The sequence below is a fragment of the Pinus tabuliformis genome, chromosome Q (assembly GCF_031772625.1).
Source record: "Pinus tabuliformis cultivar Carrire ecotype Pingquan chromosome Q, CPIR1, whole genome shotgun sequence".
Taxonomy (NCBI): Eukaryota; Viridiplantae; Streptophyta; class Pinopsida; order Pinales; family Pinaceae; genus Pinus; species Pinus tabuliformis.
This window is the reverse complement of record NC_142296.1, coordinates 1317022969-1317167147: the sequence shown is the minus strand read 5'-3', so window position 1 is coordinate 1317167147 and position 144179 is coordinate 1317022969. Positions and strand designations below refer to the sequence as shown.

The 144179-nt window shown below is 37.4% G+C and overlaps 1 protein-coding gene and 1 pseudogene across 1 annotated transcript; one reads left to right on the top strand and one right to left on the bottom strand.

The window, feature by feature from the left end:
- Positions 1 to 65675: 65675 nt before the first annotated feature.
- LOC149224683 (uncharacterized) lies at positions 65676 to 67352 on the bottom strand. The gene has a single exon (XM_089388250.1). It carries the CDS (start codon positions 67350 to 67352, stop codon positions 65676 to 65678), a length of 1677 nt encoding a protein of 558 aa, XP_089244376.1.
- Positions 67353 to 67478: 126 nt separating this feature from the next.
- LOC149224682 (putative protein S-acyltransferase 7 pseudogene) lies at positions 67479 to 107176 on the top strand (annotated as a pseudogene).
- The last annotated feature ends 37003 nt before the right edge of the window (positions 107177 to 144179 follow it).

The window sequence follows — 144179 nt, the reverse complement described above, 5'->3', positions numbered from 1 at the left end:
CTATCAGTACTATCATCGTCCATACATTGACCATGGATTACAAGGCCATAATAGGGCTTGATTTCATGATTTTTGAGCTATTGCCAATACTTTTTTCACATCACAGTCTTACGTATATATTTATTTTTGATATGTAATTATGCACATACTACTAGTATACCCTACCAGGTTTTTTGTACATGAACATCTGAATGGTGTTTCGCCACAACTTACATCATATGCTTCTTTAAGCATCTACAATATGTAATTTTCAAATATTAATGGAAATTACAATTTTCCTTTGGGAAAAAAAAACACAGTGATAATGTTTTGAAATGATGAAACAATATTTCATGAGTAAATTGTAGTCCAACCAATATTAAGTTGGAAACTCATATTGTAATACTTGACATTTTATATAATAAAATGTGGTTGAAATTATTTGTATTTTCACCTGATATTATTTAGTCTTGTAATTAATATATGTGGCCTTGCGTTATCATATTAGATGAACATGCACATTTTATGACATTTATTTATTTTTTAATTAATTTAATCGCAAAATCATACTAATTAATTTATGTCGATGAATAATGAACACATAAAAAACAATCTAAAAATACTAAATTAGTAGTTTATATTGATTAATGACGAATGCAAATAAAATGAATATATGACTAAATTAGTCGTTTATAATGATTATAAATGAAATTAAATGAAATGAATAGAAGTTACTAAATCAGTCATTTATACAATGCATATGAAACTACCAAAAAAACATAAATGACTACTATAAATGATAAATTTGTGATTACAAATAATGACTAAATTTTGCATATATATGACTATTAATAGCTAATTTACAGTATCTTATAACATGGCTAAAATTTAGTCATATTTTTTTGGTCATTAATGTGTTTCAAATGATGACTAAATTTTGCATATATATGACTATTGGTAGCTAATTTACAGTATCTTATAACATGTCCAACATTTTGGTCATATTTCTTTGGTCATTAATTGGTTTTCTTGGGTAATCATATAGCCATATATTTTGTTGTATATTTGGTCATTACATGCGGCAACTAATGACTAAATTAATGACCAAATATATGACTAAATATACTACTAGATGATAAAATTGACACAATCAATTAATTAATAAACTAAAAAAGACTAAAATTTGGTCACATTATAAGACACTGTAAATTAGCTACTATTGGTCATCGACTAAAAAATGGTCATTTATATGAAAATTTTAGTTTTTTTTTAGTAACTAATTAGTCATTTTGTACTAGTGGGTGATAATTTATTATCCTTCTTAGCTTTCTTGAGAGACATTTGTTTGTATGGTTGTATCTGTAAAAATATCTAATCGCCCACATCAAAACTTCTTTCACTGCGATGTTGATATGCTTATTGCTTCATTTGGTTCTATGCCAAAGTGAGGTTTTCCTTTAAGAGTTGGAGGACTTGTCTTTTATGGTCAATGTGATCTTCCACTCTTGACCCTTATAATTCTCTCGTAAATATAATGGTGGACAATATCCATAAAGCAACTTAAATAGGGTCATTTTTGCTGTGGTATGGAAGGAAGTTTCATACTACCATTCTGTTAGAGGTAACCACTTGATCCATTGTGTTTGTTTATCAGATACAAAGAAACAAATTTATCCTTCCAAAACTTGCATGTCTACTTTAATTTTTTCTTCTAAATCATCCACCTTAACATTTATCACTCCAAATTCATTTTTGGTTTCTCTTTCTGATAGAAACATTGTTGCACCTGGTCCTAAAATTTTGATATATCATGTTGCATTTCTTCTGCTTCATGTATCATAATAAATCTTTCCGAGGGCTTTATGGGTGTTGAATCTTTTTATTTGGGAGCCATTTTGGGACCAATTAATGATATCTATGATTCACTATGCCCTTTGAATCACTTCAAACTGATTTTTCAAACAAAAGTTATGAAAATTTAAAAATACGCATCTTTTAAGAGATTGATTTTGAGCTTGTTGATAAGGATGACCTTGAAACTATTATATCTCTATGATTTTGACCTCTAAAGTTCTGAAATTGTGTCTTTTGGTATCCTTTTGTGTCTTCTTTCCAAACCCATTATTTACACAGAAATTGGATTCTTCAAGATGAAGTTATGCCAAATCTCCCAAAATTTGTGAACTTGTATGATATGCCATGTGTCATTATTTTAACATTGGCCCTCAAACTGATACAATAAAAACAAAAGTCCAATGTGTAGTTTAAGTCACATTTTACAAAATTCAAATCTGATGCATGAGGAGAAGGTTATGATGATTTTCCCCGGAACACATGTTTGATACTGAATTCTAGAGCATGCAGAAACCCTAAACTCCTTTAACCATATATTTGAAAATATAGTGAACCAAGGTATGAAATTGCAACCATATGTTCATCAATATTTCACCTTCACATGGTATCAGTTTCATGGTCTGAGGCTTCGCAAAAAATACATTATAGGGAAAAGGCCACGATGACCCATTTGAAGCAGCAAAACTCTAGGATCCAAAGCTCTGATACCAAATGTTATGTATCTAGATTAAAAAAATAGCACAGAAAAATAAGAAAATATAGATTAATGACTAGATAAGAAGCCACTTCAAGGGGGCAACATCCCTTTACATCACACAAATGAAAAATTATTGGTATTCAAATGACAAAACCTCTTAGGTATATAAAGGAGTCTAAAGGGTCAAAATATAATTAGGTCCTACATAACAATAATAATCTAAGGGAACAACAATAACAATAGGGGGCCTCTATGGGGCACAAAAAAAACAATATGGGGGCTAAACTAGTATTATAGGGACCTAACAACAGTTTTTATGACCCCATTTTAATGATAGACATTGAGAATCAGATTTAAGATGTTAGTACACCATACACATCCCAAATTAATATAAGGGCGTGGTAGGGAGTGTTACATCCACAACCATTGATTTAGGTGGAGTCTCTAGTTGAATAATAATCAAGTGATCCAGATATTTCAATCAATGTTTTTATAATGGCACCGCCATTGACATGTCTAGCAGTTTATGGTTTCATTACTTTTCTAGTTCTTTTTTCATTTTAAAAGAAAAACAAACAACATATACCATTATAAATCATAAATTTTTGAGCGTATGCTATTGTTCTAGTTTCCCAAGTGACATACTAGTAGCTAGTGATAACTATTTATTTGTATATTTTTTATAGTAATATAAATAGTTTTATCTTTCAAAAAAAATTGTTAAAGTTTAGAGTATTCTTTTAGAGATCAAATAAAGGGAAAACTAATATTGTAATCCAACTTAGTCAATGAAACAAGGATTGAGCAAGTAGTATATCAATACTTAAATTCCTTTGAATCAAGTGGAAGAACAGTTGATAAAAGATGTAGGATAAATGGGATGGGTGTGTTAAGCCCCTAAGAATTACCCCTAATAAACTATCATTACATTAATTACAGCCATGTAGGTTGATTATCTCTATGTGTGTGTGTGTGTGTGTGTGTGTGTGTGTGTGTGTGTGTGTGTGTGTGTGTGTGTGTGTGTGTCCCCAAGGGTTAGATTAGTTGGTCGAGCCACTATCATTAAACCATATCTAGTATTGAGGGGTCAAGGATGTTGAAGAAAGTGTAACTAGGTTTGGTCTTCATAATGACATGATCTTTGTAAATGATGTAATAAAAGAGAATAAATTTATTTTTTATGCCTTGCTGCATGGGTTTCATCAGCAAGAAGTGTCATTAGGTCAAAGACTTATTCTTGATGTCTTTAGGATTTATTAATATGTAAAAGATTCAAGTCATGTATGAAAGAGCTCTTCATGAGCCTATGTAAAATGTATTCAAGCTAAAGCAGCCCTCCAAGACCAAGAACAATCCTCCAAAAGCAAGCACAAGAAGACTGCAAACAAAACGTGAAGAAGGACATCACGTCAGCTTCAAAAAATTGAATTAAATATATATTTAAATGTCATTACGGCTCAATTAATAGACATGTTAGTTCATGTATTCAATTCAGGTTATTTTGGATCACAACCCACTATAAATACCCATCTAGGGTATCCGCAAATCTAAGACACAAAACTCGCATTTTCTCTCTGAATTTCGAATGGATAAAGGAGCATATCTACATTACAGGAGGGAAATTATTTAAGGGTTTGATTGCACCTTGGATGGGTATTAGGTGCATGCAGAATAAGTCTCAAATGAAGAGCAAAGAGAGTAAAACAATTCCCTCCAACTCACACTACAGGACAACATAACTTCGAACCTGTCTCCTAAGAAGTCTAGACATATGTATATGTATCTTGGTGATCCTTCAACAACATACCATCTCAAAGTTCATTCTAGAATGTAGTCACTTATGGATGGAACAGTGTTGGCATATATTTATACTATCTCAGTTACTAACACTGTCTTGGCATACATGTATTCTCAGCATAATCATGTTGGAAGGAATTTCAGTGATAATTGTGACTACTGCAGTCTAGGCATAACAAGGAGTAGTAACGATGGTTACAAGCAGTCATGACAATGATTATTATTACAGTCTTGGCATAATGGAATGGGAAGTGGTGACAATGACAAGGATGGTTAGTCTCGGCGGAATAAGGAGTGACAAGGATCATGATCTCATAATGACTCACGTTATCTCATCCTACAGTGAGGTATAGTCATGATCCTATCATAAGTCATGATCTTGTTATTGAAGATCATGATCTCGATGAAGGTGCAATGATCATCTCTATGGTAATCTCAAGGAGCATTCATGGTGTAGCAATGATGTTCTTAATGATGGCAGCAGTAATAAAGATCTCAGCAGTGGTAGAGAAAAGGATTGATATCTTGGTCTTAGAGTGGCAGAATATGTCAAGGGTCATGGTCTTGGTATGTATCAACTGGAATCTCTATAAGAAGAATATTGTGCGGGTTCTCCTCTCCAAGAGGTAGAGGTTTTGGCCTTGGAAGAAAGCCAAATATGTTGTTTTCTTGTCTCTTTTGTTTTTGGTAGTAGTTTGATGAAGTAAAATAATGCAAAGAAGATCAAACTAAGATAAATTGTAAAAACACTTCACAAATTGTTATCATGTTAAGAAGAATCACATTATTTTTTTTGTTTTACCTAGATTCTTCAACATGGTATCAGAGGGAGTAGGTTCAAAAGTCAAAGGAAGGGAAGAAAAAGAGACATGCAAGGATCAATTTTCAAGCAAAGCATCCAAGCTAGCTGAAGGAATTAAGATCTAGATTCAAAGATAAATACCTAGATCAAAGAAGAAACCTACAACAACAGTTTACAACAACAAGGGTTTTGAAAGACAATAGTCAAAAGATGAAGCATTCAGATCTCAATATACATGGCAACAACTTTGGTGACTCCCACGATTTTGGTCTATGTCATACCACAGTGATCTCAATCATCTCACAATGGCATGATCTCAACATACCATTGATTGAATCTTTTCTATAAAGAGAACAATCCTAACAACTCAGACTTCCAAAAGACTTGATGATACATACTCAAAGGCATACAAAAGCAGATCATCTACAACATAGTTGATCTAGGTGGATATTGGTGGCCACCCGCCAAGTCCACTTGAACCCCCACCATTGTTTCTTTCAGTTGGTCTAGGAGGTCATCAATATGTGGGATCGGGTACCTATTATGGACAGTGATCTTGTTCAGTGCTCAATAGCCAATACAAAGTCTCCAAGTCCCATCCCTCTTCTGTACCAACACGATCAGGCTTCCACAGGGTGATGAACTCGGATGGATGTGACATTTCTTCAACAACTCGTGAATCTGCCTCTTGATTTCATCGTTCTATAGAATAGAGCATCGATAGATTGGTCCATTGGGCAGCGACACACCTGGGGTCAGATCGATGGAGTGCTTGACCTGACAGTGCAGAGGAACCCCTGCGGGGGAGGTGAATATGTCCTCGTACTCCTCCACGACCTTGTACATCTTTAGTTGTCATGTCGTGGCCACCATATTCTTCTTTCCTTGAGGGCATATCATCAGGAAAAAAAAATTCCCAGTTTTGGAAATGAGCGTAGTGCATTGTTTTGTAGTAACCAAAGAGATGGCGGTATGCGGTGCTACCTCTGGTATCCTGTACAACTTATTTCCCAAAGTAACAATCACAGCACGGGGCCTTGATTCATACACAACATGTCGCTTCCACAAGTATGGTTGTCCTAATAATACATCACAAACTTCAAGGGGAGAAACATCACACACTACCTCATCCATGAAGGGTTTGATGTTGTATGGAAGGAAGAAATGTTGGATTACTCAAAGATCCCATCCTTGGTGAAGCCACCCAATGGTGTACGGTTGTGGATGTGTTGTGGTCGGTAAGCCTAGCTGCTTCACGAACTCTGCCGAAATGAGGTTATTTTAGCTCCCATTGTCAACAATGAACTATAGGGGGGAGCCCTTTACCCACATCTGGGAGTGGAAGAGGCACTCCTCCTCCTCTGGATCTTCGGGTTCCTCCTTCTGGACCTTAATGGTGGCAACAATGGCATTGGGCTCCGCATCGATAATATACTTCCCTTTGTCATTCCCCTTGTCAGGTTCTGACTTAGAATTGGAACATGCATCTGATTCTGAAACTGTTATCTCGGCCACCAGTGACTTCTTGGCCCGACACTCACTTATGTTGTGAGTGGAGTTCTTATGGAACTCACACCACTTTCCCGTGTCCTTTTCTAGCTTCGCAGCACTCTTCTTTGCTTGCAACCTTGGCGGGTTGTCTTGGGTCGCCCTGCCTTGGCTTTGTCCTTTGTTCTGCGGTTTGGGGGCACCTTTCCCTTGCTTCGAATTTGCAAATCCAAAGTCTCGCTTCTTCTGTTTAAACATTTTCTCGATCTTGATGGCATATCGGTATGTCATGTTGAGCAAGGAGATGTTTAGGAATTCTATTTCTTCCTGGATGTACTTGTGCAGGCAGCCATGGTATTTGAGTACCAAATGCTGCTCCAAATCCTTGATACCCAACTTTGTGCAAAGGGTATGAAAAATATTGGTAAACTATGGCACGTCTTGGTCCCTTCCCTACTACAGCGTGGTCCACTTTATGTATTGATACTCATAGCTTCCCACAGGGTATTACTGCTCCTTGATGGCATTCCGGAATGAATTCCAAGTGGTTGCGGCTGAAAAAATTGAGGTCGTACTTTCATCCTTCTACTCGTAGTAGGTTTCCCACCAGTCCTTGAAGTGGGGGGCAGCTTTGAGAAAAGAGAAATTAATCTTTTCTCGGTCGAAAAAAATCATGAACAGAAAAATACCCTTGTAGTATATTTAACCATTTATCTACGGCGTCTACATCTATCTAACCCTCAAATATGGGAATGTCAAAGTTAACTTGTACCTTAAAGGGTGTCGCACTTCCAGAGAAGCTGCTGGAAGTAGATGTGTAACCCCTGGGGTAGCTGCTGAAGGATCTGGGCAAAGTTGTCCATCATCGCGTTCCATTGTCACTTGAGGGCCTCTTCGAGCAAGATTTTGATTGGATCTCCTACACCGTCATCTTTCTTTTCACCCACCATGGGAAGCCATCAAGATTTGCGAGGCTGGTCTTGCAAAGGTTCGACCAGTTCAAGCCCTAACTCCTTATATCTCGACCTCATTAGGGACATGCAAAGAAAGACAAATAAAGAGCAGACCGCTCTGATACGACTGATCCAAATTTAAACAGGAACACAACAAATTACAGATATAACCATACATATAGAGATGCAACAGAAATAATACTTCATTTCATTACTGTAAAATAATGAAATATGCTTACAAACAGAAATAGAAATAAACTGGCCAGGGTGATGGTAGCTTATCTATGAGAAGAGATGTGGCGCCTCTAAACTTTGTTACAATGAGGCTTGAAGGCCTATTTATTGTTGAGAAAAAATTGAAAACCCTAAACATCCAAAAACCTAACCCTAGAAGATTAAACGCAAAACTGTGGACCCTGTTTGGGTAAATTGGTAAATCAATTTCCCGGGGCTGTAACTTTGGCATACGGTCTCCATTTGACGTGCACAATATCTCGTTAGAAATATCTATCTGAGAACTACAACTTTGGGAAGAGAAACATTGGTCCACGGACACATGTTTCTCCTAGTTTTCCCAAAAAACGTCGTTTAGGGCCTCAAAATGGCTCCAGAAGTTCAGGTCTTGAAAAACTGCTAAAAATAGTGAACTATGATACAATTAAGGAAACTGAAAAGCTAAAAGAAATGACTGTGGGGATCCAAGTGGACATGGTGGGTGGCCACCAATATCCACCTCGATCATTACCCAAAATTCAGCCACACATACCAAACACTTTTGGAGGGTCGGCATGTTCCAGATTTTCACCCCGAGGATGCCCTGTTATGCCACCTAGGCCACCTTTGTGTTCCTTCAAGCGAGCGTGCCAAGATGATATGGAAAGCACACTATAGTTGGGCTACTAGGAATTTTGGGTTCAAGAAAACAATGGCAGTACTATATAAGTATTTCTATTGGCGAATCTTCGACAGGATGTCGAGAATTACATCAGATCATGCACTGCCTGCGCCATTGCCAAATTGACCATCAAGAAGCAAGGACTCTATACCCTGCTACCTACCCTAGTCAGCCTTGGGAATCCATCTCCATGGATTACATTTTGGGCCTTCCTTCTATTAAGCATGGAAATGACTGTGTTTTTGCGGTTGTCAAAAGGTTCTCGAAGATGGCCCTTATGGCAGCCTGCAAGAAGAATATCATAGTAGAAGCCACTACTAAACTCTTCTTTGAATGAGTGTGGGTACACTTTGGGATTCCACAGGCTATCATCTCAGATCGGGACAGCAGGTTGGTCAGTACATTTTGGTCCAGTCTCTAGTTGATGCTGGACACCAAACTCACTAAGTCCACAGCCTTCCATCCTCAAACTGATGGCCAGACAGAGGTTGTGAACAGGATGATCGTACACATTCTGCACATGTACAACTCAAAGCATCCACTCACATGGGATGAGAGCCTCTCCTATGTTCATCACAGCTACAACCAGGCTCTCCATAGCTCAACTAGCCACAACCCTTTTCAGGTGGGCTTGGGATTCCAACCACTATGTCCCATTGATGTGGCCATGCCATTTGCAGCTACTCATGTAGATTTGGCTCATGTTCAGTTTGAAACAGATAAGGAAAATAGCTTCATTGAGCACATCCAACATATTCTCCAATAGGTCCACGACATTCTGGATAAATCAAATGCCAAGTATAAGCAGCAACATGATCAACATCGAGTGCCACACAAGTTTTAGGTGGACGATAAAGTCTAGTTGCATTTGCAAAAGGAACACCCTACCGAAGCCTATCGGATACTCGGACCACTCTGATATGGTCCTTACACCATTACCAAGGCTATGCGAGACAATGCATTTTAGCTCAGCATACCCCCATTCCTTGGCCTGCACCCAGTGTTCAATGTGGACCACCTTCGGCTATACTTTCCACCGTTACTAGACACATCCGACATTGCAGAACATCTCACACCCACAGAGTTAAATCCAAATTGCATGGAACAAGAAGAAACTGATCGGATCATGGACACCTAGATCAAGCACACTCACCAGCAAAATATCCAACTGTATCGAATTGTCAAAGCAGGCCAACTCCTTCACCAGGGCAAGTGGCTCACCAGGGACCAAGTTCAACAGAAGTTTCCTCATCTCATAGAGGAACTCAAAGTAATGAGGACCATTGCTTCCTAAGGGGGGAGGAATGATCCAAGTGGATATTGGTGGCCACCCGCCAAGTCCACTTGGACCCCCACCATTTTTTCTTTCAGCTTTTCAATTTCCTTAATTGTAGCACAGCTCACTATTTTTCGCAGTTTTTCGGGTCCTGAACTTCCAACGCTGTTTTGAGTCCCTAAACGACTTTTTTGGGAAAATTGGGATCAAAATGGATTGATGGACCGATGTTGCTCTTCCCAAATTTATAGTTCTCGGATATATCTTTCTAACGAGAAATTGTGCGCGTCAAACAGAGATCATATGCCAAAGTTACGACCTCGAGAAGTTGATGTACCAATTTACCCAAACAGGGCCCACATTTTAGCGTTTCATCTTCTAGGGTTAGGTTTTGGATTTTTAGGGTTTTCCATTGTTTCTCAACAATAAATAGGCCTTTGAGCCTCATTGTAACACAATTCAGACGCATGTTTCCACCACATCTCTTCTCAGAGATAAGCTACCATCGCCCTTGCTAGCTTATTTCCATTTCTATTTGTAAGCATATTTCAGTATTTTACAGTAATGAAATGAAGTATTATTTCTACTACATCTCTATATGTATGGTTATATCTGTAATTTGTTGCGTTCTTGTTTAAATCCAAATCAATATTGTTCAAAAATGGATCTCACTAGACCTTAGTCAGAGTTTGCATGGGGAGTACTCGATGTAGCATGAAGGTGTCTGTTAAGACAACCATAATAACACTAACTGATGGGTCTTCATACATCAAGGCAAGCAACCTCAAGCCAATGCTGCATACTACAAGGTTCCTTATGTAGCCCAATTATATCAGCAGTTTGTTGATATATAAAGCAAGATAGCTCGAAGGTAAAGAAGGTAATCTGCATATCAAAGATCATAGTCGAAGGAAGCATCAATACATCTACTCCAACTTCTGCCAACATGATCAAGGTGAATATTTCATATTCACATCTCAAGTAAGTATTTTTATTAATCATTTTTCTTTGAAATGACTTCATGAATGCAAGGAAATCTATAGATAGATGGGTCATCAAAGGTTCTTTCATAGAGTAAGAAGGATTGACAGAATCCTTATGGAGAAGAGAAGTCAGTGAATAGGTCCCCTTTAAATTCATGAGAAGGAACTCTTAAATCCTCTCATCTCTATGTCGTAAGAAAGGAGACAGATAAGAAATATATGAAATGCCAGAAGAGGTACTCTCTGAAATGTAGCAAAGAAGGAATATCTTCATGAGATCTCAATTGCAACATTTGAGAAAAATGGTGAGAATATAGTCATCATTAATATTGATATTGATAAGCAAGGCAACAAATTTCCATGAACAATAAGGTTACCTCAGTCAACAGTTTGTGGTCTCTATGCCAATTATAGAAAGACAAGTTGAAAGGACTCAAATATGTGCAGAAAGGAAAGGGAAGATTGACAAGATAGAATAGTAATATGGAAATATTATGGAGAGGATCTCATATCACCGGAAGGGTGAAGCAAGTTGAAGAAAAGGGCCAAGGGAAGAGGGAGTAGCAAACCTCTACTATGAATGAAATGGTCTCTTTTTCACAAAAGGGTCCAATCATAAGTCCTTGTAGATATGAACATGATAATAAGATGTATTGTGGCATCATGGAAGCATTCGAAACAAGAGCTCGTGACATCACCATGAGAAACATGAAGGACATAGCTCTTGGGGATCTCATTAGACATTAAAGGAAAGGAATAAGTCATCCAAGTCAAAGGAAACATTTTTCAGATGGGGATATGCAAGATCGTGAAGATTCTTTGATATAAACTGTTATCACCTAGAATGAACCTCAGGTTGAAGGAAGGGAATGCCAAGGTAACCACAAACCACGCTTAGCCAAGTAGCTAGCCCTACTAGGCTGGGAGAGGGCTCTCTCCGTAAGGATCTTACCCAATATGACTGGATCAGGAAAAGGATTCTAGGCTAGGTATAGTAGCATAAAGTTTTGATTGGATTTTGAAGGGGTTTTCTGGATCAGGGGGAGCTGGACAGTTTAGGGCTAAGGAATTAGGTCAAAATTGTAGGGTGTTCAATGGGGCAAGGTAGGCATAAGTTTTAGCCCCCTAGGGCTTGATGGGTGAGATGTTTTAAGACTGGTGAGAGGCTAGGAAGAGCATGTGATTACCATGGGTCCTTCCCAAACTTTAGAAATCATGAAATGGTAAATGTTTTCCCAAAGCAGAGCAGCGATGTAATGAATTCTGCCTATCAACTTGAAAGCATTCACTTAGAAGCAATGAAATGATTAAATAAATACAAAAAACATAATAACATATGATCACAAGAGAAGAAACTGTATTAAAACTCCATACCACATGGATCCCATAAAAATAGTTGCAATTCTTATTAATCTCCTACTAAACTGCTACAAAATGATGTACAATCAAGGTTTGAGCATCCAGCTGAGTCCAACCCTTTACAATGAGAAACGCGAAGAAGATATAGGCTTTGTTTCAACCTCCTCTCATCCTCAAGGGTTGAATCCCTAAGATGAGGATCTAATCTAACCAACACTGAACAAGAAACAGGAATATAGGCATCTTAACCACTTGCCTCCAAAAGTGAAAAAACTTATTCATTTGAGCTCAAATTGACTTTTAATGCAATGAATCTACCCTCTACTACATTATCCATCATATTTACATTCCAATTCATCATTTACAATGGTAAAACATCCTCCATGAGAGAAAATCCATGAACATAGTCAAAAAAATGGAAGAAATAGTCATCTTGTGCAAATTTTCCCTACATGCAGCACCACTGGCCCAACGCGCAGTGCCACTTTCAGGTCCCTTTTGGAGGCCTTACTAGCATCCAAATTGAGCTCATGATAGTTCATTGGAAATTTCATCAAGTATAATTTCCAAAACACCTGGAATTTCTTCATTTGAAGCTCATTTGACCCCTAAAAACTTGATTCTCCCAAGGCTGCTTCTGTGTGTCCAAAAAGTGGCAAAAAGGTCATTTTTAGCGTGTTTTTTGACCTTTTGGTGGACCATTTATGCCCCAAAAACTTAGCAAATCCAAAGGGTGAATGTACTCATCGCTCTGAATCCAAAAATGCAAACCATTTGTGCATTGGGTGCCCCTAGGACTAGCGCTACGCGTTGAGCCTGATTTTTTGTGTTTAAAATTTCAGAATTTGCAAATGACAAAAACTCTTCTAAACTTGACTAAAATTGGTGAGAAGCACCATCATCAAGTATCTTGATGAGCCATGGAAGCTTCATCAAGCAACCTAAGCCTATCCTCCTCCTTTCTTCCTTTTAGAGCCCTCCTTAGCCTAGCGTTCATCTTTTTGACCCTCATGTTGCAAATTTTGTTTTGGGTTCTGTAATGGTAGGCCATGTGTTTGATCATCTAATTGTCTCTATTGGCCTTCTACAACAGCTTCTCTAGGTGAAAATTGACTCTCTCAAGCCAAGTCTCTCTATCATCTTCAATTTCCTTCTCAATAGGAGTCAAAGTGACTTGTGCCTCTTTATCACTTTTTCGTTTCACCTTGAGAAGTTCCAGCTCCATGAGGACTTGTTTGTCACTCAACTGATTGTTCTCTTGTTCCAAATATGTGATGACAGACTTGGCCCTCTCCAAATTGTCCATCAAAGCTTAGACTTGAGCCTCATTTTTATGTATGATGATGTCCTTTATTGTTTCTTCATCCTGAGCCTCTAAGTCAATTATTTCCACTCCATGATGAGTATAACACTGCTCCGTCTCATCATGCTCTGTCAAATCAAAGTCCCTCTCTTCCTCATCATCAAAACTTTTCTCTAGCATCTTTTCCTTCCCTTTATGTAGCTACTGCCCCTGTACCTACTATGTTGATGAAAAAGGAAAAGCCCATTCCACACCCTGTGGAGCAAGCATTTGCCTATGGGTTGATGAAGAAGGAAAGGTCCCTTCCACATCCTATGGAGCAAACACTTGCCTATCGGCTGCAAAAAATCTCCTTGTGCCCCTCTGATATGTCATGTAAGTCCCAGGCACCTCATTAGCTCTAGTTTCTTTGGCCTCCTCATCTGTTTTCACCTGAGCACTACTAGAAGGTCCCCCTGCTTCTTGAGACACTGGTGGAGGAATTTGAGGACCCCTGAAGATGTCATGAGCAATAAATGTCTCCCAAGAGATGTTGAGGAGGCTAAGATGATGAAGCACAATCATATTGATCAGGGAATAATGATAGAGACTGCTCATTTGCTGAGGGTATGGCTTCTTCCACACAAAATGGGCCATCTTCTCAATATTCTTGAACAAGAAATAAGGGAGGTTTAACATTCTCACCCTGGTAAAATGCATGAGAAGCCTGATGTGATAGGTGTATAGCCTAGAAAATCTGCCCTCACAAGTGAAATATTTCATGATAATTTTCATCATGGGTGCATACTTGTCCTCAAGGAATCTGAAAGGAAAAAGTCTTTTTGCCTCGTTTCTATACCTGGGTTTGATATAAGGCTCATAATAGTGTTCATCAATGTCCTAAGCCTTGTATTACTTCTCCCCTATATTCGGAATCCTCATGGAATCCACAATAATGGAAGGTGAGACAATGAATGTCACCCCAGCAAGAGTCACCTTGTTTTCCTGAAGATGAGCTACAAAAAGTCTAGTGAGCTTAAGGTGGTTTTTAACTCTCCCTACCTGCTCACAGAACTCATAGCACCCAAGATGTCTGAAGCAAGTGATAGCCAACTGAGAGGCCTGCAATTCTCTGAGGTTTGATGGCTCTTCCCTAATAGTTCTACCTCCCTTATGTGGTTTTCTCTTATGCCTAGGTATATCTGCTGAACTGTCACTGTCGGTGTTTTCCTCCTCCTCATAGTCTCTGTCTTCTCTATCCATGTTTGTAAGGTTTAGGGTTGTACACTCCAAGAAAAGGGATAAAGGGAATGAGCAAGAGTGATTTAGGAGTGAGGGGATGGGAGATGACCTTATGAGGTGTCTTGGCAAACTAGAAAAGGAAGGGAAGGATATGAATTATGAAAGTGAGAGCGAGGGCTTGGTTTGTTTGAAATATTACTATTTGGGAAGAGGGATAAAGGGATGTGGATGAAGAGTTTAGAGTTTTAGTTATAGGTGATAGGAGGAATAATTGGGGTTTAGGGTTTTAGGCATAACTAGGGAAAAACTTAGGGTTTCACATTTACCATGGGGAATTATGCTTAAAACTTTGATTGCAAACCAACAATGTAGTATGGGAGGAAAACTTACTTGTATGAAGGGAAGGAGGGAAATATTGAAGTTTTTTGTGAAGTTTGAGGCCTTTTTGGCCTTTTTTCTCAACGCGCAGCGCCAACCCACAAACGTGCAGCGCCACCTCCAAAAGCGCAGCGCAGTGCATAATTAAATTGTGGAAATCTCCAGACACACAACACTAAACTCTCAATGCGCAGCACCAACCCTCCTGCCTAAAACGTGCAGCACTGCTTGACCACTACTCCAAATGCGCAGCGCCACCCTCCATAAGTGCAGCGCCACTTCTCCTTTGCCCAAAACTCACTCAACTTTTCCTCTTCTCCTCATTTTTTGACTCCTTGCTTGCCAAATGAAAATGATGAACTTGAAAATGAAATGTGAGACCTTATATAGGAGTAAATTTTGATTTTTCACCTGAAAAAACCCACTTTCTAATGTTTCTTGACCTTCTTCAAAACTATGTTTTTAATGTCTTTTCTTCTTTGTTTCTTTTTAGGTGGATAATGCTCAACTTGAACTGATTTTTGTAGTGTTTCTTTGTCTTGCAATAAGGAGAGATGCTTTAGTGCAGTTGGGATCATTTATTCTAAAAAGTGACTTAAAATTACATAATACATACAAATTAACTCAAAATACTTTGTTTTCACCTCAAAAACATGTTTTTGAGGTGAAAATTACACTAGTTTAAAAGATAATTATATAGTGAATATGACCTACAAGCCATCATGCTTGACTTATTTATCATCCTCATACCCTTGCTGCCCTTTATTTACACTTTTAAATCATGCTCTTGACCTTAGAAATGAAACCCTAAGACCTAATGAAACATGCCTTATGACCTAATGAAAGCATGATTGCAAATTAACCATGAAACCATAACTGAAGAGAACTTGAAGAAGGGTCAGCAAGTATACTCTATGAGGGAGAAATTAAATTTTCTGAAAAGAAGACAACCATCAGTGGATTAGTTTGACATGACCTAATGAAATGATGTAAATATTTCATTATGGGGCCCCTAAAATGAAAGCAAAGAGAAAATTTTTATCCCTGATGGAAGTATCCAGACACTGACACTAACAGAAACCTCAGCGGAGGATCCCCTAGTTTTGGAAGGAAGCAAGTGTTTCATCAGGAAATCCAACTTATGGAATTCATGAGATGAAGGACTGATGACATGAGAAATGAAATAGATCAAGATATTGAAGATCTTTTCAATCAAGGAAGTTGCTGGAAGAAGCAAAGGTAAAATGTGGTATTTATGCTTGTATTTGTATTTAATATTGGAATGTCATGTCATATGGTTGCAGATAACATGGATCAAGCATGATCAAAATAAAAAGGATATCCTCCTTTGAAAGGATGCAGAAAGGCATAAGTTTCACTAGATGAAATAAACATAATATGTCCTCATATGAAGTATGAGGTGGTTGACTATAATTAAAGAAACTCTGATTGAAAGCTCCTGGGAATGGAAGGTGCGAGGATGGAAAATATCGTAAAATATGAAACCGTGATGAAGGAAATCAACATCCAAAGGATCAGGAATACTTGACCATGAAATCTCTTGGAAATATGTGAAGACTCTGATGGAAGTCTGAAACAATAGATATCATTGGGATATGTGTCAACATGTATGTAGGTTTTTGATACCTACAAGACGATGTCATTGGAAAAGGCCATCACCAAAATGGTAATATTTGATTTGATTTTGGTTTCTAACCTCTTGGAGAAAGTTTTTGTATGTGTGTAGGGCCAAGGTAAGGAGAGTTGTGAAGGAGGTCACAACTACTTACCTTGTGATCCAAAGCAATCATTGTTGAAGGAAAGTGAAGATACATGGCCCTATGAAAGAAGCCCTAGATGTAAATCCAAGGAGGATACTTTCCGAGAAAGAAGGAATGACATGATGGAGGAAAGTGATGGATGGCTAAACCCTACATATGAAGAAATTGATGACATCGAGGTCTTGGATCATTAGTCAACTAGAAGACCCTATAAAGTATTGATGATAGAGTCCCTTTTTAAGAGGTAGCTCTAGGAGGTTCCTATGAGTAAAGGAACTCGAGTAAGTTTCTATGTGAAGAGAAACTTGGAACTCATCCCTGGTTAAGAGGGAGAGTTAGACACAACATTCTTGTCTTTAGTTTGGAATAAAGAATGGAGGATTGTGTTATCATCTGGCATCCAACACTCTTTGAGGATGTGGTAGGACATCCAAGACAAGAGTGGGCAAGAGGACTGATATTCTTGAGGGATGGGAACACAGGATGGGAATAGTCCTAGTAGGGCATACTCAAAAAACACCCAGGTGGGTATGACCCTAAGAGAGACAATGATGATGCATGTTTATCAGTCATTGGTCCTGCCAACATTGTGTTTTCTTATCTAAGTGTTGGGTTGTGTTATATTCTTTCCATGACTGCACAACAAGGGGGTCACAGGGGGGGTGGGAGCCCCCATTGTCCATGGGGTTTGAGGGGGACGGGTAGCCCCCATCTACGAGGTCCAGGGTAGCACCCCAAAGAAATTTGTTTTCAACCCTATATTAGGTGGGCGGACCTACCTATGGTTTTGTGCATGGTTTTCACACATGGTTTTGGCCGCGATGGTTTTCGGTCCATGGTATTGAATGCTTCGGCATGTATAAAAATGTATTGTAACATTGAAAGGAACATCATAAAAGAAATCAATCTAGTAGTCCTGATTTTAGGATCCAGGGGAAAATCTCTGTGTATATGTGTTTTATGTGTTATGTTCTCGCATTGTTTATTTTCTGTTTTTAGAATTCGTATGCAGGTAATTTATGTATCGGGTTAAAACCTACGTTTGGTATCAGAGTTGTTTTGGCTTCAAGGGGATGCCTTTGTTGCTGAGGGGTTTCGCTCGGGCCTGTGGTAGACCCTGTTCAGTGGAAGATCTATGAGATTGATTCTGGTGGTGAAAGAAGATGGTGAGTAGTGGAAAGATAGAGATCGAGAAATTTAATGGTCAGAGTTTTGAGTTGTGGAAACTCAAGATGGAGGATCTATTGGTGGATAATGATCAGTGGATTGTGGTAGATCTGGTTGCTAAATCAATGGGAGTGTCCAATGAAGAATGGAAGAAGATGGATCAGAAGGCAAAGAGAACAATCTGATTGTGTGTCTCAGATTCAGTATTGTTGAATGTATGAGGGGAAGCTACGGCAAAGGTTTTGTGGGACAAGTTAGGGACTTTGTACCAATCTAAGTCTCTGGTGAATAAACTATTCCTACAAAAAAAGTTGTATAACCTGAGGATGAAATATGGAGACTCGGTGACAGAGCATCTGAATGCATTTAATATTGTGGTAATTCAATTATTATCTGTTGATATTAAAATTTTAGATGAAGATAAGTGCATCAGTTTGTTTTTATCTCTACCATATTCGTGGGATAGTCTAGTTATTACAATAGGTAGCAATGCAACTGCCTTGCAGTTTGATGAAATAGACTCATCCTTGCTAATGGAGGAGATGTGATGAAAAAATATGGAGAGACAGAATGGTGATGCCTTGTTTGTATGAGGACAGTCCTAGAACAAAAATAAAATAAGTCATCAAGTGGGAGATCTAAATCTCTAGGAAAACCTATAAAGGTGTGTTGGAAATGCAGAAAGGAAGGACACTACAAAAGGGACTGTATTTCTAAAGCTCTTGATAAAGGAAATGGATCATATGATGCTCCTTCTGCAAAGGTGAAAACCACCTCAGGTGAAGGTGGGGATGTGTACTTGGATTCTTCAAGTACACATGTAGATCATGAGGCATGGTTGATTGACTCAGCTGCATCCTTTCACTTCACTCGCCATAGAGAGTGGTTCCGTAAGTATGAGAAATATGATGGTGGTGATGTCTTCTTGGGGGATGACAGGAAGGCTAGAACCATTGGTTGTGGAAAAGTAAGTTGAAGTTGCAAGGTGGAATGATTAGAACACTTTCGAGTGTTCTGCATATTCCTACATTAGCCAAAAATTTGATTTTTGTAAGCAAATTGGATGATACAGGTGTAAAAACAGTGTTTGAAAAAGATACGTGCAAGATGGTTCAGGGAGCAGTGGTATTGACGTGGGGAGTTTGGATTGGAACTATGTACAAGCTACAAGGTAGCGCTGTTATTAATGGTTGAAATAGTTTTGTGGTTCCTAAAAGTAGAGCAGAAAATCCAGTGGTCTTTGAAGAAAAGACCATGCTATGGCATCAAAGGCTTGGACATATTGAAGAGAAGGGCCTTTGAATACTTCATGGTAAAGGTATGGTAGGAGGTATGACAAATAGCTCTCTGGATTTTATTTATATGAAAATTGTGTATATGGGAAGCAGAATCAGGTGAGCTTCCCCTCTGGTGGTAAGAGGGTGAAACAAATATTAGATCTTGTGCACAATGATGTGTTTGGACCTGTGAAGGTTCCATCACTGGGTAAGTCTGTGTACTATGTATCATTTATAGATGACTTCTCAATGAATACATGGATATATTTCCTCAAGAATAAATCTAAAGTCTTTGATAGGTTTAAAGAATTTAAGGCTCTGGTGGAAAACTAGATAGAGAAGAAGATAAAGGTGTTGAGGACAGATAACGGTGGAGAGTTATGCAAGAAGAAATTTGAAGAATTTTGTAAGAAGTGTGGTATAGCATGGCAAAAGACTACTCCATACACACCTAAGAAAAATGGAGTTGCAGAAAGAATGAACAAGACATTGATGGAAAGGAAAAGAAGCATGCTCAATGGTGTCGGGTTAGGACAGGAATTCTAGGCAGAGGTGCTGGAGACGGCATGTTACCTGGTCAACAGATCACCTTCATCAGCATTGGAGGATAAGACTCCATAAGAGGTATGGACTGATAAGAAACCCTCTCTTTCACATCTGAGGGTATTTGGATGTGATGCATATGTACATGTTCCAAAGGATAAAAGAACAAAGTTAGATAGTAAATCTGAAAAGTGCATCTTTATTGGGAATAAGGATGGTTTAAAGGGTTATAAGCTTTGGAACCCAATAATAAGGAAGGTTATGTACAGTTGAGATGTGGTTTTCAGATAGGTGAAAGATGTTATTAAACATGAAGTCCAACCGAAGGAACTTTAGAAGATAGAGTTTGAGCTACATGAGGAAGAATCAGACTCTACAACAGAAGAGGAATCAGAATATGAAGACCACAAACTCCAGTTTTGAGAAGATGAGTTCGAGAAAGAAGGAAGCCAGAAAGGTATAGTCCATCTTATTTTTGTTCAAATTTGCCTTTATCTATTACTAATGATGATCCCAAAACTGTGAAGGAAGCAATAGATTCAAAGAATGGAAAACTCTAGAAAGAGGCCATGGTTGATGAAATGGCATCTTTGCACAAAAATGAGGCTTGGGATCTAGTGTAGTTGTGTTGTGGCCAGCAACAACCCCCCCCTCGTTCAAACTAGTATCGGCCACGATGCTAGAATGAATGGGGACCCTTAGTTAATTTTCAGAAAAAACAAAGGTTTCTTTTGAAATTACAAGCATAAACTTAGGAAAGGTTTCTTGGACAACATAAGCCTAAACCTGTGTTCATAAAAGCAAATCTTCAAGGTCGCATCACGAAAAGGTAAGAAACGCCTTCATTTCCCTTCTAAAGGCCAATATGCACATCGCCTCGGTATTAATAGACCACATCGCATCGCAATACGTTAGCATTCATGAACAAAAGCTTACGAGTCCGCCGATCTGCGATGTTGCGATCGCGCGATCGCATATCGCAGAAATGAGGCGGGGTACGTTGGCAAACATTTGAATCATGGCAATCTGCGATATGGCAATCTGCGAGGTTGCGATCGCTACCGTTTTCGATCGCGCGGCATGCAGAATGCGTTAGCAAGTCATAAAAGCACCTTGATACGACCCCTTCGGGCACACCACCCAAAGAAAATCCACTTACTATAACCTGACTTGGAAATTATTGTGCTTTTAATGTTAGTAATGAATTAGTTGTCAGTTATTAAGTGGCATAAAGACGCATGCCTTAATGCGGATTTACTTCACGTAAGGTGGCGTATATGATTTATCTCTTGCATTCAAAACTCTCCCATCACCTTTCTGATCAATCTTTCCATTTCTCTCATAACCTACAGGAGCAAAGTGCGAAGGCAAAATCAAACAGAAACGATAAGCAAGATGGGGAAGAAGAAAAAAGCTCAGAGCTCAGAGACAAGAGAAAAGACCAAGGAGATGACGCCCCTTTACACAGATACCGCATGCAATAAAGATGCAGGCATTTACACATGGGAAGGCATGTATAGGTTGTTAGAAGAAGAGAACCCTAGAATAATCAAGGCAACAGCTGTTGTCGCAGATGCACCACGTCCTTCAGAAGCATCCCTGGAAGACCTAGCGTGCTCTTTCCTCCACAGAATAGCGGCAAGGCCGAAGATCCTACCATATACAGTCATGATCAAGTGGATTTTAGATGATGCGGAGTTGCATCATAGGCAGTTCAAAGTCAAAGGACATGGGCTCGTGGGATCGTTCGCGGCTCAAGACCTGAAGCTCATGTATCACCTTCCTGAACCACAAATGACCTACAATGCAAATTTTGTTAGGAAGTTCACATCAGAGAATCCGGACCTATCAAAAACTACCAAGGAATGGTCAAAAAGGGATGAACCACTGAAAAAAGATAAGAACGGTATGTATAGCACTGGTTCTCTTACCTCTCCGTATTGTTTTGCTGCAGCCATGCTCTGTAGGCTATTTGGTAAACCCGATATCAATAAATTTCCATCTGAATGGCTACCGTTAATTGATGCCGCGACTAACTCCGAGATAGTAGATTGGGCCAAAATCCTTTCTGACACTCTATACACGGCAGTTCTCCACTATCGTTCTAAGAGATCCTTCTCCCAAAGGTTCTATCCTCCTTTTTATTTGTCTGCCTATATAATGGACTCTGTCTGTCTTGTATCGAAATTCCCTACTATGGGTTGGCAATGGACTACCCAGGACCCATTGCCCATTCATGTCTATCATAAAGTCTTGTGGGATTCCCAGTTTGCCCCCCATTTTTACCAGATTTTCCATGGGCTCATACTGCCCATGCATAGAATGATATATGATAAGGACCCCCCAAGGTGCTCTCCCGAGGCACAAAATGATATCACCTCCATAGCAAGATGGTTTGGAGAAGAATGGTTTACCTACATTCAAGTTTTTGGAAGCACAGCACCTCCTCATGTCCCAGCATTGTACATCCCAGATAAACTGTTGGCCTGAGAAATCGCTTATCAGACTTGTTCTGAAGGTGGTTTAACTAAGGACCTAAAAAAAAAAAAAAGGCCATTTGGCCTCCATTCCCCGTCACATGTGGGGCCTTCTCTTTGTTCGATGTGGGACACGCTTTTGGCGAGGTGGAGAATGTGACGTGTCTCCAACTATTTAAGTTCTCACCAAGACCATTCGACCCAAATAAGGTGGCCCAGGAATTTACAACTAACGTCAGGATAAGTGTGTTCTCTGGGCAGAAAGATCTATTCGACGATCTCTTTCAGAGCAAGAACTCGCTCAAAGAATTTTTGCAAGAAGCTCAGTCGAGGTTGTCCCCAGACGACCTCCGGAAATTCAAGTTGTATAGAGAAAGAAGGCTGGCTAACATCCCACTGGAAAGACTGCGAGTAGCTACCAGAGAACCGACTCCGAGCATCAGCCTCAGTGAACACTCCAACGCCTCCAAATCTAATTCCAGCGCTGTAAAAGTAATATCTCCAGATCCTGAAGAGTCTGTCCACAAAGAAGACAAGAACGAAGAAACAATCAAGGACATGGCTCAGTCAAGTTCGATGGCTCAGCAGCAAGTTGCCGCCTCGCCACCAAAAGAAGTTCTCCCTCCCGTCACCGAAGCACCTCTGGTTGCAGCAGAACTAGATAAAGAATGGGAGACCTTCAATGAACTAATTAATCTGGAAGGCCAAGCCCTGAAAACACCTGTGAGCAATACATAGGTGGTGCAAGAGGTCTTCTCAACCATAGTCAGTAGTACCGTAGAGACGGAGCATCTTCCTATCGCTCCATCCTCAGAACTTCTACTCGGCGTAGAAGAAATTCCTCCACTGGACGTATTCTACAGTCCACAGCACAAGGCAGTTGTAAGGAGACAAAGAAAGAAAAGGAAGCTTGAAGATGCACTGTCTCAAAATGCTGAACACCTAGATGTCTTGTGGAAAGACCCGAATAACAATCCAACAGAGAATCTCACGAAATTGTCTCAAATTGCAGGAGCATATGCTTCTGCAACTATCGACAAGGCCTCTGAAGTTCAGCAACTTCTAAAAGAACGTGAAAGTCAAATACAACTGCTACAACAACAGTTGCGACAAGCCAATGAGAACGCTGAAGCTTCCAAGCAGCTCGAAAAGCTACAAGAAGACTTTTGCCAGATGCAGGTGAACCATCAAAGAAGTATTAAAGAAAAGGAAAAGCAGCTGCAGACGGTGCAAGAGATGCATAAAGACGAACCTAAGCTGACAGAGTTTATTTCAGAGTCCATCGGCTTGAATGACCAACTGTCACAGCAACAGGAAGATATGGTGCGCAGAATATCACAGTGGAGGGATTTTTGTGAAATAAGCGACAAGATCACCAACCAGGTGGTGGAATTGCGGAACGACTATGACCAGACCAACAAAAGAGTAACAGAATATCTGGCTTGGCAAAATGACGAGGAAGGGAAAAGAGCAGGGGCACCCAAGATTAATGAAAATCATAAAGAACTGCTCTTTAACAAGTGGGACGAACAAATCACACAGGCGGAGCAAGCAGCAGAGTCAGCGGCAACACAGGCGAGCATACTTATCGACTGTGTAAATGAAAATTTACACAGGGCCAACTTAATTTCAGAGTCCACTCCGGGGTACCTACCAATCGCGTCGCAACTGGAGGCAGAATGGAAGCAGAAAGCACAGGCAAACGGGGAGACAATCCGGGCATTGGCTAGGCTAAACTGGGAAAGTTACTGGACTTACTTAGTTAAGCCTCACAGCCAATGCATGACAGTAAGATGCATCATGAACGCAGCCGAGAAAGTAGTGCCAGCTCTTATGGATGCTATTTTCACAGCCCAGCTAAGCACAGAAATCAGCCAGCCTACTCTTCTCAAGCCTATGCTTGACAGCTGCAACTTCAGAGACCAAATTAAGAAGTAATTTCATTTAGAAAGTTGTTTTTTCTTGTTTTTTTTTTGTTTTACTGAATTAGAAAAAGGGTGGTCATTTGAGAACCGTGTCCTAAATTATGTAATGATACTATTATTAGGATTAGATAGTAGTATTTCAACCCTTCTCACTGCATTAGAGAAGGGTCCAGAAATTTGTCAAAAACTTGTCCTCGGAACATGCACTTCTGCACCCTCAGAGGAGGTTTTGATGAATGGAAGGATCGAGATTTATTTATGTTTGTATCTTAATGTCTGCTACTGATGTTGCACTTCTGTACTCTTGGTAGATATTAGAACAAGTAGAGGTAGATCGCTATTGCTTGAAGTCTGTGAGTAGAACTTAGTCATAAATGGTACTTTTATCTCTTGACGAATTTCTGCTTATACTCTTAGAGTGATATACAGCTGATATTGTTTGTATGTTAATGTATGAGCATATGGGATATCATTTGGCACTTCTGTATGGTGGACTCATGTATTTATGCTTGACATATGAATGATTTGATTATGCGATATGTTGTTCACAATTGTTTTGTGTAACTTCTTATGCAAAACAGTTCATCTTAAATGGTTTATATTCTTATGATAGCTGAATAATCTTTATTACCAGTTATTGTATGAAATCTTTCTAGATTGCATAATGGAAAAGATACATCCCGGGTTAGTGTAGATTCTATATGTTGTTTCCACTAGATTTTAGTAGCTTAGAGTTAGTTTGCAAGTTAGATTCACAGTAGTTTTAGAATTCTTCCAGAACCAACATAGTCAAACTCTACACACACACGCACACATCCCATGCATCGGGAAGCTGGTCCCGTTATCCCCAGTCGGACCCGCTACTCCAAACGGGCAAGGAGCCGCCAACCAGGTTCCCGACCGGGTGGGTATCCCCTTTTTTATCGACCCGAATTCGGGGCCCTCAACATTTCTGGCACTAGAAGGAGGGCCTGAGCATATTGTCTGTTGGAATGTTTTTAAACTAGAAATCCTGGAAAAGGATGTCTTCTTACAGAATTCCCATCTGGAGTTGCATCCACGTTCCTGCCTCTTCCAACACTCCACCAGATGTGGTAAGGCTATTCTCTCAGGTAAAATTCAATGGTGAGAATAATTCTTCTGCATTTCATCACGCCCTACAGTTCATTCAAAAAGTTTCAAATGCTGATATTCAAAAAATTGACGAAGGCGTTTTGTGCAGGATTTTTACTCTTACATTCACAGCAGAAGCTAGAAGATGGTGCAGAAACCTCCCAGTTGCATCAGTCCACAGCTGGGACCAATTCGTTAAAGCTTTCATCTTGGAATTTGATTGCTATGAATACGACCAGGTATACGATGAAATCGACTATCTGCGGAAACAAAACGAACCCGTAAGGGATTTCAATATACGATTTCATCTTAAGTCCCTACAATATGATCTTGAGGATGAGCTCACAGATGAAGAATCTTCCGATTATGATGAGGATTCCCTACCTCCTGTACCTGACCAAACAGAATTTAGCCTAGGAGTTTTGCATGCTCTACCATCAGAAAACGAAGGCGAAAGTACTGAAAGGGAAAATACCCTGGCACCAGAAGACGACTTTAACATGAAGTCAGGCAATATCATCTCAGATCAACAAATGTTGATGCCAAGGTTAGATCCACCTACTGTTTCTCTTTCGAAAAGTATCGACGCAAAAAGGTATGATCTAAAGCCCGATACTTATAGTAGATCTGATGAACGAAATTTGTTTGATGCTCTTAAATGCATTGTTCCAGATTCACATTTTTCTCTTTACCCCGATGTTTTTAGTAATGACAATTCTTCCCCTCATGATATCAAGCATATTTCAACAGAGGGTTATTCACACGAAACATCACTGGGTTTCCAAAGTAAAGAGACCACTTTAACACAGCCTACGATTCATATCAAACGAGAGCAGCCTCATCTCCCTTGTCTGAAAACACATAATGAAAAAGAGGAACCTAGGGAAAACGGTAAAGTCTTTCGTGATAGTTGCTTTGACAATTATGATAATGTTGAGTTGTCACAAGTAACTCAACTAGGGTCAGATAATAAGGAACGTCTTAGATCAAAAACTACTCCATCTGACCCTCATCTCAAAGCGAAATCTCATTGGAATAATTTTACTATCCAAAACGATGCTCCTATCTATGATTCATATCAAGAAGAAAGCTCCATCCCTGTTCGCAATCATGATTTAGTTCCTGATTCACAAAACCCGGCCAGTTCTTGTGAAAAGAAAAAAGTTACAAGTAACTCCCAGACGTGCGACACTACTCTGTGTATACATACCCAATCATTTCTTTCTCACTCACGTTCATCTTGTACAGAATCGAATTCCTGTTTAAATTTTCAAATTTTTGATAGATTAGGTTTCAGCGATTTATATATAAACACTTCCATTTCAAACGAAATCGCTGAAGACTTAACGACAACAAACTACGGGTTACAAGCCATCGAGGTTAAGAAACCCATTTCACAATTTGGCTTGTTATCCCTCCTATTGAAAGATCACCGATCTACAAAAGAAATCTATCTCAATCTCTATGATCCAATAGGTACCCAGTTGGAAAGAACCTATCATGAGAAAATAAAACCAGGCAGAATTCCAATTGAGTTCATAGGTTCTTGTTCCCTATCCAACAATTTTGATCCAAGGGAAATTCAATTCTTTTTAACGCTTAGAAGATTCATACGGCCAAGAATAATAATGAATCGTTGGTTCCATTGGAAATATCATTTTACTTAGTTATTCCCTGTACATAATTAGAATAGGAGTAGGAGTAATTTAGCTAGGTTATTAGTTTTGCTTCCAATAATTGATAGGAAAAGTTAGTTATATTCTCTACATGACCCTAGAGAATAGTTGCCTCTCCCAAATAAAAGTTCGTTCTGGCTAAACAATATTTGACGTTTGCGAAAGAAACTGTGTCTCTGTTAAAGATTTTGAACTTCGACCCTCTTGAACGGCAAATCTTTTGGGAATTTAATCTTTATTATCGATAGATCTTTAACCCAGAAATGATGGTGAGTTCAACCCCAGAAAATCTTAAAGGAAGCTATCTCAGGAAGGAATTCGTCTTAGATCAGCACAATAAAAGGTATCAATATTAGAATAAAGATTCTCTGTGAAAACAACCTTTATCAAAAGCAGACCTATCATTGTCGTCCAGAACTTTCTTAAGGAAAGAGAATTTGACTTCCTCCCTGCTAAAGGAAAATGCAACGATTCATGGAGAGTAATCTAAAAAGATGCTATATCTCAAAGAATAAGAGGTCTCATCACGAGCTGACTTATCATGATCACAGATATTATAACTTGCTGACTTTGCCAAAACTGTCTACCAAAACAGGGCAACGACTCAAGATTGTTGCGATCAAAAGACAAGGGGTCTCATCACGAGCCAGCTTGTTCAGCAAAAGTATAAATCAAGTGAATGATTGTGTCATAATTTGGCCACCAAACCAAGACATTGTTCTTTAGAGAAAAAAAAAAAAAAAAAAAAAAGCATCAAGAAAGGGATAATTCTTCTGAAAAAGTTGCAAGAAACTGAGGCAGGATAAAGGATCATTCCTGGATAATAGGTAACCCTGTCGAGGCTATGGACGCCTGCTGGCAGCAGTGGCTCTACCTGCGACAAAGGGACATTCTTTAAAAAGGGTTGATACATAGAGAACACTTTATTTTTATGTTTTACAAGACCAAGTAATAACTGATCTAAACTCGAAAACAACCTGGGAATGCAAGTAATTGGAATAGAATGGGGCGAAGACAAAACATCATTGACGCTTTAAAGTATTGTTTGTCTTATCTTTTTATAATAAAGTTCGAATTCCCTGAGAAAATTTTCGAAAAGGTCTGAAAACGTCAATAGAAAAAGAGCAGAGATAACTGGTTCTCCCAAGTGAATCGCCAATTGTTGTGGCCAGCAACAACCCCCCCCCCCCCCTCGTTCAAACTAGTATCGGCCACGATGCTAGAATGAATGGGGACCCTTAGTTAATTTTCAGAAAAAACAAAGATTTCTTTTGAAATTACAAGCATAAGCTTAGGAAAGGTTTCTTGGACAACTTAAGCCTAAACCTGTGTTCATAAAAGCAAATCTTCAAGGTCGCATCACGAAAAGGTAAGAAACGCCTTCATTTCCCTTCTAAAGGCCAATATGCACATCGCCTCGGTATTAATAGACCACATCGCATCGCAATACGTTAGCATCCATGAACAAAAGCTTACGAGTCCGCCGATCTGCGATGTTGCGATCGCGCGATCGCATATCGCAGAAATGAGGCGGGGTACGTTGGCAAACATTGAATCGTGGCGATCTGCGATATTGCGATGTGCGATATGGCAATCTGCGAGGTTGCGATCGCTACCGTTTGCGATCGCGCGGCATGCAGGATGCGTTGGCAAGTCATAAAAGCACCTTGATACGACTCCTTCGGGCACACCACCCAAAGAAAATCCACTTACTATAACCTGACTTGGAAATTATTGCGCTTTTAATGTTAGTAATGAATTAGTTGTCAGTTATTAAGTGGCATAAAGACGCGTGCCTTAATGCGGATTTACTTCACGTAAGGTGGCGTATCTGATTTATCTCTTGCATTCAAAACTCTCCCATCACCTTTCTGATCAATCTTTCCATTTCTCTCATAACCTGCAGGAGCAAAGTGCGAAGGCAAAATCAAACAGAAACGATAAGCAAGATGGGGAAGAAGAACAAAGCTCAGAGCTCAGAGACAAGAGAAAAGACCAAGGAGATGGCGCCCCTTTACACAGATACCGCATGTAATAAAGATGCAGGAATTTCCACATGGGAAGGCATGTATAGGCTGTTAGAAGAAGAGAACCCTAGAATAATCAAGGCAACTGCTGCTGTCGCAGATGCACCACGTCCTTCAGAAGCATCCCTAGAAGACCTAGCGTGCTCTTTCCTCCACAGAATAGCGGCAACGCCGAAGATCCTACCATATACAGACATGATCAAGTGGATTTTAGATGATGCGGAGTTGCATCATAGGCAGTTCAAAGTCAAAGGACATGGGCTCGTGGGATCATTCGCGGCTCAAGACCTGAAGCTCATGTATCACCTTCCTGAACCACAAACGACCTACAATGCAGATTTTGTTAGGAAGTTCGCAGCAGAGAATCCGGACCTATCAGACACTCCCAAGGAATGGTCAAAAAGGGATGAACCACTGAAAAAAGATAAGAACGGTATGTATAGCACTGGTTCTCTTACCTCTCCATATTGTTTTGCTGCAGCCATGCTCTGTAGGCTATTTGGTAAACCCGATATCAATAAATTTCCATCTGAATGGCTACCGTTAATTGATGCCGCGACTAACTCTGAGATAGTAGATTGGGCCAAAATCCTTTCTGACACTCTATACACGGCAGTTCTCCACTATCGTTCTAAGAGATCCTTCTCCCAAAGGTTCTATCCTCCTTTTTATTTGTCTGCCTATATAATGGACTCTGTCTGTCTTGTATCGAAATTCCCTACTATGGGTTGGCAATGGACTACCCAGGACCCATTTCCCATTCATGTCTATCATAAAGTCTTGTGGGATTCCCAGTTTGCCCCCCATTTTTACCAGATTTGCCATGGGCTCATACTGCCCATGCATAGAATGATATATGATAAGGACCCCCCAAGGTGCTCTCCCGAGGCACAAAACGATATCACCTCCATAGCAAGATGGTTTGGAGAAGAATGGTTTACCTACATTCGAGTTTTTGGAAGCACAGCACCTCCTCATGTCCTACCATTGTACATCCCAGATAAACTGTTGGCCCGAGAAATCGCTTATCAGACTTGTTCTGAAGGTGGTTTAACTAAGGACCTAAAAAACAAGAAGAAGGCCATTTGGCCTCCATTCCCCGTCACATGTGGGGCCTTCTCTTTGTTCGATGTGGGACACGCTTTTGGCGAGGTGGAGAATGTGACGTGTCTCCAACTATTTAAGTTCTCACCAAGACCATTCGACCCAAATAAGGTGGCCCAGGAATTTACAACTAACGTCAGGATAAGTGTGTTCTCTGGGCAGAAAGATCTATTCGACGATCTCTTTCAGAGCAAGAACTCGCTCAAAGAATTTTTGCAAGAAGCTCAGTCGAGGTTGTCGCCAGACGACCTCCAAAAATTCATGTTGTATAGAGAAAGAAGGCTAGCTAACATCCCACTGGAAAGACTGCGAGTAGCTACCAAAGAACCGACTCCGAGCATCAGCCTCAGTGAACACTCCAACGCCTCCAAATCTGATTCCAGCGCTGTAAAAGTAATATCTCCAGATCCTGAAGAGTCTGTCCACAAAGAAGACAAGAACGAAGAAACAATCAAGGACACGGCTCAGTCAAGTTCGATGGCTCAGCAGCAAGTTTCCACCTCGCCACCAAAAGAAGTTCTCCCTCCCGTCACCGAATCACCTCTGGTTACAGCAGAACTAGATAAAGAATGGGAGACCTTCAATGAACTAATTAATCTGGAAGGCCAAGCCCCGAAAACACCTATGAGCAATACACAGGTGGTGCAAGAGGTCTTCTCAACCATAGTCAGTAGTACCGTAGAGACGGAGCATCTTCCTATCGCTCCATCCTCAGAACTTCTACTCGGCGTAGAAGAAATTCCTCCACTGGACGTATTCTACAGTCCACAGCACAAGGCAGTTGTAAGGAGACAAAGAAAGAAAAGGAAGCTTGAAGATGCACTGTCTCAAAATGCTGAACACCTAGATGTCTTGTGGAAAGACCCGAATAACAATCCAACAGAGAATCTCACAAAATTGTCTCAAATTGCAGGAGCATATGCTTCTGCAACTATCGACAAGGCCTCTGAAGTTCAGCAACTTCTAAAAGAACGTGAAAGTCAAATACAACTGCTACAACAACAGTTGCGACAAGCCAATGAGAACGCTGAAGCTTCCAAGCAGCTCGAAAAGCTACAAGAAGACTTTCGCCAGATGCAGGTGAACCATCAAAGAAGTATTGAAGAAAAGGAAAAGCAGCTGCAGACGGTGCAAGAAATGCATAAAGACGAACCTAAGCTGACAGAGTTTATTTCAGAGTCCATCGGCTTGAACGACCAACTGTCACAGCAACAGGAAGATATGGTGCGCAGAATATCACAGTGGAGGGATTTTTGTGAAATAAGCGACAAGATCACCAACCAGGTGGTGGAATTGCGGAACGACTATGACCAGACCAACAAAAGAGTAACAGAATATCTGGCTTGGAAAAATGACGAGGAAGGGAAAAGAGCAGGGGCACTCAAGATTAATGAAAATCATAAAGAACTGCTCTTTAACAAGTGGGACGAACAAATCACACAGGCGGAGCAAGCAGCAGAGTCAGCGGCAACACAGGCGAGCATACTTATCGACTGTGTAAATGAAAATTTACACAGGGCCAACTTAATTTCAGAGTCCACTTCGGGATACCTACCAATCGCGTCGCAACTGGAGGCAGAATGGAAGCAGAAAGCACAGGCAAACGGGGAGACAATCCGGGCATTGGCTAGGCTAAACTGGGAAAGTTACTGGACTTACTTAGTTAAGCCTCACAGCCAATGCATGACAGTAAGATGCATCATGAACGCAGCTGAGAAAGTAGCACCAGCTCTTATGGATGTTGTTTTCACAGCCCAGCTAAGCACAGAAATCAGCCACCCTACTCTTCTCAAGCCTATGCTTGACAGCTACAACTTCAGAGACCAAATTAAGAAGTAATTTCATTTAGAAAGTTGTTTTTTCTTGTTTTTTTTTTGTTTTACTGAATTAGAAAAAGGGCGGTCATTTGAGAACCGTGTCCTAAATTGTGTAATGATACTATTATTAGGATTAGATAGTAGTATTTCAACCCTTCTCACTGCATTAGAGAAGGGTCCAGAAATTTGTCAAAAACTTGTCCTCAGAACATGCACTTCTGCACCCTCAGAGGAGGTTTTGATGAATTGAAGGATCGAGATTTATTTATGTTTGTATCTTAATGTCTGCTACTGATGTTGCACTTTTTTACTCTTGGTAGATATTAGAACAAGTAGAGGTAGATCGCTATTGCTTGAAGTCTGTGAGTAGAACTTAGTCATAAATGGTACTTTTATCTCTTGGCGAATTTCTGCTTATACTCTTAGAGTGATATACAGCTGATATTGTTTGTATGTTAATGTATGAGCATATGGGATATCATTTGGCACTTCTGTACGGTGGACTCATGTATTTATGCTTGACATATGAATGATTTGATTATGCGATATGCTGTTCACAATTGTTTTGTGTAACTTCTTATGCAAAACAGTTCATCTTAAATGGTTTTTATTCTTATGATAACTGAATAATCTTTATTACCAGTTATTGTATGAAATCTTTCTAGATTGCATAATGGAAAAGATACATCCCGGGTTAGTGTAGATTCTATATGTTGTTTCCACTAGATTTTAGTAGCTTAGAGTTAGTTTGCAAGTTAGATTCACAGTAGTTTTAGAATGCTTCCAGAACCAACATAATCAAACTCTACACACACACACACATCCCATGCATCGGGAAGCTGGTCCCGTTATCCCCAGTCGGACCCGCTACTCCAAACGGGCAAGGAGCCGCCAACCAGGTTCCTGACCGGGTGGGTATCCCCTTTGTTGTCGACCCGACTTCGGGGCCCTCAACAAGTTGCCAGATGGAAGGAAACCCATTGGCAACAAATGGATGTTCAAGAAGAAGACAAATGCAGAAGGAAAGGTGGAGAAATACAAAGCTTGGTTGGTAGCAAAAGGTTATTCCCAAGTGCCAGGAATTGATTTTGGTGATATTTGTTCTCCTATTACCAAGTTGATTCTATTATATTACTTTTATCTATTGTTGTTTCTTTTGATTTTGAGGTAGAATAGATGGATGTGAAGACAACACTTCTTCACAGGGATCTGGAAGAAGAGATCTCCATGAAGCAACTTGAAGGCTTTGTAGTGAAGGGTAAGAAAGAACTGGATGCAATTTATAGCAGTCTTTGTATGGGTTAAAATAGTCACCAAGGATGTGGTATCATAAATTTGATACATTTATACGGGGACTTAGCTTCACCAGAAGCAAAGCAAATCACTATGTGTATTTTAAATTAATTGGTGATCGTGTTATTTATTTGGTCTTGTATGTGAATGATATGTTTCTGGTTGGAAATGACAAAGAAATTATCCAGGATTTGAAGACCTAATTTTCCTCCAAATTCGACATGAAAGATCATTGCAAACTATATTGTGGGCATGGAAATTAAAAGAGATTGGGAAAAGAGGAAGCTTTGGTTAAACTAGAGGAAGTATGTCGAGACAATACTACATAGGTTTAATATGCAGGATAGTAAACCGGTGAAGGTTCCTATTCATATAGCTGTAAAGCTATTTGCTGAACAGTGTATCAAGACACAAGAAGAGGAAGAGGACATGTCATGTGTTCCATATGCAAGTGCAGTCGGTAGCCTGATGTATGCGATGGTCTGTACTAGACCAGACATTGCACATGCAGTGGGAGTATTGAGCAGGTTTATGTCAAAATGGAGGAAGGAGCATTTGACAGTAGTGAAGCAGGTTTTTAGGTATTTGTGTGGCACTAGTGATTATGTTTGTGCTACCAAGGAAGACCAGGATTGGACAGAGTTTTGGATATCCATGGATTTGTTGATGCAAACTGGGCTAGAGAACTGGATCAGAAAAGATCTACAAGTGGGTATGTGTTTAACCTATTTGGAGGTGCAATCAGTTGGATTAGTAAGAAACAATTTGTAGTGGCACTATCAACTATAGAGGCAGAATACATGGCAGCCACTCATGTAAGCAAGGAAGTAGTTTGGTTGCAGAGATTGTGTTCAAGTATGGGGTTAGTACAAGGAGCTATAAGGATAGACTATGACAGCCAAAGTACAATTTTCTTGGAAAAGAACCCTGCTTATCATTCAAAGACAAAGCACATTGATGTTCAGTATCACTTTTTGAGGGATATGATAGAAGACAAAAAGGTGTTTCTGGTAAAGGTAGACAATTTGAAGAATACTACAGATGCATTAACAAAATTTGTGAGCTCTGAGAAGTTCTCTTGGTGTAGAGAAAGAATGGGCAATGCAAGGTTGGATAAATGACTAAGCTCTCCTGTGGCCCCCTGTGGAAAGAAAACAACAAGTGGGAGAATGTTGGGTTGTGTTATATTCTTTCCATGACTAGCCCCCCTCTACAGGGTCTGGGGCAATGCCCCAGGGAAAAAAAATTGGACCCTATATTAGGTAGGCAGACCTAACTATGGTTTTGTGCATGGTTTTCGCACATGGTTTTGGGTGCGATGGTTTTCAGTCCATGGTATTGGATGCTTCAGCATGTATAAATATGTATTGTAACATTGAAAGGAACGTAATAGAAAAAATCAATCTGGTAGCCTAGTTTTGGGATCCAGGAGAAAATCTCTGTGTATATGTGTTTTATGTGTTATGCTCTCACATTGTTTATTTTTTGTTCTTAGAATTTGTATGCAGGTAATTTTTGTACGAGGTTAAAACCTACACTAAGTGAGATATATAGTTGTTAGTCAAGGTCTTGCTATACAAAAACAATGTTGGTTGAAATGATGCTATAAGAGATGGATTGCAAATCTGATTCTTCTTATGAGAAATTCTTCATATTGAGAATGAGCAAGTACCATTATGAATACCTCCATACTTAAGAGGGAGTGCTAAAGAAATTGTAACTAGGTTATTTCTTCATAATGACATGATCTTTGTAAATGATGTAATAAAAGAGAATAAATTTGTTTTTGTGTGCCTTGATGCATGGGCTTCATGAGCAAGAAGTTTCATTAGGTCAAATACTTCTTCTTGATGTCTTTAGGATTTATTAATATGTAAAAGACTCAAGTCATGTATGAAAGAGCTCGTCATGAGCCTATGTAAATGTATTCAAGCTAAAGCAGCCCTCCAAGACCAAGAACAATCCTCCAAAAGAAAGCACAAGAAGATTGCAAGCAAAACGTTAAGAAGGATGTCAGCTTCAAAAAATTAAATTAAATATATATTTAAATGTCATTTCGGCTCAATTAATAGACATGTTGGTTCATGTATTCAAGTTAGCTTATTTTGGAGCACAAACCACTATAAATACCTGTCTATGGTATCCGAAAATCTCAGACACAGAGCTCGCATTTTCTCTCTGAATTTCGCATGGATGAAGGTCCAGCAGATCTGCATTATAGGAGGGAAATTATTTACGGGTTTGACTGCACCTCGGATGGGTATTAGGTGTAGGCAGACTAGGTCTCGAATGAAGAGAAAAAGGGTGAAACAAGTCCCCACAACTCGCACTACAGAAGGACATAACTTCAGACTTGTCTTCTAAGTAGTCTAGACATATGTATATGTATCTCAGTGATCCTTCAATAGCATACCATCTCATAATCCATTCTGGAACGCAGTCACTTATGGACAGAACAGTCTCAGCATATATATATACTATCTCAGTTACTAACATTGTCTTGGCATACATGTATTGTCGACGTAATCATGTTGGAAGGAGTTTCAGTGATAATTGTGACTACTGCAGTCTAGGCATAACGAGGAGTAGTAACAATGGTTACAAGCAGTAATGACAACGATTATTATTATAGTCTTGGCATAATGGAAGAGGAAGTGATGAAAATGACAAGGATGGTCAATCTTGGCAGAATAATGAGTGACAAGGATCATGATATCAGAGTGACTCATGTTATCTCATCCTACAGCGAGGTACAGTCATGATCCTATCATAAGTCATGATCTTGTTCTTGAATATCATGATCTCGATGGAGGTGCAGAGATCATTTATGTGGTAATATCAAGGAGAAGTCATGGTTCAGCAATGATGTTCTCAATGACGGGACTAGTAATAAAGGTCTTAGCAATGACAGAGAAAAGAATTGATGTCTTGGTCTTGGAATGGCAGAATGTGTCTAGGTTCATGGTCTTGGTATTCATCAATTGGAATCTCTATAAGAAGAATATTGTGCGGGTTTTCCTCTCTAAGAGGGAGAGGTTTTGGCCCTGGTAGAAAGCCAAATATTTTGTGTTCTTGTCTCTTTTTTTTTTTGGTAGCAGTTTGATGAAGTAAAATAATGCAAAGAAGATCAAGCTAAGATAAATTGTAAAAACACTTCAAAATTTGTTATCATGTTAAGAAGAATCACTTTATTTCTTTTGTTTTCCCTTGATTCCTCAACAAAGGATTCAAATCTATTGACACTCTCGAGGTCAGGCTCTATGGTTGAGCTAGTAGGAAGTGATCCTTTTAGGTAGATATGCTTAGTACAAATATTCCATGGGCGTAGTGGTTAACAAGCTCTGGAGACCATGAACCACATAGAAATATATATATATACGTGTGTGTGTGTGTGTGTGTGTGTGTGTGTGTGTGTGTGTGTGTGTGTGTGTGTGTGTGTGTGACTCATTTGAATTATCCTATTACCTTTTCACTTATATCTTGTAATAGGAATTTTCTTCCTCAGAGAGGATTTTCTTTTATTCACTCTTTATTTTGGCATGGTACCATTGAATTGGGTTGTTTTCAAATTTGTTTTATGTGGTTTTCAATACTAATAATTAGTACAAATGCATTGGGACCTGAAATACCATGTTTAATGAATTTTTAAATATTGATATACATTATGTGGATGAATTAATGACATGCTAGCTTAGAGAGTGAATGTGTCATATGATGAGTGATCAACTTTGACTAGGGCCTTACATTCCCTTCTTGGCTTGATTTTATAAATCAAGATGACGATGAAATTTAGTGGAGACAAATCTTGTTGTGAAGATATGGTTCTCTCAATCATTTCATCATTCTTATTTTGATGTAAATATGTAACAATAGAAATTGAAAATCAATAAGAAAATACAATCAACCAACTAGAAGTTATATAAAATATTATCACAATTGGTGAGTCATAGTACATAACTTTATCTTGTTTTAAATTATTATCTTCTACTTCTAGATCATGATGTTGAACTCACACAATGATCATATTACATGTTTAGCATCATAGCAATTTGATCTTACCAATTTTATAGTTATTATTGTATTGTCAAAAATATGTACCTTTTAGCTCCCCAAGTGGGTTCCCTTGTGCGGATCCCCACATGTCGCTATGATTCAACGAAAAATCATCGCCCTATGGATAAAAACATGTCTTCCACCTACCAGGACTATATGTAATTTTTCTTCCTTGAGACGCTCATCCATACGACTCCCCAACACCATCATGATAATACATACCAGACTGGTACAACTTCAAGCAAAACCATCCTATAGTGAATGATGAACACTTTGTATTATCATGAAAAAATGATTGTCTATCATCATTTCCAAACCACCCACCTTCAATCCTCCAAGAACGTAGCTATTAGGATCACCTCCAATCATAATCACCTTAGTACCATGAACGATCATGAATGTAGATCTGAGAAGGTGGTGATCTCTTTAAAGCAAGTCTGGTGTGCTTTAATGAAGGACAAAACATGCTCTCTCGATCTTAAAAATATTCTTCAAATTAAGACACTCTCTCCCCCTTATTGAGAACATGCAAAGCTACTTATGCATTCTATCCTCTTCGGATGGTGAATTCAACCTAGGGAAACTTTCAATTCAGGCTGTAACAATTAGGGTCATCCACTTCTTCAACGCAAGCTCCTCCAACACCATGGTAAGATCATTTTAATCCAATTTAATTCCTTTCAAATCAAATTATTGTTATTAGGGCCACTCTTTATCCATATTGGATTGTGGATTAGAGCATCCTTAGATAACAACTCAATTTGATCTGGCATGCTCATCATTCTTCATCTCTCTTATCCCCTCTTATTCGACTCAAAATATACTCCCCTCGTTATCTCCTCCTTACTTTTATTTCATCCTCAATCAACCCCTGCCCCTTTATCTTTATGTCAATTACAATTTGTCTCATCTCTCTTTCACCGCAAATCATCACTCTTTTATCCCTCAACCACTCGTATTTCCTTAAAGACAACCCCCTCTCAACAACAGGACTAAAAGAAACTCAAAAAAGATCTCGTAATCAAGGCAGATAATTCCAAGCTCGCTATGATCAAGTCATTCTAGACTTGGTTTTCCAACTCAATATAAAACCCTTATTCTACAAGAGTACATATATACTCTTAATCATATGCAAGCTGAAACTCAAAATTGGATTCCCAACATGGGCACATCCACATGTTCCATATATTCCAAGTCATAAGCAGGAAGTCAATGTCTACTGGCATACCAAAACTCTTCGTGGGTGTACTCCTGTTGACTACGACACTAACCAACAATAGAACATTCACAAGCTTGTTGAATTTGAAATATATTGGAAGATATGGACCACAAGCTAGAAATTATTCTCAATATATGTAGTTGCAACTTCTTCCTGAGGAGTGCTCTTGGTGCTAGCAGGAAGGATCTCACTAATTATTAGCATATTTTCCCACCACTCTTCTCACATCTCTTCCAAAGACCATTTTATGTATATGTTTTGTCACTCTTTGTTCCATCAGTGTCTTTATAGCCACATGTTGTAGCAGCTACAACCACCCTCCAAAATTTTTCCTTAGCTTTGTTCTGGAACCTCCCTACCAACCATCCTTAGCATCATGTCTTGCACTATCAAGTAAATAAGCTTCATTGGTTTTTCAGATCTTTCCACCCTGTGAAAGATTGTTTTTTTCACTCCCCTCACAGGTTGCCTCTCCAGACTTGGACCAGCTGCTGGTTGAGTATCTCCCTCAGAAAATTGCATAATTCTAGACGGGAGCCAGCCTTCCCTCCAGAAATTGTGCAAATATGACTGGATGCCTGCTGGGCCAGAGGAAGGATGTTTGATAGGATTGTGTAGTTTCTGGGCCCAACAGGCTTCCAATCATATTTGCACAATTCTGGAGGGGAGCCAGCCTTCCCTCTAGAAATTGCACAAATATGACTAGAAACCTATTGAGCCCAGAAACTACGCAATCCTGTCAAACATCCTTCCTCTGGAAAATTGCACAATCTAGCCCAGCAATGCAAATTAGCCTAGAAATTGTGCAATTATGGGCAGCAGTCAGCTGCTCCTCCCAGAAATTGCGCAAAAATCCCTCTCAGTCAAGCAAGATTTTGTGTGTGCCTTTAGGTTAACCATTTCCCTCCAGGATCGAAAAAACTTGACTTGCATGCATGGGCTGATTTTTCTCGAAATAGCAAAAAGAAACATGCAAAAAGAATCCCTAGATCTTAGGTATCTATTTTCAACAACTCGATGTTACATGCAAAGATTGTTTTATAAACTTTCCTCCAAGTGTCGCTTTTTCCAAGATTTGTGGCATGCACATCATGAACCTTAAAATTATTTATTCAACACATTAGAGCTCATTCTTCACATCGATCTTGGAGCTCTGACATCCCATAGTACATCTAGGAGTCTTTGGCACATCTAGCTCAACTATTTCCAAGTAAGTCTGCTTTACTTGTCTTTTGCAGCATTTTTGTCACTTTTTGTGTTTTGGCTTTTGTGAGAGCTGTCTGCTTGATTTCTGTGAATGCTTGTTGTCGTTTTCATGCATGTTAGCATGTACAATCACCATTTCAATTTACGTTTGCATCTCACTACTTGTTGCATGCATGACCCTGTTTTGCATGAACAGTCATCGATTTGGCGACTCGTTTCACACACATGCATGTTGTTTCATTTTTTGAAGATTGCATTCAATGTTTGCATGTATGGTCATTCACTCCTTCTTACACTCAGTATCACCATGCATTCACATCTTCATTTTCTTTCAGTTGCCCTTCGGCAGGTCTGGGCAACCTCAGCCTGGATTCTACCTTACCCAGACAACATTGCGCAATTTTGAGAGGGAAGGCTCTACCTTCCTCCCAGAAAATGCACAAATATAGCCAGTCAGTAACCTCTAGTATTTCCTTGTGCAATTCTGAGAGAAGCGACTGCTAGCCCAGAAAATTACACAATGCAATCCCTGGGCATGCATCACTTGTCAACTAAAATTGCACATTATGCAATCTCAGCACCCAATAGGCTAGTATCGATTGCGCATTGCACAATTCCAGCAGTCAACCAAGCTCCCGATAGTCTAGACTTCCTTTTGCACAGTTTCGGTAGTCATTCTACCACCCTCCTAGTGAAAATTGCGCAAACCTTGCCAGTAGTTCCCCGGGTATGTTACATGTCATTCCTCAAGTTTTCTTTGGTTTTAACTGACAGATTTCTTGCCATGCATCTCACCATGTCTCTAGATATAGCAAGCTTTCATCCATCTCTCATCATTTCAGGATCAATGGCCTCCAAGAGAGTAGGATCAAAGGACATGAACGGAAACGCAACTAGAGCAACAGTTGAGCGAGTGTCTATCAGTTTACTGATATATGAAGATGCCAAGCTAATCGTAGACAAAGACATCAAGCTGAAATGGAAAGAGTTCAATGATGCTTTCTTAGGCACATTTGGGGAAGATCTCAAAGACCTCCAAGTCTATGTGAACATTCACAAGTCCGGCTTGTATCAGATTTCATGTAGATACCCCATGTTCCCATGTGTGGACATGATACATTAGATCGTCTCACACATTGATCCTGAGATGATGAAATTGAGTAGTGTCAGAGGGATAGAGATTGCTACCTTCAGGGCATTGTACTACCAATAAATGTACCACTTTTTGAAGCCAGTGATCACAATGGAGACACACTTCAGCACACCCAACAACAATACCAACTCCAGGGATATCTTGAAGAACTAGGTGAAGGAGGCAGCCAAATTCAAGATGACACCCAACCAGATTTACAAGATGAAGATACTATGAAAGGCATATCTGTACTTGGTCATCTTTGCATGTCACTTGTATGGCCAAGAGAGCATGGATACCTTCCCCCAGAGTTGGGTGATCATGTTGGACCAGCTGGCTAGTGAAGGCAAAGCATGCAACTGGTTTGACATGTTGGCTCACAGGCTGAAGGAACAGGTAGCAAGAGCTCGACATCCACCCAAAGGTTAGCAAGAAGAAATCTACATGTCTGTTTACATCTTGGATGCAATCTATTCCCGTCAGCAGTTCCCAGGCTTGAAGTGGGCATGGAGACCAGCAGAATCCTTTGTGAACACTTATTGTAAACTGTTTTCTGAATGCAACTTTTGAGGAGTCATCACACAACTGTCAGATCATTTTGTCCCACCCATGTACAAGATGATATTTGAGAAGGATCCATCTTGCATGTTGAAGTCAACAATGGAGGCACTGATTGGCATAGAAGATTGGTATGCCCCACCGTTTGGCACCTTCATATGGATGTACAGTGCGGAGAAGCCTCTGCATGTTTTGCCAAAGTTTTCCATGGACAAGATCATCATGCAAGAAATACCATACCACATCTCAGAAGGACTATCAACTAGGCTGCACCGGAAGAAGAAGGCACCTTGGCCCACTCTTTCGTTGCAGATCAGGTTGTACGAGATACGAAATCTGAAGCATGCAGACACAGAAATATAATAGTTTAAGAAATATCCTTTCAACATCTGAAGCTTCAATCTGTATGACCCACATTGTTTTGGGAAGGATCACTGCATGAGAGTACAGCTTCCGTGAATCCATGGGGCATGTCATTGGGCTGAGGAATACCCATGTTGATATTGTGAAAGCTTCTCCAGGCCCAATGAACTAGTGGGCATCACTATAGAATGGTTAGCAAAGCAGCATGAAGTAGCATCTAGGAGAGCACCAGCAATAGTAGCAGCAGAAGTAAACATACTGGTGCGCGACAAAGGCAAGAGAAATATTGTCGATAGCACAAAGGTAGAACAAAGTTGCAAGTTCAGAGCATACCCAAATGTGGAAAAATAAGCTTTGGAAATAGAGGCACAGAGGAAACAACGCGACAGGAGGACCACGCAAAGGTAGAGAGAAAAACAAAGGATGGAGGAAATAGTGAAGGAGTTGCATGAGTTGAAGAAGAAACTTTGGAAGGAACAGGAGTTGCACAGACAGGAGAAGGAAGCGCGTCAAGGATAGATACAAAAAGGGATGCAACATGTACAGATAGATGAAACTACGCTCGCACAAGTAGTAAACTCATATGAGTAACTAGCACAAAGCATGCAAGGTGAGCAGTCATAGGAATAGGACTTCGCTCAAGAGATTTAACGAGTACTTGAACAGATGGATACAGAGATGGAGCAGCCAGAGTTAGTGCAAGACATCGACCTCATGCCTTACAACCGAGAGGTTGATCCATCGGCTTCACCGGATTTGGAAGAAGAGCAAGTCCCAAGCGACCAAGGAGACATTGAGATCCTTGGAGACAATCTAGAAGAAGAGATGCACAACATATCATTTGACGAGTCACAACATAGAGTTGTGCAATCACGCAAAATGTCTACTCCAGATGACCACACATCTCCTGCGTAGTTTGAGGAATGAGTGATCATATCTGACATGCGTAAGCATCCAGCAGCATTGGTCGATGCTACCAAAGCTTATGTCGAAGCCACTAGCTCAAATGTTCACTCCTTGATAGCAAAGAATGAGTGAATAACTAAGGAGTCTCAGACAGCCAAGAAGGGAGGAGAATTGGTCATAGCATCCACCCAAGCAGAGTTGAAAAAGGTGATACCGGATGAGGTATCGTCCCTTGAGATAGTCATGCAGGCGTTGTATTCCAGATTTGGTACCGTGCATTAGGCAATTGTTCATCTCAATGGTTGGCAATAGCGATGTGCTAGGAGAGCACGCATCTTTTCAAACGTGCATTTTGTTGTTAACCATAGGCAAACATGGACAATGAGATACAAGGGAGCCCCATTACACTTGCCCAAGATGATGAAGCCCAGAGTGGTTGAAATGAAGGCATGTATCCAGAGTCAGATCTGGAACTATGAATAACTCACGCAGCTCATCGCTAGTTTGCAGGCTTCCCATGCACAAGTATTCAGGAGCATGGATGTTGTTATACGCGCACATGCAATCCCATCTATTAGGATACTCACCAAGGCAAAGACAAAGGCACAAGTGTGACTATATCTTGACTCGTACTTTGACGAGTTGATATGCATAGCCACCAGTGTAGACTTGGCGATCAATGCAAACACCATGCATCAGTATGTCGTTGGTCTGCCCGCACTCAAGGAAATGATGTGCATTTTATTAGACGAGTTGGACAGAGGAACCATATAAATCTACCTAGATACAACGGAGGCAAGATTTCGTTTCGATAAAGATGTCAACACAGAGTACACAGACACCATCACAGACTACTGGGCTTCGCATCAGTTCACCACCATCGACCATCGTGAGGATTATGTTGAAGAGCTGGTCTTCCCACAATTGTTTGATTCATAGTGATGTCTTCCTCAAGCCTATTTTGTATCACATGGGTACATGTGAAAATTGTATGTAATTTCCTATCAAGCAAAAGTTCAAGTGTTGACAGTTGAAGGTAACAGTCATAGAGTAGTTGAAGAATCATAAGCATAGATGAACAATCAAAAAGGGGAATGTCAAGGTTCACCCCATGCTTCGCTATATATAGTCCCTCATAACTCATTGTATGGGATTTTGGTCAACCAAGCCCCCAATAGGAGTATCTTAAAGAAATCTTGGAGAGCATTGTAACAAGCCTTGGCTTCTCCACTGTGCAGAGCAAGTATATCTCTTTGGAGGAGCAGGCGGTAGTGCCTGTAACATTCCACTACCAGGGCTAGTGGTCAGTCATGGTTGTACTATATGATTGGAACTTTGACTTCTTAATATAATAGAGCCAACATGTTTCATTCATATGTTTTTATGGTATTTCAGCTATCTTGTTTACTCTAATGATATATGTATATGTTTGCTTACGCATACATGTATGGAATATTTCTGTATATGTATGACTCTTATTGAGATGTGTTGTTGGTTTAACTATCACTTTGGATTGTTAGCTTACTTGCTTTCCAATTGTGATACATATTTCCTCTCATGTGTTCCCTTCTTAGCCATGTGCTTTCACAGGTTTCCAAGGGGCACGCTCACCTCACTCTCGGTGTGTTATAACCATTCATACACCTTCCTTGGCTTGTTGCGCATGTCACACCCTTGCTACCAACAAAGACATCTTACTTGCCTCTGTGTGCAACCACGATCAAGGCGATACCGTATGACCCACTGCTGGGACTCCTACACCAAACGATCTAAGGTCTAGTTGGGACTTATTACCGAGGAGATCCCCTGACATGTTAGCAGGTCCAGTACTGTCAACATTTCTAGTGCTAGAAGGAGGGCCAGATGACAATGTGTGTCCTCTCATCCTGTTTTGAACCTTTTCATATCTATCATGGATTCTATTACACTCATACCTCCACGATGTATTTCGCATTTCGAGCCTCTCAACATCACGAGGGAGCTTTTTGATCTCTTGTCTAAATTCACGTATGATGGTGAAGGAAAAGTAGCCTAGCCTGAGTACTTAGAATACTTCTATGCATTCCTTGAGGATGCAGATGAGTTCTATGCAGAAGAGGTTAGTCTGTTTCTTTCATACACACTTCACAAATCTCCACAACAATGGTGCTGGAGTCTGCCTCCTAGAAGTGTGCACTCACTTGACTAGTTCTATGATCTCATTGAATCTACTTTCCATCATTTTGATCCAGAACCTCTTGACAAAAAAATGTTACAACAACAAAAGTCCCACATGAATCACATATGGAATTTTGGGACTGCTTCAGTGTGTTGCAGTTTCAAGCTCCAAAAAGTCAGATGAAATTCCAGTATCTCATGGATAGATTTGAGTACTGTCTTACCAAATCTGTTAATCTTAAAAGAAATTTCAAGCCCAAGTCCCGCTCAACGTATTTCGGTGATGGAGCTACACAACCACAAACGAACACGGTCGTTGTCACAAGTGATTGTCTGTCGTCCCCTCATCAAACGGCTCCACCACTGCAGAGTGATGTGGGAGAATATGCACGCACATCTGTTAAACTGTCACATCCTCCCAACATCACTTCTCTCAATTTTCACGTAGATTTGGTTGTGAAGCCCATGGGTTGTCACATGTTTGTCTTACCTCAACCTCCGTCTTCATGTTCTGCTGATCCTCTAGATTTCATTGTCTTGTGTTCTTCCATTCCGAACTCTACACTTGTTGTGAACGAGGATCAAGCTATTGACAGAGTTGGTGTTGCACAACCAACGTGCACTGTCATTCATGAAGAGTATGACTGGGAGTTTGAGTATCAACCCTCGACAAAGGATGACACCCTTCTATCCGAGCCTCCTCCATTTTTTCCTGACATCTTTGGTGAGCCTTCCATCCATGATTTCTCATTTGTATCTCCATTTATGGATGCACCCATTGTTGATCATTCACAGAACACACCAAATATCAGTACATCATCCGACAATGAAGAGGACCAGTTATTCATTGAAAATCCACATGAATTTTCATCTGCTTTTTCCCGAAACACAGAGAGTGAATTTTTCCACTTCTCATCTACCCCTCTATTTGATTCATTTGATCATGAGGAGGTTGATGAAATCATTGATTTTTCTGATCGTGGCTGTCGTGATCCATTTACTCCCATATTCGATCACAATCATGATTATGTCGCAGTTGGTTTTTCGAAGCCACTGGTTTATGATGATCTATTTGACGATGAAGTCGAAACACCCAAGATTGTCGAGGCACTTTAGCCCGATTTGATTGTTATGTCAGGTCCTCGTTGTCCTGAGGTTGGTTTCACTTCTGATCAAGAAATTTTTGAAACACCCAAGACTATCGAGGCACTTCAGCCCGATTTGATGGTTATGTCTAGTCCTCATTGTCCTGAGGTTGGTTTCACTTCTGATCAAGGAATTGTTGAAACACTTAAGATTCCTCATCACTCATCTATATGCATTGAAGATCAATCTCACACACAAATTATGCTTCCTCCACTCAAACTGCACGATCCCATCGCTCATGAATTGGAAAAACCTTACATAGCAAGCACACATGCATGACGCAAGTTGTCTTTGTTTCTTTCGTTTTCTTGCATGTCAATGTTAAGAGTATGTGTATGCTTAATAGTTGTACACAGTGTCACACAGCACCATGATAAGTCCATGGATTGCATGTCACGCACTTGCATTTACGTATGTTATGTGGACACATTTAAACTTAGAGTGTGTTTTTCTCAATTGCTATATCCTTTATTTTTGTTGGTTCACACAGCTGTGTTGTTCGCGAACCATGCCTTCACCAACATGAGTCGACCAATGTGTCGGTGGCTACATTGGAAGTATCACTTCACATGAGTAGACCCATGCACAGTTAGCTTAGGAGTAGGAGTAGTGTTTTCTTTTGGTTTGTTTGCTTACATGCTTGTTTTCTTATTACTTTGCATACTTGCTTTGCTTACGTGTCTATTTCTGCTTTTGCTTTGTTTTTTGTTTGTTTGCTTGTTTACATTCGTAGGTTAGTTTCGCATGAAATCGTGTGCAACTCTTGTAGCAAGCTCAGTAAGGTATAAGAGGACTTGTGCAGTTATAAATACTTTGTTATCTATCATATTTCCTCTGTATGAACTTGTTTTCTTCAATCCATGATACGTCGATGGAAAATACGTACTGTTCGAAGTGAACATTGGTGAAAACAAAATGCTTGCACGCTAACTAGTATCACCTACTCTAATCAATGGTTTTTGGGTTAATCCTTGTCAGCTCAGTCAAGTAGAGTAAGGTGAGGGGGAAAACCTTAACAAGCACATCAGAGGTATATATAAAATACTTCTCTGAGGGAACAACCTCTTCTGCTCTCAATAATTCGGGATCCCTCTTCCGCCTCTGAAATGAATAAGTGCTATGCACAATTACGAAAAATGAAAAATGAAAAGTGAAAATTTTCAAAAAATTGAAAAATGAAAAAGGCAAAAGAAGAGAAATGATTCTTGTGTATGGAGGTGATGCAAGTAACTCCGTCGGGGTACTGACCAGGCTTGCTGGTAGCGGAGCGATGCTTGTGTTCCTGCATGACTCCACTGGGGTACCGTCCAGGCCTACTAGCAGCGGAGCAACACCAAAGATGAAACTAAAACTCTGACAACCATACTGCTTGTGCACCAATATACCCCTCATCCCCAATCAAAACAACTGTGTTGACTTGGCTTGGAATATGTGTCAACCGACCAAGGGATTAGCAGATGCTACATCTTACAATCAAGAAAGTGTGGAAACCAAGACGAACAGAGAACTGAACAATACTTCCGGAGGTGTTAGACTTTTTTTTCATGAACAAGGTCCATTCATAGAGCTAGAGTTCTACCAATATGTCACCGAGTGTTGTAGCGCCTACAACCACCCTCCAAAAATTTTCCTTAGCTTCGTTTTGGAACCTCCCTACCAACCATCCTTAGCAGCGTGTCTTGCACTATCAAGTACATAAGCTTCATTGGTTTTTCAGCAGCTTTCCAAACTATGCAAGATGGTTTGTTTCACTCCCCTCACAGGTTGCCTCTCCGGACTTGGGCTAGCTGCTGGCTAAAAAGCTCCCTCAGAAAATTACGCAATTTTGGAGGGGAACCAGCCTTCCCTCCATAAATTACACAAATCTGACAGGTAGCCTGCTAGGCCAAGAAACTGCACAATCTTGTCAAACAACCTTCCTCTCAAAAATTGTGCAATCTGGCCCAGCAGTGCAGCTCAACCTAGAAATTGTGCAATTTTGGGCAGAAATCAGCAGCTTCTCCCAGAAATTGTAGACTCCCTCTAGACAGCCAGCCCAACTTTCTCTTATAAACCGCGCAAAAATCCCTCTCATCAAGCACGTTGTTGCATGTGCCTTTAGGTTGACCAGTCCCCTTCGGGACCGAGAAAACTTGACTTGCATGCATGGGTTGTTTTTTCCCAAAATAGAAAAAATAACATGCAAAAAGCATCCCTAGATTTTGGGGATCTATTCTTAGCAGCTGGACGTTACATGCAAAGATCATTTTAGAAACTTTCCTCCAAGTGTCACTTTTTCCTAGATTTGTGGCATGCGCGTCATGAGCCTAAAAATTATTTATTTGACGCTTCAAATCTCATTCTTCACATCAATCTTGGAGCTCTAACATCCCACAGTACATCCAGGAGTCTTCGTCACGTCCAGCTCAGCTATTTTTGGGGAAGTCCGCTTTAGTTGTTTTTTGCAGCATTTATGTTTCTTTTTGTGTTTTCGCTTGTGTGGTGTCGTCTGCTTGATTTCTGTGAATGTTTTTTGTTCTTTGCATGCATGTTAGCCTGTACAAGCATTGTTTCAATTTTCATTTGTATCTCACTGTTGTCGCATGCATGACACTATTTTGAACAAACGGTCGTTGATTCGGCGACTCGTTTCACACACATGCATGTTGTTCCATTTTCTGAATCTTGCATTCACTATTTTCATGCATGATCATTCACTCCTACTTACACTCAGTATCTCCATGCATTCCCATCTTCATTTTCTTTCAGTTTCCTATCAGTAGGTCTGGGGAACCTCGGCCCGGACTTTGCCTTACCCAGAAAACATTGCACAATTCTAAGAGGGAAGGCTTGGCCTTCCTCCCAAAAAATGAAAAAAATTGGCCAATCAGTGCGCTCCAGACTTGCCTTGCTCAATTCTGAGAGGGAGTGACTGTTGGCCTAGAAAATTGCGCAATGTAGTCCCTGGGCCTGTATCACTTGCTAGCTGAAATTGTGTATTGTGCAATCTCAGCACCCAGTAGGCCAATCTGGATTATGCATTGCACAATTCTAGTAGTCGTCCAGCCTCCCGATAGTCCAGAATTCCTTTTGCGCAATTCTGGTAGTCAGTCTTCCAACCTCCAAGTGAAAATTGTGCAATCCTTGCCAGCAGTTCCCCAGGTATGTTGCATGTCATTCCTCAAGTTTGCTTTAGTTTTAACTGACAAATTTCTTGCCATCCATGTCACCATGTCTCCAGATATAGCAGGTTTTCATCTATCTCTCAGTAGTTTAGGATTAATGGCCTCCAAGAGAGTAGCAGTTCAGGATCAATGGCCTCCAAGAGAGCAGTAGTTTGGGATCAATGGCCAATATACAAATGCACCAAGTTGATCGTAGACAAAGACATCAAGCTAAAATGGCAAGAGGTCAATGATGCATTCTCAAAGACTACCAAGTCTATGTGAACATTCACAAGTCCGGCTTGTACTGGATTGCATGCAGATACCCAGCGTTCCCATGTGCGGACATGATACATTGGATCGCCTCGCACACTGATCTCGAGACGATCACATTGAGCAGTGTTAGTGGGATAGAGATTGCTACCTTGAGGGCACAGGACTATTAGCAGATGTACCACTTTCTGAAGCCAGTGATCACCATGGAGACACCCCTCATCATACCGAGCAACAATACCAACTCCAGGGATATCTTTAAGAACAGGGTGAAGGAGCTAGCCAAATTCAGGATGAAACCCAACCAGATTTACAAGAAAAAGATATTGCGAAAGGCGTATCTGTACTTGGTCATCTTTGCATGTCTCTTGTAGGGCCAAGAGAGCACAAAGACCTTCCCACGGAGTTGGGTGATCGCATTAGACAAACTGGCCAATGAGGAAAAAGCATGCAACTGCTCCGACATGTGGGCTCATAGCCTGAAGGAACAGGTAACAGGAGCTCGGCAGTCGCCCAAAGGTCAGCAAGAAAAAATCTACATGTTCACTTATATCTTGGATGAAATTTGTGCCCGTCAGCAGTTCCCAGGCTTGAAGTGGGCATGGACACCAGCCGAAACCTTTGTGAACACTTATTGTAAATTATTTTTAGAATGCAACTTCCAAGGAGTCATCACATAGGTGCCAGATCATTTTTTCACTCCGGTGTACAACATGATATTTGAGCAAGATCCTCCTTGCATGTCGAAGACAACAATGCAAGCACTGATCAACATAGCAGATTGGTATGCCTCACCATCTGGAACCTTTGTATAGATGTACAGTGCAGAGAAGCCTCCGCATTTTTTGCCAAAGTTTTCCATGGACAAGCTCATCATGCAAGAAGTATCATACCACATATCGATAGGACTATCATCTATGCTACACTAGAAGAAGAAGGCACCTTGGCCAACACTTCCGTTACAGATTGGGTTGTACGAGATACAAAATCTCAAGCATGTGGATGCTGAAACAGAAGAGTTTAAGAAATATCCTTTCGACATCAAAAGCTTCAATCTGTATGACCTGAATTGTTTTGTAAAGGATCTGAGAGTACAGTTTCCGTGGATCCAAGGGGCATTTCATTGGGTTGAGCAAGACCCATGGAGATATTGTCACAGCTTCTCTAGGCCCAATGAACTGGCCGGCATTGTTGCGGAATGGTTAGCAAAGCAACATCCAGGAGAGCACCAATAGCAGTAGTGACAGAGGTAAACATACCGACACGCAACAAAGGCAAGAGAAAGATTGTCGATGACGCAGAGGTAGAACAAAGATGCAAGTTCAAAGTAGACCCACTTGTGCAGAAAGTAGCTTTATCAATAGAGGCGAAGAGGCAACAGCGCGATAGGAGGACAGTGCAAAGGCAGAGAGAAAAACAGAGGATGGAGGAAACGGTGAAGGAGTTGCATGAGTTGAAGGAGAAATTCTGGAAGGAACAGGAGCTACGCAGACAGGAGAAGGAAGCACAGCAAGGCAAAATACAACAGGGGGTGCAACATGCACAGACGGATGAAACTGAGCCCGTACAGGTAGTAAACTCATTCGATCAGCTGGCACAAAGTAGAAAGGGTGAGCAGTTGCAGGAACGGGACTTCGCTTAAGAGATTGAACGAGTACTTGAACAGATGGATACAGAGATGGAGCAGTCAGAGTTAGATCATGAAATCAACCTCATGCCTTACCACCAAGAGGTCAATCCACCTGCTTCACCGGATACAGAAGCAGAGTAAGTCCCAAGCAACCAAGGAGACATTGAGATCCTTGGAGACAATCCGGAAGAAGAGATGCACAACATATGATTCGACCAGTCGCAACATAGAGTTGTGTAATCACGCAGAGTGTCTACTCCAGATGACCACACATCTCCTACACATTTTGAGGAATGAGAGATCGTATCTAACATGCGCAAGCATCCAACATCATTGGCTTATGCTACTATATCTTATGTCAAAGCCACTAGCTTGAGTGTATGATCCTTGATAGCAGAGAACGAGCGAATGGCTAACGAGTTACATATGGCCAAGCAGGGAGGAGAGCTGGTCACAACATTCTCCCAAGCGGAGTTGAAGAAGGCCATACTGGATAAGGTATCATCCCTTAAGACAGTCATGCGGGCATTTTATTCCAAATTTGGTATCATGCATAAGGCAATTGTCCATCTCAATGGTTGGCAGCTGTGATGTGCTAGGAGATCATGTATCTTTTCAAACATGCATATGTTTTTTGACCACATGAAAACATGGACAATGAGATACAAGGGAGGCTCGTTACACTTGTCCAAGATGATGAAGCCTAGAGCAATCGAACTGAAGGCATGAATCCAGAGTCAGATCCAAAACTATGAAGAACTCCCGCAGATCATCACTAGTTTGTGTGCTTCCCATGCACGGTATTCAGAAGCATGGATGTTGTTGTGCATGCACATGCAACCCCATCTATTGGGACACTCACCGAGGCAAAGACAAAGGCACAAGTCTGACTGGAGCTTGACTCATACTTTGACGAGCTGATGCGCATAGCCACTAGTGCAGAATTGGCGATCAATGCAAACACCATGCATTAGTATGTCGTTGGTTCGGCCACACTCAAGACAATGATGCGCATGTTATTAAACGAATTGGATAGAGGAGCCAAAGCAATGTACCCGTATGCAACAGAGGCAAGAGTTCATTTCCAAAAAGATGTCACCACAGAGTACACAGACACCATTACGGACTACTGGGCTTGGCATTAGTTCGCCACCATTGACCATCGTGAGGATGTTGAAGAGCTGGTCTTCCCACAGTTTTTTGAGTCATAGTGATGCCTTGCATGGCTTTCTAAAGCCTATTTTGTCTCACATGGGTACATGTGTAGATTGTATGTAATGGCTTGTCAAGTGGAAGTTCAAGTGTCAACACTTGAATGTAATAGTAATAGAGTAGTTGAAGATTCATGAGGGTAGATGAATAGTCACAAAGGGGAATGTCAAGGGTCACACCACCCTTCACTATATATAGTCCCTCATAACTCATTGTATGGGATTTTGGTCAGACAAGCTTCCGGTAGGAGTATCTTAGAGAAATATTGGAGAGTATTGTAATGAGCCTTAGCCTCTCCACTGTGCAGAGATAGTATATCTCTTTGGAGGAGCAGTCAGTTGTTAGGTCCCTATACTACTAGCGTAACCCCTTATTGTTATTAGTAAAAACCCCTTATTATATTTTTGTGCCCATGTAGTCGCCATATTGTTATTATTGTGCCCCATAGAAGCCCACTATTGTTATTATTGTGCCCTTACATTATTATTGTTATGTCGGCTTTGATTAGATTATGACCCCTTAGACTCCTATATACAGAAAGGAGGTCTTGTCATTTGTATCATCCAAGAATTGTTCATTTGTGTAATGTAAAGGAGGGTGCCCCCTCGAAGAGGCTGAATTCTAAGGCATTGGTCTATCTTTTCTATCTTTTTGTGAGTTGGTTTCTTAACATTTGGTATCAGAGCTTTGGATTCTAGGGTTTCGATGCTCCAAACGGGCCATCGTGGAATTTTCGCTATAACTTTTTTTCTGCTACGTTTCAGAAGCTAAAAAAAAAACCATTTGAGACGAAATCGCGCTGAACCTCGAGCCTAAATTTCAGATCTTGTCTCGCTATATTTTTAGAGATATAATCTGAGGAAGTTATGGTTTTTACAAGCTCCAAAATTTCATCTAAAATAGGTCATCGTGGAAGCTGCGCTATAACTTTTTCTCTACAAATTTTCAGAAGCTAAAAAAAAAAATTGAGAAGAAAGCGGTATGAACCTCAGGTACGAATTTCAGATCGTGTCTCACTATATTTTCGGATATATGATCTGGGAAGTTAGGGTTTATGAAGACTCCCGAATTACATCTTAAACAAGTGACCTTGGGAAACGCATCATAACTTTCTCTTTGAGCAACAAATGGAAACTTCGTAAGAAGTTATAGAAAGAGCATAGCCTGTAGTTTTTAGTATATAATTTTCTGAACCTAAGGTTGAAACAGTGACACGTGGCACATCGTACAAGTGCACTCTACTGAACTAGTCTATAATTAGGTCATCATGGGAGATTGAGAATAAATATTTCTTCAGGAATCCAATTGCGATCAGACTTACGGAGTTAGAAAGAGGACTCAGAGGGCTATTACAGACCGAAAGTTCAGAAGTTAAAGATCCGAAAGTACAGAGTTATTGTCGTTTCAAGATTGAGCTCCTAAAATCACGAAAAAGCGAGATGAGGAAGTTTGATGGCAAGGATCCGGTAAATTGGATACTATAGATGGAGAAATATTTTGATCTACATGGTGTAACACTGTTACAAAGGTATGTATTGCATCTAATTATTTAGAACCGAATCAATTTTTATGGTATAAAGGGATTTGTTCTCGTAAACCACTTGTCATGTGGTTGATTTTCATGGAGGAAATGATAGCACATTATGAGGATACAAATAGAAACACCTTCTTTAGCCAATTGATAAATCTCAAACAAAAGGGTTCAATGGTAGAGCACATTGAGGACTTCCAAAAATTGAATATAAGAGTAGATGATATTCCAAAGAAGAAAATGGTTGATGTCTTCATAGGGACTTTAAAGGATAACATTCAACACAAGGTTCGTCTTTGGGAACCTGATTCATTGGAGAAGGCATTCAGGTTGGCAAGAAAAATTGAAAGTGAAATTATGGAAACAAGGAATCCTACCACTCACTACTATAATTATGGAAGCATTTTTTCTCCTAGCCTTCCACAACCTACAAGGTTTACACCACAACAATTGGAAGAAAAAAGAGAAAAAGGGCTTTTTTACAATTGTGATAGCAAATACACTAAAGGTCATAAGTGTGCTGAGAAGAAATTAATTTACATTGATTATGAAGAGGAGGAAGAAAAGGATCAAGAAACATTAAAAGAAGAGGATATACACTAGGAACCCACCCCAGAGAAAGAATAAATGAATCTAACCATATCTTGTAAAGCATTGGAAAGAATTACCACTCCTCAAACTCTCGAGATAGAAGGACATATCAAGAAGAAAAAGGTTCAAGAAGTGAAAGATCACATCGAGAAAGAAGAAATGAATCCGACCATATCTTGTAATGCATTGGCCAGAATTACCACTCCTCAAACTATCAATATAGAAGGGTATATCAAGAAGAAAAATGTTCAATAAGTGAAAGATCACATCGAGCATCAAGAAATGAATCTGACCATATCTTGTAATGCATTGGAAGAAATTACCACTCCTAACACTATCAAGATAGAAGGACATATCAAAAAGAAAAAGGTAATAGTGTTGATTTATTTGGGAAGTACCCATAATTTTATTCATTCTATGATAGCCAAGGAATTGAATTGCTTCCTATATCCAGCACCAGAGTGTCAAGTGATAGTTGCAAGTGGAGGAACCATAAATTGCTCTAGAAAGTGCCATAATATAAAGCTATCCATAGGAGAATATGTATTGAATATCCAAATGCTTTCCATTCCAATGGGTGGTGCTAATGTTTTACTAGGAGTCCAATGGCTACAATCTTTGGGTACGATAGCTTTTAATTTTCAAGAATTTTTCTTGGATTTTTTTTTTGGAAGGAAAGGAAGTTGAATTGAGGGGTATCGAAGGGAAACTGAGAAAGATAATCAACTCTAACATCATGACAAAGCTTCTAAATAAAGAACAATGGGGCGTAATTGCATAATTATGTTCACTAGAGGATCCTACATCGAAATCATGTATTTCTCCAAATCTCCAAAACGTTTTGGACAACCATTCCAAGGTATTTGAGACTCCCAAAGACCTCCCACTTATTCGTGATCATGATCATGCTATTCATTTGATTCCAGGAAGTGTTCCTTCAAGCATCAGGCCTTACAGATATCCATATGCCCAAATGAGTGGGAACTCATTCAAAAGTTGCATAAGATCTCAGTTCAAACAGTATTGCGAGAACTTGACAAGGAAGGAAAAATCATATTGGAACCTGAAGTAGTCACAGAAACGAGAAATCGACAGCTACGAAATAGATCAATTTCAGAGTATCTCATTAAGTGGAAGAACTTACCCGCTGAAGATTCCACATTGGAGGACAAGAATTTATATAGAAGCATAAAGAAATACTCAAGCGTCGAGGACAACACTTTTTTAAGGAGAGGGTCATGTTAGGTCCCAGTACTACTAGTGTAACCCCTTATTGTTATTATTACAACCCCCTTATTATATTGTTGTGCCCATGTAGTCCCCATATTGTTATTATTGTGTCCTTACATTATTATTGATATGTCGGCTCTGATTATGTTATGACCCCTTAGACTCCTATATATAGAAAAGAGGTCTTGTCATTTGTATCATCCAAGAATTGTTCATTTGTGTAATGTAAAGGAGGTTTCCCCTCGAAGAGGTTGAATTCTAAGGTGTTGATCTATCTTTTCTATCTTTTTGTGAGCTGGTTTCCTAAAAGCAGCAGTGACTATAACGTTCTGCTACCAGGACTAGTGGTTGGTCATGGTCGTACAGTATGATTGGAACTTTCACTTCTTAATATAATAGAACCAGCTCGTTTCGTGCATATTTTGTTATTGTATTTCAGCTATCTTGTTTACTCTAATGATATATGTATTTGTTTTCTTACGCATGCATGTATGGACTCTTTCTATATAAGTATGTATGAATCTTATTGAGATGTGTTGTTGGTTTAACCATCACTTTGGATTGTTAGCTTACTTTCTTTCTAGTTTGTGATGCATCTTTGCTCGTGTGTTCCCTTCTTAGCCATGTGCTTTCACAGGTTTCCAAGGGGCGCACTCACCTCACTCTCTGTGTGTTAGAACCGTTCATACACCTTCCTTGGCTTGTTGTGCATGTCACACCCTTGCTACCAACAAGGACATCTTACTTGCCTCTACGCGCAACCACGGTCAAGGTGATACCGTACAACCCACTGCTGGGACTCCTACACCAAACGGTCTAAGGTCTAGTTGGGACTTCTTACCGGGGAGATCCCCTTACGTGTTGGCGGGTCCAGCACCGTCAGCACCACACTACCATTTGTACTTTTTGTTTAATTGGTGTCATCGTCAAACAAGGTTGTCATAACCTTAAGACCTTACTGCTCAACCTCTGGTCTAGATTTCCTCTCAGCAGGAAGCTTTTTAGCCTATTTAAATTTTTGACATCGATAATATAAAGTGCCTTAAAAAAAAATCTTGTTAGCAACACCTAATATTGCATCAACATATTTTAGTTTAGATTGAACTTTATGTTAATTTGTTCTCTTCTTATTGAGCCGAGAGGCTCATTCTCCAGCTCAGTATGATGTGTAACGCTATCCATCTATCATTAAAGTTGAAATTTTGCTCATGTTGCCCAAAAAAATATATATATACAAAACATTTAAATAATGTTGATTCATACAAAAAATTGCACCTGAAAAAATTGGATCCCTCTCAGCTCATGTTAGATCCGTATTTAAAATGGATCTATGTTGGTAAATCATGGTATTGATTGAACCGAGAGGCTCATTCTACAACCCAGTATGATGTGTAATGTTGTCCGTCCATCATCAAAGTTGAAATTTTGTTCATGTTGGCCAAAAAAAATTAGTAATAATAACTATAAAAAACATTTAAATAATGTCGGTTCATAAAAAAAAAAATTGCACTTGAAAAAATTGAATCCCTCTGGGCTCATGTTAGATTCGTATTTAAAATGGATATATGTTGGTAAATCATGGTTAGATCCGTATTTAAAATGGATCTATATTGGCTCAGGTTGGTAAATCATGGTTAGATTCTTATTTAAAATGGATCTATGTTGGTAAATCGTGGTATTGAATTCACACGGTCATCACATTACACATTTAAAGTCATATCATTGTGACTATTGCCAATTTTATAGTCATTATTATATTGTCTAGAATATGCAATTTATAGCAATATATAATATTCCATTAACATATATTTTAGTTTAGATTGACCATAATATTATGATTCATTATATAAGATGCACCAATAAAATATACTTTTTTTTAAGTACAATAACAACTACTCTTAAAATTTTAAATTTCTTATTATTCATAAATTTCTTTTTTCATTAACAACATAAATTCATCTTAATTTTAAATTTATTAAACCTTTAAAAACTTTTAAAGACTTGATATACAAATCACATATTTTTAAATCATAAAATTTTCCATACAAAATAAATCCAAATAATAAGATCCCAGCTTAACCTACATCTGCGATTAAACTAGATCACCGTAAAATGTATAAAGTAAAATACCAATGGTGAAAAATGTTGTATTTTACATTAGAGATTGATGAGATTGTGACTTAGCAATAGGTAGGAAATACATTGATTAATTTAAGTTGATTATTCAAACATTTTAACTTAACTTTTATTCAAGAATCGGTAAAGCAACATACCTAACTTTGGCAAAATGCTGAGATATTTAAAAAATAAAAATATTCTTAAAATAAAGTCTTTCCTAACATGATGGCCTTCTTTTTGGTCATGATATGACCAACACAAGACCCACCCAAAGTGTGCTGCCGTTTCTCTTCGCTTTCTTTTTAATATCAACTTGTCCGTGGAAAGCAACATTTAATAACTCATAAAGCATGGGCCATGCTTGCGTCGACAATTAAAACAAATGATTTTTTTTTTATATAATTCCCAAAATATATTCCTGGATATTATGGTGGTTTGCATGTAATATATATATGGTGTGTTTTGGTTATATTTTAAAATTATTTTTATTTAGCTAAGAGTTAATTTTTTATGCAAGGAAATAGGTTAACGATTTTAGATTATTTGTGAGATCGAGAGCTGTGAGAACCTAAACCATTTAGGAAGAGTGAAAGTCTAGACCACCAAGTAATTCCAAGTGTTATGGTTTTTATTGAATAACATTACATTGATGAATCAACTTGCATTTGCTAATAACACTTAGTGATGATTGTCCCATTGCCAAATTGACAACTAAATTATGATATATTTTTCCAATTTATATTTGTAATTTAATTATTTATATTAAATATTCACTTATTAACAATAAATCTTTTAAATATAGATTATTAAATTTAATATATTTTTAAATTAACAAATTATATTTTTCATTTATATTTTTTTTATATCATTTATATTAGTTTTCATGTTAATTAATCTTTATTTACAACAATGAATCAATTAACATGTCATTGTTTTTTTCAAAAGATAATTAACATGTCATTGTTATAATAACAATCGATAACCATTTCTTCTCCAAAATGAAAATCCACCATTATTTAAATGTTTAATCTCATTTTAAATATTTTTCAACAATTTTTCTTAAATGCCAAGTAATTTATAACCATTTCTTCTCCAAAATGAAAACCCACCATTATTTAAATGTTTGATCTCATTTTAAATGTTTTTCAATATTTTTTCTTAAATGCCAAGTAATGTTGTTATTAATAAAACTTGTTAATAATAAGTTACATTGTAAATGGATAGGTAATATGCTCTAGCCTGGTTGACTTTGAGGTTCATCTAAGAAATTTTAGAGTTAGTGTTTCAATTTCCAATCATTTGTTTATTTTTAATTTATCACCAAATAACTAAATTTAAAAACTTTATATTTTTAATTCATTATTAAACTAATAAAACTTACATAATTCAATCTTATAATTAAATTTTTTATATTAACCACTCCTATTACCCTTAAACAACTATGTAATATATGAATTTGATATAATGAAAATAATTTCATCCTTTCCAATTAAAAAAATTAAAAAATAAAAAATTATATATATATATATATATTATCTGAATGAAAATAAAAAAATAGCATTACTTCACTTAAATCTTAAAGCATTTAATATATTAGGAATGATATTTCACTTACTTTCTTCACTTAAATTTTACAGTATTTAATATATTAGGAATGATATTTCACTTACATTCTTCACTTAAATTTTACAATATTTAATATATTAAGAATGATATTTCACTAATGTATTAACCTGTTTTAATCACTTAAATCTCACACTACTTGACATATTAGGAATGATATTCCACTTAAATATCAAGCTATTTAAACATACTGTGAATAGATATATTGTTTCAACCACATTGAATGAATATAATTTTTTAAATCCGAAAAAATTAGTTAAATTTTTTTGATAAAATATTATAAAGTATATCCTAATAATAAGATTTATATTATTAATCTAATTTTTTTTTAATATATTTATAATAATAATAAAATTCATATAAAAAAACTTTTATATTTTATATAAAAAATATATATCTATAAAACCATCACATCAAAAACTCAAAACCATTACATCAAATATCAAAATTAAACTTAAGTAAAATAAAATCTTACTTATTTATCACACCATTCGAAATAAACCTAATTAACATATTCATAATATATTACTAAACTCAAATTATAATAAAGTTAGATAAAAGGAAAAATGTAAAACTTAAAAACCTAATTAACATATCCATAATATATTACTAAACTCAAATTATAATAAAGTTAGATAAAAGGAAAAATGTAAAACTTACCTTTTTACCTATTCCATCTATTACATCAAACTCATAAACTTTATAAACTATCTTTAATCAAAATACTGTGAAACGTATCTTTCACCTATTACATCAAATATAAAAACTTTATAAACTATCTTTAATATGAAATTTTAAGATTTTCATTTAAATTCGAAACATACAACCACCCTTTTAATCAAATCCATAAAAACATTATTTTATTAAAAAATTTACCCAAATAAAAAGAGTACGAAATTTAACAACCCCTGTCAAATTGGCATACCACCTAAACGCCACATTGGTACGTTATACGATTCTACAATGGCAACCGGCCAGGGAATTCCTCACAAAGTTTACTTTTTCATAAGACCCTGAAATACTTTTCTTTTAACTTACTCGGCAGCGCAACAATCGCCTCGCTTTTACCAATTTCTAGAAGTTTCTTCCACACATTGACCACCTCCTCGTAATGGAGGCTGCCGGCCACCCACCACCTCGAAATTGGCGGCTCATCACTAACGCTGGCTGGCTAGCTGGACCATGTAACTCTCGCATTTTGATGCAGTAAACGATCTTCGAATCCCCTGGAACTTCATTACTTTGCTCATGATTTACGACCAACCTTGGAACTTCATTACTTTGCTCATGATTTACAATCAACTTTAAATCAATTTCCATTAGATCTAATGGAATTATGAATATTATGAATATTGTGTTTTTTTAATAAAGTGGGAAAATTTATCTTAATTTAATTGTGAAACCAGCGGTGAGGACAAATATATCTGGCTGTTAACAGTTAATGCATCACTGTTATTCAAAGAAAACCACACCCCAACTGGAATAACTGTTGGTGGTCCGTAAGGGGGCAGACTTTCACACCTGCCAGACTTTCACACCTGCCAGATACTTGCGAGATGCCAATGCAGCAGACTTTCACACCTGCCAAATGTCTTTGGGTCTTGGCCATTAAACTGTTTCCTTACATCCTAGGAAGATAAGCTCTTAGACGAGCAAAAACAGTGTTAGAGCATTGAAACATTGTTATGACAACAATGTGAAACATTTCTTTTTTATCAAACAAAAAAGCAATGAACCTCTTGAAACAAATTGAACCTATTTTATAGTTGAAGGAAAGAGTGAGATCACTGATATTAAGTAGTTCACAATATTTTTCTTACATCTTAAGTTATTATAACAATATTTATTAATATATCAAAGGTCAACATGGTTATACTCACTTAAGAGTGTTTCTCTGGAGCTGTAAGCCATTACAATAATATTCATCAAGATATCAATGCTGAAGATTTGAACCTGGATGAGAAAGATAACAATCATTTCACCCAACCACCCCGTCAATGCTGAAGATTTGAACCTGGATGAGAAAGATAACAATCATTTCACCCAACCACCCCGTCAGCGTACAACCGTCAACGTACAATTATACTTGAATGCATTATAACAAAAATCATCAAAATATCAAAACTCAACATGTTATTGGTAGAGACTTAAACCTAGATGGAAAAGATAACAAAGATAACAATCATTCCACCGAATTAAACAACCACAATCAAGAAAAAATATTGTTAATCACTGTTTCAAATAAAACTCTAAAACTCTGATGAATAGATAAATTGGCTCTGGCCCACATTTAAATCAAAGATGCTTCAAAGCTCAACATATATTTGGTAGAGATTTAAATCCACATGGAAAAACAATTATTCCACCCAATTAAATAGCAGCAAATATGTAAATTTATTCAGCCTTACATATTTATTCGATGGATCTAACTGTTAACTTAATGATTTATTCGATGGATATAACTGTTAACTTAATGTGGATGTAACTGTAATGTGTGATTAAATGCTAACTTAATGCATCGAACATAATAGCTCGGTATTCCATGAATTAATGCCCCTTACGGGTACATACCATGGCAGCACTAGTGCAGTTAAATTGACAGATACACAGAATTAATTGAACACAAGGAGCCAACCATGGACTGGTGTGGTCACAGGACTCTGGAAATGAGCCAAAGTTTAGAAATGTACTATGGTTTCCACTTAAAAAATTGTAATCCCGATTATGAGCATGTAGTAGCTTTGCTCAAGGGGCTGGGAGACGGACATATTCCCACCCAAATTAAATTAACCCTTAATACCACAATCCAAAACACTGTTAATGACCGTATCAAATAGAACTCTAATGAAGAGATAAATTGGCTGTGGCCCACGTTTTAGTCAACTTTATCGTGAAACAGGGATGCAGGGTTTTGCCAAAGCTCCCCCACCATATTTAAAAAAGAAAGGAAATTAAGAATGGAGGAGAGCAAAAGTTGCAGGAAGCCATGTGCAAAAAGGCGGTTGTTGACAAAGCGGTTGACTAAACATAATTTGGTGGCATGTGCCTGTCTTCACACCTTATTTCTAACTGCCAATTTAGTTCATCTTTATCCGCAATTAGTGCATATATCTACTCCCCCTTTTCTGCCTTTGCAGACCCATGCCACCTGGAAAGCCAAGCGACAACGACAATACTCTTAAAATGGGGTTTTCGGCGTTTCGAACACAGGCCAATGGAATCTTCTGTGTAGTGTCGTCTTTAGTTAGTAGTCGGTCATTTTCGTGGATAAAGCGAACGCACCACCCAGGTATTGTGGTGGTGGGTGCTGCGTAGTAGTAGCGTTATATGCGATGTGGCTTTTGAAAAATGCACGACTTTATACATTTGAGATGCTGAAAGGTAAGGCTGTCCCCTATCCAACCAGAAACAAATGCATGTGTCATCTATGATTAGATATTTTGTCTCATCCTCTGTTCAGTTCACAAATATTTTGTCCATATCCATCCTGGCCCATCTCCTTTCCTGCTTCAGAATCCCACATATACATTTCACTTAATTTGGGAGTTTGTTTTTTGAGAAAAGACCCACTCTCTGCCCACAGGATAACAAATATGAGAAAACTAACAAATATTTCTCTTTTTCAATTTGGTACAAACATCAACACGGATGGAAAAAGGAGAAAAATGGTCTATTAGCATTAATCAATTTTTTCACTGTTTTCCTGTATTGCTCTGTAAACCTCACAGTGTAATCTCTGTTCAAATGATATTGTAATTGTTATTTAAATGATATTGTAATTGTTATTTATGTGATGTAAGAAGTTTTCATCTGTGCTTGCAAGTATTTTCATCTGTGCTTGCAAGTAAGGATTTAGACGGCATATTTTCATCTGTGCTTGCAAGTAAGGATTTAGACGGCATAGTGATAGTAGTTGTTAAAGTTACAGTGCTAGTAGTTGAAATTGATTCCATGTCACCAGAAAATAAGAGGCCTAACAGATTCTTCTAAATAAAAACGAAAAATATTATCTTTTTCTTATTATATCTTTTTGTTATTATCCTTATTATTATTCATACATGTGATGTTATAAGTAATCTTGAAATATTTCTATTCTTATTATTATTCATACATGTGATGTTATAAGTAATCTTGGAATATTTCTATGTTGAGATTTTATTCTGACATTTATAATCACCTTCTTCTCAATGAATTGTATTTTCCTAATAAAACCACAGTTTTATATTCACCTTCTTCTCAATGAATTGTATTTTCCTAATAAAACCACAGTTTTATATTCACTAAGCCAATATGAAACATCATACATTGTAACAAAGAGGTAACAAGAAGGTGGATGATGATATTATAAGTATCCATTTTCATTAAAGCTCTGAGCTTCACTGGCTTGGACAGTAAATTGAAAAAGTTTTGTAACTCTGTGAAATACCGTTATTACACCTCAAAATTTTCTTAACTATGTGAAATACCGTTATTACACCTCAAAATAGATTTAACAATGCCACATTAAAAATGCTCTGAACAAAGCCTATGTTCGAAAAAGCTAAAAGCTCCCTGACACACGTAGGTAGGTAGGCAGTGCAGGCTTCCCTAGTGACAATGAAAACACAAGTGCCTAATAATAAACAGACAGTGCTCTGTGTTTCCCAAGTCTAGAATCAAACATAGGTACCTAAAAAACAGAGTTATAGCTCTGTGTTTCTCTTGGCCTATATAAAAAACATCGTCTACCAACTTCAATCGATTTGCCAAGTAGTGAAATGCCAATTATAAAATCAACTTGATCATAAAAACAGAAACAGAAAATCATTCTGTAAATTTGAAACCAGAGTTACTAAACACTTTAATTATGAGAAAAGGCTGTTCCAGTGTAAATAGATATAAGTAAAGAGAGATATTTATGCCATTGCATGCATAGGGTCAAACCTACTCTTCATATTTTGTTATTTACGTACCAGTGTATGTAATTATTTAGGTTTCTATTCAACTGAAAAGATGTTCGACTGTGTTTTCTGATCTACATAAAATTTCCTTAATATATTGAAAGCCAAAAAGCTTGGATGATATAACAGACTGGATTAAAATGCCACATTTCTTTTAAGTTTTAACTAGTGAAATACAACATAATGCGCTGTTATTGTGGCCTGCCACTGCAGAATGTAGGTTGAAATACAACATAATGCGCTGTTATTGTGGCCTGCCACTGCAGAATGTAGGTCTAAATACGTTAATGATAAATATGCAATTCAATGCCAAAATACTCCTAATTTATACCTTAACCTGTTTGTGAATCCTGATTCTTGGTGTATACACGGTGGATGATGAACAATAGAGAGTCTATTCTCGCTGTGTGTTTGGAAATAGAACCATGAAAGAAACAGCATAGTCACTGCATTGGTGCTTTGAGGAATCAGATTAAATTAATACATTATATAGTTTATTTTAGTATAGGTAAAGAGGCATCTGAGACAATAAAGCTGATGTAGTCACCAGTACAGCTGATACTATGAACAAAATTGGTCCAAAAACCATGGACACGAACAATACAAGGAAACACAGGCACGGCATTTTCCCTTGACAAATCAGATTAAATTAGTACATTGTATTGTTTATTTCACTATCGGTAAAAGAGGAATCCGAGACACAGTACACCCCTTGTAGCCACAGCTGATACTATGAACAAAATTGGTCCGAAAACCTTGTACAGATTATTTGATCTTTGAAGTGATTGCACAGATATGCTAGAACTACTAAACACACTGAAGCATAATGCTTATCACGTTGGGAAAAAATGTGTTAACTACTGAATTAGCTACCCATCCAATCATATCAGGTATAATATTTTGGCAATATATATGATATGAGTTCAGAGGATTGCATTCCTCTCCCAACTGTGTCAACCCATACCAGAATATGCACAAACAACAGAATGGCTGGCACCTGGATCAAGAGTTCTTGATCACAAGACAAATTCTCAGTAAATAAATTATATAAGCCCGAAAACACTGGGACAATCCTTGCCTTCTGAAATAAATGGCACGGACCTAAACAAACCAAATTAATAATTAACACTCTTCTGCATCTGATTTTAGGGTAATTTCATGACCCAGTGATGATTATGAAACAAGGCCTAAAAGTCGAATAATTAGAATTTAGAGATTATAAAACATGGTAACTGTAGAGGGCAAGGAGCAAAACCCGCATGCTGGATACTAGAAATTTTTATGCAATGGCAGCTGATGATGTTAGCAGCAATTATGGTGATAAGGAAAGGGACTGGATTTAGGGGAAGGGAGAGCCAGAGCAGATGTTGAAATAAGAGAGCATTATGGTTTGTAATTGACAGCAATAGGGTTTGTGGTTTAGCTGTAGACGTTGGGTTTTCTATACCTGTTGGATCAGTTATTCTCTCCATCTCCTGCTGAAGATGTTGCGGAGCCGGCTTCCTGCGAGTCTTTGAAGGATCTTCTTGGCACCTGCAACCTCCATCTCTGCGAGCTTTTGCAGATGTTGACATGCTCCAGCTGTGGCAATCTTCTTCCTGCAGGTTTTGCTGGTTGAGAGAGCCAACAATGCAGAAAGGGGGAACTTTTTAGCCACAGTCTGGTTTCTGGGATCCAGCAATTGCACCAGACGGGCCACGCTCTTGTCATCCTTGATGAATTCCTTCCTGTTGGTCTGCACAACGAGCAATGCAGAAAGTGCCTGAGCAGCCGCCTCCTGAGATGTGCTTGGCTTGGCTTCCAACATCTTCACCAGAGGGGGAATACACCCTGCTTCACCCAATGCCTTCTTGGTTTCATTGCTGAATGAAAGATTGCAGATAGAGGAAGCAGCCAGTTGCTGGACAGTCGAATGCCCATTTTTCAGAATAGAAGCCAACTGCTTCAGAAACCCTGAAGAAGAAATCAAGGCCTTAGCAGTGCTGACAGAAGCAGAAAGACTATTTATCGCTCTGATGACGAGCTCCTGCGATTTGGGCGTAGTGGGTTCTTCTAAAAGACGTAACAAGGTTTGAATTCCGCCTTCTTTGGCAATCAACTGACGCATTTTCTCATCTTGGGAAGCCATTGCATGCAGGCACTCTATTGCATTTTCTTGCACAGACGGCATACCAGAAGAAACCAGATTGAGCAGAACAGTAATCGCCCCTTCTTCCGCCATCGTTCTCCTTATCTCTTCCACAGCGGCCACATTCCTCAGCGCCCCGGCTGCCATGGCCTGTGCAGCCGGGGTTCCCGATTTGCAAATATGAATCAGAACTGAAACCCCACCATAAGCCGCAATCCCCCAAGCATTTTCTGCATTGCTCGTCAGCCCTCCAATGGCCGCCGCAGCCTTTTCTTTACACAAGGAGCTCCCGGACTCCAGGAGCCGAACCAATGGACCTAAAGCGCCCTCCACAACGAGGATATGCTTGCACCCATCGGTCAAAGAAAGAACAGACACAGCCATGGCCGCAAGCTCTCGAATAACAGCTATATTCGAATCCAACAAATGCACCAAGTAGCCAATATCGCCTTCCCCGGCCACAAGAACTGCATTTTTATCATCCTCAGCCAAGAGCTGAACCAGAGATTCCAAAGCCTTTCGTTTGAAATCTGCGTTGCCAATCTGGAGTCTAGCAAAGAGATCCTTGATAAAAAATACCACATCTTCTCGCCCAGCACCCCGTCCGGGCATCGAAAGCACTATTGCATTTGAGTATCTCAATACCCCGCTCTTTATCAAAAGATCCAGGTCATGCAAATGCAAGTTCAGTTTAGCGGCCACCACGTCCAGATCGCTCTGCATCAGAAGCTTCCCGCTGTATGACATCTCGCTGCATTGCTTGGCCAAATCTCTGGCCTGCTCGAGACTCGAACGCACGTCGGGCAGGAGTTCCTTGATGAGATCATTTTCTGTCCAGTGAGGAGACTCGGCTACTGAGGTCACACAAGCCTTCAGTTGCTCTAATCTTGTTCGAATTATCTGCCATCGCCCTACGAAGACCTTAATTGTCGAAACGGTTATCAGAAGAATTGGTATCAGCCTCTGAACAATTGCCAGTAACTCTTCAGCACACAAGTCTTCCTGCATCTTTCTCTTGTGGGTTCAAATCGACATTGCAACAAATTCGATTTTCCTTGCATACAACAAGCAGGTTGGAATTAAGATAAAAATGGGTTTGACAGTTCTCGGCTCATGACAGCTCTGGGGATTATAATGGGTTTTGAATTTGACAGTTCTCAGCAAATAACAGATTCAGAGCTTCAGGGCTACAATGGGTATGAGGAATTTGACAGCCCCTTACTGAATAACAAATAGATATGAGGAATTTGATACATCTTGGAACATAACAGATTCAAAGTCAAGGAAATTGGGGGATTGAAATGGGTATGAGAAATTTGATGCCCATTCCAGATTCTGGATGTGAGAAATTCTATTGCATTAGGGGTATAACAGGTTGAGGATTGATATGGGTACAAGGAATCTGATACCACAGATGGAAAATAAAGGTGGGAAAGTGGTATTTTTCATAGCTATGGGGTCATAACAGATTTAGGAATCGAATGAATATGTGCTGGGCTCTAGCCTCCAGGCCATGGCGGGTATGAGAAATCCGTTATATAACAGTCTCCATGCAACCGTCATTCAATGAATTGTGATTGCACGGAGCGGAGCGGAGTGGAGTGTGATCAGTCCTGCCCTCCTGCCTGCCTGTCAGTCATGTCATGTCTTGTGAGTAAAGAAAGAAGACGGCATGCAGAGCAAGTGAAATTTGTGAATACCGTCGGGCTGCCTGCCCCGTGAGTGGCGTTCTTGTTCTTGAGATTACTGTGCAGGTCCTTGATTGCGATGCGGTGGAAAGCGTGATTACATCGTATGGGAAATCATGACCGTTTTGACAAACTATATAAAGATCATCATGCCTTTCTTTCCCTCCCTCCCTCCCTCCTGCCCTGCACTGCCTCTTGTAAACGGGTTGCAATTCGGTGGTTCAAATAAATTATTAATTTGCCTTCCATGAACTATAAACTGCCTTTCACAGAAATTCGTCGGGGAAACATGCGGCCCTTTTGTTGGATTAAGAAAAAGTGAAAGAGAGAACATGTCACTTTCAATTTTTTCGATTTCAGTCAAATTTGGGGATGGAGACAATACGCATCAGGGTTTGGACCCCAACACAAATTTCTCTCTTTTTCCTTTTACGCTTATTTATGTGATGTCTAATTTGTTCTTTTTAACACACTTATGTGGATAATGCTTAATTTGCAAGTTGGAACTTGAGGACTTCCCCTTCTAGGATGAACCAATCAACCTTTGGTAAAGTGTTTTTTTCACTGATTCTTTTTTGGTTTTTTATGCAAAGGGATTTGGTTGGGGTGTTTCATATGGAGGTCTGATTGTTTGGTAAGGTAAGATGAGTGGTGGGAGTTTAGTTGGATTTTTTCTAATTTGTTATTTGGTTTGTTTGATAAATTAAATAAAATTGTGAATATAATAATGTGGTGTTTTTTAATTAGAATTTAATTGGTTGGTGTCAAGTCTTATTAGTATAAATGGTTGAGGATGGGTCTTTTTAGAAAGGGGACTCAAGATCTAGGGGAGGAGACATGCTAAAATAGGTCTCTTTAGCAAGGGGACTCAAGATCTAGGGGAGGAGACACGCTAAGGGCTAGTGTGGCCTAGGTCGGGTGTGATTCCTGATCCCCAACCCCGAGTGATTTTGACGGCTTAGATGCCATGGTTTCTCAAGCCACAAGTCAAGCCTAGATAAACACAAATTACTTTGACAAAAAAAAATTAAAATTATAATACAATTTTATTAAAATTTCATTTTTTTAATGTAATGATGTATTTATTGTTTTATCAAGAAAAATCTAATGGTCAATATTTAATAAGATAGGTTAGAAACGTGACAAACAAAAAATAATTTTAATCAATTGATAAATAGGATAGATGAAAGATGATAGTGATACAATTTTATTCAAAATTTCATTTTTTTAATGTAATAACGTGTCTATTGTTTTATCATGAAAATTCTAATGGTCAATATTAATCAGATAAGTTAGAAATAACATTTATAAAAACTATAAACTTTAGTGATGTTGATTTTTTGTAAATTAAAATTATTTAATATTTTTATTAAAAAAATAACATTTAAAAATTTATTAAAATAAATTATGAGATAAATCTTAATCAAATAGACATTAGATAGACATAATATAAATAAAATTAATAAAATTTAAATATTTTTTAACTTTTTATAAATAAAAATTATATTAAATAAATAATATTTTAAAAAAATATAACTTTATCTGTGACTAAAAAAGTATTATATCCTTTCCTACTTTAAAAAAATGTTATAAAAAATATTACTTTATTTATTTATTTAAATTTTAAAAAACAATCTAGAAAGATAAATGTAATGCTATACTACAACACTTTATTAGCTTTTTGATGGTATAATCTAGTTATAACAAGACTATGTCATGTGTGAAAGAGAATAACACCAATTCTATATGATTTTGAAAAAGGTTTTGAAACTAGGGTGATTACTTTATTCTTATGTTAAGCATGAAATTATTAAAAGTGGATTAAGGTGTAGATGTTTTAACTCGTGAATTTTTATAAAGAAATTTTATTTAAGGGATTTAGTCTTTGGATTGTAATTAGTTTTATGTGGTTGATTTTAGTTAAATTAATCTAAAATAATAAACATATTTATTCATGTGGGTTTTCTTAACTTCTTGTTTCACATGTGAATCTTTTGAATTATTTGTTACGTACACATTTATTATTATTTTCGTTTGTTACAATGTTATAATATTAAAAATCGTCTATCTCAAATTTCAACATTTAATTTATCAATTATTTATATAAAATTAAGATATACCTTCCTCAAAATTTACAACTTCAAATTATATATTAAATTTGACTTCAAACACATATAAAATTCAAATTTATTAAATTATTACAAAAGTATACACTTTTTTTATATTAAAAATAAATAATATTTCTTAGAACTATTTTATTTTATAAAACATGAAATTCATCTCAATTTTAGTCAAAGTCAATCCGAGCGAAACTCTCGGGTCATATTTCTTTCAAAATTTTCGCCTAAAATTGAGGTAAGAATGTGCTAAAATCAAAGTGTAATAAAGTTGAACTTTGCAGAGGAAATGAAGGAATAATAATAAAGACGACTGCTAATAACCACTGACATGGGAAGTCCATAACGAAGCCTTTACCACGATCGGTGCATGAATTCAACCTTTTACTTTGAATATCATTATAAATATATACTAATTATTAAGTTGTTTTAATTAATATTTTATAGTAAAAAATATAAATAAATAAATAATTTTAAATAAAAATAATAATAATGGTAATAAGTAATACGGAGTGATTTTTAATTTAATTTAATTATTCATATTTTTATATTACTTTGTTTTTTAAAATTTGTAAATTTTATTTTAAAATAATGTAGATTAAAGGGTTAATATTCACTCTCATATAATGATGAAATAGATTATTACTTTATTTTTATTATATTATTTTTGCTATAGGTATTAATAATTTTTAGTTGGATGTCTGTACTTAATAACTTTTAGTTTGGATGTTTGTACTAGTGTAACATTATAACTTTTAGGTGACTTTGTATCACCTTTAACATGGATCTATGGGTGAAATGGTTCATGGAATTTGAACATAGGAGCTTTTACTTACATTTACTTTAGTGAGTGAGCTCTCTTGGGGAGCAGAACAATTTACTATTAATTGACATTTCAAAGTAACATTATAATAAAAGGCACTTTCTTTAATAGAAACAACTCAATGAATAACAACATGGAATCTTGGGAAGAAGATGGTAATAGCCTTATAGATTGTACGTTCAAATCAATGCTATATTGTTTTTCTTTATCTTCCAAATTATCAAATATGCTTGATGTCAATGATAAAATTGTGTATATCACTTGACGATAATAAAAATAGGGTATATATTAACTATTTAAAAAAAAGGCATCACCATTTTTGTAGGGTCACAACCTTTTAGTAGAAAATGTATCTTTGTTTAAAAAGGTAAATTAGTTGTCCCTAGTTAGTAGCTTGAGTTGTTGTGAGCACAATTTTTTCTCTTATCCAACCATGTTCAATTCCAAAGGACATGTTTGGCATGTTCTGATCAAGCTTGAAGAGTAGGAGACCTCTAGAATAGATCTCACTTAGTTGGGTTGAGGCATCTTAGCTCTTGGTAAGTCATAACTTTTTGGTATATCTGGTTTGGAGACTATTGGATATACTCTTAGTGTTATAGTGGCATCTGGAAGGTTTGATCTTATGCCTTGCCCATATTACTCCAATGGGTTTACTTTATAGTCAAAGAGAGGATGGAGTGATCTATCAACACTTCGTAATTTTATACCCCATCAAAATGTCAATTAATGTTTATCTAATCCAAAGAGCATCTAAAATAAAACATAAATGACACGAGTTAAAAATAATTGATAGTAGAGAAGAAGAGCTTGGAGCTTTGGAAAATAAAGGAGTATGAAGGGGTGATAGTGTGCTAGCAACCACACACTAACTTAATCATCCACCCACTTGTCTACCAAGCTGCTTAACATCACTCACTACATGAAGAAAAAAGAGAGAGCACTAGAGTCAAGATAAAATAACAAAGAAAGTGTGGTAGATGGGAGTTGAAATTGCAGAAATGGTGACTTAAACACATCACAGATGATTTAGTATTAGGAGTTGTGCCATACACTCCTAGTCTTCTGTCAAGAAATGAGATTCTATTATACATAAATAGAGAAAATAGATCCATCTACATAGACAACAAATCTTATTTTATTGCACCCAGTGACATTTTGATTCAGTTTTATGATGTTTCCCAAATAAACAGTCTTTAATTAATTATTGTTATATTAGTTGGAATGTACATAGTGATCCTCTTTTATATATTTTTTCCTTATGTTTGTCATTCCCATAACAAACAATAAGCCCATGATAGCTCCAATCAAATTCCATCGTTTCAATTGACATCAATCTACCATATACAAGAAAAATCAATTTGTTATTTTTTATTGTGAACTCAAGAGTAACAAACTATGGTTTGAATTGTGCTTTGTCTTGAATCCATATCATTGTTTTTATTAATTGGGGAAAATCCCTTGCACAGAGGGGTTCCTTGACACACTCCTCCATTGGTTTGATTTATTTCATTTAGTATTGTTAGCAATCAACTTTTGGAGTGATATTATTTGCATTGTAATTATAAGACAAACATACAAGTTTTTGTTCTCATTGCAAATATATAATAGAACATACACATATGGGTAATAAACAATTTTTTATATCAATGGAAACAAGATAGTAGAGCACTTTTATAGTCTAGCAGTGGTTGCAAAATAGCATGGGATTTATTTATATAGTAAGCATTAATGTTGGTGAGGTAGGTGGGCTATAAGTCGTTGATTTAGAAATCATCTATTATTAGAGCTCAAGTTCAAAGTTACTTAGTGAAACATTTATAGAAAACATCCACAATGGATGACATGATAGTGGTCAAGCAAGCCTATAGAGGAGTAGAAAACCAACAATGGAATTGATTCCTCATTAAGAGCATAGTAAGGAAGATCTAGAAGCTATTTTTACTTGGTTAGATAAGAACATTGTTCAATTGCTAGAGATGGTAACAAAACTATAGATAATTGATGGTAGGGAAGCATCCTTAGTAGAGGTGAATAATGAAGCTAAAATGTTTCCCAAAGGATTCCAAAGGTGAGAAGCTTAGAAATTCAAGTAATGATAACACTTTTTCTTCATCTTCTAGTGTTCCTTTCAAACTTGAAGAAAATATTCAAATATTAATGTTTGGTGATCTAGTTAACGTTAAAGTTTTGAATAGAAACAAATGGAATTTTCTTTTGGCCTTTATCAAAATCAAGAAGGACATCAATTTTGTTTGCCCATTTGAAGATGATCATACATGCTCAATTATGGTGGGAGAGCTATGTGGATGCATTGATGATAGGAAAGATGCCCATGATTATGAAATGGGAGGATTTCAAGGCAGTATCGATGCAATGCACCCAACCATTCTTGTCCCCATTGAGATTGTGGGATAGTTGGAAAATTCCCTCAATTTCTCATATTTAACATAGATTTTATACCAATAACATTCGATTATGTTAGCTTTGATAATATAGTCATTTCTATGTAGTTATATGATGAAGTCACATGCAAAATGACAAGAAATCTCATGAAATTTTTATTGAACATACATAATTATATATATAGTTTATGCAAGCATAGCAACATATAAGCAAATAGAATACTTAGCTTGAATAGCATAACAAAAAGAATAAACCAAAACACTTATCTTTTGTATAAGCACCAATGAGCTATATGCCTCAAATATTCCACTAAACCATAGACTCTATTGCTTCATCTCTTTGAATAGTAGGTCACCCCCAAGCTAGGGCTATGACTCCACTAGGGAAATGTCTACCTAAGGTAACTAGATAGTTAGTACAAAAATCAACTAAGCCAAGGTACCGAACTATTACAAAAATTCCAGTAAGAAAGGTCTCATTGTATCAACCTATAATCCAAGGAAATGTACTCCCTTCTTTACTTCATAGTCCCTTACTTTATATGGCTTCCCTTCTAGGGATCTAGCATGGGTTGGCTGGGATGTCTTGCAATTGTCACTCTAGGAACTTAAGATTCAATAATGGAGTCTCCAAGTACCCTCCAAGCCTCACACACTATGTAACATACCCATGAAATTCTCCCTCTTAGGATCCATCCTCCCCCAAGGAAACCTAAAGGAGAAATATCCATAGAATTCCACCTAGGATTCTTAGGGTTCATAAGGTAATAAGGTTATAATGGCTCTCCTAGATTACACCCATGGGGGCTTCTCCTTGTTGATCAATATCTTATCATGTTCAATCATAATTGGGGTTTTAGAATTGTGAAAAATAAATTCAATATATTATAGGTATTGGAGGGGGGATGATAAGTATGGTAGGTTTATATGTATTTGGGGGTATAAAAAAGGGGTATCTAGTAAAACTAAGTTTTTTTTTCTTTTGGAATAATTTTTTTTCTTTTTTTTTGGGGGGAGGGGGGGGTGGCGTTGAGAAATCTAGGGCATCATATGGATTAGAATATTTAGGACGATTTCTCCTAGACTTTGACATTTTTATTGTGATTTCTCTTTTATTCTTATTAGTTCTTCTTTCAATTTATTATGTTCTATTCATCATGACAAATGCCAAACAATGAAGATCACGACATTGGACACAAGATGTAGGCACTCAACCAGTGCTAAAATCCCTCTATATTGGAAAAACCCAATCAAACTCTTCCACTAGTAAATCAAATAAGATAGACCAAGACCTTAGACCCAAATGACCTTACACCTCCACCAAGTTAGCATTACAAGATGATTCAACAAACTTCAATATTCTCTTCTTTATTTATCAGCTACAACCCAGCAACAATCTAGAACTTCAACCCACAAAAACTTCAGAATTTTGGTCCCCAATAATAATCCATAATTTCGACCCTAGTTACTTCATAACTTTAGCCCAGCAACAATCCAAAAGCTTTGCATGTGTGAGACAAGGAGAGAGAAAATTTTAACTTCTTGTGCTTGACAAAGTCCTGCATCTTTTTCGTTATCCCTTTCCTCCTTGTTCCTTGAATTTGACACCTTTTCTTGCCCTAGAAATTGCAAATTGAACTTGTTTAGTGAGTGCTCCAATTCATTTCGAGTTGTTTCCTTTATATAGGATAGTATGCCCCTCAATTAGGTCAAATTGTCCAGTTAGAGGCCAACTTATTGGAGGAGATCTAAAAGACTTATTTTACAATAAAATGAATTTCTTTCTTGATAGATGAAGCCCAAGTAGGGTCTTTTACATTATGACATAGACAAAAACACTTGACATAAACCATAGACACCTACAATGGAGGCTTTTACCTATAAACCATTGACCCAAGCATGAAGCCCATGATTTAATAGGTCAATTTATTTTATAATAATATTTCTTCTTCTTTTTTTCATTCTTTTGAAAAATACATTACATCATGACTTAAATACAATTATAAAGACTAACACTTGTTATATTCTTCAACACTCCCTCTTAACTAGGGAGGTATTCATAATTACTTATATACATAAGTACATGGAAGATCTCAAAGTGATATACTCTATGAACAGTCACAATACATGCAATGTATAGATTAGATACCTAACTAGGGTACTCTAATTGGATGGGACTAAGGTGAACTCAATCTTTAGCCACTCTAGGTACCATCAAGCTTTTTAGCTCTATCACCAACCTAAGGATCTAGGTGCATATTGAAGGTCAGAGCTCCATGACCAATGCCACCATCCCTACTTTGGGATCTATATATCAATACATAGGACAACCAAATGTCCTCTAAAGCATCTTACCATAAGATGCTTCCATCTCTCCTTATACACTAAATTAGATATATATTTTCCACTTCCAAGCATGCTTCAAAACGTTCAGTCTATTTATGGATAGTTCTTACACAATTGCAACTCCAATCAGTAATAACCTTTATATATATATATATATATATATATTATATAAGTAAACACAAACCTTCAGAGTTCTCAATCATTCAGATGCTATCATCAAGTTATCCAAATACAACTTGTCAGAAGCTTTATTCTTTTATTTCTTCAACAACACCACAAGCATCCTCAGTACTTCTCAAGTCTTTTATAACTTCATGAATCATGAAAATCTATTTGTAGTACTTTCATTCATTCTTTGGTTTCATTATTTCTTCAAGGTATTCATTATGATTGCCATAATATGCCCTCCCTCTTAACTAGGGAGTGATATCCTTTCTTCTAACCAAGCTCCCTCTCAACTTGGGGATATCAACAACTTCCTTTTTATAAGATCATAGAAACTTTAACTTTTCAAGGTTTCATTCTTCCTCGCAGCATCAAGGTCATCTTGATCAACAACATTTTTATAGCTTCCTTCATCATGCTCATCATTATTATCATCTTCAATTATGAACATCTTCAACATCTTGAATATCATGTACCTGAAAAACTTTAATAATAAGTAAAACCAACTACAAATATATAGAAGCATAAAGTTAACTATATCAAAATCATATCATTATAATGGAAGCATCAAAACATTCAAACTTTATACATTAGATACTTAAACCTGGTTAGGTATGTAATCAATAGGGATCACATCTTTTTACGTACTAGACTTTGATTTCTTGCTAGGTTTTTGTCATGATCCCTAGATTCCATCTTCATGACATAAAGCCTTAGATATCAACAATTCAATCAATTAATAATCCAATCATAGTAATATAGTGCTAAGTTTTCAACAATATGCTTTTAGAATTACATGTCGGACTCTACTAGGGTTTGTTGCAAACCCCTAGATTTTATCATCAAAGCTAAATCATATCAATAATTGAAAACAATATCATCATGTCCTAGAATATCAATCTCTACTAGGATTTTGTTACAAACCCTAGATTTCACAAACTAAAACATTAGTATCAGCAATTAAGTTAACATACTCACATATACGTATCTACTATCATTTCACATTAATATCTACTAGGTAAACCCAAGATCAATAAATCAAACAATTGTGACCAGGCTATACTTTCGATTGAACAAACAAATATACAACTAAAGTTTCATTCCTAGGATAAAACTCTAACTATTACAAAGGTTTTTTTCATAAAACCTAAATCACCAAACCTTAAAAATATAGAGTTTCAATATATAACCTAGACATTAACAGTGAACCCTTGAGAACTACAACATTACCAAAACCCTAAACATCAAGAGAATAGAAATTTATCAACAACCCCTAAATAGACTAGGGTTTGATAATTGACATACCCTTACCATCAATAGGCTAGGGTTTTACAGTGAACCCTAAAGGTTAAGGTTTCACAAAAAATTATCAAATAAGAGATAAAATGATAAGAGTAGATTCAATCTAATGATGAATAACCCTAACAAGAATCCTTGTGATTCAAAATATTGAACAAAATAAAGTTAGTAATACAAGAGAGATTTCAAAATTATTGTATATTTTAATGAAGAAGTTCAACTACAAAATCTTATGGTCTTAGAAATACCTTAACTTCCTCTTTTTACAAATATTGCAGGGATTCCTTGAAGTGATCCCTATGAATTTAGCCATGATCTTTATACCTGCAATACTTATTGAGAAATACTACCAAGAAAAATATGTGATACAAAAAATATTATGTCAATAATTCAATCTAGGATTTCTATGCAACAATGGAGGATGGACTCCTAGGGTATTCAAATACAAATCTTAGCTTACAAAATTATCACATCCATCCATACCCTAAACTACACACAAGCCCTAGAAACTAGGAAATAGGTTTTTATGAGGGAGCAAGTAAGTTAGGGTTAGGATTTCATATGACTAGGGTTTATCCATGAGTCATCTAGGGTTTACAATCCTAGATATCAATATCAATATCAACAACTGATAACAAACCCTAGAACCATGTAATTAATTAACCTTAGAATATCTTAACAAATGAATATACTATACATACCTCACAATTACATACCTCCATCCTTCATGTTCATAGAGACTGCTACAAGGCTTGCTCCAGGATGTCATAATCTTCAAAACAAATACTTTCCATGATGTATGAGTTGCTTGCACAGGTACTGTTGTCTTTATCCTTGATCCAATATTTTGTATGATTCTTTCAGATTAGTTGAACAATATTTCTTCTTTAATACTAAATTCAGATTATGTGATTACCACAGGATGTGGCTTTTACTTCAAGTATTTCATCCTTTATGTCATTAAATAGGTATAGGTTGTTCAAATAAATCAGGCTAGGTTTATTATATACACATTTCTGAAGTAAGGGTGTCAACCCTCTTTCATCGTGATTGTAGCCTTCCAATTAGCTTGGACTTACTTTGTAGGATGAATCCTTAGAATTCAAACATGCTCAGAACTTGAGAATATGACAATAACTCTCTTTTGGCAGTGATTTTAGAGTATAACAAGTCAGCTGAGAACTTTGATCTATTAGTCAAGATGCTTGGCCTTGAATGAATTACAATATTGGCTCTTCGGTCCCCTAGAATAGGGATTATATGCCCATCAACCAACCTCACTATGCTTGCGACGTAATCACTATAACTAAGGCTTGGAATTTGCCCAAAATTGTAAAATTATTCTTCTGGAAGCTTGATCTTAGATGATTGATTTCCTTTGCTTGTCTAGAATCCCTTTGTGACCTTCTTCCTTCCCTTATGCAAGTAAACCAAGCTCTGATACCATGTTGATAAATCTAGGGCATCATCTGGATTAGAATCTTTAGGTAGATTTCTCTTAGAATTTGACATTTTCTTGTGATTTCTCTTTTATTCTTATTGGTTATTCATTCAATTTATTATGTTCCATTCATCAATACAAATTCCAAACAATGAAGACCACAACAAGGGACACGTGATGTTGGCACTCATCGAGGGCTAAAACCCCTCTATAGGGGAAAACCCAATCAAACTCTTCCACTAGTAAATCAAATTGAGATAGACCAAGACCTTAGACCCAAATGGCCTTGTTCCTCCACCAAGTTAGCCTTCCAAGATGATTCAACAAACTTCGGTAGTCTCTTCTTTCTTTTGCAGCTACAACCAAACAATAATATAGAACTTTGACCCCCAACAACTTCGGAATTATGGTCCCCAACAATAATATAGAATTTTGACTCCAACTACTTTATAACTTCGACCCAACAACAATCCAACAAATTTTCACACGTGAGACAAGGAGAGAGAAAAATTTGAATTCTTGTTCTTGACAAAGTCCTTTTTCGCTAGCCCTTTCCTCCTTGTTCCTTGGATTTCCCACCTTTTCTTATCCCGAAAATTGTAGATTGAACTTGTTGAGTGAGTGCTCCAAATGAGGTTGAGCTATTACTTTTATATAGGAGATTATGCCCCTTAATTAGGTTAACCTGTCCAGTTTGAGGCCGACTTGGTGGAGGAGACCTAAAAGACCTATTTTGCATTAAATTATATTTCTTTCTTGATAGATGAATCCCAATAAGGGTCTTTTACATTATGACATAGATAAGGACACTTGACATAAACCCTAGAAGCCTACAATGAAGGATTTGACCTATAAACCATTGACCGAAGCATGAAACCCATGCTTTAATAAGCCAATTTCTTTTATAATAAAATTTCTTTTTTTATTTCTTTCTTTTGACAATACATTACATCATGACTTATATACAATTAGGGAGACTAACATTGTTACATTCTTCAATAGGGGGGTCCCAAAAAAATATTTTGGAAGCTACTTAATAATTTCTAGTGAAATTAAAAGTTTCTTTAATATCCCATGAACATGTGTTATGTCATAGGTTCACGAAGTGAAGACCATATGCTCACAACCTAACATGACAAGGCAACAATGTCATCCAAAATGAACAAAAAGGGTGGATTTTCCTCTATGTCCAAACTTTCTATATGCATGGCTTCCTTTGGAGAAGTGGCACTCTATGAGCCATGCTAATAACACTTAGGAAATCATCCCCATTCTATGTAACATAGGATATAACATTAGATTATGACCTAGGACTTAGGCATATTATATTATTTATTGTCTTAGCCCGTTATTCTAAATCTTTTAGCCCCCTTACCTTTCAATCTCGTGAAGTCCTTGTTGGCCACCCAACAGACTCCCCTCTCACTTTTCAAATGATATGGGTCCCTGCTTAATTATATGGTTTATCTCTAATTTTTATACCTCACTTTGAATTATAATGACCATTACAATTTAGAAGCTGAGATTTTATTCTGGAATTTGACATGATTTACTTCTTTTTATAGCATGTGGATTGATGAGACACATTTTAAATCCTATTGATAATGTCGATGGTTCTATTGTTGTATTGAGAATGTTTCTTCCTTTTTGTGAAGTTATATATATATATCTATATATATATATATATATATATATATATATATATATATATATATATATATATATATATATATATATATAGATAGAGAGAGAGAGAGAGAGAGAGAGAGAGAGAGAGATCTTTTGGCCAACCTTATAAGACTATGGGTCTATTCAATTGAGCCTGCATATGGATATTATTTGTTTATTGTGCACTCATATATTATACAAGCTCATGGATCATGAATAGTTTGAACATTGTCGAACCTTGTTATGATATACAACATATATGTTTACATTCTTATTGGTTCATGCTCTTTGATATGCACAATGTTGTGATTCTGCGACCTTATAATATCATTTGATATTATTTATATTCCAGTGGTGTTATGACTTAACACATCAAATTTTAATACTATATCCCATGGTTTTGTGCGTAATCCAAATATGATAAGGAAGGATCTCGGTGCATTATATGAGGAGATAATTTTTAACAACTATAGGTATGGTCATTGGATTTTTTCATAAATGAATTATATGTTTTATCATGACCTATCATCACCTATCCAAACTGGCACTTGTAACTTATGACACCTTGTTGTATCATTCATTGTTGTTATGTCTCGAGTTGTGTGTTAAGATTATGGCTCTGACTATTAGCATTATTTACACCAAGTACTCCCCACCAATTTCTCAATTCACAACCTAGGGTTTTCATTTCGGTAATATTTCCATTCTTGTTTTGAGTCCTCATCTTGTATGTCACTCTGTAACACCTAAGGTTTATCCTATAGAACTCTACTCAGCTCATTTGAGTGAAACCACTACCTAATTTTCATCTTTTGTATTGTAATGTTTAGGGTCTAAAACCCTTGTCTACTTATTTTTACCTAACCAAGGTTGAAGCTTATCAAATGCTCAAAAGTGTATCTGGTGGTTCAAACCGAGTTGATTGGAGGTGATATTGTTGAGTCTTATGAGGAGTATTTAACTCTCTTTCAAGAGGTCAATTGGTGGGAATTTGTCCAATTCTTCCAAGGTTTAAATGAAGAGGTGTTTAAGGATTTCACATCAACCTTCAATGAAAGAAATGATAAGCTCGATGACATCAAAATTTGGATCGATGTAAACATCATTGTAGAAGTAACTCTCCTCTCAATGGAAGGCAAAAACTAGTTAGAGAATTGTGTTGTGCATAATTATTTACCATGGAGAAAGTTTTTAGCCTCTAAGAGTTGTGTGTATAATGTTAAAGGTATGCTCATTATCTATCTAAAACCCAAAGGGAAGGATTTGTTATATTTTGTTTCATGGTTTATAACATCTGAGGGTAGATACAGGTTTGTTTTCATATGACTAGTGCTTCCCCAAAACCAGGGCCCTTTAAATAAAACTTTTTAGTAGTCTTTTGATTCAGAAAAAGCCACAATGAAGAAGCCTTTGGAGTAGAAAATAACTTTGCAACTCTTGTTCCATGAAGAATGGATCCATTTGTAAAGATTGGCTAAGTAAGGCCATAAACCATTAAAATGACATATTAGGGCTAGCTCTGCATAACTTAAAGGTGGTACTCAAGAGAAGGGTGGAATATTTCTGAGGGAACTTCGTTAGATTTTTTTACTAGAAATGATTCAAGAGCCGCTTGGGATTGAGATGCCTTTGAGGAGGGTTGAGCATGCACAAATTATTTATAAGAACTATGAGGAGGAAGGCTTGCACACAACCCCCACCCCCCATAAAGTAAGGGCCATAAAAATAGTGGCATCTTTACCAATATTAAAGGTTGAAAAAGGGGATGAATCAAATTACATGACATAGGGAATACCCACTTTGAGGTCTAGGTAAATATTGAGTTCCCATACCAAATCCCTATTGTAGACCCCAAGGAATAGAAAATGCCTAAAGAGAAGTTTGACAAGGATACGAAAACATATTTGAGGAAATGGGGGTTGACGGCATAGGACAACAAAAGAGTAGGGTATAAATCTTCCACTTCCATCATAACCACCATCGCCATAGACAACCTCCTCTGCCCCAATCATTTCCTTGGCCTCCATCATTGCCTCCACTGTTACCCTGGTCGAAGGCTCCATCAAGCCATGTAACATCTAGGGCCATGGCTCTTTCACCATTCTCATTCTTGACCATCTACATTGATGGGGTTAGCTCTTTTCATCTTTTTTCCTACTATGATTATCCCTTTTTTCTCACCATTTGCACTTGTTCTCACTAGTATCTATCTTATTTACATGCGATTTTTGAGTAAGGGCCTCCTTTGAGCACAAAGAGGTAGCATTACTATTCCAAGATCCTTTTTTATGATTTTTAATAGTTTTAAATGGTTTTGGATGTATTCTATTGATTACTCACTCATAGGTGGAAATATGAACTAAAGAAGATAGGTAATAATACTAGTAACAATCGGTTAAGTACCCGCATTAGTAGCTACATGCATTCCATACTAGCAGCTACTAGCATCCAGTACTGACAGAATATGTGAGCCCAAAACTTATGGAATGGATTCTGTATGCGACATAATAGTTTTTGGGTGTTGACAAGCCAAAGTTGGATCCCTTCAAGGTATTATGTGTATGTGCCATGTCATGGCTTGAGCCTTCGAACAATTTTCAAGGTGAACATGATTAGTCAGCTATTGTGAGATGGTTGATGGTTTGAGATTACTATATTAGAAAAAAGGCCCTATCCTCATGCACTTCGTGTCATGAGGACATAAGGGCTTCACTGGGGGATCAATACCATACCACATGTGTTCATATTGGGGGATATATATTGAGGAAAAAATGACATAATATATTGGGGGGTATATAGGGTGTAAAAGGTTTTTATATTGGAAGGTATAAAAAAATGGAGCTCAAAGTTAATGAAAAAATTTAAAGGGGTATATAAAATGTTAATGAAAAAATGGATACCTACAATATCTAGTGAAAGTAGGGCTTTTTTAAATTGGGAAGGTGTATTGGGTTCGTAGTGGTAGGGGGTTAAATAATGTGATTTTGAGTGGTATTTTCCAATATGTAGTCAAATTAAGGGTATTTTTTAATATGCCACGAATGCACGTGATATGTCAAAGGTTCATTGAGTGAAGCTCCTGTGCATGAGGATAAGGATGTCTAATGTGTTATTATTTTTTTCCTTTCTATCCTAGGATGGAATTCAAATATCTACATGTCTTTTGAATTAGTTGTTGATATCTTGTAACAATTCAGCTATAATTTACATTTTGAGCTCTTTAAATATGATCCTTATGATATCACGAGGGAGATGATAGGAAGGATGTTATAATATACTAATGTTGCTCATTTTGAAGACTTATTATGGTGATGTTGTAAGGTTTACCACGATTAATAAAATATTTGTTTTCCAAAACATTATGCTTGTTATCCCATAAGTTTTTGTAGATAAACACACTTATCCTGCTGGTTGACTTGGCCTACCATTCTAGTTTGGATAAGATTTTCTATTGATATGCTTAGTGTAATATCCATTCTTTTTTGCATTAAGTATCTAGTAACTCATTCTTATTGATTCATTTTGTTGATATCTGTGTTTTTGTAATATATATTTGTTAGTGATAGTCATTAGAAAGGGTGCATCTCATAGGAGTTAATCTATTTTCCAGGAGTGTAAGTCAATCTGATTTGCATATGCAAAAAGGTGTTGTTATATTATAGTTATGAGAGATTTGATGTGTGAGTCTACTTATGGAATATTTTCATTCCTCTAAATTTGCAGTATTAATTCAACTAGTTATGTTGTGTTTTATTATTCTAAAAATTAAGTGCTCCTATTGGATGACATATCACAATCATTATTGAAACAATATTTCATATTCATGAGTTATTACATGAGATGTGAAAACTTTCATATAGCTAATGGTATGATGATAAAGGTTGTGCATTGATATTACTCCACGATCTATGGACTCTGATATGAATGAATAGTGATTTGTCGAATGAATTTATGTTGACCCAATGCACAAAATGCGATAAAAAAAAGTAAGTCAGAGTAGTAGGTGTGAGGATTAGTATGAATGCAAAGTAATACTTTGATTGTTCTGATTATGTAAAGATTTTATTGAAGTATTGATATTTCTGGCATGAATTGTATTTGGAAGCTTATATAAAGGGTTCCCATATATATAGGACTTAAATGGAAGTCATATTTCATGCTCAAGAATTTAACACGTAGAGTCTAGGAGTCTAGTAATTTAGTAACCAACACTTGGTGATTTTTACTTGGTTATTTTAGAATAGTTTAGATTATATTTCCCTTCAACATTTTATTTATATGTCTTGTTTTTCCTCTCCAACATTTTATTTTAAAGATATTTGGGTTGACAAATAGAACCTTTGTACCTCATTCATCCAATCACATTGAACACTTGAACGCTTGTCATGAGCAGTGAAAGGTAGTAGTTTCATAGCTAAGACAGGAGATCTAGGGTAGAGGGTAGATTATACATACCTAAACCTCATATGCTTTTAATTTCAAGATTTCAAAGTTCATTTTTCATTCCCAACTAGATCATATAAGATTAGAGGTTCGATCCTACATTTATTTTGCTAAGACCTCTAAGTTCACAAAACCCTGGGTTGATAATTAAGTTTTGGGATTATAAGTATATATATTTTCCCCCACATTTTTAGCGTCATTTTCGGGAGGTGCTAAAAAGGGATTAGGGAATTGGGAGTACTTGTGATTTGGGGAGTAGGAAATGTAAGATGCAAAGATGCCTTGTCTCAAAATAATTGGAAAATGTTCTAGCCTGCAATGCCCACTTTAGTGGGTTTCTCCAAATCCTCATCATAGGGTTAAGAAAAAAATTTGTGTTCACTTTCATTTTGACTCATGAAAAGAGGAGAATCCTAACTTGTGTGAAAAGATAACTTGGTGACAACAGGGTCCTAATAGCATGGTGGCGCTTAGAGTACATGATTGGTTTGCTTGTATTTGCTTTAAAGTTTGTTTCTTTCCACTTCTTTAGGTTTTTTAAAGTCTTTTGGTGTTGTAAGAACCCCATACACTAACCCATGTGCAGGACAGGGATTAATGACCAGTAAAGAAATATTCAAGGATGATCAAGAATTTGAAAGAAGTTTCTCAAATTCTAGTAACAACTGGGATCTATGCTTCTCATGAAGAACAGATATTAACAATAGTCAATAACTTATTGTCTCTTAGAAACCATAAGGAAATCAACATGCCTCCTCTGATTTTGTGTGTCAGACTACCAAGGAGATCGAAAAATCATGGACCACATTAAGGGGGGAAGAGCCATTAGAACCTGAGATTGAAGAGTTTTTGACATGTCTATCTACAAATCCTATAAGAACACAAGGGGATAATTATTTGGTAATAGAAGATTTTCATGGCACTGTGAAGGAGGATATGCCAAGGGAACCAAATAAGGAAGTAAACCAAGAACATTTTGAGTTGATTGAACGTTGGTTTTAAGCAACTGTAAGGCCATATCACTCCTTCATCCTTTATTAATTTGTGATATCATCATAAAAGAAGTTGGTTCTTCATACTCAAGTATGAATTAAATAATATATTCTAAACCTAAGTATGAATGAATTTTTACACTTGTTACACACATGCTTACATTGGAAATATCCCTACACTTGAGGGGATATTTTTATTTTTATCAAGTAGAGTAGGATAGAGAATAAGTTTAAATACATGTTATATACTCCTGTATCATTCGATTAGTAATAATAAGGGACCACCTTTAGACAGAATCAACATAATGGTGGTAGCACTAGATCCTCTACCTTCTTTCAAAAACTAGGGACATGTTTCAACACAATGAGATGGAGATGGTAAGAAGGAAGGTAATCTTCCTATCTTTGACCCTTCCTTTTTCTTTTAATTTCAATTTGAAAATAAATATAATAAAATGTTGAGCTTACTCTGTCCCTTCTTATGCTCATTAAACTATGAAAAGGACATCTACCAAGTATAGGTAAATACATGTTTATTTGTTGTTGGTAGATTATTTATGGAAAATGAACCCTCCTAAAGTCTTCTTTAAGTTTTTCATACTCTTTAAAATTGGAAATATCGATGAGCATCAATCATTCCGGGCTTGAGAAAAATCCACAAGATAGTGTTTGAGTCTTCTTTAAGTTTTTCAAACTCATTAATGAAAATACCAATGAGCATCAACCATCACAAGCTCGAGCAAAATCCAAAGGATAGTGTTTGAAGAATATTCTTGAAGTATTTTAGACTTATTAAAATTGAAAAACTTTGGCGAGCATTAACTAACCTAGGCTCAACAAAAATCCACAGGAGAGTAGTTTAATTAAGAACGTGGAAACTTTTTCAAAACTTTGGTGGTATTTCCATGGAATCCATCCCAACAACCCTCACATTTTTTCATGAATTTGGTGAATATGATCCATTGATAGATTGGGTTAAGGATGAGTTCTTAACCTTCTGTAATTCCGAAGTTCTCTTATGGCTTCAAATGAACCAAAAACCATTAATTATTTAGTTCTTCACCTTGTTTCCACAAGAACATGCAAATTCTTAGGCATGCGGGAGTGGTTATTGGGACATATCTATCTCATTTTTAATCTATTCAAATTTGTTCAGCTTCCTTCAGTAGATCATCTCCAAGATTTTATAAGTGCATCTTTTTCCTGCTTTTAAAGGAACATGGCATTTCAACATTTCAACATCAAAATTTTCTCCAACCTTGCAAACTCAGTACAAGTATATATTCTTCTGGTACCAGAACTTACAATACCTACACTGATACTCATTCTACTATTAGGTCCAATTCCTACATTTTCACTACAAAAAATATATATCAGTAGGTGACTCCCTGTAGTAAGTATACGGTATGGACATTCTAAACACATTTTTGGCTATTAAGGTTGCTAGAATAAGTAAGGGTATGTAATTGTCTATTCTCTTATGTGCTTGTTCATGCCATCTAATGCTTCATTTACCTCATTAATATAATATTATGCTTATTGGTATTGTAACACCTTTGACTCCCATACCCTTATCCACTACTAATTCGGATTTTGGTGTCACGTTTCCATGCTTATCTTACAACAAATATTTGCAATTATGACTTGAAGTGATTTTCCTCGTTCATTCTAATGACAGGAGTCTCCCTATAAAAAAAAATTATGTGATGTCACTTCAATGTCACCTGTTGTAGTCATTGATATCATTGGCATTTGTTTTAATCGTGTTTTCTATTCAAACAAATGCACCTTTGATAGTTATGATTTGAAACTTCTCAAGGTATCGACTCTTGTATACATCACTCCTCTGTTTAGCATTATCCTACTTCATTTTTTCTTCCTTTGCACTCCCAATTTCATGTTCCTTCAAATTTTCTCAACAGGGGTACATAGGCACGAACCCTCTTCTTTTCAAGTCTTGGAGTAGATGCATGAATATCAGGACTGTAAAGAAAAAATAAAGAGAACAAGGTGGACCCCATTCTTCATGAAATTTCAAGGGTATAATGACTATGTAGCCATGCAATTCACTATAAGCTTCAATGGGAAAATGACATGTATTAGAAATTTGAAGCTAAAAGTTTAAGAAAAGATGGTTTCTATGGATAAAAGCTTGCAAAGAACTGGAGAATATTATTTCAAGGGCCAACTAGTACATCAAAATCTATGTAATCAATTCTTAAAATTAGAGCATAAGGATCTAGATCGGACAAAAGGAATTCCTAGGAGTTGGGTGAAGAATTTTTTTTGAGTTTGTTGGTGGTGTTACATAAATATCTTACATGTGAAGGTAGGTACAGACTAACCTTCTTGTATCATATGCATATTCTGCTCCATTTTGAAGAAAATATACCTATGAATTTCCCTTACTTTCTATGGATAAGTCTTGGAAAGATAGCTAGGAATGTCAAGTCATATTCTAAGAATCCAAAGATTAGTTTATTCCACCATGGGTTAGTTAAAATTCTAGTTATGAGATAAATTATCGAAGAAAAATAACAGTTGGAAGAAATTCATAGCCCAAATTTCTTATATGACTGCTAAATAAATTGAAGCTAACAATGGTAGTGAAAATGAGAGTGAACAGAACTAGAGGAGATAGACATTGAGAAGGAAACAAGTCATAAATTAGAAAATGAAAATGACATACAGGAAAATATAGATAGTGTGTATGAAAAACCTAGTAGTGAATGTTTCAAATGATCCAGGTGGATGTTGGTGGCCACCCACCTATCCCATTTGGACCCCCACAACTGACTCTTTTAGTTTTTCAATTTCCTAAATTGTAGCACAATTTACTATTTTTAGCAGTTTTTTGGGTCCTGAACTTCTGGAGCCGTTTTGAGGCCCTAAACGATGTTTTTTTGCAAAATCTAGGGGCAACATGGGTCCATGGACCGATGTTGCCCTTCCCAAAGTTGTAGTGCTGGGATAGATATTTCTCACAAGCTATTATGCGTGTCAAACGAAGATCGTATGCCAAAGTTACGACCCCGGGAAATTGATGTACCAATTTACCCAAACGGGGCCCATAATTTGGCCTTTCATCTTCTAGGGTTAGGTTTTGGGATGTGAAGGATTTTACATTGTTTCTCAACAATACATAGGCCTTCGAGCCTCATTGTAACACAGTTTAGAGGCATGTAGCCGCCACATCTCTTCTCAAAGATAAGCTACCATCGCCCTAGCTGGTTTATTTACAACTCTGTTTGTAAGCATATTTCAACGTTTTACATTAATGAAATGAAGTATTATCTCCATTGCATCTCTGTTTTTATGGTTATCTCTGTAATTTTTTTCATTCCTATTTAAATCTGGATCAGTGGTATCAGAGCGGTCTGCTTTTCCTCTATTTTTCTTTGCATGTCCCCGACAAGGTCAGGATATAAGGAGTTAGGGCTTGAACTAGTTGAACCTTTGCAAGACCAACCTCGCAAATCCCGATGGCCTCCCATGGCGAATGAAAAGAAAGACGAGGGGGCAGGAGATCCTATCAAAATATTGCTCGAAAAATCTAGCGACAAAGGAACGCGATGATGGATAGCTTTGCGCAGATCCTTTAGCAGCTACCCAAAGGCAACGCATCGACTTCCAGCAACTACTTTGGAAATGCCACACCGTTTAAGGTACAAGTTAATTTTGAAATCCCCATATTCGAGGGTAAAATAGATGCAGATTCCGTAGATAAATGGTTAAATCTGCTAGATGGGTATTTTTCTGGTCATGAATTCTCGAGTTGGGAAAAGATTTTTTTTGCTCTTCTCAAAGCAGCCCCCCACATCAAGGACTAGTGGGAAAGATACTACGAGCAAAAGGATGAAAATACGGGCTCACTATTTGCAGCCGCACCCACTTGGGATTCATTCTGGGATGCCGTCAAGGAGCAGTACTACCCTGTCAAAAGCTATGAGGACAAATACATCAGATGGACCACACTGCGGCAGGGGTGGGACCAAGATGTGCTGGAGTTCACAAACATTTTTCATACCATTCACACACAGTTGGGTATCAAGGAATCTAAGCTGCATTTGGTACTCAAATACCGCGGCTGCCTACATAGATACATCCAGGAAGAGATGGAGTTCCTAAACATCTCCTTGCTCGGCACGACATACCAATACGCTGTCAAAATCGAGAAAAAGTTCAAACAGAAGAAGCGAGACTTTGGATCTGCAAATCCAAAGACCAAAGGACAAAGCCAAGGTGAGGTGACTCAACACAACCCATCGAAGCCGCAAGAAAAGAACAACACCCTGAAGTTGAAGAAGGACACAGGAAAGTGGTGTGAGTTCCACAAGAGCCCCACTCACAACACAAGTGAGTGTCGAACCAAATAGTCGCTGGTGGCCGAGTTGAAGGCTTTTGAATCATATGCATGTTCCCACCCTGAGTCAAAACTTAATAAGGGGAATGGAAAAGGGAAGTAGATCATTGATGCGGAGCCCAGCGCTACTGTTGTCACCGCCAAGATCCAAAAGAATGAACCCGAAGATCCAGAGGAGGGGGAGCGTCTTTTCCACTCACAGATGTGGGTGAAGGGTTCGCCGTTGCAATTCATTGTCGACAGTGGCAGCCAAAAGAACCTCATTTCAGCAGAGGTCGTGAAGCAATTGGGCCTACCGACTACACCACACCCACAACCATACAGTATCGGGTGGCTTCATGAAGGACGAGATCTCAAAGTTTGCTAGCAGTGCCGCCTTCCCTATAGCATCAAACCCTTCACAGACGAGGTATATTGTGATGTTACACCTCTGGATGTTTGTGATGTATTATTAGGCTAGCCGTACTTATGGATGCGACATGTTGTGTATGATTCAAGGCCTCGTGCTGTCATTATTTCTTTGTGTAATTAATTATACAGGATACCAGAGGTAGCCCCACATACCGCCACCTCTTTGATCACTGCTAAGAAAGGCAGCAAGCTCATTTCCCAAACTAGGAAATTCATCTGTCTGGTTCGCTCCCAAAGTAAGGGGATGACCATTGCCACATCCATGACCCTCGCAAAGGGTTCCTCCATGCAGCAACAGCAGCAAAGGAATACGGTCATGACAGAACATAGGAACAACTTATCCTCACCCACAGGGGTACCACACAAGCTTCAGGTGGGCAATAAAGTTTGGTTGCATCTGCAGAGAGAACACCTTACAAGAGCCCATCAAAAGCTCCGACCACATCGACATGGTCCTTACACCATTACTAAAGTTGTGGGAAATAATGCTTTGGAGCACATCATTCCTCCATTCCATCGCCTGCACCAAGTATTCAATGTGTATTGCCCTCAATGCTTCCCACCATTACTGGACACATTCGAGATTGCAGAACAACTCACCAGGGACCAGGTTCAACAGATGGAGGAACTCAACGCAATGGGGACCATTGCTTCCTAAAGGGGGAGGAATGATCCAAGTGGACGTTGGTGGCCACCCACCTATCCCATTTGGACCCACACAACTGTCTCTTTCAGTTTTTTAGTTTCCTAAATTGTAGCACAATTTACTATTTTTAGCATTTTTTCGGGTCCTGAACTTCGGGAGCCATTTTAAGGGCCTAAACGACGTTTTTTGCGAAATCTGGGGGCAACATGGGTCCATGGACAATTTTTTCCCTTCCCAAAGTTGTACTGCTTAGATAGATCTTTCTAACAAGCTATTATACGCATCAAACGGAAATCGTATGCCAAAGTTACGACCCAAGGAAATTGATGTACCAATTTACCCAAACGAGGCCCACAATTTGGCGTTTCATCTTCTAGGGTTAGGTTTTGGGATGTGAAGGGTTTTACATTGTTTCTCAACAATAAATAGGCCTTCGAGCCTCATTGTAACATAGTTCAGAGGCATGTAGCCGCCACATCTCTTCTCAAAGATAAGCTACCATCGCCCTAGCTGGTTTATTTCCAACTCTATTTGTAAGCATATTTCAGTATTTTACATTAATGAAATGAAGTATTATTTCCGCTGCATCTCTGTGTTTATGGTTATCTCTGTAATTTTTTGTGTTACTGTTTAAATCCAGATCATAAAACCACTTGTTAGTTTTGATCCAAGAAAAGGTTTTAAGAAAGATGACGGTTTTGTGATCTGAATGGAACTTTACCCATGGTAATGTAACTAAAGGCCCTAAATAACTCACCCATGGTATTATCCACCCATGGTAATGTAAGTAAAAAAAAAGGCTATAAATAGCCAACCTCACTTTGTAAGAGGACATATGATCGAACACAATGTAGTTGCAGTCATCATTATGATCTAATGAAAATTAGTTTTCTAATTTATTTTCTGGGTTGGTTTGCTACATGGGTTTTCTTCTTTTGCTTCCAAGTGCATCAATTGCAATCATCATTATGATCTAATAATATTTAGTTTTCTAATTTATTTTTTGGGTTGGTTTGCTACATGGGTTTTCTTCTTTTGCTTCCAAGTGCGTCAATTACTCAGATCTTCGTGGCCACCCCAAACTCCGAATCAATGGTATCAAAGTGGGTAATGGTATCAGAGTGGGTTATGAATCCATGGGAATCATGGTTTTAAACTCCCATATCTAATTAGATGGGAAACACTACAAGTTGAACATCATTGTTAGTTGTATCCTTAATAGCAACACAAGTATGTGCTATATTCCTCTCCTTGTTCTCCTTAAAAGATAATTGGCCAAGGGATGTTGAACTTTATGCTATTGAGACTTGATGGAGGGGGTACACCTGGAAGATCTTGGCATCTTCTAGCCTCTAGCCATTACATACATTGTCAGTGGACACATTATGCCCACATCCAGCTCGAATTGTGCTTCCACCTGCTCAAATAATTCAGTACTATCACTTGCCTCATAAAACTAGTGAGTGATCGGACTTAGAAGCACTTTTTTCATATTTGGACTACAATGTGCCAGGACACCATGCTATAACGTCTCTCTGAGATTTTGATTTTTCACGTAGCTAGATCTAGACCCTGGATGGTCAATGATATTATTATTCTTCTTATAGTGGTGAGAAATTATGAGTAGGGCTGAGCAACACGCTACTATTCCTTCCTTCGCTCTCCAGTGTTGACATGAGTATTTTCTATCTTTTGGCCAGAAGATACAGATACTGTTGTTTGTGGTACAGGCAATGTATGTGCTGTAGAGACTGGCGTCGTTGCTGTTACAACAGGGGGAGGAGCAGGTGCTACTTCTGGAAGTGGACGGGGCAAGATGTGCTTCAACCTGTTATTTCTTTAATTTTTCCAGAAAAAGAATTGTTGGTGATGGGCCAATTCCTTGTTCGCTGGGGGTGCCATAGCACTGCGAAAACTAACATTTTGCAGAAGTCTAAGGAAAAATAAACAATGCGGGTATATAATAAATTTTATGTATTATGGGCATTTCTAGTATTGCGGATACTTTAAATAACCGATAAATACCTCATCATCGGAGTAATGATTTTGAGCCAATTATAGATGGATGTGGAGATGAATCTGAAATTCCTTTCCCAGGATCCATACTCTTTACTTTTTAAATGTGGCCTGTAACTTCTATGTCTTTTTGGGTCTGGAAAAAATATTCTGGCTTGTTTCATGCCATAATGCAATGACTTTTAACCGTCCTCGATTATTGTTTTTATTGCACCAATCATCTTCGGAGATCTAAATCGCGTCTTCGAATTTGGTTGTAGAAGACCTCCTTTCGTTTATAGTTTCTTTTCTGATTAGCTGGCCTTATTTTATGAATAATGTCTTAAGAGTGTGCATGGAGATGTTAGGATGTGTATGGTGATTGACCACCTTAAATTCAAATTCAATCAAGAGTGGTTTTGTTGGCTTGTGAAAATAGGGAACTATATCTATAGTGTGGATGATCGAAAAGGCTCTGATGCCCACTAGAGGAGTCTCTAGCAAATGGATCATCATCAACAAGAAGCATATGGACCCATCTCTTTATTCTTGTCAATAACGAGGAGAAGGAGGATGCATTGACCATGGTTTTCTACTTCCATCTCGGAGGCTTCTGCATGCTCTCGGTGAGTGACATTGCCTATGACATCTTCTGCCATAGGTTAGCCACACAACAAAGAGTGGTGGTTGTCTTAATTGGCTCTAAAGCACAAGTATCCCGCCACTTATGAAGATTTTTTCATATCTCTCACATGGTTCCACGTAGCGGGAGAAGGGGAGTCATATTCATCGTAGGTAGACACATTTTCGTTGAGCTTTGTTTGTGGGAGGACTTATTGCATCGTCAATTCCCATGGGATCAGAGACTGTGATACCAATGAATTGCAAAGGAGAGTTGCACTACAAAGATGAGAGTGAAGATATTATGGCAATCATAAAAGTAGCCTTCAAACTGTTGGGAGGAACAGTGAAGCCAGATACGTTCTTGGTTACGTTAGAGAATGGTTACAATCTTCAACTGTCAATTTTTGCAAGCTATTCTTCCAATAATATAAGTGACAGGGAGCAGAGGCACAACTCATGAACACAACACGTAAACAAAGAACACAAGACTTGGTTCCATTCATCGATCAACAGGTATTTATACAAGATTGAGAAACTTCTAGATATCAATTCAGGCGGTGGCTTCCTGAAGAAGCTTGCCCCTTTGTCAACCGTTTCTAGAAACCGCATTTAAATCTCTGTTGAAAATTAGTTCTAGGTAGTTGGAATTAGTTCTGGTTCCTTCTAACACTCCCCCTTAATTCCAACTATATAACAAACATCTGATATGCCTGGTGGTCTAAGTCTCGTCTAAGCTTACAACATAATTTGGATTTTCTACAATGCACAACTTACTTCTACACATTTCAAATTTAGCCTTTCCAAGAGGATTGGTGAATATGTCAGTGACATTTTCATTTGTATTACAATATGATAAGTCAATTTCTTTTGATTGCAATTTTTCTCTTACAAAGTGATGTTGTGTCTCAATGTGTTTTTTCCTTGCATGATATATAGGATTGTTTTCCAATTTAATGGTGCTTTGATTGTCACATCTGATTACTGTAGGTGTTTTTGTGTTTCTCCAACATCTTCAAGTATCCTCCTAAGTCATATTGCTTCAAAGGTAGCACTGCATAATGCTTTATACCCAGTTTCAGTGGATGACAATGAAATAGTTGGTTGTTTCTTACTGCTCCATGATATTGGTCCTGAACCAATATTGAACACGTATCAAGTAGTAGATTTTCTATCATCTGGATTTCCTGCCCAGTCAGAATCAGAATAACCTTCCAACTCAACATCAAATTCTGTTGAGAATGCAACAAGATGATGGAGCTTAGTGGAAAGAAGTCACCTTCACTAAGTGGGCTCGCAGGCTATTTTTGGCGCAAAGTCTATTTTCAGACTATGTCTATTTTTAGACATATGGATTATGGTCTATGAGTTGCAGGATGCTATTTGTGGATGATTGGTCATGTTGGTAAAAATAGATGGACTTCTATTTTTAGACATATGGGCGGTTTCTATTTTTAGATTGCCAGGCTAAAAATAGAACAGTCAAATATTATTGTCTCACAATAATATTTAGACTATAAACATTATCTTATCCTCTTGGAGCACTTCAGTTTGAGCTACAGATGTGGCACATGCAGCTGTCAGAAGGAAATACACTTTTCTTGTGGGTCAGTTGAGCTATTGCATGCAGGACTTCAGTTAGAACACATGTTGTTGAGTTTGGTGGAGTTGATGGAGTTGTGTTCAGTTTGACTTGGTTAAACTAGTTGTGTTTTAGTCTAACTAAAGAATACACTAGTGATGAGTTGTGTGAATTAAATTATTAATTAATTCACTATTTATTAACTCATAAAGCAACTAAAGAATACATCAGTTAACTTAGTGCATGTATAGTGCAGTGGAGACAGGTGTTAGAGGTTGAGATTGTTATTAGTTGTGACTACAGTGTGACTATAGTTGTGCATGAGATTTGCACATGCATGGATGGAGATTGCCCATGATGGCTTGCATATTATAACCAAAGGAATTCGATTTCACAGAGTGATTGATTTCCCTTGCAGGATTGCGCAGTGGAGGCAGGCAAAGCAGTGGAGGAGATTTGAGTTGTGATTGATCAAATCTGAGCTAGTTTTGTGTGTAACAGGTGGAGATAGTACTGAGTACTTGAGAGGAGTATTGTACTATGTATTGTTACATGTTCTCTATCATTATAATATACAAATAGTGTGGGGTTTTCAGCTGTATGTTTTCCCCGGGTTACATACTGTGTTAATGTGTGCATGCGATTGATGTTTCAATGTTTTTGATGCTGCTAAATTGATGATCAACATAGAGGAGGTTATGTATTGTGCATGTATTCCACAATAGTGCATAATCGGGATAATCTTTGCGAATAAGTGATTAATTATTCAAAATTTCTAGATGGTATCAGAGCAAGGTTGATCATCAAATCTACTATTCAGAAAGTGTTTACATTTTATTTCTTCAGGCAGAGTCTGTAATCGGGCCAGGTAGCCTCTGGATTCATCCTTCCTTTGGAAGGTGAGATATCTAGTAAAAGCCCATACAATCAATCTCTGTACGAGAAATACTTTGTTCTCACGAATTCTAGATCAGAGGCGATTGAGTTTTTTGAGCTGGTGGAATTCGAATTTGCAGTAGTGTTTTCTTGGTGTCAATGTGGCAATGTCTTTCAATGGATTGCAATTGGAGTATGCTCTTGAGGGAAGCTCGAACTATATTGCATGGAAGGATAGGATGGAGGCTGTGTTAGATGATAATGGGCTGAAGGAGTTCATAGAGGCTGAGGTCCCAAAGCCTACTGATGCTGCTGAAGCTGAGGTTTGGCAAAAGAAGACAACAAAGTGTCGAAGGATTCTGTTGGAGGGCGTGAAGGATCACATTGTGTCCAGCCTGCATGGAAAGGCTTCTCCATACTTGATGTGGAAAGCGTTGACAGATCTATTCCAAATCAAGAGTGATCAGAGGAAGCATGCTCAAGGGTAGACTCAGAAACATTAAATGCGAGAAGGGAGACAATATGCCCAAGTATATCACGAAGTTCACTCAGTGCAGGGATGAGCTGGGAAGTGTGGGGGTGACTGTCGATGATGAGGACTTGGTGAGCTTGGCTCTCCTTTGTCTTCCGAAGAGTTGGCATTCCTATCAGGACTCTGTCAATGATCAGGAGAAATTGCCAAGATGGGAGAGACATTGGTCAGATCTTGTGCAGGAGGAGATCAAGCGAAATATTAGGGACGAATCTTCATCAAAGGGACCTAATGAAGAAAATTGCAGTTTGGCTGCTAAAGCAAAGAAGGGGAAGAACAAGAAAGCTTCTCATTCCGATGTGAAAGGGAAGAAGCAGGACATGTCCAAGGTGAAGTGCTTTCACTGTCACCAGCACAGACACTATGCCACTAATTGTCCGCAGAAGAAGAAGAACAATTAAGCTGCTGGATCTGCAGCAGGAGAGGCTCTAGCCTCGCAGTTTGAGCTTGAATTTTCATTGATCACATGCTTGGTTTCAGGTGTGATGGGATCGGTATGGTTCTTGGACAGTGGTGCGTCTTTTCACATGACAGGAGATTGAGATTTGTTTTCTGATACAGAGGAGAAAGATCTTGGAGTGCACATCGAGATGGGCAATGATGGTAGATACAGTGCGACCGGTATCGGTACCATTTCCTTTGAGAGGGATTCTGGTAAACCCTTCATATTGAAGGAAGTGATGCATGTTCCAAGATTGAAGAAGAATCTTATCTCTGTGGCGATGTTAGAAGACAAGGGATATGATGTTGTTTTCAGCGAGGGAAAGGCTTTCCTGCACAGCAAGACAACTGGAGAAACCCGGAAGATAGGGGTTCAAGTGAGGAACCTTTATCAGTTGCATGTAGATGGCTACGTAGCAATGGCATGCAAGGCAGAAGGATTGGTGAGCCGGGATGATGGCGAGCTGTGGCACAGGAGATTGGGTCACCTTCACCATGGAGCCTTGAAGATACTGCAGGAGATCACTACTAGGCTTCCTAAAGGCACTCTTGCACAGTCAGATCAGTGCAAGGGGTGTACTTTGGGAAAGTTTGTGAAAGCCACCTTTCACGAGAAGGATAGTCGTGCCACGGCGATCCTTGAGAGAATTCACATAGACATGTGTGGACCTTTCTCAGTAGCTTCGACAACAAAACACAGGTATTATGTGATCTTTGTTGATGATTTCTCTCAAAAGTGCCGGATCTTCTTCATGCAGAAGAAGAGCGAGACATACTCAAAGTTTTGTGAGTTCAAAGCACTGGTCGAGAAGGAGTCAGGGAAGAAGGTGAAGGCTCTTAGGAGCAACAATGGTGGTGAATACATCTCTGACGAGTTCAAGGAATTTTGCAGTGTAGAAGGGATTCGAAGAGAGCTCATAGCTCCCCATAACCCACAGCAGAACGGGGTTGTCGAGCGGAAGAACAGAAAAATCGTGGGTGCTGCACGAGCGATGTTGCATGATCAGGGCCTACCCCTTCACTTGTTGGCAGAAGCATGCAATACTACAGTATATGTGCAGAACCGTTGTCTTCACAGGATACTTGGCATGAGTACACCCGAGGAGGCTTATTCTGGTAAGAAGCCTGATCTTTCTCATTTGAGGGTTTATGGTGCTAACGTTTACATGCATGTAACGAAGGATGCCAGGAAGAAGTTGGAGCCCACCACAGAGGTTGGGATATTTGTGGGGTACACTGATACGCCCCACAACTATCGTGTGTATTTGCCAGACAGTGGTAAGACTGTTGTGCGACCCGATATAAAATTTCAGGAGGAGAAAGCCATGAAGTGTTCGCTTGAGAGGGAGCCACACTTGCATGCAGATGAGGAGCTATTAGTTCCTAAGGATGAGCTTCACGATGTGGATCAGCCACAAGACGAAGTTCATGGAGTGGAAGAGACCACTCAAGCAGCGCCAACCATCAGAGGGCGAAAGCGCTTGACAAAAGCTGAGCGATTGGCTCAAGATGCAGAGAAGGTTGTAGGACCACCTACAGCTCAACGTAGACAGAGACAATCACTCGATCAGTACACTGGATACATGGCTCTTGTGAGCAAATGTGTTGTGACTGAGCCATCCTCTTTCGAGGAAGTTGTGGAGGATCCCACATGGGTAGATGCCATGGTGGAAGAGTATGATTCGATTGTCAGAAACAGTGCATGGGAGATTGTACCAAGACCGGAAGGGAAATCAGTGGTGGGTTTGAGATGGATCTCCAAAGTTAAGTAGGCAACTGACGGGAGTGTGGAGAAGTACAAGGCAAGATTTGTTGCCTAAGGCTTTTCACCAGATAGAGGGGATCGATTATGAAGATACCTTTGCACCTGTCGCAAGGTATTCTTCCATACGGACGATTCTTGCTCTCTCAGCGTAGATGGGGTGGCACATTCATCAGATGGATGTGAAGAATACATTCCTCAACGGAGTCATTAAGGAGGAGGTGTACATAGAGTAGCCCGAAGGTTTCAAGATCTTCAGCAGCGAGTCGCATGTGTGCAGGCTCAAGAGAGCGTTGTATGGGTTGAAACACGCACCATGTGCTTGGTACACACTGATATACAGTTATTTCACCAGACTTGGATTCTCCAAGAGTGAGGCGGATCCTAACCTATACTAGATTGTGGTGGAGGGTAAGTTGCTTATCATTGTACTTTATGTAGATGATTTGATTCTAACAGGTGATGAGCTGTTGATACTTTCATGCAAGGATGATCTTGCTAAGGAGTTTTAGATGAAGGACTTGGGCCTCCTTCATTATTTCTTGGGATTGGAAATTTGGTAGTGCAGTGATGGACTATTTTTTTCTCAAGGTAAGTATGCTCGAGAGATACTGGAGAAGTTCAACATGCATGGCTGCAAGCCTGTTGATACTCCTCTTCCTGGAGGTTGGAGGAAGGAGGATGCCACTTCAACAGAAGAAGTGGATGCCACTGTTTATCGACAGTTGGTGGGGTCACTTATGTATCTGGTCAATACACGACCCGATATATGTTATGCTGTTAACCAGCTTCCACAAGCCATGGTTAATCCAACCAAGCTCTTCTTGAAGGCAGGCAAGCATGTATTGAATTATTTGAGAGGCACATCGGGATATGGATTGTGGTACAGACAGGAGGATGAGGTGAAGCTATGTGGCTTCACAGATGCAGATTGGACAGGGAGCCCAACAGACAGAAAGAGCACATCTGGAGGAGTCTTCAGTATCGAGTCGACAACAGTTTCTTGGTACAGCAGGAAGCAGAGATCTGTGGCGCTCAGTTCAGCAGAGGCCGAGTATATGGCAGCAAGTTTGGCTGCATGCGAGGCTATATGGATGAGGAAGATCCTGGTTGGGTTGTTCGGTTCTCACTTGGAGCCTACTGTGATTTACTGTGATAACCAGAGTTGCATTTAACACTCTGCTAATCCAGTATTTCATGATAGATCTAAGCACATTGATATCAGGTACCATCATATCAGAGATTTTGTGTAGCGGAGATTCATGTTACTTTCATACATTCCAACGGAGGATCAGGATGCTGATATCTTGACGAAGGCGCTCACCAGGAGCAAGTTCGAATACCACCGAGGAAGGATAGGGGTTGCTGATAATCCATATCTTGTTGAGAGGGAGTGTTGAGAATGCAACAAGATGATGGAGCTTAGTGGAAAGAAGTCGCCTTCACTAAGTGGGCCCGCAGGCTATTTTTGGCCAAAGTCTATTTTTAGACTATGTCTATTTTTAGACATATGGATCATGGTCTATGAGTTGCAGGATGCTATTTGTGGATGATTGGTCATGTTGGTAAAAATAGATGGACTTCTATTTGTAGACATATGGGGGGTTTCTATTTTTAGACTGCTAGGCTAAAAATAGAACAATCAAATATTATTGTCTCATAATAATATTTAGACTATAAACATTATCTTATCCTCTTGGAGCACTTCAATTTGAGCTACAGATGTGGCACATGCAGTTGTCAGAAGGAAATACACTTTTCTTGTGGGTCAGTTGAGCTATTGCATGCAGGACTTCAGTTAGAACTCATGTGGTTGAGTTTGGTGGAGTTGATTGTGGAGTTGATGGAGTTGTGTTCAGTTTGACTTTGTTGAACTAATTGTATTTTAGTCTAACTAAAGAATACACTAGTGATGAGTTGTGTGAATTAAATTATTAATTAATTCACTAATTATTAACTCATAAAGCAACTAAAGAATACATCAGTTAACTCAGTGCATGTACAGTTCAGTGGAGACAGGTATTAGAGGTTGAGATTACTATTAGTTGTGACTATAGTGTGACTATAGTTGTGCATGAGATTCGCACATGCATGGTTGGAGATTGACCATGATGGCTTGCGTAGTATTCAATTTCACAGAGTGATTTATTTCCCTTGTAGGATTGCGCAGTGGAGGCAGGCAAAGCAGTGGAGGAGATTTGAGCTGTGATTGATCAGATCTGAGCTAGTTTTGTGTGTAATAGGTGGAGATAGTACTGAGTACTTGCGAGGAGTATTGTACTATGTATTGTTACATGTTCTCTATCATTATTATATACAGATAGTGTGGGGTTTTCAGCTGTATGCTTTCCCGGGGTTACATACTGTGTTAATGTGTGCATGCGATTGATGTTTCATTGTTTTTGATGCTGCTAAATTGATGATCAACGTAGAGGAGGTTATGTATTGTGCATGTATTCCGTAATAGTGCATAATCGGGATAATCTCTTTGAATAAGTGATTAATTATTCAAAATTTCTACAAATTCATCAGTATACATAATACCAAAATTAAGTGTTCCTTTCAGATATCGAAGGACTTTCTTTGTTGCTTTCCAATGGCTTTCACAAGGCTTAGCCATGAACTGACTCAGTATGCTGACAAAATATGCTATATCTGGCCTGGTAGTGGTGAGATAGTTCAGACTTCTCACCAGTTGATGGTACATAGTTCCATTCAGCTCTCTGGTTCCATCATCACTGCACAATTTGACATTCTGTTCTAAAGGGGTAGATGTTGTTTTGCATTCAATCATGTTGAATCTTTTAAGAATTTCCCTTGTATATTTTCTTTGTGTGATTAGTGTCTTACCAAGTTCCCTCCAAACTTCAAGACCTAAACAATAATGCAATTCACCAAGATCCTTCATCTCAAATACATGTGACACCTGATTTTTAATTTCCTCAATCACCTTGCATGCATTTCCTATTATGATAAGATCATCAACATATACATATATTAAAGCAACATTCTTGTCTTCATCTTCCTTGATGTACAAGTTAGGATCATTCTTGCTTCTCATAAAACCTTTCTCATAAAAGAAAGAATCAATTTTCACATACCATGATCTTGGTGCTTGTTTCAAGCCATATAAAGCTTTCTTTAACCTGCAAACCAGATGATCCTGTCCCTGTTTTACAAACCCTTCAGGCTATACTAAATAAACTTCTTCTTTTAACTCACCATTCAAAAATGCTGATTTGACATCTAACTGATGCATTTTCCAATTATATTTTGTAGCTAATGCAATCATGATTCTAATTGTGTTCAACTTAGCTACAGGTGCAAAAGTAACTTCATAATCAATTCCCTCCTTTTGTGAATATCCTTTTGCAACCAATCTAGCTTTATGTTTATCAATACTTCCATCAGCATTAAATTTAGATTTATAAAGCCATTTGCATCCTATGGGAACTTTGTTTTTAGGCAATTTTGTTAATTCCCATGTGTCATTCTTCATTATAGAGTTATATTCTTCATTCATTGCATTTCTCCATTCTTCATATTCTTTAGCTTCATCATAGCTTGAAGGTTCTACAACATTCATAACATGAGACATTAATGCATAATCTTTATACTTTACAGGTACCTGACTTTGACGTGATGACATTCTTGTAGTTTTACTGCTTTCATATTTCTTTTTGCTCTGCGGAGTCCCCTCTCCTCTTCTTGGAGTATCATGACTGCTTGATGCTCCTTGCTCTTCAGCTTGTTTCTATTCCTGTGCTTGTTCTTGTTCTTTTTCAACACTTGTATCTATTTTGACATAATCATCAATATCATGCCACACACTAGTATTATTTATTTTATCACCTTCATTTGTATTCTCATGAAACACCACATCCCTACTTGCAAGCAGTCTATGAGTACTGGGATCAAACAACTTGTATGCTTTCTGATTATCACAATAACCAATAAATATGCACTTAATTGACTTTACATCAAGTTTTCTTCTTTCATCTTTTGGAATATGAGAAAATGCCTTGCAACCAAAAACTCTTAAATGACTCACTTTTGGTTTGTACGCATAAAATACTTCAAAAGGTGTTTTAAGCTCTAAACTTTTGGTTGGACTTTTATTTTTCAAATAAACAGCAATATTAATGGCTTCAGCCCAAAAAACATTAGAGATATTTTTACCTTGAAGAATACTACGTGCACATTCAACTAGTGTTCTGTTTTTCCTCTCAGCAACTCCATTTTGTTGAGATGTTTGTGGCACTGTAAATTGTTGCAAAATCCCATTGCTTTTACAATATTGATTAAATTCTATTGATTTGAATTCTCCCCCGTGATCAGATCTCAAAATTTTGATGGAATTACCAGTTTGTTTTTCTACCATATTCTTAAATTCTTTAAAGTACTCAAAAACATCACTCTTTCTTCTTATGAAATAAACCCATGTATATCTAGATCTATCATCCACAAAAATAAGAAAATACCATGCTCCACCAATAGATCTAGTTTGCATAGGTCCACATACATCAGTATGAATTAATTCAAGTATTTCCCTTTACCTTTTTTCTTTATGTATAGGAAATTCCTCCCTATGTTGCTTGCTAAGTACACATGCTTCACATTCAACATGATCATTCTTCAAGGCAGGAAGCCCTTCAACCGTTGTGTTCTTTTGAAGTAGCATTAAATCTTTGTGATTTAGATGTCCATACCTTTGATGCCATAGATCTACTATTGATATTGTTGTATATTCCAACGCTTGATGACTTTTCCTGGTCACATCCAACTTATACAAGCCTCCAACTCTAGTTCCTGTGGCAATAACCTTCTACTTATCTTGAATATCTTTTACTACACATTGTGATTTAACAAATTCCACCTTCAAATCTTCGTCAATAATAGTAGAAATAGAGATTAAATTCTTTTTGATATCAGGAACATACATCACATTATGGATCTGTTTCTCTTGTCCATTAGGCAAATTCACACCTATTACTCCATAACCTTGAACTTTAAGTGATTTGTTATCTCCTAGAAAAACATATGTTCCATCAATGTTTTCATGATATTCATCAAACCACTCCTTATTACAAGAAATATGTAGTGATGCACGAGAATCAATGAACCAAGCATTCTTATCATCATTTTCCACAGACAATGCAGCATCAAAAACAAACAATTTAAGATTTTTAAATCCATCATTGATTGAGGTATCTTTGTCCAAAAAATTTCCAATATGCCTTCTGTTTCTTTGCCTAGACTCATTATATTTCCGTTTATAACAATCTTTAGAATGATGTCCAGGTTTGCCACAATAATAACACTCATCATTTCTCTTATGGATTGGAAATTTAGAATGTGTCATACCTTTTTGTTTTGCTTGAAACTTGCCTCCTTTGTTCTTGTCCCATGGCTTGCCTCTGTATGGATATTTTCCCTTGGCCACCAATGCCAAATCTGAACTGCTAGAGCCCAAATTAAAGCTCTTCATCCTCTCCTCCTCTTGTAGAAGAATTCCTGTCAATTCATCAAATGAAGGGGGTTTCTCTCTAGCTGCAAGACTTGAAACAAAAATTTGATAATCTTGCACTAAGCCATTTAATATGATGGTAACTAAGTTAGTACTAGACACCTTTTCACCAATATCTGCTAACTTATCACTTAACTCTTTGACACGAGATATGAAATTGCTTATACTTTCATTTGCTTCCATTTTTAGAGATAAAAGCTTAGTCTTCAAAAACAAGATTCGGTTTGTATTTGTTGTTTCATACAAACCCTTCAACATATCCCATGTTTCTTTTGATGTCTTGCAATCTCTTATGTGAGGAATAATGTTGTCCTTTAAGGACATACGCAGCAACACCTTTTCTTTTGTCTCCCTTCTCTCCCAATCTAGAATAGAACCTACAACTGTGGGTTTGGGCTCATCCCCACTCACAATGGACCACAAATTATTTCCTTCTAAAATAGTTATTAACTTGAATTTCCAATTCACATAATTTTCTCCATCAAGTTTGGTGGATTCATTCATATAAGTATCAAGCAACAAATTTGCCATGATGAAAAAAACTTTCTCCAATCACCAAAAAAAAATAAAAAATTATCTTTCACAATTTCAATATTTCCTTACTCAATAATAAAGTGTCAGGATAAACCAAATTTCCAACAAGAAATACCTCTGGACTCTTATTTTGTTGTTTATCACATCCACTATATTGGCACCTCCACACTCCTCTTTATACTACGAACAACATATCTCTATAAAAAACAATCCATTTTTTTTGTTCTTTTCGCCTCAGAGGTAGTGACAAAAAGCATTCAACATGCATTTTTCTGATAATACATGCAATATAAATACATCACCAGCACAACATTAAAAGATATCGATTTAATAGCAATGGTAATCGACCAACCCCTTTTCCTTCAAACGTAAAAGAGAAAAACCATACAGAATGAAACACAGAAGAAATAGAGGATTAAAGCTATGAAATGGAAAGAAGAATCACAGGCAACACCAACACAAATGGATTACTAGATCTACCAGTAAGCGCGACACTTGTGATTGCAGTCCAAGTTGCATCCTCTGCCGCCACCGCCAGTACATCCAGGACCTCCCAAGCTCACAGCACATAGCTCACCACACTTCCGCTGCTCACACCAGGCTGAAAAAAAATAGATCACCAACACGTTGTTGTTGGTCTGCTCCAACATAGGAATACGTAGTACTGAGATCTATACTGACACAGCTCACAGCTCCTATACACCGATATCTCACCTCCTTATACACTCCACCGAGCCTCACACAACTCTCGACCTCACACCTGCTCTGATACCATGATAGAGAGCAGAGGCACAACTCATGAACACAACACATAAACATAGAACACAAGACTTGGATCCATTCATTGATTAACAGGTATTTATACAAGATTGAGAAACTTCTGGATATCAATTCGGGCGGTGGCTTCCTGAAAAAGCTTGCCCCTTTGTCAACCATTTCTATAAACCGCATTTAAATCTCTGTTGAAAATTAGTTCTGTGTAGTTGGAATTACATCTGGTTCCTTCTAACAATAAGTAGCAGTCACCTTTGTGAGTCCATTGAGTGCAGAGCCAATGCTATGTTGGGGTTTGACGGAGTGGTCAAGCACAAATTCTTCTTGGACATAGCCACGACCATCATCGTCTCTAGGAGCGAGAAGAGAGTATATCAATCTTGTAAAGGAAGCAATAATTTTGGGGTTTCACAGAGTGGTCAAGCACAAATTCTTCTTGGACATAGCCACAACCATCATCGTCTCTAGGAGCGAGAAGAGAGTATATCAACCTTGTAAAGGAAGCAATAATTTTTTCTTTGCTGGGAGGTGTATATTTGGGCCAGATGTGAGGTCACTATTTTTTACGTTTGTTCTCCTCCTCATTCCAAGAATGACATTCTGTGTATTTGTTGCAAGATAACTTATGGGTAAGCTTTTGCAATGTGTTGGAGTCTCCGTACTGGTTATTGAAGTGGTATTGGTCTTCACAATATATGTTCTACTTCTTCTTCTCACATTCGAAAGGGATCTTGGAATACTCTCTCAAAATGCACACTTTCCTAATCGTGAAGAACATTACGATGTTGCTAGTTTGAGACCAAAGTCAATAGGTGGGAAGACTCCACATCTACAATTACCTCTTACAAAATATGTCAGGAAAAATTATTGTGATACGTGTACGTTGTATCATCCACCATGATGTTTCCACTACCCTATATACAATAATTGTATGAAACATATCATCATTGCCCATGGTTAGGGAAATCCATTGCGTTGTGCAACTACTATTCTTGTTTTATTTAGGTTAAGAAAATTAAGGTAGCAGATGATGTTATTGTTTGGAAAGCTATGTCAAATAACACTAATATTAATTGTGCTCATATTGTATACATTATTTTCAGTTTTGTTTGTTAGCGGACTAGCAACACTACATCTCTATCTTCTTGGCTCAAATCAAAATTTCAAATATCAACATGATATAAGAGAAAATCCTTACAACAAAGGAGTAATACACCATTTCAAAGAAGTAATTTTTCCAAGCATCCCGCCATTGAGGAATTCTCAAGCCTTTATAACATCTCATTGGATAGTGATAATTTACAAAGATAAGCCACCATATTTCTACCAGATAGATCGACAAGCAATCTCGAGGTTCATTACAGGGTATCTCTATCCTTGAACCCTTGTTCATCATGGTTAGGGGTCAACCACACAAAACCATTTACCAAAAAAGTCCATTTTCTCAACCACACACTGTCCACATCATAGTTGGCCCACCAACATTACAGGATATCTCTATCTTCGGCTCTTCATTCATCATGGTTATGGGTCAACTACACAAAGCCCTTGTCCTCAAAATCCATTTTCTTGGCCACACACTGTCAATATCACAGTTGGCTCGCAAGCATTACAAGGTATCTCTATCCTTGGATCTTCATGCATCATGGTTATGGGTCATCCACAAACCCTTGGTTATGGGTCAACCATGCAAAACCCTTGTCTTCAACAACACTTGGTCATCCACAACTCGTCTTCGACAAAGGCTTCTCCAGAGGTAACTTCATGCAATGGGGAGCATTGCTTCCTAAGGGGGAAGAAATGATCCAAATGGACACCCATGTTATTTTCCCACCCATTGTAATGTAACTAAAAAAAAGGCTATAAATAACCAGCATCACTTTATAAGAGGGAAGATGGTCCAACACAATGTAGTTATAATCATCATTCTGATATAACAAAAATTAGTTTTCTGATATATTTTATGGGTTTGTTTTCCACATGGGTTTTCTTCTTTTGCTTCTAGGTGCGGAAATTACGCAGATCTTGGGGGCCACCTCGAGGATCTAGATCATTTTGAGCCCGAGAAGGATTCTGAAAGACATAAAAAAACCCACAGAGGATATAGATTTTTTTACAGAGAATATGCAAGTGAAATTAGGTAGAAAATCAAGAAAAATGTGAAAGTTATAGATGGTTACCAAAACCATAATTCAATTAACGTTGAAGTGTTTGTATTCAAGTATCGTAGATCTAGGAAAGTTAATTTTTTTACTGATACCCCTTTGCCTATATCCTCAAAACTTGTCACTCGACAAGCTACCAAAAGTATGACTCGTAGGTCATATTTGTTAAAACCTACTTCATTCACATCCAAACTTGTGTCTATTCCACCATCTCTAGAAGAAATAGCTATTACCCCAACCTTATAATCGACACAAAATCAAATTGTTTCTCCTACTAAGAAGGGAGCATTTCAGTCACCTACAAACTCCATTGAAGAAGCAAGAAAGGAACATACTATGAAACTATCCGAGATCATAGCCAAGGTAAGGCAACAAATGGGTATGAATAAAAAATAAAAATAAATCAAAAGCACAAGGTGTTGACTATCTAGGTTTAGAATATCAGAAGAATAACCCTACTGCTGATTAAAACCATGATGAAATGCCTTCTTATTCTTCCAAGTCACAAAGGAGGTTATCAAAAAGATATATGAAATATATAATTGAAAAATTGCAGAGGAAAATTAAGATATTGAAAGAATAATTAGCATAATATGTTATTCTGGATAGGCACATCAAACTAGAGAATGAATTATTGAGAACGCAGAATCTTGGGTTGCAAAGAAGAAATGCTAGAATCAGTCAACGAAATAAGAAGTTGCTTAACTTGGGTCGAGATTGGTGTGATGAAACAAAGAATCATATCCTCTACAATTGAATTCTTAAGATAGTAATTTGATTACCTATCAAAAAGGTAGTTATAACAATGATAAAGGGTTAAACATTTTAATCAATACTGCTAGGATCTAGTTGTTCGAGTACAATTTTGAAAAGTTGCAAGTTTTTGTTGCATGAGGACATGCAATGATTTCGACAAGGGGGGAAATGTTGGGTTCATATTTTTTCATCTTTTTCCTACTATGATTATCCGTTTTTTCTCACCATTTGCATTAGTTCTCACGAGTATCAATCTTATTTACCTACGATTTTGCATTAAGGGTCTCCTTTGAGCACAAAGAAGTAGAATTATTATTCCAAGATTGTTTTTTATGATTTTTAATAGTTTTAAATGGTTTTGGATGTATTAAGCTGATTACTAACTTGTAGGTGGAAATCTAAACTAAAGAAGATAGGTAAAGGTACTAGTAATTGGTCTAGTGCCTACATTAGTAGCTACAAGCATTGGGTTCCATCAGCTACACACATATGATACAGGCATATTGTAGGAGCTTGAAACTTATGAAATGGATTCTAGATGGTGTATGATGGTTTCTGGGTGTTGAGAAGTCAAAGTTGGATCCCTTCAAGGCATTATGCATATGTTCCATGTCATGGGTTGAGCCTTCAAACAATTTTCAAGGTGAACAAAATTGGTCAAATATTATGAGTTGGCTAATGGTTTGAGATTACTATATTAGAAAGAAAATCCTTACCCTCATGTGCTTCGTGTCATGAGGATAAGGATTTATAACATTTTTTTTTTCGATTTCCTATCCTAGTATCTAATTCAAATATCTATGTGTCTATCAAACTTTTTGCTAAGATCTTGTAACAATTCAACTCTAATTTACATTTTTAGCTCTTTAAATATGATCCTTATGAGATCATGAGGGGGTGATAGGAAGGATATACTAGTGTTGTTCCTTTTGAATACTTTTTATGGTGATGCTATAAAGTTTTGTGACGATTATTAAAATCTTTATGTTGTGTTAGCATCAAGTTTACACCTTCATTTCAAGTCAATGATGCCAGTCTAGCTTTTTGCAAGTCATAAATCATGTAAAGGGGGTTTTGTATTCATTATAAGGTTTGATAAGCCTAGGGAAATGTGTCTTTAAAACTCTTTTACCTAACTCTAAGCCTATGAAAAATTTCTCTTAGTGATTTGACCTATAGTAAAAAATCAGGTGGTGCTACAAAATGTTTTTGTAGCGCGGTGTTACGAAATGTTTTCATAGCGCGACATTACGAAATGTTTTCGTAGTGCTTTTAAAAAAAAAGTAAAACTTGGTTTCTAACCCATTAAGTCATATTTTTTGAGCACTTGTAAAATAATGGTCCTCCTCCTGCATGATGTGACATTTGCCAACATTTTTGAGCCCATTTGAGTCGTTCTAAATCAAACCCTAGTTTGCCCTGTTTTGCTTAAAAAGGGGCTTTCCAACAAACCCAGTTTTATTGTTTTCCAGTGTAGAAAGGGTGCTATTTGTCTTGCAGTCCCCTGTTAGGGTATTTCAAGGTTAGTAAAGGTTTGGAAAAATGGGTCAGTTTGGCCACGTGAAGAGGTTCGAACCTCAGGCATGTACTTCAAAGTGTACCCTGAAATGCTTGATCTTTTCAATAGTGTAGGTTGGGAACCAATATTTAAAAAATTTAATGGGTATAACCTTAGCTAGTTCCATTATTTTATCTTCTCTTTCGATTGCAAGATAGCTAGAATCAGGACATTATAATTCCCTGTCACAGAATAGTTGACTGTTGAAGCAATGCGTTTGCCATTAGAAGATGAAAGGTGGTTCACGAAGCATAGGTTTTTCAATGTGGATTTAAATTCCTTCTTGAAATAAGACTGCCCAAATCAAGGCTCAGATGCAAGGGTCCTCCAAAGCAAACTGAAAACCTCAATGGGATGTTACACTCATAATTGTCTACCTTTTCTTCACCTGTGAAGGTAGGTATTCCAAATCTTACCTGCACCACATGAGGTTTCTATGTCACTTAGCAGGTTTTAGGAAAAAGAATTTGCCATATTTCCTACACTAGAATTGAAAATGTGTACTAAGGCAAGGAAGAGACCTGAATTACAAGCTCATGATATTTGTCATCACAATCTCATTAATATTTTATATACTAATGAGTTGAAAAAGAAAGTATAACACTTAAGGAAAATGAGGAAAAAGAACCCAAACCCACTCGTACATAGAAGATCAAAAAGAGACCAAAACAAAGTTCCTTCTCAAGCTGTAGCCCAGGAATTACAATTACAAAGTTTTGGCATGATTTCTAGGTTCATGCATCAGTTGGCTACAAGGACAAAATACGAGTTTAGCTTCAGAGATCAAGCCTGTAAGGAAGTAGACCATTCCATATTCTATCTTGCAGCAAACAACTCGTTATTCTTCCAGGATACTAGCAGCAAAAACATATAAAATCTTTGTACTCTGTTTTGACCAGGGATTATCTACCAGATTAGGGATCAGAATAGCTCATATGATAAGGTTTCTATATTTTTTGTCAATTAAACTCTTAAATATTATGTAAATATTTTTTAATTATTGCTACCATACTTCAAGGATCTTATCTCTATTATATTTTCTATATATATCATCAAGAATATGAAGAAAAAGGTTGGATTTTCTAAAAAATATAGTTATTGTCTCTCTACTTTTGAATGCTTTAATTATTTCATTTCCCAAGATCAATAGATTCTAACCAGTGATATAAAGATCCATGAGATATTTGGTTTTAGTATGTATCTCTGTGTTTTTTCATTTTCTCCTTTAATAATCTCATAAGTACATTCATTCTGAATGTTTGGAAAAGATAAATTAGTTCATAATTCATTATGTTTTGATTCTTTGAGTTAAGTTTCCAAAGGTTCCCATCCCGATCTTCTAAATCGACCATAGGATTCATTGTGCATGTACTATAGTGGTGGATTATTCTTCTTTTTCTTCACCTATCTACAACAAATGGCAAAGGTCTAGGATATGTTATCCACCTTGCCTTTATCAATCCTCATTAGATAGCTAGTTATCTTGGTAAACCTATCTAAACCTAGATATTTGATTCCATCACCCAATAAGCTATTGATTTTAGGCCCAACCAAACCCTATGTCAACACAACCTATCTAAATATCTAGCTACAATGTAAAGGTCAGAGAGATCCCTCTCTGGATTGAATGGGATAGTCGTCAATCTATAAATTGGAGTGAAAAGGTTACCTTGGAAAATTCTCTCCTACAAGTAAGAGAAATTTTTTGAGAGCTAACATGTTGTAAAATATTATGCTTGTTATCCCATAAGTTGTTGTAGATAAACACACTTATCCTACTGGTTGGCTTGGCCTACCGTTCTAGTTTGGATAAGCTTTTGTATTGATATGCTTAATGTAGTATCCATTCTTTTAATATTGCATTAAGTCTTATCTAGTAATTCATTCTTATTGATTTGTTTTGTTGATATGTGTGTTTACATAATACATATATGTGGATGGTAGTCATTAGAAAGGGTGCATCTCATACAAATTACTCCGTTTTCTAGTATTGTAAGTTGATTTTATTTGCATATGCAGAAGGGTGTCGTAATTATATGAATTTACAGGGTAAGTTCCTCAGATAGAACACCAAAGTACACCACTCACAAACAGATCACAGATCAATACACCAATATTCTTTACGTGGTTAAAACCCTCAAAGAGGGAAACATTCCACGGCCTAAGCCAACGCAAACACTTCAGGAAATTTATTAATAAAAGAAATAAAATTTACATAAGCTTCTCTCATGAACGGTCACCCTACAAATGACCCTCCATGCTCTTTAAATAGAGATCATGGAACAATCGGGTGTTAAGCCACAGATCAAGTGTCGGTAATACCGAGGAGAGAATGAACCGTCAGATCACTTCATGTCTAGAACATATCATGACCATCGGATTGTAAGTTACAAATGTACATAGTAAAGAAACACACTTTACCCTCTACGCTAGACCAAGGTATACTTAACTATTTCCTATGTGTCGGAATATCCTAACAGTTATATTATAATTATGAGAGTTTTGATGTGCAAGTACTCTTATGGAATTTTTTCATTCTTTCAAATTTTCAACTATTCATTCAAAGAGGTTTGTTGTGTTGTATTATTTTGAAAGTTAAGTGTTCTTGTTGGATGACATATCAAAATCATTACTAAAATGATATTTCATATTCATGAGCTATTGCATCAGCTTTGAAAACTTTCATATAGCTCATGATACGATGATAGAGGTTGTGCATTGATAGTAATCCATGACCTATGAAGTTTGATATGAATGCACACCAATTTGTCAAATGAATTTATGCTGACCAAATGCACAAAATGCCATAAACAAATAGTAAGTCACAGTAGTAACTGTGAGGATTGGTATGAAAGCAAAGGAATACTCTAAGTGTTCTGGTTATGTAAAGATTTGCTTGAAATAACGAGATTCCTAGTATGACATGTATTTAGTTGCTTATATAAAGGGTTTGCATATATATATAAGACTTGAATGGTAAGTAGAGCTTAGATTTAGGCTATTTCATGCTTGAGCATTTATCATCTAGAGTCTAGCAATCTAGTAATTTAGTAACCAACACTTAGTGTTTTTTACTTCGTTATTATAGACCAATTTACATTATATTTCCTTTCAACATTTTATTTATATGTCTTGCTTTTCCTCTCTAGAATTTGATTGTAAATAGATTTGGGACTAGAACTAGAACCTTTATACCTCATTTCTCCAAGCACATTGAATACTTTAACACTTGTTGTGAGCAATGAAAGATAGTAGTTTCATATCCAAGTTAGGAGATCAAGGGTAAAGGCTAGATTAGACAACCCTAAACCTCATGCTATTTTCATTTCAAGCTTTCAAAGTTTATTTTTCACTCCAAGCGAGATCAAATTAGACTAGAGCTTTGATCTTGCATATATTTTCCTAGTACCTCCACGTTCATGGACCCCTGGGTTGATAATTCGATGTTGGGATTATAAGTAAATATATTTTCCCCAACATACTTGACAACCTCTCCCTTTGCTAACAATCAAAACATGTTGGAATGAATCAAGGTTTGATGTATAAATAGGTCCTTATTGCCATCATCATGGATTATGAAACAATAACCGTTAGTTGAGTCGAATAAGTTAACCTTCCCCAATTTGTTCCCCTCAAACATGGTTCTAATCCATTTTAGATCTCCCACATAGACATCACCACTAGGAGATTAATATTATGGATCATAAATGGGGTACCCATAAACATTTGTACCATTCTTGCTGGTGAATTGATAAAACCCCTTTCCCTTAGGCTTTTGGCCTTTGACATTGACTCCATTTCTAAAATCGAGATCCCTAGATAGTCCTAAGGGTCAGTCAACCTTGATCTTCTTGCCACTACTCGAAACTACCTTGAGATTGGGGAAGGAAATCCCTTCACGCTTGTTCATGTTGTGCATGTGGATTTTTCCAAGGAGAGAGAGAAGACTACATTGTTGCAACTTGCACTTGCCGTTTAAAAAAATAATAATTATTATATTTATTAATTACTAATCATTAAACCAACCTAGATTAATCTTAACTCCAAATATATCAAGTGCCAAGAGGGATCAAATGAAAAAAAACAATTATATATAATAATTATTAATGTGAGATTGATAATTAAAAATAAAATAAAACTGAGGTAAAATAGTCAATTTACCGTATATCCATTTTATCTCCATACCTATCAAGTATGGAGAGGGATCAAATATCTTGAAATGCAAACCATATTTCGACATAACATTGTTGTGGGGAAAAATGCCTATGCAGGACGATCCTATCCACCTAAGGTGTGACAGTGCCTTAGCAACAAATAGACACAGCTATTCTAGTATTCTTCCTTTATGAATTAAGAATGAAGAGAGATGGATGGACTAACCGGTGTCTTCCGTTTGTCCCTCGATCCGGTTTCTCTTCTCTTTGAGAGTTCCCAGCTACTTGCCTTCCCGCTTGCCCAGCTTCAACAGGTTCCTGCAAGATCACAAGAAGAGAACACTACACAAAGACATAGATTCATGTTCATAACTAGTTTAGGATTAGAAATAAACTAAACATACTAATGCAATCATACATCAAAGATACATCAGTATATAGGAGAAACCAAGATATCTTTATTGATGAATAACAAGGTTCAGGAGGAGATACAACCAAGAGGGCTCCAATCCAGCATCTACCTCCCAGCGAATGAAATCCTTTCTTCACCTCCCTTCAAAGCATTAAGCACCCAATGTTTCCAATCTCAAACCAACAACAATTCTTTGCAATAACAAAATTCCAGCCTGTAGATCTCATGGAGAAGAGATCCATATATAGATGTTTGGAGTGAGGATGAGTCAGCTTGTGATCTGACTAGTGTCCTCTCTCTCTGTCAGTTCTTACTTCCACTTGGAGACTAGGAGCCTCTTACTCATCACTTAGTCGAACTCAGCAAGGCAAGTGTCATGGAGGAAGATTATGGAAGCTTCCACAGTCTTGAAACCTCTCACAAGAGACCCTGACATTTGTCATTTCCCGCTCAGCGCACCCTGGTAGTGCTTCCACCTGCGTTGCAATGCAACTAGCCAGTGTAGCCTCTGCATTTCAACGCAGGCAGCTAGTGGAGATTTTGAATTGATCCTGAATTGACTTGTTTTTGAGCAGTTTCTGGTGGAGAACTTCTGTGAATTGCTGTGGTTTATTAGCCTTGTTCCTCTAGGGGTAGGAACAACATGTTTAGGGACTTTGGATCCCTTGGATTATGGACATTTCATGCTTATAGCTGTAAGGCACAAAAATTTCTATAACAGTTGCCCCCTAAAGTATGAGGCCGCTTATCGGGTGAAATGCTTTATTAGGAGGATCCGAAGTTCTTTCATTGCTGGGAGGAGATCTGTAATACAATACAATACAATACATTATTTTCATACTTTTTTCATGATCTAGCCGAGGCGGGCATTCCCATGCTCAGCTTTATAAATTCATTTTCATGTACATATAACAGACAATCATCTGATGATAGACTGATGATTCTGAAAGAGCCATCATCCTTTTGGTAGGATGATTATCTGTGCTGCAGAGCTGTACATTTCCATGTCTTTATTTTCTGAATATATATCGCAGCCCGGATGGATGAAACTAGATCCGAGGTCTTCAATCTCGTCCGATCTTCACTCTAAGTACAAGTCGATCCATGTGAGAATTGCTCTGAAGTCGAACATGGAAAGACATCGCTTGATTACCAGTCAATGGTGTAAACTGTTAACAAGCGCGAGAGGAATCACCGATAATGAAGATGACCCTCAAGGTACTGCAGTACAATTCACGTGGTGTGAATAGAGGACTTGGCGTCGAACACCACGCAAAATCTTTTGGGCGAAGGTCATCGATGTATACCTGTCGCCGGAAGTGAGAAACTTGCCATTGAGGCATGCAAGCTTCAAAGTACTGAAGGGGGTGTTCCTAGATCGACTTCTTGGATAATGAGCTGATGTCGACAAGAAGTGATCCGTCAAAGGAGGGCCTTAATGAATCCCACATCGATGACACGGAACGGAGCTAATGATTTTGATGGAGGTGAAAACGATCTGATGACATCTGATTCAGGGTGGCGGTCATGAAAGAGTATAATGTATGGTAGTGGATGGGACACGGGTGACTTCTCTGAACGACTTCTCTTGAACATATGGCGACACTTATGTGATGGATCGGTAGCATTACCCCAAATATGGATGGTATGGTGAGACCATGGTGATGTGACCGGTGAATGAAACAACCCAACCCGATTGTGGTACGGAGGAAAAGTGTCATGTTCAAGAGCGACTTGCTACCATCAAAGTTTTCTTGAGTTTCTCCCAAATTTTCCCCAGTCATTTCTGACCAGTACCTCTTTATTTTTGTCAAGCTTGAGGAGGATAACATATGCTTGTTCTATAACTTGCCCTTCGGGCAAGCCCATCGCTATGTTTTAACGAGCCTAGCGATAGTGAAACTCGTTCTCGTCTAAAGACAAGTTTGTCGCTATTTCATGCATTTAACGAGTCTAACGACAAGGATAACTCGGTCCTTTTCATTTTTAGAGAGTCTAAAAAGGTACATAAAGTTAACTCCAAAAGTCCTTTTTCGTCATCTAATCCCTTAAGTCCGAAAAAGTATAAAACAATACAGAAGGGATGGATTTTCGATATCTTTAACGAGCCGAGTACAACAAGCGCTCGATCTTTTTGTGCAATAATCCCTCAGGTCCAAAAAGATTAAAATCTAGAGGAGGGATAGCTCTTCCGGTCACTTTATCGAGCTGGAAGGCCAAAACTCGGAAATCTTTTCATATTTCACGAGTCAGATGAAAAGAGCTTAAAGAAGACTCGTCTTTTGAGGAACGAGTGATAAAAAGGGTAACAACTGATTCCAGGGAAGGATTGGAATTTCCAAATCACGGCAGTGTCACAAGGATGGCTAATGAAATCACTCTTCGTAGCTGTTCCTCAAAATGGGTAAACAATCATATGGAGGTGAATGATCGGCCATTGGAAAAGTGGAGGTGATGGGCAAACAAGACCAAGGCTTTAAATGGCTGATGATATTACATTCACGGTGGTTATTTACCGGAATAGTTCATTTTTTAAACGAGCTTAAACGCGAGTGTTAACATTTGCTCGGTCTTATGTTTATTTTTTAATGAGCATGAACTATGCGCTAAAACTGCTCGGATCTTGCGTTTATTTTTTAACGAGCATGAACTGTATGCTAAAACTGCTCGATAATCCAGTCATATGATAAGAAAGTCTCATTAAAGATACTATTTTTTATGGAGCTTCATCTTACAAAGCTTTGCTTCGGATCCTTTCTTTATGCAAGTTTGGAAACGACTAATCCTACGAGTTTAAAGGGTTAGACCTACAGGTTTAAAGGGAGGACCTAAAAAATTTAAAAAATAAATAGTCGCCCCTTGCTTGCACTCCAAAAGGTTTGCATGCCCCCAGTATAAAATATGATTTCAAGGTTACCCCTCAATTTGCAGACAAAACATTCATTCTATCGGGATAGGCCTACCTCTTTCAGGCTACCCAAAGATTGTTCTGTTATTCTTTCAACAAAACACTTCTTCGGCGGTGTCTACCGAGATAGACAAAGGTGAGGCACCAAACACGTAGCTTTGACAAGAGAATCATATTCTAGAATAACCCCTCTTCCAACCATAGACGGGGTACAGACTAGTCATATTCTCCCGCGGAAACCTACCCTATACCCAAAGTTTTCCTGCCGAAGCAGACCAGGACGCATGCCCCCTGGGTTCCAGTCATATCCTTCCGAATCACTCGCGCTCATCGGGAGGACAGACTGTGGGTTGAGACATTTCTTGCGTGAAGAGACCATTTAGGGATGGTATATGACTATTTGCGATGCGTGATCCGGGAAATGAAAGTTGGTCCACGAGCTTGACCACTCTTCCTTCATGCGGAAAACACATTACTCTAAAGAGTGAGGAGACGATGGCTCCCATGCAATAAATATAGTCTCATCCAAGGAGTAGGTTATAATCCAAGGGTCCTTGAACAACCATCACGTTCATTTGAACGGTCTTCCCTTTCAATGCTATTGGCACATTGGGAAGAATCCCTAAAGGTCGACTGGTTCCTTTATCAAAGCATGTCAGATTTCTCATTTCAGGCAAAAGCACTGGCGAACCAAGCGCTTTCCAAGCAATAGAGGAAAGGATACTCACAGATGCCCCCTCATCAATGATGGTGCCAGCCATTACCATTCTGTATATTTGAACGATAATTCTAAATGGTATGCTTGCTGGCAACCGGGGTCTGCCTAGTTGGTTCCAATCGAAGGATACAACTAGGTTGCTTGGTGGTGGGACCGAATAGACGGCCGGATATCGCTCTGACGAACTTCCTTCCTGCGATAAAGGAATGGGCGAATTGCCCCCTTGTTCGTCAGAGTCTGTGTTGATAAAGAGAATTTGGACGGTGTCGTCTTTATTCTCCTCTGTGATGGTATCATTCGAAGATAGAACCTCTGAAGGCCAGACCGGGTCAACTGCTGCCTCGACCTTTTGACTTTCGTCAGGTATGGATTCAGACGGTTCATCCTCAATGATAGGTGCTTCGGCTGACCACCTAGGCGGGCCAATCGGGTTCTCAACTAGTGAAGGACTTGGCAGGAGTTTTTGATATCCAGGAGGAAGTCACGCTGGTAAAACCAGGCGATCTTCCAAAACTCTTTTAGCCTCATCTAAGAAGGGACAACGGTGGATGGCATGGTCGCCTTCACACAGTTTGCAGGGAAATCTAGCTCTCCCTCTCTGTCCTGTGACTTCACTTTCACTAGTTGACAGTGTGCTGTCAACATGGCTATCAGAGGTTGACGCTACCGAATTGTGCAATCGGGGAGACCAGTCCCTTAGTATCCGAGGGATGCAAGGACAATCTCTGTGAAAGTGGTCTCCCTTGCATATGACACATGGCGATTTAGGCCTGGTCAGTGCAGTGTGTGGATTTTCGTTAGACACCATTCGCTTGCCCCCAGTCGCTTTTGGCTCCTTCTTCTTCTTCTCTCTCTTCTTCTTTTCCTTCTTCTCCTCAGGAGCTTGGCTTTTGGCTTTGCCAGCTCCATCAAGCGAAGAGGAAGGAGGAGAGGAAGAGTTAGAGGAAGTGGAAGGCTGGTGGGCAGCTCTGGACTGGTCTAACTGCTGATTCGATTGTTCAGGAGTAGTGGTGTTTTGAACAACATTAGTTGAGAAGAGCCAGACAGGCAAGCCGATTGTCAGTCCCGGAAGCGACAATGTGGCCATATGGGGCGCTCCAACATCTCCCCAAGAGGAGAAGGGACTAGGACTTCCACCAAGGGGAATTCCTTGGTTGGAGGGCTCCATTTTCTCAACTGAAAGATCAACGCGGGAATAAGGGTGATTTATTATTCCGTTAAAATAAATTTTAATGACGCTTTAGACACAACTTGCTTTTTCAATTTTAAAGAGTCAAGAAAAAGCTAAAGATGACTCTAGTCTCCTTCGATGTTTTAACGAGCCCGAAGTGACAAATGCTCGGATGGACTTTTTCCGTTATAGAGTCTGAAAAAGGCCAAAAGGAACTGCTCTGGAGTTCTAGGTAGAGGGTGTGCCAAACTTTTCGCAAAACCGTAGAATACTTTTTAAGGTACGGGCGGTCAATCTTCCTGAATGCTGTGTTCAGTGCATTTCGATCAGTAGGGCGACCGACACGGCTTCCTAAGGATAAAGGTTTTATGCCTATAGGGGTCTCCCAATATATACTCGACGATACGTGGGAGCACAATCTGTACTGGCGCTATCGTCCCTTGGGAGGAATCACCCACCATCAGCGAGATCGACAGTCACCATTCTTTACGACGCCGGAACACGTCTCTAGCCTAGACCTCTATGTTGTGCATTATGTTACAAAGAGTTATTAAGTTCATTCAGTTTATTTTATGTTGATCTTTCTTAGAAGTTTGCCTTTTGAGGTTCACCACGAGATGTATAGACAACTTCCTAAATGCAATCTAAAAGATGATAAGCAAATTTTATCTCTTTTTTAACAATGAAAATCCTAGCTACAAAGGGAAAAGAAAGACACCATCTTTTCTCAGAGAGCAATCAACACACTCTAAATGCACTTTCCCTAAATCAATCATGCAAACTATCAAGATGCAAATGCACAATGCAAGTGTTTGTTTTCCGCTTTCTTAATATTGATGCCTAAAAAGAAAGCTTTTTGCACAACTTTGAATTTGCTTTTAAATGACAAATACAAACAAGTTTACTTTTTCGAAATCAGAAAGGGTAGAAGAGATTACAACACTTAACGATTTTCGAAATGAATACTTGTTTTGACACTCAAAAGAGACAAACTCAAACCAAAAGCAAAAATGAATGTATAACCAACTGTAAACAGCCAATGAACTCTCTCCTAAGATCACAATCAACAGATCTGAATCAAGGGTTACAGGATGACTATTTCACTCTTGCAATGGAAAAATGTAAATGACACCACAAACACATAAAACACTCACAGTCTTTTTGTACAAAAGGAGGCGGAATTAAAGCAGAGAAAAGGGTTATCAGACAGGTACCTATGCTGGTTACAAGCTGCAAAAATCAGAGATCAAAACAAGGCAAAACAGAGCAGAGAACCCCAGCTGCACAAGGCCTAACTGGATCAGCGCACCTGTATAACAGGGAAACTGAATTTCAACGCAGGTAGTCTTCACGGGAACTGCGTTGAAATACAGAGTCTCTTCAGAGCCTGCGCTGAAGGAGAAACGAGAGTTCCTCACTGGGTTCTGGGTCACGGTTTGCTATTTAATCTACAGTTTCAGGCCAAATCAAAGCAACAAGAAAGGTACTATCAAAGGGATGCTTCGAAGGAGGGCTAAGATCTATCACAAAATATCACCAAATCATTTGTGAGTCCATTGTTCAGATCATAGACAAATCCAGTGATTGGATCAAAGCAGCAGCTGTCTACTTTGCATCTGAGAATAGCAAATGCAGTTCGATTGTTGTTGTTGAGTCTATGAAACAAACAATGATAGAAACACAAATAAAACGACTAAACAGATCTCCCCAGTGGAGTCGCCAATTTGTTGTGGGGAAAAATGCCTATGCAGGACGATCCTATCCACCTAAGGTGTGACAGTGCCTTAGCAACAAACAGACACAACTATTCTAGTATTCTTCCTTTATGAATTAAGAATGAAGAGAGATGGATGGACTAACCGGTGTCTTCCGTTTGTCCCTCGATCCGGTTTCTCTTCTCTTTGAGAGTTCCCAGCTACTTGCCTTCTCGCTTGCCCAGCTTCAACAGGGTCCTACAAGATCACAAGAAGAGAACACTACACAAAGACATAGATTCATATTCATAACTAGTTTAGGATTAGACATAAACTAAACATACTAATACAATCATACATCAAAGATACATCAGTATATAGGAGAAACCAAGATAGCTTTATTGATGAATAGCAAGGTTCAGGAGGAGATACAACCAAGAGGGCTCCAATCCAACATCTACCTCCCAGCGAATGAAATCCTTTCTTCACCTCCCTTCAAAGCATTAAGCACCCAATGATTCCAATCTCAAACCAACAGCAATTCTTTGCAATAACAAAATTCCAGCCTGTAGATCTCATGGAGAAGAGATCCATATATAGATGTTTGGAGTGAGGATGAGTCAGCTTGTGATCTGACTAGTGTCCTCTCTCTCTGTCAGTTCTTACTTCCACTTGGAGACTAGGAGCCTCTTACTCATCACTTAGTCGAACTCAGCAAGGCAAGTGTCATGGAGGAAGATTCTGGAAGCTTCCACAGTCTTGACACCTCTCACAAGAGACCCTGACATTTGTCATTTCCCGCTCAGCGCACCCTGGTAGTGCTTCCACCTGCGTTGCATTGCAACTAGCCAGTGTAGCATCTGCATTTCAACGCAGGCAGCTAGTGGAGCTTCTGAATTGATCCTGAATTGACTTGTTTTTGAGCAGTTTCTGGTGGAGAACTTCTGTGAATTGTTGTGGTTTGTTAGCCTTGTTCCTCTAGGGGTAGGAACAACATGTTTAGGGACTTTGGATCCCTTGGATTATGGGCATTTCATGCTTATATCTATAAGGCACAAAAATGTCTATAACAAACATGGATCTAGAATAGTATTATAAACATTATTAAAAATTCAATAATCTAATGCCAAATTGAGGTTGTATAATTTGGCTATGTTTTTGTTTTCATATAAACTATTGATAGCCAATGGGGTGTAGAATAGATGGTGATGGGGTGTACTGTTAAGTTATTATGTGATGTGAAGGTTACTAGATGGTGATGGGGTGTACTATTAAGTTATTATGTGATGTGAAGCTTACTGGTTCGAAACTCCCAGTGATGTTAAGTGTTGGTGTGACCCAAGTCGGGTGCGAATATGAAGTTCACTGGTTCAAAACTTTATGGGAAAAAATCTATTAAAAATATTAACTTAACAATTATTCTCAAAATTATAAATATAAATTTTATCTTTAATCGTAAAAAGATACTTATATTATTACCATCTATATTATAAACAAATTATAATTATAATTGAATTATACTTAAAAATAAATGCCGTGATATACCATTGTTTAAATTTACAATTCATAAATGTCATAAACATTTACTATGAAAGTTTCTTTAATTAAATTTAAAATAGAAAAGAAAAACTTTTTTGTAAATATGTTTCTTGTGTAATTTTAGTGTTATTATTCTTGACCCGACAGGATATAACACATTCAGAAATGCGTTAACCCTAAATTAATCGACCATTGACCAAAATTCAAATTCTAAAGAATAAAGGTAATTTTATAAAATAAAAATAATTTATCTTTTTAAATCTTTTATTGTTATTGCTTCATTTGCATGGGTTCTTATTCTATAATCATAACTAAAGTAAATATATGGTACGACCATTACCTTATAGTGAGTTCTTAGCAAATTAAATTGTTGTACGCCTATTGTCCAAACTGAGAACTAGGGTTTAAATCCGTTGACAATTAGCTAACTCCTCAATCTTGATTCACACTAATGAATGGCTTCTTCGGCGTTGCGGCGCCCCCAAATTTATAAGCATTTATGGTGATCTTAGTGTCTGTTATCATCACAGTAATGGCTTCTTCAGCATTGTGGCACCCCCAAAAGTTTTAAGCATTTATTGTGATCTTAGTGTGTAATGGCTTCTTCATAATTGTTGTGCCTCCCTAGTTTTAAGCATTTATGGTGAAAACATCATAATGACTTTAAAAATTCCATAATACATCTCTAATAAGTCTCTATTTATGAAAATAAAATCTTCATATGGGCTGCTATCACATTAATTAAATGCTTCTTTGGTTTCTAGTAATAATATATTTGAAATTTTAAACTTTTTAAAGAAATATTTTATGAAAGCACAAATAAATGTTTCATCAAAATAGTTACATTTAAAAACGATTAGAACATAACCTACCCTGTAATAATTTTAAAACACAAAATTCATTTAAAGAAACTTTAAAATATCAAAGGGTTGTGCTTACTTTGGAGTCATACTTTCTTTTATTTACCACTCCCACCTGTGGCCATTCATTCATTTTACCTGTATAATTATCTGCATCAATTTAGACGACCAATATTTTTGGAACTATAGTTCTATTAATCCATGTTACCTTTTAAATTTTGTACTTATTAAAATTTTACCAGTGACAGTATAGCATATACTTACTAAAATTTTAATATCACAGTTGTTTCTTCAGCATTACTGCTCCCCTAAAGCATTTATAGTGATCTTGGCGTCTGTTATCATCACAGTAATGGATTTTTCATAATTGCTCTGCCTCCAAGTTTTAAGTTTTTATGGTGAAAACCTCATAATGGCTTTCAAAATTCCATAATACATCCATCTTGCCCAATGCCTACAACGTTTTTTTGGGTAACGACAATAAATTCACTCTTTATTTCGTGTACCATCAGTGATCGTCCATCATCAGTGTCCTTGCAAAGCATTCATTATTTGGTCATTCTCTTTCACCAATTGTCATTATGTGTAAAAAATAGAGACTCTCACGACCAACTATAGATGCATGCATTCTTGGTTGATAAATAATGCAACTTCCTTGTTTAGTGTGGGTAGATTTCATGTCTCTTTCTCACGCTAGAATCATGTTCCACCTCTTTTAATGACTTTAGTTCCCTTGTTTCAATCAACAACATAAGCTTCATTATGTCGCCCGAGTCCATTTCTTCAACGTTACCAATTTGTTCGTCGTTGATTTTCTTGATAGACCTCCCATACTTTTCAATTATACAAAATCCCCACCACAAGACCTAATGACATTCAAAGGAACCATACTTGACGATGCATTTGGTATTTTCATGATACGAGAATGCTCGCAATGGAAAATCATCTTCTCAATTGATCCGGATTTAAACAGGAACGCAATAAAACACGGAGATAACCATAAACATAGATATGCAGCGGAAATAATACTTCACTTCATTAATGTAAAACACTGAAATATGCTTACAAACAGTAATGGGAATAAACCAGCTAGGGCAATGGTAGCTTATCTTTGAGAAGAGATGTGGTGGCTACATGCCTATGAACTGTTTTGAACTATGTTACAATGAGGCTCGAAGGCCTATTTATTGTTGAGAAACAATGGAAAACCCTTAACATTCCAAAACCTAACCCTAGAAGATGAAATGCCAAATTGTGGGCCCCGTTTGGGTAAATTGGTACATCAATTTTCCGGGGTCGTAACTTTGGCATACGATCTCCGTTTGATGCGTACAATAGATCGTTATAAAGATCTATCCGAGCACTACCATTTTGGGAGGCAACATCAGTCCACAGATCCATGTTGCCCCAGATTTCCCAAAAAACGTCGTTTAGGCCTCAAAATGGCTCTGGAAGTTCAGGACCCAAAAAACTACTAAAAATAGTAAACTGTGCTACAATTTAGGAAACTGAAAAAGCTGAAAGAGACAGTTGTGGGGGTCCAAATGGGATAGGTGGGTGGCCACCAACATCCACCTGGATCATTCCTCCCCCCTTAGGAAGCAATGGTCCCCATTGCGTTGAGTTCCTCCCTGAGATGAGGAAGCTTCTACTGAGCTATCATATCTATGTTTATGGTTATCTCTGTGTTTTATTGCATTCCTGTTTAAATCCGGATCATCAATCTTCATGGTTTCATTTTCAATCTAGTCAAGTTTATGAATATAATATAGTTGCGACACGAGAATTTAAAAGGTTTTTCCCATTTTCAGTATTTAAAGTATTGATTTCAGATCTATCATGATAATAAAAACTAGTGTAAATTCATTTTACTCAATATATATGATAAAAAAAAATTCAATAATTTTTTTATAATTTAAAAAAAAATGAAAATTTGCATTAATTAATTTGAATTTTATTAATGTATGATAAATTTACAATTATAAAGGAATTACATTAATTATATATCTCTACATGATTTCATATTAAACATATAAAAACAATTAAATGTGTTTTCAAATTGGATTAATATTATCTCTGTACCGGGTCTCTTCAAATTTGATTAATATTTTCAAATTGGATCAATATTATCTCCGTACAGGTTGCTTCAAGTTTCAAAGAAAATCTTCCCTCAAAAGCTTGGACTAGGCAACATAAGACAACTCCGTGTACTGAGGCTTTATTACCACTAGCAAATTGCAGCTGATATGATGTGATGCTTCTCCGACCACAAGTTTCGTGCTCCATAATTCCAATTTCTTTTCATATGTAAATTAATTTTATCTTTTCTTTAAGATGATGACAAATTTATAAATATTCTCTCATATTTAAATACAGGGAACGGTGCATAAAGGTCAGATGAAGACATTTCATTTAAATACATCTCTTTCTATTCTCAATTGTAATTATAAGAAATAATAAAGTCAATGACCCACATTTCAAACTTCCCCACACTACTTGGATATATATATATATATATATATATATATATATATAGATATAAAATTTTGTTTTAGTTTTAAATATTGTTTTTATTTGGTAAGTAAGTTTGGAAGTTTGTATTAATTTGAAAACAAAATTATATTATTTTTGTTAAGAGGGAAAGCAATCCAATAGCAGTGATATAGAAATTTTGTCCATAGGAACTGAAATATGTCATTAAGTCAAATGTTCTTCAAGAAAATTAAATTTGAAAGTAAAATATCTAAAGAGTATGGTGCTAGTGTAATGTTAACCTATTGAATGCAATGTTCCACTTTGAAATATATGGAAGAATGATTAAAACTATGTTGGAAATAATACTAAGAGGGGGGGTGAATCAGTATTATCAAGTCAATTATTTTTCATTTCATAATCATATTTTCATACGCTACTTCAGTTAGTGAAAACGACATATATACACAACTACAGTTAAGGAAACTCGTGTATAACTTGCAGACTTATAATTTAATTTATTCTTCTAATGTTGATCATTAATCTGCGTGTCAGGACCATATAACCAGTAACCAGGAACAGTAAAACAGAACAGACAGTCACACACAATAACACAAGATATAAGGTGGAAAACCAATGTGGGTGAAAACCACCTGCTGCAATTCGTCTCTATCTTCTTTCAATTAGAAACTTCTTTTTACAATGGATCTATACTGGTGCAGTCTTATACCAGTACGCAGGCTTCTACCTGCAGAAGGCTACAACCTTCTCTTGTTTTCCATCTTCTCCTAGAAGCGAGCTACAACCCCCTTAGCTCTTGTACTAGCTGATGTACTAGTACGTAGGTGCTAACCTACAGAAGGCTACAACCTTCTCTTTTCTTCCAGGGACCACATTTCATAAATTTTCAGACTGGATCCATTAATGACAATAATCAAACATCAAATACATCTGCATCAACCAATCTCCTTTGCTTCAATCAAAACTGAATCAAAAAATTACTTCTCTAAATGTTGTAACCAGACTACATTAACAATAACCAGAAACCAATCCTGAACCCAAAACACTACAACAATAAACAGAAGTAGCTAAAACATATTTCATGAGACGTACGCTACTTCAATACGTATAACCTGCGTACATACGGTTCTGTATTAAGACCAACCAGCGTATACGCAACTTTGACTTACGTAACCAGCGTGTATACGTGCCTCTGTTGTGCCGAACCTGCGTACAGATCTATAAAAGATAATTTACCCTTTTCACTTATTCAAACATGAGTTATACCCAGATTATCAGATTTATAGATCAAGTCATGTGCCAAATATAACAGATCAAAATCACACAAAGATACTACTATTCAAGCCTTAAGATCTTGACCCAACAATAGAACTTATCCTTCTTCTTGCGCTTAGGTTCCTTCTTGGTTCAGATCTAGCTATGCACAATAACCCAATTCTAGATCTTGCTCTTCATAAGATATTCAATACTTAAGTGAATACCTTTGCCTAATGATCTCCTCCCCTTTTATAGTCTTAGACATTTCTTAATACCATGGTCCAAATCCATAGAGAATCAATACCATGGACCCAATACCTGGGTTCAATCCATCGGAAAAGATACCATGGTCCAAAACCATAGGTCCAAATACCAAGGACTAAAAAATAAGTTTTCCCACATGTACGTGCTTTTCCTTACATGAAAGTGTGTGCATACGTATATGTGCTTTATGATCGTCGAACCCACGTGCATACGCGACTTGGTTAAGAGGAACCTGCATATGTCTCTTTTCCCTTCATTCCGAGAGCCTGAACTGTGATCTGTCAGTTGAGTGAGTTGCCATCAAGGACAACACCTGTGCCATAGCGCCAAACCTCATAATGCCAACAATCTCCCCCTTTGGACTTGATGGCAACCCCAAGTCACACAAAGTCATTCTCCCCCTTTGTCATCAAGGGTAAAGGGTTATGCTCCCCCTGAGTACATGTTGAAATCTCTGCTCTGCTGTGTTGTCCATGCTCCCCCTGACTGTAGGCAAGGTCTGCAAGAAGATGTTCTACAAGAAGAAACATGATTTTATACATCATAAATGACCTTCCTATCACCAAAGACTCATACATACATCCATCTCCCAACCAAGTGGGGATATACCAATATTGAATCATCCACCCAACCAAGTGGGGATACACCAAAAGTTTACACATGATAAAACAAGAACATTACATCATTCATCCCAGGCATAGTGGGGACACCAACATAGTCTGTTACATTACCTTGATAATAAGAGAAATACATGACATAGAGACTGATTATTTAAGACAAGATTATGATAGTCATTAGCAACTAACATCAGCAGCATCTTTCAATCATCATCAAAACCAGTAACTGTGATCTCCCTCTGCAACTGATCCATCTGAAATAAAAAACAACTATGAAATTGAACCAAGATCTTTTAAGATAATGCTAACAATGCATTATTAGAGTCATATGCTCCCCTTGATCCTGTGCCAGATGGTCTCTATCAGACCCATATCCGACTCTTTTCATCCTGAGTCTGTCCCCACTGTTTGTCTTCAAACCATAATATACGCGATTGTGTCCATAGACACCTGCGTATGTACACAGATACACTTCATGACACTCGCATACAACCACTATTCTCTGAAACATATAATTTCAACAGCAGCATGATGCATTTATTACTCCCAGCTTCTGTCTAAGATATTCAAATGTCTCCCTCGGCAGTGGTTTGGTGAATATATCAGCAACCTATTCCTTGGAGGGAACATACTCTAATTTGACCTTTTGTTCAAGCACTTGTTCTCAGAGAAAATGATATTTGATAGGTATGTGCTTGGTCTTCGAATGCATGACTGGATTCTTTGAAATACTGATTGCACTTGTATTATCACAAAAAATGGAGATAGGTGGAGTACAAGTGATTTGAATGTCTTGCAATGTTTGCATCATCCAAAGGAGTTGTGTGCAACAAGATGCACCAGCCACATATTTTGCTTCAGTTGTAGATAATGCAATTGAACTTTGTTTCTTGTTGAACCAAGATACTAATCTAGAACCCATAAAGAATGCACCACAACTAGTGCTTTTTCTTTCATCCACGCTTCCTGCCCAATCTGCATCTGTATATGCATGAAGTGTGAGATATGTATCTCTAGGATACCATAAGCCATAATTTTGAGTTCCTTGAAGATACTTGAAAATTCTTTTGACTGCCTGAAGAAGAGTTCCCTCTGGATTTGCCTGAAATCTTCTGACTATTCCAACTGCATGCATGATGTCTAGTCGATACGTGTTAGATAGAGCAAACTTCCAATCATTGATCTATAGGTTGGTTGATGCACTACTGTTTATTCACCATTTGCGTTGAGGCTGCATCCTGTTACCATAGGGGTACATACCAGTTTCGAATCCTCCATCCTATATTTCTTCAAGATCTGCTTGAGGTACTTGGTTTGTGATAGAAAGATACCATCTTTGTTTTGTTGGACTTGTAAACCAAGAAAATATGTGAGCTCACCAAGAAAGGACATTTCAAATTCTTTCTGCATCACCAAAGTGAAGTTTTGACTCATGGCTTCTTCATTGCTACCAAAGATGATATCATCAACATACACAACAAGAATTAGCAATTTATCATTTTCAATTTTTATATATAGATTTCTATCTGTTGATCCCTTTGAAAAACCTTGTTGATGGAGATATTTGTCCAAACGAAAATACCAAGCCCTTTGAGCCTGTTTAAGGCCATAAAGAGCCTTTTTGAGTCTACATACAAGTTTTGGATCATTTCCAAGGATGAATCCATCTGGTTGCTCAATGTACACTTATTATTCTAAGTCTCTGTTTAGAAAGGCAGATTTTACATCCATTTGATATACTTTGAATTCCTAAAAGCTAGAGAAAGCAAGGAACATTCTTATGGCATCAAGTCTAGCAACTGGTGCAAAAATTTCTTCAAAGTCTATACCTTCTTGTTGAGCATACCCTTTGCAAACAAGTCTGGCGTTGTTTCTAATAACATCTCCATTCTCATTCATCTTGTTTTTGAATATCCATTTTGTCCCTATGACATTTTTATCATTTGGTATAGGAACTAACTCCTAAGTGTTATTCTTTTCAATCTGTTCAAGTTCTTCATTCATGGCCTTGACCCAACATTCATCTTTACATGCTTCACTTACTTTTTTTGGTTCAGTGGAGGAGAGCAATTCTAGATAGCTTGAAGCTTCTGAAATAGTTCTTCTAGTTTGTACACCTACCTCTTTCTGCCCCAAAATTTGAGATTCTGGATGATTCTTCCGGACATACCTGGATGGAGTCTTTCTTCTACCCTTATCTTTTCTTCTGGTTCCTCATAGGTTTCTTCTTCATCATTAGTCTGATTTGATGTTGAATGATAGTCCTCATCATCTTCGAAATCTTCGGATTTTACCTGCCTTGGAAAGTTTCCTTCTTCATCAACCACTACATAAATACTTTCGACAATTTTTCTAAGTATTTTATTGTAACACTTATATCCCTTGCTTTGGGGAGAGTAACCAAGGAGAATGCCTTCATCTACTCTAGGTTCAAACTTGTCGAGGTTTTCATCAGTCCTTTTGATGTAGCATGTGCTTCCAAAATTTTTGAAGTATTTTACTGTAGGAGTCTTACCATACCAGAGTTCATGAGTAGTTTGAGTGATGTTCACCCAGACGTTTGTCTTGTTGAGAATAATAACGACAGCAAATGTAGCTTCACCCCAAAAGGTTGTAGGAGTTCCAGACTCATCAAGCATAGCACGAGCCATTTGTTGAACCATTCTATTCATCATTTCTACTACTCCATTTTGTTGAGGAGTCCTTGGAGTAGAGAATTCCCTTCTTATTCCATGTTCTTCACAAAAATCGAAAAATTCATCCGAGGTAAATTCCCCTCCTCGATCAGACCTGAGGCATTTGATTTTGCGATCTGATTCGTTTTCAACCAAGGCTTTGAATGCTTTGAAATTTTCAAAAGCTTCGTCTTTATGCTTCAGAAGTCCTATCCAACACATCCTAAAAAAGTCGTCAATGAACAATATGAAGTATTCTTCTCCTCGAGGTGACCTTTTCCTGGATGGACCACATACATCTGTATGGACAAGTTCAAGTGGCTTACTTGCTGATCCTTCCTTCTCAAGGAAGTTAGTTCTGGTTTGCTTACCAAACTGACATGATTAGCATATTATATTGTCTAGAATTCTGATTTCAGGGAGATCATGAACTGCCTGATATTTGCATGCTTTCCTTATCTGAGAGAAGCTTATATGTCCTAATCTTCTGTGCCATAGCCAGTGTTCATCATTCTTTCTTAGATAGCATTGTTGTTGTCCTCCCTTGAGTATGTATACATTATTTGTAGTTCTTATGCCTTTGATCACTGTTTCTCCTGTATCCAGCTCATGAACAATACATCCATTCAATCGAAATATTACCTCGTTTCCTTGATCACACATTTGACTGACACTCAATAGATTATGCTTTAAGCCATCAACATACATAACATTTCCAGCTTTGACCTTTTCTTTCAAAAGAACAGAACCTTTACCTTTTATGAGTGCAGGGGTGTCATTTCCAAATGAGACGTTCCTTTCCTTTTCTAAGGCACTATATGACTGAAGTTTTTCTTTATCACCTGTCATATGTTTCAAGCATCCACTGTTGATGTACCACTGATTTTCCTATCCTTCCACATATAAGGCTATACCACATCTTTCTGGTTGTAGTTCTTTCTTCCTCCATGTTTTGGGACTCAATGAAGCTTGCTCCTTCTGAGTTGTTTACCGAAACCTACTCCTGCATTCAGAATCTTCATGACCAAAGTTGTTACAAATAGAACATTTTGTTTCATTTTCAAGAGTAGAAAAGTTATTGTAGGTTCTTTCATGATTCCAGTCACACTCCTTTGATTTTGTGCTTCTTTGGTCATGATGGTCTTGTAGGCAACACATTGAGCTTCTTTGTGTCCAAAGTTATGACAAGAGAAACATTGGCCATTGAAGAAATTCCTGCAATTATCAAACCTTCCGTCCAAGTGATTGTAGTTTCCATAGACATTCATTCTTGAGGCAAATTGAGAATGATTTACCTGCGGTTGGTTGTAGCTTGTGTTCATCCTTGAAGTAGATTGTCCCTGATGTACATGGTGATCTCTGTTCATCCTTGAGGTAGATTGACCCTGATTTACTTGGTGATCTGCTTTATGCCTTTGCTGTCGATTGTCAACCTGTTCAGTTCTCCTTGCTGCATCAAGATAACTTTTGCAGGTGGATGGCTTCTGTGCTTTAGATGCTTCTTCAGTATATCCAAGGCCTGTCTTGATTAGTGGAGAATGCTGCACTTTGATGATCTCATCTAAAGTTTCAGATCCTTTAGCAAATCTAAGATTAAGAGCTCTTGTTTTCTCAATATCTTTCCTAAGTCCCACAATTTCACATTCTAACTTTTCATTGTGTTTTTCTCTTTCAGCAAGTTGGAATGTCAGAGTATCTATAATCATACTCTTTTCTTCTAAATAGATTTTAAGTTTAGAAATTTCTTCATAGAGATTATTTTCATCTATAGCATCCAAGAAATCATCATCTTCAAAAACCATCAAAAGTCAATAATCATTACATTATTCATCTTCATCACTAATTGAAAATCCATCATTGTCTTCATGTGTATAATAACTCTTCTTACTTACATTCTGTTTTTTGTTCCATCTAAATGGTTCCTTACCTTTATCAAGCTTATCTTTATGAGGACACTTGGCTGCATAGTGACCGACTCTTCCACAAGAAAAGCATTTGAAAGGTAGTTTACCTCTAAATCTTCCAGAACCCCATTGAAGGTTCTTGACAAACTTTGATTCTTCCTCTCCTTCTGACATATGTCCTAACTCATTGTAATCTCCTTTTCCTTAAGCTTTGAATGCGACTTCTCTCCTGTCTGATGGTCCCCCTTTTCTCATTTTGAAAGCAATTAGGATTCCGTGCAGCTGTGACATGGTAATACTCTATAGATCCTGTTTTTCTTCTATGGTAGAGACTTTTGATTCAAACTCAGAAGAAAAATATCTTAGAACCTTTTCAACCAAAGTAACTTCTTTTATCTCTTCACCCAAGTTTTTCATACGATTAACAATCTCATCTATACGTAAGAAATAATTAGCCACACTTTCATCATTATACATTCTGAGATTTTCATATTGAATTTTGAGAGTTTGTAGTTTTGCATGTTTTACCTGATCGTCTCCTTCATAGCTCAAGACGATCTTGTCCCATATTTCTTTTGCGGTTTTGAGCTGCATAACCTTGAAAAAATTTGATTGAGATAAACTCCCTAATAGAGTATTGACAGCCTTTGCATTTGTTTCATACTGCTTCTTACCAGCCGTATTTGTAGCAGTTGCTTATGGAAATGTGTATCCTGCTTCCACGATATCCCAAACTTCTGTACCAAGAGATTGAAGATAGGTTGTGATTCTTACCTTCTAGTAGACGAAGTTGCTCCCATCAAAGATTGGTGGCCTGATCGATGCCTCTTTTCCGTAATTTCTCATGATGATAGATCTACCTTCAAGCGATCAACCTTCTTCTGAAGGACCTGCTCTGATACCAATTGTTGGAAATAATACTGAGAGGGGGGTGAATCAGTATTATCAAGTCAATTATTTTTCATTTCATAACCAGATTTGCATACGCTACTTCAGTTAGTGAAAACGACGTATATACACAACTACAGTTAAGGAAACTCGCGTATAACTTGCAGAATTATAATTTAATTTATTCTTCAGATGTTGATCATTAATCTATGTTTCAAGACCATATAACCAGTAACCAGGAACAGTAAAATAGAACAGACAATCACACACAAGAACACAAGATATAAGGTGGAAACCCAATGTGGGTGAAAACCACTTGCTGAAATTCGTCTCTATCTTCTTTCAATTAGAAACTTCCTTTTACAATGGATCTATACTGGTGTAGTATTTCTGTACTGGTGTAGTCTTATACCAGTACATAGGCTTCTACCTGCAAAAGGCTACAACCTTCTTTCGTTTTCTAGCTTCTCCTGGAAGGGAGTTACAACTCCCTTAGCTCTTGTACTAGCTGATGTACTAGTACGTAGGTGCTAACCTACAAAAGGCTACAACCTTCTCTTTTCTTCCAGGGACCACGTTTCATAAATTTTCAGACTGGATCCATTAATGACAATAATCAAACATCAAATACATCTGCATCAACCAATCTCCTTTGCTTCAATCAAAACTGAATCAAACAATTACTTCTCTGAATGTTGTAACCAGACTACATTGACAGTAACCAGAAACCAATCCTGAACACAAAACACTGCAGCAATAAACAGAAGTAGCTAAAACATATTTCATGAGATGTACGCTACTTCAATACATATAACCTGCGTACATACGCTTCTGTATTAAGACCAACCAGCGTATAAGTAGCTTTGACTTACGTAACCAGCGTGTATACGTGCCTTTGCTGTGCCGAACCTGCGTACAGATCTATAAAAGATAATTTACCCTTTTCGCTTATTCAGACATGAGTTATATCCATATTATTAGATTTATAGATCAAGTCATGTGCCAAATATAACAGATCAAAATCACACAAAGATACTACTATGCAAGCCTTAAGATCTTGACCCAACAATAGAACTTATCCTTCTTCTTACGCTCAGGTTCCTTCTTGGTTCAGATCTAGCTATGCACCATAACCCAATTCTAGATCTTGCTCTTCATAAGATATTCAATACTTAAGTGAATACCTTTTCCTAATGATCTCCTTCCCCTTTTATAATCTTAGACCTTTCTTAATACCATGGTCCAAATCCATAGAGAATTAATACCATGGAGCCAATACCTGGGTTCAATCCATCGGACGAGATACCATGGTCCAAAACCATAGATCCAAATACCAAGGACTAAAAAATAAGTTTTCCCACATGTAAACGCTTTTCCTTGCATGAAAGTGCGTGCATATGTATACACGCTTTATGATCGTCGAACCCGCGTGCATACGCGACTTGGTTAAGAGGAACCTGCGTATGTCTCTTTTCCCTTCATTCCAAGAGCTTGAATTGTGATCTGTCATTTGAGTGAGTTGCCATCAAGGACAACACCTGTGCCATAGTGCCAAACCTGTGTCATAATGTCAACAATTATATTTTAAAGAATTTTACTAAATTGTCTTAATGAATGAAACATTCCACTTTGAGAAATATGAAGGTAATTAAATAATGTAATGGTTGGCTAGATTATTATTTTACATTGCTAAGATTTCATAATTTTTAATCTAGATTTTAACAATATTTTTTTCAAACTGAGTGAGATAATGGTTACTTAAATTATTATTTTATATTGCTTAAATGATATTTTTAATACAAGTCTTGTTAAATACTCTATTCATTTTGAAAGGTCATAAGGTAATTAATGCAAATGTAAATTTTTTTATATCTTTTTTACAATACATTGGAATCTAAGTTATGCAGGTGATGGTGAAATTGTACTAGTCAATTTTACCTAAAATGAAATAAAAATTAATATCTTAATACAAAAAATCACAATTTTATTAAAAATTATATCACCTAATATTAATAATGTAATTGTGCCTTTATTACAGAAAGCATTACAACTTCAACATTTTCTTAATTTATATGTTCGTTTATTGTGCTTGAAAAAAATCTCTTCATGAGTGTTTATTTCACTTGTGTAGAACATCTATTTGTTGTTCATATTTAGTATATTCAGATATATTTGTGATGTTTGCATATTTGAATGTATAATATTTTGTAAAAATTGATTTTGATATATATATATATATATATATATATAGTTAGCCTATTTTCGATGCAACATAACAACATATATTTACCATTTTTTTTGGAAGTATGGTTCTAGTATTTTAGTTCCAATTTTCAGAGACTATAAGTACGAGATCATTATTAATGTTGTATGGCTACTGAAAAACATTTTGTTTATTTATTCATATATATCTTTATTGGTTTTCACTCTAAAATACTATACTCGCTGGTAAAAGTATCTACAATGTAGCCCTTGTTCAAATACGATCAAAATTCAATAATTAAACTAGACAACAAAAAACGCTAACTATACAACCTTGTTTAATTATTATTTTAATTAATAAATTATTTTTATAAAATAAATATTGCAATATACCATTGTTTGAATTTACACAATTCATAAACATTTATTATGAAAAGTTCTTTAATTAAATTAAAATGAGAACCACAAACCAACAAAACAAATATATATATATATATATATATATATATAATATATATAAGTCTAATTTCATTATTCTTTTAATTAATGGATAATTTTTAGAAAATAAATGTTGCAATATACCATTGTTTGAATTTACAATTCATCAACATTTAGTTGAAAGTTTCTTTAATTAAATTTAAAAGGGGAACAAAAACCTTTTTTTAAAGATGTTTCTATAGTGTAATTTTAGTGTTATTTCATTTTAATAAATAGATAATTTTTAGAGAGATACATAAACATTTGGTTTAATTTTCTCCGTTCTTTGAAATTTTCAAACAAAAAGCAATGCCCACTATCAACAATAATAATACATAAATGAAGTTTAAGCATATATCTTTTGAAAAATATATAAAAATCTATCACAAATTACTATTAATGATATTAATTAAATATAAATAAATCAAAGAAAATTGAATAACAAATATATTAAGTAGTGGTTTTTGGAGTTGTCTATAATGCGATTTTTTGGAGATTTGGTAATCTGGTGGAAGAAATTGAGATTAAATCTTGATTTGTTGCAGTTAAAATGGTTTTTTAACTGCATATTTGGATTCAGCACCCTGGAAAACCCCTGGGACGCTTTGATTGTGCAGAAACTAGCTATCAAACTTGCGATTCCAATAAATTGCTGCCAGATTTTATCGGGAAAACCCACCGGAAAGGCTTCCAAAAAGTCGCATTAAACTTGCGATTCCAATAAATTGATGCTGGATTTTGATCGGGAAAACCCACTGGAAAGGCTTCCAAAAAGTCGCATTATAGACAACTGCGTTGTTTTTAATGTGATTTTTTGAAAGCTTTTATAGTGGGTTTTTCCGGTTAATTTTTCTAAAATCCAACAGGAATTTATTGAAATCACAAGCTTGATGGGTAATCTTGTGCAATTGAAGTGCCCTAGGGGTTTTCCAAGGTGGTGAATCCATATATACAATAAAAAAACTAGTTTAAATAACACAAATCAAGATTTCACTTCAAATTTTTCCATCAACACCCAAAAGTCCAAAAAATCGCATTGAAGACAACTTTAATATATTAATATTAAAATTGGTTAATTATTTAATTAATAAAAAAAATTGTAATTATTTTTATTAATATAAAATTATAACATGTCAAGTTTTATTAGCACAACCGGTTGAAAATAAATTTTTTTAATTAAACAACTTAGAATCAAAGTTCAGGAGGTTGGGCCTTGCTGGGTAGAAGAGCTAATGTGACCCACAAATGATCCCCAGGTGTCAAATCAAACTTGAAAAAATACAAACAACCTAACAAACAAAAACATCAAAAATTTCTATATATAAAAATATTTATATCATATTACTCGTAATTAAGCCGTTCACACCAAACACAAAACACCAAAGTCACGACCTAAAAATACTTTACCCAGTTTTAGACGTGCATTTAATAGTGGCACGTTAGTCTTCAACTTCCAAGTTGCAGGGCCGCAGCCTATGAAGGATTGGGATGAGAAATTATAAGATTAAATAGAAATTACGTTGCTATCAACAATAATGAAAGTTTAAACCCCAATGAATACAAAACTCTAATTTAATGAATAATGGAAGGTACAACTTATCTGTCAACTTTTCTTAATCCAACAATGGGGCTGGATGTTTCCCTAGGGGATTTGTGTGAAAAGGAGGTCGTTTCTCATTTATTTAATGGAAATTAGTAATTTATTTGAGTCACTCGTTTACCAAAGAGGCAGAGCACAGGAAAGATTTAGTAATTTATTTGATATTTATATAGTTAGTCAAAACGGTCATGATTTCCCACACCTTGTAAACACGAGTTCTAGTGCAACGCCACCGAAATCTTCCATAGCTATCTCACGAAGGGTACACAACGAATTTTAGTTCATCGGCATTTAAGAATTTCACTTAGAAAGTTTGTATTTGGTAAAATTTGTATTAACTTAACTTACAACCTTTGATTCGATGATGTCATAAGATTTAAAGGTCTTAAATATGTGGAGGTTGATACAAATTTTGCATATTATATAATATTTACCACAATCACACTCTCATGGCTATATTGAAATTACACTAAATTTCTACTTAGTAGAATAGAATAATGCACTTCACTTGGGGTTTTTGAATCTAACAATATTATAAAAATTTACGTAGGATTCTTGAATTTTACACTGTTATAAAACCCAAAGATAATTAAATATTTGGGGATTGATATAATTATATACAATATATTAAAATAGATATAAATACCACATAATATTTAATATAATTAAGTTGTACTAACAATTTATTAAATTACACTTTAGATGGGGTGAGGAAGGGTGGGCAACGACGTGAGTACAAATGTGTCACCCTTTATGATATGAGTGATAGGTGGACTATGTAAGTAATACTATCTACTAGGATGTTAATAAGACTTAATTTAGATCTAACAATTTTCACATGTGAACACAAATTTGTTGGGCTGACAACCTGTTGCGGAAAGCTTCCTGATGTACTTGGGCTTTGGTTCATCATGACATTCATAGTATCCTTAATCTGTTATGTTAATACCTATCCTTTCCTTCTTGTGAAGTTTTGGCCTCGAAACTTCTCTAAGTTAGACTAGGGAAATCTCATTTCTATTTGCATGTGGTTTTGCTATTTGTGCCATGCTTTTGCTCACTAGCTTTTTGGATACAATAATAGGCCCTCTTGGCCTAAGTTCCCCCACTCAACTCACTCTTCAATCTTTGCCTCTATGGTTTCATGTTGTTAGTTGGGGTTTGTGCTATACTAGAGAATGATACTGTTTTTAAGAAAAGGGATTTATTTGTGGCACTAGGTACTGTTCAATTATTTCCTAGGCTTGGAACTAGTCCCTCCACATCGATGTCTTCTTCCCCAGCCTTGGATCTTCATTGTGTGGGCTCCAGTGTGTGGGATCGCGTTGAATATGACAAGCCAAAGAGCCCGATGTCATCGTGGTGGTAGTGGGACGGGTTCACCTAGTGGCCCGCAAGCCTGACCTCGAGCCTAGTCTTTAAATTGATTTTTCTACAAGAAAATTCCACTAGAGGTGCAATAAGAAATAAGTGAGTTGGAGGACGAAATGACTAGTAAGAGGCACTGTCATTCAAACTCAAAATTTATAAAAAATGTTTTTTGGATGCCTTATATAGACCATTGAGAGGGCGCTAGAACTAATATTTGCATATGATGGATCTCTATTAGCAACTAAAATCACTACTAGGAAAGGACTTATTGGATAGGAATGATGCAACAAATGAAATCATGTTGTTGTTAGATGAGATCCAATTGCAATTTAAGGACAAGGACAACTAAGTTGCATGGATTGACGCTATTATTACACATGGAAATGGATCTACTTCAAACATTTTAGTGAACTAGGTAACCATTGAGCTGGATACCTCCACCTCTTCTTAATCTTTTAAATGTTTGGAAATTTTTTGTCTCTTTGGTCTAAGTTTTAGTCTCTCTATGGCTATGAATGATGTTAATTCTTATTTATTTATCATTGTGAAAAATTTAGTTGACAAGCCTTGGCCTTGGTTTCTTTTTCTATTTTCTAGTATTTAGCTCCTCATACCTGGAATTTTTTATTCCCCTAGTGGTATCCAACTTTTCCTATTTATTTTAAACCCCCAATATAAATTCCTCGTACCAATCTTAACTTTCAATCTAAATTCCTCATATCAATGTTAACATTGAATCTCCTATTGCTCTTAGCTATATCAAATGTCTCATACTCATATTTTATACAGTGAGATTTATCAAATTCCTCACACCCAATGTACCACCGAATTAGTTAGATGCTCAAAATTGTCCAATTCCTAAACCCAACGTAATCTCAACTTTGTTGTTACATCAAAATGAAGTTATGAATCCATAAGAAAAAGCAAGTTCAAAAGAATAATTTATGAAAATATCTCATCTAATACTATTCCTTTGATTAGTTCTTTGGCATTGATTGTCAACAAAGGCAATTACAAATAATTCAAACAAGACTAGAGCAACTCAAACTTGGTTTAGATTTCATATGGAATTATATCACCTTTATTGCAAATCGCTTCGAATGTACCCAAATAAGTATAGTCTCATGATTCTCTCGTACACCTCACTTAAATTACATTTTGATATGATAGGAAAATCATATCTAATAGATCATCACCATAGGGAAGACATGGAATTGACCATCCACACTTTTAGTGTTGGTGCTTTCTAGCACATACTTTTCGAATTAGCTAAGTGTTGTTAGTTGTAAGCTCATGTATGGTTGTTACTTGCCTAGTTGTTATAGCTATCTTTACCCAACATTGGGCCTCCTCCATTGTTACAAAACCAATTCTTAATATATTTTTATACAAAATGAACAATATAAAACTCTTAAATGCTATGCGAACAAGTGACTCCTACATTACTGATCCTTATTTTAATTTTTTCTCTTTTAATGGGTCTCAAAAACTTTTATTCCATATATATATAGATCTTGAGTGGTTTTGATCTAATTGAGTGATATCAAATCTAATTGGATTTGCTACATATGGCATATCTCTTCGTAAGTGTTTGTTAAGGAAATGTTTATAATGATGTTTTTCTCATTGTTGTGTGTTGTGGTAGATATAAAGGAGTGAAAGTAGGTCCTGCATTGCAGGAGAGATTTGGCTTACAATGAATTTGAACCCCTACAATGAAAGGCCTCCCAACAAATTGGAGCACCGTCAACTTTATCCAGCATTCCAACGTTCATCTAGGTGTCGAAGGTTTTTCCATTGGCTTAGTTATGCATTTGTTGGTTTATAAAAACATAGAGGTTGAGGTAAAGGCTATGAAGAAGGTCAAATCTCTAGAAAGTTGGTCCTTGACTAGGAATTGAACTTATGACTAGACCCATTGCTTCTAGAAGGAATTTCGAGTTTCCTCCGTGATATAGGAAACACAAAAATTATGGAGCATTTTTCAAAGTCTACATATTACACTCTTAGAGGGTGCCTTAATTGGATGGCATTTAATAATCTCTTGAGAATTATGAGTTGTTCTAGGTCAAAACCACAATATTTTGTGACCACATCTTCTTGAATAGTCCAAAATATTCAAAATTGTATCAGGACCAGGAAAGGCACTCACTTTTCCTACGTTTAAGTTTACTGAGTGTGGAGAAGCAACTCAAATTCCAGTGCCATCTGAGGCATTGCTGATGCCTAAAATTTGCAACAACGCTGAAATTATTTCACGAAACAATAAATACACCAGGAAAAAGAAAAATTGCTAGCGTGTTATGCATGTTGCATTGTAGAGTAGTTATTTCCACTTAGTGACAAACTTGTACGATCAAGAGATCGTGTTCCAACACTTTGAGCCAGGTTGCGATCTTGGTTAGGCCATTTGTTGTTGTAGTTTAACAAACATGATTACCTAGTGTCAAATCTGATATGCACATTTGGTGGTATGGTATGTTAGGGTGATTTAGGTAAATTTCACTGCGTCAAGTTGCAATCACGCTTTTTCATGTATTTCACATTTTTCGCGTCAAACTAATGCTCCCACCTGTACAAATAAGCAATTGCCAAAACCCACCACTCTCAAATAGAGTCATAAATCCTTTATCTTCATGAGTATTGACTTTATCTCCATAAGTATTGAGCATGGATGACCTATCTCATACTTTTGTGGTCCATATTTAGTTCCAATATACCATTGTCTAAATTTATAGTTCTTAAACATTTATTTTTAATTAAATTTAAAAATAAAACAAAACTGATTCTATGTTTTTTGTTTTTTTAAATAACACGTTTTTTAATTTAATTTTAATATTATTTCATTATTATTTTAATTAATTGATCATTTTTTAAAGAATCTTGTAACTATCTCTATTAACAGAAAATTATAACAATATTAAAATTTATATATTCTTACACATTGCCTCCATTAGTATAAAATTATTTAGGCAAAACATAAGAATATAAAAATGCTTACCCACTATGGGACGTGCATTTAAAAGAGGCACGTAAAAGTCTTCAACTTCGTAGGGCGGCTTCCTATGAAGAAGGAATCAACTTCGAAGTTGTAGGGCGGCATCCTATTAAGGATTGAGACGATAAATTAGAAGATTAAAGAGAAAAGAGGTTGCTATCAACAATAATTGAAGTTTAAAGTACCAGTAAAGACAAAACTCTAATTTAATGAACCTCGGAATAATGGAAGGTACAACTCTGTCAACTTTTCTTAATCCAACAATAGGGCTGGATGTTACCAAGGGGAACTGTGTGAAAAGTAGGTCGTTTCTCATTTATTTAATGGAAATTAGAAATTTATTTGAGTCACTCGTTTATCAAAGGGGCAGAAGGGCTAGTGATATTTGTATATTTTCCACAACTTGTAATGAACAATAAAAAAAAATTGTATTTGTTAAAATTTGTACTTAACTTGATTCGATGATGTCATAAGATTTGGGTGTATTAAATATGTTGAAGTTGATACAAATTTTGCATAATGTATAATATTTATCACAATCACAGGTATATTGAAATTACTCTTTTCTACTTAGTAAAATAAAATAACGTACTTAACTTATAGTTTTTGAATCTAACAGTGTTATAAAATCTAATGTAGGATTCTTGAATTTGACAATGTCATAAATATAAGGGTAATTAAATGTATTGGGATTGATACAATTAAGTACACATACACTAAAATTGATGTATAATACATAATATTTAATACAATCAAGTTGTATTAACAATTTATTAAATTACATTTTAATTGGGGTCACTAAGGATGTGGAATGGAGTGAGTAGGGATGTGCCATCTTTTATGACATGAATGATAAGTGGACTATGTAAGCGGTATTTTCTGTTATGTTAATGAGACTTAATCTGCATCCATCAATTTTCGCATGCGAACACAGATTTGGTGGGTTGGAAACATGTTGCGGAATGCTTCTTATCGTACTTGGGCTCTGGTTCATCATGACATTCATAAGACCTCACTCTCTTATGTTAATACCTATCGTTTCTTTCTTGTGAAGTTTTGGCCTCAAAAGTTCTCTAAGTCAGACTAGGGAGCTCTCCTTTCTATTTGCGAGTGGTTTTGCTACTTGTGCCATGCTTTTCTCACTAGTTTTTTGGATACAATGCTGGGCCTTCTTGGCCTAAGTTCTCCTACTCAATTGATGCTTTAAGCTTTGCCTCTATATTTCATGTTATTAGTTGGGGTTTGTGTTATACTAGAGAATGGTACTCTTTGTAAGCAAGGAGGTTTATGTGTGGTGCTAGGTATTGCTCAATTATTTCCTATGCTAGAAACTAGTCCCTCCTCATCGATGTCTTCTCCCCCAGCCTTGGATCTTCTGTGTGTGGGCTCAAGCTCCACACGTTTTGGTTCTTCCACATCAAGCATTGAAGATGACGACGCAAAGAGCTCGATGTCATTATGGTGGTAACAGGAAGGGTTCACTGAGTAGCTCAGAAGTTTGAGCTCGAACCTAGTCTTTGACTCGACTGTTTTACATGCAAATTCCATTGAGGTGCAATACTAACTGAGCGAGTTGGAGGAAAAAATTATTTCTAAGAGGCACTACCATTTAAACTCAAAATTTATAGAAATTTTTGCTATTTGGATGCGTAATATAAACCATATGAGAGGTGCTAGAACCAATATTTTCATATGATGTATCT

Bases quoted from the DNA above. Each gene is read 5' to 3' on its own strand.
- LOC149224683 (XM_089388250.1), bottom strand. From the start codon at position 67,352: ATGCAGGAAGACTTGTGTGCTGAAGAGTTACTGGCAATTGTTCAGAGG.